General features: G+C 44.1%; 3 protein-coding genes across 5 annotated transcripts in view; 2 read left to right on the forward strand and 1 right to left on the reverse strand.

The window, feature by feature from the left end:
- The window catches only part of LOC137520730 (F-box only protein 2-like), a 142,736-nt gene extending 124,012 nt beyond the window's left edge, over positions 1–18,724 (forward strand). For both annotated transcript variants that reach the window (XM_068239030.1, XM_068239029.1), the window contains exons 4-6: positions 7,230–7,322; positions 10,632–10,764; positions 18,368–18,724. In XM_068239030.1, the coding sequence (XP_068095131.1) occupies positions 7,230–7,322; positions 10,632–10,764; positions 18,368–18,502 (361 nt within the window). In that variant the 3' untranslated portion in view covers positions 18,503–18,724. The remainder of the gene's footprint in view (positions 1–7,229; positions 7,323–10,631; positions 10,765–18,367) is intronic.
- Positions 18,725–35,898: 17,174 nt separating this feature from the next.
- On the forward strand, positions 35,899–37,086 carry LOC137522033 (piggyBac transposable element-derived protein 4-like). The gene has a single exon (XM_068242053.1). It carries the CDS (start codon positions 35,899–35,901, stop codon positions 37,084–37,086), a length of 1,188 nt encoding a protein of 395 aa, XP_068098154.1.
- Positions 37,087–51,039: 13,953 nt separating this feature from the next.
- LOC137522378 (F-box only protein 2-like) lies at positions 51,040–107,970 on the reverse strand. 2 transcript variants are annotated; one of them, XM_068242424.1, is made up of 6 exons: positions 107,885–107,970; positions 102,470–102,564; positions 59,048–59,174; positions 56,466–56,561; positions 54,698–54,830; positions 51,040–51,396 (listed from the first exon to the last, which is right to left on the reverse strand). In XM_068242424.1, the coding sequence occupies exons 2-6, from the start codon at positions 102,540–102,542 to the stop codon at positions 51,262–51,264; spliced, it is 564 nt and encodes a 187-aa protein (XP_068098525.1). In that variant the 5' UTR covers positions 102,543–102,564; positions 107,885–107,970; the 3' UTR covers positions 51,040–51,261. The 2 variants fall into 2 exon arrangements, with proteins under 2 accessions (XP_068098525.1, XP_068098526.1); XM_068242425.1 differs by lacking the exon at positions 107,885–107,970 and adding an exon at positions 103,153–103,578.
- Between the last annotated feature and the right edge of the window lie 36,209 nt (positions 107,971–144,179).

The following is a 144,179-nucleotide window of genomic DNA, read 5'->3' on the forward strand; positions in this document are numbered from 1 at the left end:
AAAATACTTTTTCTATGTGTTTGTGTGTTTATTTACTTTTAACTCTTAAAGGAAATGGGTAAGGGGTACAAGTACCTCTATACTCATTTTTCCTGGGAGGGGGGGTGGGCATCTGGGGGACCCCTTTTTAAAGGGGACTCCCAGATTCCACCATGAACCCCCCACCCAGGAAATCGCGGCCTCCACCTCCACCGCCCATCGGAGGTGGAGAAGAGCCCCTTGTCCTTGGATTGGACAAGGGCTCGGAGGGGGAGGGGAAAGCTTGGCTGCCCCTCCCCTTCCGAGACCCCCCAATCCATGGACCATGCGGGCTGGTATAGTCAGGGTGCGGAGCCCCACGCGGCCGGTGCTCCGCATTCTGGCTATCCCAGCCTGCATGGGAGACAAGGGGTTAAAGAGGTCTGGGAGGGGGGACCCCACGTCGTTTTTTTTTTATATTTCCCACACTCAGAACGAAGTAAGTAAAACTCTTCCCACTTGGGGGAATCTATGAAAATAATACACTATTGTTACCTGTGCAAAAAAAACTGACATTTTCCACATTTAAAAGACATTTTTGCCCTTGAAACTTAAAAATCGATTTTCTCAAAAACTATAAGGTCTTTTTGAAAAAAATTTGTTCCTCTTATTCCCACTGATCCCCTTAATATACCCTAGGAATTTGGTGTTCCTAAACTTTAAGCAGGCTTTGCTATTAACCGTTAAAGTCGGCGGGTTTTTAAATGTATACATTTTTACTTTGAAACTTTAACATCGATTTTCTCAAAAACTATAAGGTCTTTTTGAAAAAAAAAATGTTTCCTCTTATTCCTCCTGATCTCCTTAATATATTCTCCAAATTTGAGGCTCTTAGCATTTAAGGGGGCTTTGCTATTAACCCTTAAAGTCGGCGGCTTTTTTATATTATATGGAGCGTTACGGTTTAATGCGAAATTACGGTAGCGTTTAATGCGAAATTACGGCATGAACGAAACGCGAAATTTCGCGTTGAAAATTACGCTTACGGTATTTTCAATTACGATTTTAATGGCAATTTCGCTACGCTAATTTCGCATCGTAATCGCAAATTTCGCATGCGTAATTATAGTAATGCGAAATTACGAAAATTTCGGCTCAACTCTAGTGTCCATGCAGTGCTCAGTGTGAGGCAAGTTGTCTCCATACAGTGCTCAGTGCAAGGAGGGGTGTCCATGTAGTGCTTAGTGTCACTGTGTCAGGGCCCAGGGTGTGTCAATGCAGTGCTCAGTGTGAGGCAGGTTGTCTCCATAGAGTGCTCAGTGTAAGGAGGGGTGTCCATGTAGTGCTTAGTGTCAGGGCCCAGGGTGTGTCAATGCAGTGCTCAGTGTCAGGGGCGTGTCCATCCAATGCTCAGTGCTAGGCAGGGTGTCCATGTAGTGCTCAGTGTCAGGGGCATCTCCATCCAAAGTTCATTGTCATGTGGGGTGTCCACCATACAGTGCTCAGTGTCAGAGGCATGTCCATACAGTGCTCAGTGTCATGGGTGTGTCCATACAGTTCTCAGTGTCAGGGGCGTGTCCATCCAACGGTCAATGTTAGGCGGAGTGTCCATGCAGTGCTTAGTGTCAGGGGTGTGTCAATACAGTGCTCATTGTCAGGGGCGTGTCCATCCAATGATCAGTGTTAGGCATGGTGTTGATGTAGTGCTCAGTGTCAGGGGCGTGTCCATCCAATGGTCAGTGTTAGGCGGGGTGTTCATCCAATGCTCAATATCAAGTGGTGCTAAAAAAACCACTGGTGGAGGGCGGAGGCGCCCTTGATGATAGACAACTAAAGCTACTATATGGGTGAGAAGTGTAATTTCTTACCTTCTCTAAAAGAAAAACGAATAACTAATGGAACAGGTACTTCTTCATGCACAATGCGGGTCTCGGACCACTTCTTCAGGTCAATAAAAGTGCTTATAATGAAAACATGTATCATCACAGCATAGCATTATGTTCCCTGCACTTGAACACTATCTAGAGCCACATTACAGCATAGCAGGGGCGTTGCTAGGATCTCAAGAGATCCAGGGCACTTTTGGGCACTCCAACCAGAAAATGGGTGTGGCCACACACCAGAATGTGGGTGTGGTCATAGGTGGAGCCACATTTACATGAACTTAACAGCAGTCTAAGTAGGCCTGTCCAGCAAAATGTTGGATTAAGCCCCCCTCTCCATTAATACAAAAAATGCAGCATATAACATAAGTAGGCAGTTCACTTAAACATAACTAGGCAGAGTTACCTGGCTTCTGTACTGGCTGGTCTGGCTTCCTGCTGGGCGGGCTGGCCTGCCGCAAGGTTATTTGGCAGTTTCCCCATAGCACTCCCTGACCTTCTAGTGGCATAGTTTCCCCATAGCATTCCCTCCTATGCTCCCATGGGCCTCCCATTGAGGCACCACAACTCCCAGCATGCCCCCATAGAATAACCACAGCTCCCTGCATGCCACCATAAAGGCACCACAGCACCCAGCATGAACCCATAGTAGCACCACAGCACCCAGCCAGCATACCCCGATTGAGGCACCACAGCTCCCAGTATGCCTGCCAATGAGGCACCACAGCTGACTCTGCCTGGGGGACATCCGGGGCACCTCAGAATAGATCACGTGCCACTGATCTTAGCATTACGTTCCCTGCACTTGCACACTATATAGAGCCAAATCGCAGCATAGCATTATGTTCCCTGCAGTGGTGGGCCAAAATTTCGCATATCAAAAATTTTGCATCGAAATTTGCAATTACGCATCGTAGTCATAATGCGAAATTTCAGAGAAAATTGTAAATAATTTTTGTAAGTAATACTAGTATTTCAAAATTTTGCGTAATTTTCGGGAAATTTCGCATAATTTTGTACCGACTTTAAAGGTCAATAGCAAAGCCCCCATACATGCTATTGCTACCAAAATTGCTAAATATGTTAAGCAGAATAGTGGGTATAAGTCACAAAAAGACCTTGTAGTTTTTGAGAAACTCGATTTTAAAATTGCAAAGAAAAATGTTTTTTTCTAAGTTTAAAAACCATTTTTTACTTGCATTTTTAAAATTGAGTTTCTCAAAAACTACAAGGTCTTTTTTGCTAAAAAAATTTTTGACTTGTACCGACGATTCTCCTTAACATATGTAGCAATTTTGGTGACAATAGCATGTATGGGGGCTTTGCTATTCACTGCTAAAGTTGGAAAGAAATTACGCAAGGTTTCACGAAATTTTATGCAAAATTACTAATGACTACACGAAATAAACTGAATTTGCAAATCGTAATTACGTATAAGCGTAATTGCAAAAATTTACGTGAAATTTAGCAAAATCGTAATTTGTTGATTACGATCATCATAGTTGCCTGCACTTGTGCACTATATAGAACCACCAGAGCAGGATCATCCACCAGGCAACCTACGCAGGTGCTTGGAGCCTAGTGGGTGTCAAGGATATATTGACTAAACACAGCATATAAAGTAAAGGAAAGGTGGGGGGGAAAGGCTGCGCATCCCTAAACACATGTTGCAATTGAATGGTTAATCGCACAGGCAAACACCGCCTCTGCCAGACTGAAAAATGCATGCCCTGCATCCAAGACAAGTGCTAACATTTATTAAACTAGGAAGTACTTTAGCTTCCAATATGGTTTGCATGCATGGTTTTGCATAGCTGCTCCCGAGGTTTTAAATTTAGGTTAGGTCACTTGCCCGGAGGTCTGCCTCACCGTGGCGCAAGTGTCCAGTATAATATACTTTGCATGCAAACCATATTGGAAGCTAAAGTACCTCCTAGTTTAATAAATGTTAGCACTTGTCTTGGATGCAGGGCATGCATTTTTCAGTCTGGCAGAGGCGGTGTTTGCCTGTGCGATTAACCATTCAATTGCAACATGTGTTTAGGGATGCGCAGCCTTTCCCCCCACCTTTCCTTAACTTTGTAACTATGTAACTGTCAGGTTAGCTGCTCCCAGCCCCTCCTCCTGAGTTTCCTGTTTGCATGATAAGTAGTAGCAGATTTGCATATTATTTGCATCTGAATTGAATGCGAAGTGTGCAGAAAGTCTATATAGGTGCTACACACTGAGCTGGTGGTCATTTCAGATGCAGCCTTAGTGGTATGCGCTGGCGTTCTCCTTGCAGCATATAAAGTAGCCTAGGCATTCTGTACAGAGATAAAGCTGAACCCGATCGGGACCATGCTACTGCGAATGAGCAAGCTATCTATGACTGGCCGAAGGTCTTTGGAAAGATGCAGCGGTGGACTAGCCTGGTCAAGGGACATGTCCATGGAGTGCTCTATTACAGAAAGTGTGTCCATCAGTGCTATATAGCATGGGGTGTGTCCATCCAGTGCTTTGTGTCAGGGGGTGTGTTACAGGTTACATACATCCACTGCGCTGTCAGGTACAGTGACCAGACGTCCCGCATTACCCGGGAACACATCAGAGATTTGCAGTCTCGTGTCCCGGGCAGAAGTTTGTCCAAGGCAACTCCCGCTTTGGCCAACGGACGTCCCGGGGCTCTGTGACCTGCGTGTCCCGTTTCCTCCCCACCTCCAATCAGCCTCCAGGCTCCTGTCCATGTATGTGGCTGGCCGCATACACATTGGCTCTGTCTTCAACACTGCCCCCCAGTGCACTGCTTGTTTGTGTGTGACGTCTTTGACCATGCAGACACTGCAGCAGCAGCCCAGTGAGCCAGGCCACAAGGGACTGAGAAGGTGGGGGCACCCTCCCAGTGTCACCCTCCCCACTCAGTGTCACCCTCCACCCACCCAATGTCACTTTCCTGTCACCCACCCCCCATCCAGTGTTTCTCTCCTAGCAGCACCCAGTGTCACCTTCCCAACCCACTCATCAGCAGCACCCAGTGTGGGGAGCATGTAATGCATTTAGGTAATATTTACTGTATTTCATATATGTGGCATAATGTACAGGTATGTGCATTTCACATGTTTCAGAGGTAATGCTTTGCTGCATTTCACATGTTTGCTGCATTACATGTGTGGGAGGTAACGTTTACTGCATTACATGTGTGGGAGGTAATGTTTACTGCATTTCCCATTTGCTGCATTTCATATGTTGGAAGTAACGTTTGCCACAATGCTTGTGTTGGGGTAATAGTTTGCTGCATGTAATTTGTCAGAGGTAACGTTTGCTTTATTGCATGTGTGAAAGATAAAGTTTGCTGCATTTTGTATGTCGGCAGTAACGGTTGTTGCATTTCATGTGTCAAAGTTAACTACATTTGCAACTTTGGGGTTATTGCTGCAGCATTTGGCATTTTGGAGGCTCATGATTACTAAATGGTGTGCTAATAAATAGCATCACACAGTTTCTGCAGATTTATCTTCAGCATCCCCCCCCCCCCCCCATGATGCTTCACCACATCATGGGGGGAACGCTGCTTTCTTATGTGTATTGGGGAACGTTGTCTAATTACCTTTAGGGTCATTTTGCCTAACTGTGTTTTGGGAGGAAACTCTGGCTTTGTGAAACATCCAGTGCTCTATGTGTCAGGGGGTGTGTCCATCCAGTGCTCTGTGTCAAGGGGTGTGTCCATCCAGTGCTCTGTCTCAGTGGGTGTGTCCATCCAGTGCTCTGTATTGGGAAGTGTGCATTCAGTGCTCTATAACTGAACAAGATGGCCGGTCACTGGTCAGGCTTTTCTCTGTCCGTGGTGCTTGACGGTCGGGCTTTTCTCCATCCAAGATGCTTTGGGCTGTCCTATAATATTGATGGAATGGTTAATGTTGTGGCTTTCCTGCTCTCTCCTACTAGTGACTCACTGCAGAAGACAATCAACTATTTTCAGATGTGGAGATCTGATGTCTGTTTTGCACCAGATCCCCATCTTATAGAGAAGCTGAGGACTGTATGAGAACTGTATGTGGAGAGGAGTCGTGTTAGTACTGCCAGACACCTAAATATACTGTATGTGTGACTCACTGATGAGCGACACTCTATCTACCCAGTCCAGGAAATCGCAGAGCACATCCAGGATCAATGGTGGGCCGAAATTTTGCATCAAAATTCGCAACTATGCATCGTAATCATAATGCCAAATTTTGGAGAAAATTTTAATTAATTTCTCCAGTAATTTTGTGTAATTTTTCATGAAATGTTGCATAATTTTGTGCCAACTTTAGTGGTTATTGGTTAATAGCAAATCCCCCATACATGCTATTGCTACCAAAATTGCTACATATGTTAAAGATGAACTCCAGCCTAAACAAACATACTGTCATTAAGTTATATTAGTTATGTTAATTGAAATTGATAGGTAATATAATCTCTTACTCACACTGTTTTAAAAGAACAGACAAATGTTTGATTTCATGATGGCAGCCATATTTTTGGTTAAAAGGAGGTGACAGGGAGCATGAGACATTGTTCCAACTGTCCTGTGTCCTGAGCACCTCTCCCAGTTGCTAGGCAACGTGAATAACAACATAGGAAATCCCATCATGCTCTGCACAGCATCAGGGAAAAAAAAGCCTGGGCTTTTTTTCTTTGATGGGTGGAGCTTAGCTAAAAATGCAGCTAAAAATGATGCTTTGGTAAGAAAAACAAAGTTCTGATGCTGTGAAACTGTTAAAGAAACACCAAGCCTTTTCAATGCTGCTGAGTAGATTTTTAGTCCGGAGGTTCACTTTAAGAAGAATAAGACTGAAGTTTTAGAGAAAATCGATTTTGAAACTGCAAAGAAAAATGGTTTTTAAACTGTGATTTTTCTGAATTTAAAAAAAACTTTATTTGCATTTTTAAAATCTATTTTCTCAAACGACAAGGTCTTTTTGGAAAATTCTTTTTTTTTTTTTACGTGTACCCATTCTTCTCTGTAACATATGTAGCAATTTTGTTGTCAATAGCATGTATGGGGGCTTTGCTATTCACTGCTAAAGTCAGCATGAAATTACGCAAAATTTTATGCGAAATTACGAATGACTATGTGAAATTAATTTAATTCACAAATCGTCATTACGTATAGGCGTAAATGCGAAAATGTACGCAAAATTTGCGTAATCGTAATTCGCTAATTACGATCATCACTATCCAGGATTACACCCTCCTGTTTCTAGGCTCTGCAGAACTCCTCTTCCAGCCTACGGATTGGAGGATGTTTGGGGAGGAGGGGCTCCATATCATTATCCCATGGAATGACAGAAGGTAGGGGGAATCTTGGAATGGATGTGAGTATTGGATTGTCCTCAGTAAATTGTGGATATTCATCTCTGATTTCAGGCACTGCTCAAAGTCGCAGACCATAAATCTGAACAGGGAGGGATACTGGGCAGACATTCTGGACAAACAGCCGGACATTGTGGTCAGCGACTGGTAAGACTATGGCGTTCTTATAAGAATACTGATATGTTTGCATTTGTTTACCACCTTTGCCTTTTTGTTTAAATCAGCATTTTTTTTGTGCTTTTTGATGTTTGGATTCCATCTGAGAGTTTTCTGATTACCTACTAATGATAAGCACAGATTTCACATAACCGCAATTTTGCATTGTAATTACTATGCAAAATCTTATTTAATTTCATTTATCATAATCAGGAACCATAATTTTGCGTAATTACGCATAATTTTGTGGCGACTCGTGGAGGTTAATAGCAAAGCACCCATACATGTTATTGTCACCAAAATTGCTATTGTATGTCAAAGGGAAGGGAACCTAAACAGAGGGATATGGATGTTTCCTTTTAAACAAGACCAGTTGCCTGGCAGTCCTGCTGAACTCTTTGGCTGCAATAGTGGATGAATCACACACCGACTATTGGCTTAGACCCCTCGTGGTGTCATAATACCCACCTACTCGATTAATATTTAATGATGCCTTTTGCTTACATACAGGAATGTGGTATTTTGTAAATATGGCCTATGTTGATTGTTCTCGTCGTCCATATGTCTGGGGCAGTGTAGGCCTGTGGCCTTCCTTCAGGAACATGTTCTCAGTATCTGCTTGTATCATCTGCTTCAAGCAGACACTGAGATGCTTCTGCCCGAATCACAAGAAACTCTATTTTAAAGGTATACTCTGCGAACAAGCCTTTTACCTAAAACTCAGTCCAAATAATTGACGACTACTTAAATTATAACAACAGGCATGCAGCTAATCCAGTCTGACTTCAGTCAGAGCACCTGATCTGCATGCTTGTTGAGGGGCTGTGGCTGAAACTATTAGACACAGGATCAGCATGAGAGTCGGGCAACTGGTATTATTTTAAAAGGAAAAATCCATGTCCTTCTCAGTTTAGGTTCATTTTAAGGAGAATAGTGGGAACAAGTCAAAGAAAAGGAATTTCAAAAAGAACTGTTGAAAATTGATTTTAAAATTCAAATGAATAATCGTTGTTTTTTTTTTAAATAAATGTCAAAAGAAATAGTCGGCAAAATGTTATTTTACTGAGTTGGAATTTTAAAATCTATTTCCTCAAACTACAAGTTTTTTTTTTTTTTTATGTACACGGAATTACAAATTTATGGTTCCTGATTACAATTACAAACAAAAGTAAACAATTGTTTTGCATTACGATTTTGCATTCTAATTACACAAACTTAGGAATGAGTTACGCAAAATCAGTTACATTTCCAAATCGTAATTACTTGTGGCCGTGATTGTGAAATTTTCCAAGAGATTTCATGTAATCGTAATTAGTAGATTATGATTATCACTAGTATCTACACAGCAACATACTGTACCTAGACTTGGACTGGCTTTAGTAGACAGAAGCTTCACAGTTTTAAATAACCTTATTGAAGAATCTGTTAGAGACTGGCACTCTTTATATGGCTGTGCTTAAAATGTTCCAGACATCTCTGAGGTGTCAGAGACAATATAGCTGCAATCGAAAGTATGTGAACCCTTTGGAATTATATGGATTTTTGCACAAATTGGTCATAAAATGTGATCTGCTGATCACAGTCTACTTAAACTAATACCACACAAATAATTAAAATGTTCCATGTTTTTTTATTGAACACATCATGTAAACATTCACAGTGCAGGTGGAAAAAGTATGTGAACCCTTGGATTTAATAACTGGTTGAACCTCCTTAGGCAGCAATAACTTCAACCAAATGTTTCCTGTAGTTGCAGATCAGACGTGCACAACGGTCAGGAGTAATTATTGACCATTGCTCTTTACAGAACTGTTTTAGTTCAGCAATATTCTTGAAATGTCTGGTGTAAATTGCTTTCTCCAGGTCATGCCACCGCATCTCAATACGGTTGAGGTCAGGACTTCAACAGGGCCACTCCAGAAGGCGTATTTTCTTCTGTTTAAGCCAGGGGTCTCAAACTCGCGGCCCGCGGGCAATTTGCGGCCCTCGATACAATATTTTGTGGCCCCAGGGCCCCAGAGCTTGTAGGGGCCACCAGTGGCTACAAGAGGAAAAAAAATTTTTCAAATCGGCCTTATAGTTTTTGAGAAAATCGATTTTAAAGTTGCAAAGGAAAAAAATACACATTTAAAAACCCGCCAACTTTAATGGTTAATAGCAAATCCACCTTAAATGCTAGAAACCCTAAATTTGCAGGATATGTTAAGGAGATCATTAGGAATAGGAGGAAAAAACAATTTTTCAAAAAGACCTTATAGTTTTTGAGAAAATCGATTTTAAAGTTTCGAAGGAAAATAGTATACTTTTAAATGCGGTAAATGTCACTTTTAGTAGCAAGCCTAACGGTAGTGTAATTTTACATGTATCAAAAGAAAGAGCAATACATTTCCTGACAGGGTTTCCAGGGGGTCCATACGCAGCCGCAGCGCTTTGGCCAGGGATCGCTATACAGCCGCAATATGGCTGTATGAAGATTCCTGGCATTTTTTCCTATTTTCCAATCCACCGCGATTGACGTCAGGAGGGGCAGAGCTGAAGCTGAAAGCTCTGCCCCTTCCAGGAAATGCCGGCGGATTGCCCCTCGGGGCGATTTGGGGGCTCTGCAGCCCTCATTTTGCGGCGGGGACACGTGACTCCCTTATGCGGCCCAGCCTCATCCTGACTTTGCCTCCTGCGGCCCCCGGGTAAATTGAGTTTGAGACCCCTGGTTTAAGCCATTCTGTTGTTAATTTTCTTGTATGCCTTGGGTCGTTGCCCTGTTGCAACGCCCAACTTCTGCTGAATTTCAGCTGGTAGACAGATGGAAGTTCTCCTGCAAAAGTCTTGACAAACTTGGGAATTCACTTTTCCTTCAATTATACCAATCCGTCCAGGCCCTGACACAGCAAAGCAGCCCCAAACCATGATGCCCCCACCACCATACTTCACAATTGGGATGAGGTTTTGATGTTGGTATGCTGTGCCTCTTTTTCTCCACACATAGTGTTGTGTGTTTCTTCCAAACAACTCAACTTTGGTTTCATCTGTCCACAGAATATTTTGCCAGTACTGCTGTGGAACATCCAGTATTGTTGTGACTTAGGTGAAGATCAGATCATTTTTTATGTCGAATTTGTTCAGAATGCCATATAATTCCAAAAGGTTCACATACGTTTGATGTCAGACCCTATCTGCGGCCTTACAGATGTCATATCATGCAGTGTAGCTAACTGGGATGTGTATATATGCCACCTACAGTCATAGGACAACTGGCCTCCTGATATGTTTTGTGAAAGTGACCGATCCATCTGATTTCTGCAGGTATGGGGGTCGTACTGATGCTGACTCTACCTATGAGCTCTGCGTGCAACTTCTCTCTGCAGATGGAGCGGTGAAAACTGAGTACAACAGTGGCAAAATTACAATTTCGAAATGCAACAGTGGCTGGAAACAGGTGAGCTTTACCCTCAGGACAAGCAACCAAACCTAGCAGGGCTTAGGTGGGTCATGTCCTCAGCATAGCCAACATAACATGTACATGAACTCTAAGAGCTCTGCCCACAGCACAACCTACCAGTCCTAGCAGAGCTTAGGTGGGTCATGTCCTCAGCATGGCCAAGACTTAATTCAACCAATCATCTATCCTCAATTATAAGTAACCTGCATGCACACATGAAGACTGTCTCCTGAGGGATCGATCACATGCTATATGTCCAGCAGTGCTGCTCGGATACCCCTTTTCAGATATCCGAGTTTGAACTTTTGTAATCCGAATCGGATATCCGGACCCAGTATCTGGGATATCTGGGTGGATTCGGATATCGGGATAGAAAAAACGGAAGAGGGACGTTTTTTTTTTAGAGTAAATGAGGCATGTAGCATCATGTTTTTTTTAAAGGGAAACACTAATTGATGATGTGGGGACTTAAAATCCCCCCCCCCCCCCAAAATGGCTTTCAATTAACATCAGGGCTAGGTTCCAGACAGTGGTCGTGCAGCCCACATTGTGTCCACAGTCCAACCGCACATCTGGGACATGACAGTTTTCAGCCCAGACACATCCAAAAATTTTGGGTTAAATATAGGTGGTATCAGCACAGCAGCAGTGGCCTGTGGCACCCTGGCGGTGGAGCAGCAAAGGCAGCAGGAGCAGGGCAATGCAGCAGCAGGTGTAACGTCTGCCAGGAGCATGCCGGATCTGCCACATGCCAAGTGCCCAGTGACAGTAAGACAGCAGAGGAGAAGACACACTAACTGTCACACTGGCACTGCTCAGCAGCACAGTAGTTCTGTAGTAAGCTTACACAGTAGTACTACTACTCTAACAACTAACTAGCACTGACTGCAGTACTACAGTACTAACTACAAAATAACAAAGTAATCCTATTCCCTAACCCCACCTATACTGTAGCTAAGGCTAATAGCAGGCCAGCAGCTGGCCTGGTCTGTGCACAGCACACACACAGACACATAGCAGCTGCTACAGGCCTTCAGCACACACTCTGACTGTCACTAAATGAAATCAAGCTAGCTACCTAATAACAATAGAACAATAGTGTAGTTATAGTGAAGATGTTAATCACTGAACAGCTATAGGTTTATCACTGCATACAGCACTTGCTAGGCCAGCAGCACTGGAGCATGTCTCTCAGTGAGCAGTGACAAGTAAGGACAATATTTCTCATCATGGCACCCCTCTTTATTATACAGGGGGGTCTGACCAGGGTTCCTTTCTGTGATTGGGTGCTAGGGCTTAGGCTGGGAGCCCTCTGATTGGCTCAATGAGGTCAGGAGAGGCTGGCCAGGGTTCCCCTCTGTGATTGGTTGCTAGGGCTTATGCTGGGAGCCCTCTGATTGGCTCAATGACATCATGGATGTCATCTTCTTAGTTACAGTATCTCAGGATTCGGATATCCACGGATATCCGGATTGCCTGACAACTATCTGCGGATTGCTATCCGGTTTTAAGCCCAGGTATCTGGAATCTGAATCCGGTCGGATAGCTGTAAAACTTTGGATTATCTGGGTAACTCGGAAATCCGAAATCTTGCTGAGCACCACTGAAGTCCAGGTTCCTCCTGGTGTCAGGAAAAGCCATGCATGGTGGATATATGCCTCCCGTCACAGCCATGTACACAGCGCATATGTCACCACTTGTCTGTATGGATCCTGTACTTATAACATAGGATCCACCAACATGTCAGCTGATCCATTGTGCTCCACTCCAGAAAACTGTGTGTTTCCCAGTGTTGTGTGAACCCAGCCTAAAGGTTTAATGTTTAACCTCCCTGCCGTTCTAAATATTTGCTGCGCACGGCAGGGAGGGTGTTTTTTTGCATTTTTTTTTTTAGCATGTAGCTAGCCTAGTCTCGGGGGGGGGGGGGGGGGCACCCTCTGATGCGACGGGTAGCAGCGAGTCGGCGTGGAGCGGCGGTGATCGTAAGTGACACGCAGCTAGCAAAGTGCTAGCTGCGTGTATAAAATCATTTTTTTGCAAATCAGCCCAGCAGGGCCTGAGCAATCCTCCGCGGCAGGTTACCCCGAGCTGAGCTCGGGATAACCGGCAAGGAGGTTAATGTTGTTCATTTAATTTTGCCTCTTCATCAGACAGAATGTCTAATTGATCATAAATTGAAGTGAATTTAAACATTTGCAATTACAAGTAATCATGTTTTACAATCGATATAAAGGGCTAAAATTGGTCCAAAGTTTGATCCGCAATGTTGGTCTATAGTTGGTTGTAAATATTAATCATTATATAGATCGAAATTATGATACAAAAAAAATAAAGTAATAATTGAAGCATATGGCCAGCCGAGGCCTCTTTCATACAAGAGGCTGAACTGTGCACTTGTCAGTCATTTCAGCTGGGGTCTGAGCATACACCGGAATGGCAAAGGTTACAACCTCACATATCAGCTCTTGGCATGCGGTGTGCTTTGCCAGCAAATCACTGCACCATATTGCGTCTTAGTGCAGCAGCGCTCAGAAGACTTAATGCTATGGTGACCTTCTTGTGAACTGGTTGCCTTAAGAATTACAAAATGAGATACACAGCAAATAACAGTTTGGAATCTCTGATAATATATTTCAGTAACAGTTGGGGATCTCGGATAATATATTTCGGTAACAGTTGGGAATCTCTGATAATAAATTTTAGTAACCGATTGGAATCTCACAGAATGTTTTTCAGGGAAGCAGAAAAATTGGGCACATATGACCAGTGGACAAATTGGGAGCCGCCATTGACTCCAATGTTAAATATTGGCTATTGGGCGCAAAACTGGACAAATCGGGTGCCTGTTAAACTGTTTTTGCGCCTATTGTTGTTTATCGTTTTACAATGCTTAACCACTTGCCGACCGCACACTCATACCGTGCGGCGGCAAAGTGGTAGCTGGAGGACCAGCGACGCACATCTGCGTCCCCAGGTGCCTCCCTAATTAATCAGGAAAGGCCGCTCGCGCGAGCAGCCGTTTCCTGTTAGATCACGGAGCGGGTCTCCGTGAATAGCCTGATCGCGGCTCGCAGACTAAATGTAAACGCAGGAGACGTTTGTCTCCTTTGTTTACATTGAACAGCGCTGCTGCTACAGCAGCGCCGTAAGGCAGATCGGCGATCCCCGGCCAATCAGCGGCCGGGGATCGCCGCCATGTGACAGAGGACAGCCTGTCACTGGCTGCACAGGACGGATAGCGTCCTGTGCAGCCCAGATCACCAGGGGGGACAGGGAGGAGAGGGAGGGGGGAATTTCGCCGTGGAGCGGGGCTTTGAGGTGCCCTCCCCCCGCAACACCCAGGCAGGCAGGAGAGATCAGACCCCCCCTGCACATCATCCCCATAGGGGGGAAAGAAGGGGGGTGATCTGATCACTCTGCCTGCAACCTGATCTGTGCTGGGGGCTGCAGAGCCACCCAGCACAGATCATAAAAAACAGCGCTGGTCCTTTAAAAGCTGGGTCCTCAAGTGGTTAAACGGAAAATATCGTTATAAAATTTGTTTTTACAGTTATCATTTTTTTTTAAATTAGTTTGCGCCCATTGTTGTTTAACGTTTTAGAATGCTAACACAGAAAATATCGCTATAAAGTTTGTTTTTACAATGATCTTTTTTTTTTAAATTATTGTTTTAACTTTTCAATATTTTGATATTGTACTTTTTAAATCAAATTTACTTTCGTTCTTACAATCATAATTACGTTATCATTTTGACATGTAATTTTACTTTTGTATATCCTTTTTACATTCTTTTTGACATTTTTTATTTCAGGGGTCATATTTAGAACTATAATTAGGTTAATTATCGTTTTTACATGTCATTTAACGTTTTAATAATGTTTACAATTTTTGACATTTTTAATCTTGAGGTCTTAGGGTTAGGCGCCACCAGGGGGGTCTTAGGGTTAGGCACCACCAAGGGGGGGGGGGTCTTAGAGTTAGGCACCAACATAGGGGTAGTTAGGCTTAGGCACCACCAGGGGGGTGGTTAGGGTTAGGCACCACCAGGGGAGTAGTTAGGGCTAGGCACCAACAGGGGATGGTTAGGGTTAGGCACCACGAGGGGAGTCTAGGGTTTAGGCACCACCGGGGGGGGGGGGGGGGGGGGGTGTCTACGGTGTGCATGAAAAAAGGGCACAGTGAAAAAAGGGCCTTACTTGATAACAAAATGGTGCCGGTGATTAACAAAATCTTATAACATTAAACATCCTTGTCAAACTTGGTTAACGATAAATACTGTTGTAAAAACAGACGGGAGATAGTAATGAAAAGATATTAACATTAAAAATTGTTATGTAAAACAATACAGCTTAACCCAACCCTACACTTACACAGAACCCTCCCCTGGTGGTGCCTAAAACTAACCACTCCTTTGGTGGTGCCTTTACCGTTACTTTTATACTGCTAAAATTTCTTAGAAACAAAAATATATGATTAAGATTACAACTAATGTATTTTACCGTTAAATTTATACTGTATATGTATTTTTCTGGTAACATGTTTCTGCTAAATGTCACACGGAAGCACAGTTAAACATAAACTATGCGTCTCTGGAATAATAACAATCATTAAAATGAAATTTACACATAGTGATAATTTAAATGAAATGTATTTTTAAACCAATATTTTTGTACTTATTATTGTAAAATAAGAAATTTGTCTATATCCTGCGCCCTTTTTTCATAGTGCCTCTATTTCATGCACCCGTATTTCAGTAACAGTTGGGGATCTTGTATAATATATTTCGGTAACAGTTGGGAAGTTCAGATAATATATTTCGGTAACAGTTGAGACTCTCAGAGAATGTATTTGTGTAACAGTAGGTTCTTGGATTATATATTTCGGTAACAGTTAGGAATCTTGGATAATATATTTTGGTAACAGTTGGGGATCTTCTCGGTTAATATAACAGTTGGAAATCTCTGATAACAGGAATCTCTGATAATAACATTTGGTAACAGTTGGGAATCTTAGAGAATATATTTATGGAACAGTTGTGGATCTCGCACAATAGATTTTGGTAACAGTTTGGGATCTCGGATAATATAACATTTGGGAATCTCTGATAAAATAACAGTTGGGAATCTCTGATAATACATTTCAGGAACAGTTGGGAATCTTGGATAATATATTTGGGTAACAGTCGGGGATCTCGGATAATACATTTCGGTAACAGTTGGAAATCGCAGAGAATATATTTGGGTAACAGTTGGGAATCTCGGATAATATATTTCGGCAACAGTTGGGGATCTCTGATACTACATTTCGGTAACAGTTGGAAATCGCAGAGTATATTTGGGTAACAGTTGGGGATCTCGGATAATATATTTCAATAACATCCGCCACTTGCCAACCTTTGTTACCTTTAAACGCTCTCTAAAAACACACTTGTTCCGACAAGCATATGCGCTACCTTAGGCCACTTCCCTTTGTCCTAAGACCAAATTGCACTCCTACTAAAGGTATTGTAAAACACACAGCATCTACAGTGGGTTGCAAAAGTGTTCGGCCCCCTTGAAGTTTTCCACATTTTGTCATATTACTGCCACAAACATGAATCAGTTTTATTGGAATTCCACATGAAAGACCAACACAAAGTGGTGTACACATGGGAGGTGGAACGAACATCATACATGATTCCAAACATTTTTTACAAATAAATAACTGCAAAGTGGTGTGTGCATAATTATTCGGCCCCCTTTGATCTGAGTGCAGTCAGTTGCCTATAGACATTGCCTGATGAGTGCTAATGACTAAATAGAGTGCACCTGTGTGTAATCTAATGTCAGTACAAATACAGCTGCTCTGTGAGGGCCTCAGATGTTGTCTAAGAGAATATTGGGAGCAACAAATCCGTGAAGTCCAAAGAACACACAAGACAGGTCCAAGACAGGTCAGGGATCAAGTTATTGAGAAATTTTAAGCAGGCTTAGGCTACAAAAAGATTTTTAAAGCCTTGAACATCCCAAGGAGCACTGTTCAAGCGATCATTCAGAAATGGAAAGAGTATGGCACAACTGTAAACCTACCAAGACAGGGTCATCCACCTAAACTCACAGGCCGAACAAGGAGAGCGCTGATCAGAAATGCGGTCAAGAGGCCCATGGTGACTCTGGATGAGCTGCAGAGATCTACAGTTCAGGTCAGAGACTCTGTCCATAGGACAACTATTAGTCATGCACTGTACAAAGTTGGCCTTTATGGAAGAGTGGCAAGAAGAAAGGCATTGTTAACAGAAAGCATAAGAAGTCCCGTTTGCAGTTTGCCACAAGCCATGTGGGGGACACAGCAACCATGTGGAAGAAGGTGCTCTGGTCAGATGAGACCAAAATGGAACTTTTTGGCCAAAATGCAAAACACTATGTGTGGCGGAAAACTAACACTGCACATCACTCTGAACACACCATCCCCACTGTCAATTATGGTGGTGGCAGCATCATGCTCGGGGGGTGCATCTCTTCAGCAGGGACAGGGAAGCTGGTCAGAATTGATGGGAAGATGGATGGAGCCAAATACAGGGCAAACTTGGAAGAAAACCTCTTGGAGACTGCAAAAGACTTGAGACTGGGGCGTAGGTTCGCCTTCCAGCAGTACAATGACCCTAAACATAAAGCCAGGGCAACAATGGAATGGTTTAAAACAAAACATATCTATGTGTTAGAATGGCCCAGTCTAAGTCCAGATCTAAATCCAATCGAGAATCTGTGGCAAGATCTGAAAACTGCTGTTCACAAACGCTGTCCATCTAATCTGACTGAGCTGGAGCTGTTTTGCAAGGAAGAATGGGCAAGGATTTCAGTCTCTAGATGTGCAAAGCTGGTAGAGACATACCCTAAAAGACTGGCAGCTGTCATTGCAGCAAAAGGTCGTTCTACAAAGTATTGACTCAGGGGGCTGAATAATTACGCACACCCCACTTTGCAGTTATTTATTTGTAAAAAATGTTTGGAATGATGTATGATTTTCTATCCACTTCTCACATGTACACCACTTTGTATTGGTCTTTCATGTGGAATTCCAATAAAATTGAAGCATGTTTGTGGCAGTAATGTGACAAAATGTGGAAAACTTCAAGGGGGCCGAATACTTTTGCAACCCACTGTATATATTTGCTGCATACTACCCATCCTCCTGTCCCCCCCCCCCCCCATTCCCTTTAGATTGTAAGCTCGCAAGGGCAGGGCTCTCTCCCCCTTTTGTGTCTTGGTAACCATTATACATTTTATTCATCATGTTAATTTTATCACTGTTATTACCAATTCTATAATTTGTATTTTGTATCATTCTTTGTATTTTGTCACTAATTATGTATCTTGTATTTTGGTGTACACCATTGTCTGTATTATTATGTACCCCATGTTTGTTTCTTACTTTGTACAGCGCCACGGAATATGTTGGCACTTATAAATCAACAATAATAATAATCTTGGATAACTCGTATTTCGGTAACAGTTGGTGATCTCGGATGATATATTTCAGTAACAGCTGGATTAAGCTTATATTTGGGAACAGGTCATGAATTTCTCTCAGTAATACTTTTGTTATGTGTCTCTCTCTTTAGATCACGCACACCTTCAGTTGTTACGGCCCGGGAGTTCGCTTTGTGCGCTTTAAACATAGCGGCCAGGATTCGGTCGGCTGGAAGGGCTGGTATGGAGCTCGTGTTACCAACAGCAGTGTCAGAATAAAAGCTTAAAATGTTTCTGTGGCCTCACCTAGAAGTGTCTGCATTGCCACACAGCCACCAATCCCCCTGCAGCTGAGGTGTGACAAGGACAGGTGGGCAGTGAAAGGATAGATTGGTGGTTGTCTGGCAACACGGACCGGCAAAAGGCTGAAATGTGACTGCTGACAATAAGGGAGGCCTTCAACTTGCTTCCTCATCACTTAAAACCAATAAAAGCTTTTTTTAACATTACTGGAATCCTTTTGTGAAATCTTTATCTCATTTTTTTTTAATTTCTTGAGGGAAGAAAATAAACACATGGACAGAGATATTGGGGGATAACAAATATGGATCCCTGTTTGATTAAAACTTCCATCTCAACTAAACAGAACTTTTATTAGATCTTTAATGGAAACCTGAAGTAAAAGAGCTTAGAAGGCTAACATATTTTAATTTAAACAATACCAGTTTCCTGGCGTTCTGCTAATAGGCTGCCTCTAGTACGTTTAGCCAGTGGTGGTGCTCATCCGGATTCCGGATATCCGAACTACCCAAATAATCCGATCTATCCGACCTCAGATCCAGATTCCGGATTTCTGTGCAAATCTGAATAGCACTACGCGGATATTTATCCGCAATCCAGATATCCGGTCGGATATCTCGGATATCCGAATCCGGATACTGTAACTAAGGAGATGACATCCATGACGTCATTGAGCCAATCAGAGGGCTCCCAGCCTAAGCCCTAGCACCCAATCACAGAAGAGGACCCTGGCCAGTCCCCCCCCCCCCCCCCCCCTGTATATTAACTACCGCGGCGGCAGCCCCAGGACCGCCTAACTCCAATTGGCATCAGGTCCTGGAGCCGGCTACTGAAGGAGATTGCGCGCAGGGTCCTTCTCGGGGGGTGGAGCTCCGCCCCCTCTTCAGTCTCCGAGCGGCTATTGCCGCTCGGGAGACTGTTAGATGGCGTGATCACTTTCTATTTACACGGTGCAGCGCTGCGATCAGCGGATGGGGACATCCGTGCGACACAGCTGTCCCCCTGGGGGACAAGAGAGCGATCGGCTCTCATAGGCAGAAGCCTATGACAGCCGATCGCCAGGATTTGCCGGCTGGGGGGAGGGAGGGGTTTACAAAAAAGAAAAAAAGGAAAACATCAAAAATGAACACAAAAGCACACATATAAATATTTATTGAATAAAAAATAAACAAATGGGGGGCGATCAGACCCCACCAACAGAGAGCTCTGTTGGTGGGGGAAAAAGGGGGGCGGGATCACTCCTATGCTGTGTTGTACGGCCCTGCAGCTTGGCCTTAAAGCTGCAGTAGCCATTTGTAACGATTTGTGTCAGCAAGGAGCAGAATTCTGATTATTAAGTGATTAATAATTAATGCATGCTGGAGATAACTTCATGCATGCATAGTATATCAAGATTTTTATCTATAATACTTTCAAGTGGACATTTAATGTATTGTACTGGATATCAGTGGACTTTTTGATCTTTTTCCGGGATCCTTTTTTAAATGTTTTTTACGGACAACCTCACTGCAGTGAGTCTGAGTGAGTGGTGTGCCTGCGAATGTATGTGATTTAAAGGGACAGACCTCACAGAGCGTCTACCACGAGCTTGCTGTTGATAACGAATACGGCGATCTATTCTTACTGCTAGTGAGATCGCATCATCAACAGTCTTGGGTTCTGGATGACTTAGCATTACATCCACAACGGGGTCGGATAACCCTGATAAGAAACAGTCTAATAAGGCAAACTGTCTCCATCTAGCCGATACTGCCCACCGTCTAAACTCTGCAGCATAGGTCTCAGCGGTGTTATGTCCCTGCTTGAGACTTTTAAGCTTCCTCTCAGCAGTGATTGCGATATCTGGATCATCATATATGATAGCCATTGATTTGAAAAAATTCTGAACTGAAGTCAATGCCTCATGACCACTAGGAAGACTGTAAGCCCATGTCTGTGAATCCCCTTATAAAAGTGTTTTAATGAAGGTTACCATCTGACTCTCAGTCCCTGATGAAACAGGTCTCATCTCAAAGTAAGAAAGGCAGCAGTTTCTGAAATTCAGAAAATCAGATGTGTGCCCTGAAAACTTTCCCGGCATAGGCATTCTAGGCTCTATAACTGGAGGGGACTGCACTGGTACAGTTGCAGTCTGGAGGGTACGGACCACCCCAGACAGCTGGGTGATTTGAGTCTGTTGGGTATTGACCAATATGGTTAAATTGTTCACCGCTGTGGTCAAGGGCTCAACCTGGTTACACAGTGCGTCCATAGACATTTTGGTCTGCTGTTCTGTAACGATTTGTGTCAGCAAGGAGCAGAATTCTGATTATTAGGTGATCTGCAGTACCTATAATGCAGATATATACCTGATTATATGGTGATCTGCAGAATCACCTATAATACAGGTATATCAGGAATCTGATGTTACAGCAAATAGCAATATAGTGATTGGTGCAACAGTAGTACTGATAGGTTTAGCTATACCTCACCAGAGGAGCTGGTGGGTAGTAACAGTACAGTGCCCCTCACCAGAGTCAAGGGCCCTCTGGTGAGAGTAGAGTGGTCAGACTAATCGGGCTGGCAACAGACAGACAGATGCAGTACAAAATCGGAAGGCAGAGACAGGAAGGTATAAACAGGCAGAGTCGGCAGCAAGATCAGATGGGCAGAGGTACAGAGTCACTGAGCAGAAGAGTAGTCAGAACGAGCCAGAGTCATGCACAGATAATAACACAGTAATGAATAATCTTTAAGGCTATCAAACAATTCCTATCTTGTGTGAAATCCCCGGTTTCCTCCCGGATCAAAGCACACCGGAACTATCTAAGATCTGAGTGCTAACACCAAGTATTCACAACAGCAGACGAGTTGCGAGTGATTCAGCTAGGCTTATGAATCAGAGGAGACCCCTCCGGCACGCCCCCTCCTATCAGCCAATGAGGAGCGGCGAGCGACTCCTCTGACGTCAGCCGACCGGCCGGTCAGCTGACGCGCCTCCTCCACGCATAAAGGTCCTGTCTGTGCGCGCGCGCACTCGACAATGCAACCCTATGTGCGGCTGACAGACCCGTCCTCGGCGTGTGAGACGCCTGAGGCACGGATAGATTGCTAGGCAGGGAGTTGGAGGCAGCTGCGGTGGTAGCACTGTTCACCGCAGCTACCTCTCCAACGTTTGTTACAGTACCCCCCCTTTAGGAGTGGACTCTGGACACGTCCGGCATGGCTTCTCAGGATGCAACTCATAAAACTTTTTCCTAAGTTCCTCAGCATGCATGCGATGACCCGGCACCCAAGATCTCTCCTCAGGCCCATACCCCTTCCAATGAACAAGGTACTGTACCGAGTTATGCACCCGCCGAGAATCCAAAATCCGCTCAATCTCATACTCAGGCTCCCCATCAATCATCTCGGGAAGGGAGGGGGGGAGAGGAATCCACATGCACAGCCGGCTTCAACAGAGACACATGGAATGACTTAACACCTCTCATTCTGGGTGGTAGTGAAATGACGTAAGCGACATTAATCTTTTTGGAAACAGGGTATGGGCCTATAAATCTGGGGCCCAATTTTGCTGATGGCTGTTTCAGCGCCAGATGTCGGGTAGAAACCCACACCATGTCTCCGGGTACAAAGTCCCACTCTACTGATCACTTTCTATCAGCCTGTTTCTTCTGGGTCTGAAAGGCCTTTTCCAGGTTCATTTTGACCATGGTCCAAATCTCCTTAAAAGATCCCTGCCACTTTTCCAAAGCAGGGAAAGGAGAAGATACCACTGGTAATGGAGAGAATTTGGGAGATCTCCCCGTCACCACCTGAAAGGGAGAAAAGCCTGAAGAGGAACTCTTCAGGTTGTTATGCGCAAATTCCGCGAATGGCAAGAACTTTGCCCATTCTAACTGCGCGTCAGCCACATAGCATCTAAGGAACTGCTCTAAAGACTGATTTACTCTCTCAGTTTGCCCATTGGTTTGTGGGTGGTAGCTGGAAGAAAATGACAGGTTCATTCCAAGATGATGACAAAAGGCTCTCCAGAATTTGGACACAAACTAGACTCCCCTATCTGACACCACATTTTCTGGTACGCCATGTAAGCGAAAAATGTGTTGAATGAAGAGATCCGCCAGTTCCTGGGCAGAGGGGAGTCCGTCCAGTGGAATAAAGTGAGCCATTTTACTGAACCTGTCGACTACCACCCATATAACTGTTTTCCCCTTGGACCTGGGGAGTTCGCCCACAAAGTCCATGGACAAATGGGTCCATGGTTCCTCAAGTACTGGCAATGACTGAAGGGTGCCCACAGGAGCCTGTCTGGATGGCTTATTCCTGGCACAAACTGCACAGTTTCTGACAAACTCCCTACAATCTAGAACCAGTGATGGCCACCACACACACCTAGACAGTAGATCCTGCGTTCTGGCCACCCCAGGATGCCCTGCATTTTTATTGTATACAATGAACAGAGGCGCCAGTGGCGTAGCTAAGGAGCTGTGGGCCCCGATGCAAGTTTTACAATGGGGCCCCCCAAGCACTCTATACATAAAAATTGATACGGCGCACCAAAACCTGCCAATGGCAACCACAGTTTCAGAGGTGCAAGAAGGGAATGGGGATCAGTTTATTAATGATTACTACTATTCAAAGTATCTATAGAAGTGATTATTATGATCACAGGACCAATAGAGAGCTAATACTGTAGTTGAGGGTGGGCCCTTCGGGGCCCCTCTGGCCCAAGGGCCCCGATGTGGTCGCTACCGCTGCACCCCCTATTGCTACGCCCCTGAGAGGCGCCAAAAGTATAAGATTAGATTAAATGAGCTTAAAAAACAACTTAAATGGCAAAATTGAAGGAGGAAGTGGTGGTCTTACCTCCCTCAAGCAGACACGACAACGACTGCGATTCAGACAGTCAAACACATTTATTAGGAACTCCAAAAAGAAATGCAACGCGTTTCGCAGGTTCAACCCCGCTTCATCAGGCAATATAGGGAGGAGTATCAAACAATCTGCACAAGGATTCAAATTAAGCGCCTCTGTCTTTTTTATGTGCATGAAACAATTGTAAAATTTGCAGACAAAAATGAAGTGGCACAAATAGAACTCCGTCAGGTTTCCCCTCGGGAACATCCTGTTGATAGGGCCCCAAGGTAAGCGACCAATCCTCCCATGTCTCGCTTGGTGGCTGCCACGATAACTTTTTCAGGCAGTATGTTCTCGGGAGTTGGTGGCTGTACTGTCTCGGGCTCAAAACATCTAGACAGGGCATCTGCCTTGACATTTTTCACTCCCTGGCTTATACGTAATGATAAATCTAAATCTCGAAAAGAATAATGACCAGCGGGCCTGTCGAGGACTAAGCCTCTTGGCCCCTTCAATATATTCCAAATTTTTGTGGTCAGTATAGACTGTAATCATAGGTTCTGCCCCCTCAAGCCAATGACGTCATTCCTCAAACGCGAGTTTAATGGTTAACAGCTCTCGGTTACCGATATCGTAATTTCTCTCCGCGGGAGAGAATTTACGTGAGAAGAAGGCACATGGATGCAATCTGCCCTGGAAACCTGAGTGTTGAGACAGTACAGCCCCGGCCCCAATCTCTGATGCATCCACCTCAACTATAAGGCCCCGTTCACACTTGCGTTTCTCTGCCAAACGGACCGGATGACCTGACCGGATTCGGATCGGATCCGGATCGGATCCGGATCGTAACCGTACGGTTCTGATCCGGATCCGGTCAGGTTGCATCAGGTGTACATCAGGATGCGATCCAGATCCGTTTGGCAAAACAGAGTAGAAATAAATAAAAATTTTGGGGTCTGGGAGGTCAGCAGAAGGTGCACCTGTGGAATCAGGTCCTCCGCTGTATAGGCCTCACCTCCACCTCCGACATACTGCCAACAGCTCCAGCACGTTAAAAGTCACTGCTGCTCCACTCCAAAATGCTTGCCCATGTGTCCCCATCCAAAATCGCCACTAGAATACGCATAGGAAGTGGGGTAGAACATCAGGTGTTTGTAGCCAGTGTGTTCTGTGCTTCCGTTTCCCATTGGTTTTCTGTTTCCGGATGGTGCAGTCAGGCTCCGGTCCGGGTGCGTGGGCCGGATGAGCCGGACCAAAAAATAGCGCATGTTGGAAAAGTGTCCGGAGTCCGGATCCGGTCCGGCTCCGTACTGTACGGAACGGGCGCGTGTGAACGTCCGCATAGCCTTTGCATTGCTATGCGGAACGTACGTTCCGTTTGTACAGTATATGGTCCGGATCCGATCAGGCAGATCCGGACAGTGAATGCTAATGTGAACCGGGCCTAAAGGGACAAGTGACATCGACATGCCGCAAAATAGGGGCAGAGCAAAACAGGTTCTTCAGAGATGAGAAAGCAGAATGTGCTTCGGGTGACCAATTATAAGTGTCAGCTCCCTTTTTGGTGAGGTTAGTGAGAGGTGACACTACGGAAGAAAATCCCTTGATACATTTTCTGTAATAATTGGCAAAGCCAAGAAATCTTTGGAGTGCCTTCAGCCCCATGGGTTGTGGCCACTCCAAAATGGCAGCTACTTTTTTGGGGTCCATGGAGAGTCCTGAGGTTGAAATGATATACCCCAAGAAATGAACTTCCGACACCTCAAAAAGACATTTCTCAAGTTTTGCAAATAAAGAATTCTGTCTCAGTTTTTTCAGGACAAACTTCACATACTCTCTGTGTTTAGCTAGACTGGGTGAGAAAATCAGTATGTCGTCCAGATATACCAGGACGAATCACCCCAGGACGTTTCGGAAAATCTCATTGACCAACTCCTGGAAGACGGCAGGAGCGTTACATAACCCGAAGGGCATAACAAGGTAATCGTAGTGCCCGTCACGTGTGTTAAATGCCGTCTTCCATTCATCACCCTCCCTTATGCGTACCAGGTTGTATGCCCCTCTTAGATCGAGTTTAGAAAAGACACATGCATCAGTAACCTGGGAGAACAAGTCATCAATTAAGGGGAGTGGGTAACGATTCTTTATGGTAATTTTATTTAATTCTTGATAATCTATGCAGGGGCGAAGCCCACCATCCTTTTTCTGAATAAAAAAGAACCCTGCTTCGGCCGGAGACTTAGAAGGACGGATAAAACCTTTGGGGAGGTTTTCTTTAATGTAGTCCTGCATAGCAAGTTTTTCAGGAGTGGACAGGTTATACAAATGACCTCTAGGGGGCATACAACCAGGCCTTAACTCAATGGGGCAGTCAAAACTTCTGTGTGGGGGAAGTTTGTCCGCCGACTTAGGACAAAATACATCAGCGAATTCTGCGTATTGTGCACCTGAATCCTGGTGGTGCAAACAGCAACTTTCTCCATACAATGATGATGGCAAAAGGAGGACCAGCTTAACAACTGGCCGGAGCTCCAGTCTATCTGAGGAGAATGCCTTTGCAGCCACGGCATCCCAAGGATCACAGTAGAAGTGGCCATCTTAAAGAGAATCTGTATTGTTAAAATCACACAAAAGTAAACATACCAGTGCGTTAGGGGACATCTCCTATTACCCTCTGTCACAATTTTGCCGCTCCCCGCCGCATTAAAAGTGGTTAAAAACAGTTTTAAAAAGTTTGTTTATAAACAAACAAAATGGCCACCAAAACAGGAAGTAGGTTGATGTACAGTATGTCTACACATAGAAAATACATCCATACACAAGCAGGCTGTATACAGCCTTCCTTTTGAATCTCAAGAGATCATTTGTGTGTTTCTTTCCCCCTGCATCTCTCATGCACTGAAGTTTCAGGCTGCTCTTTTCTTCCTGCAAACAGCTTTGCCCTTGTCTGTAATTCCTCAGTATGTGAAAGCCCAGCCAGCTCAGAGGACGATTTATCCAGCTTGTAAAAGATAAGAGAGAAGAGAGAAGCTGCTCTAATCTAAATAATACACAGGCAGTGTGCATAGAGGGGCCTGGAAGGGGAAGTTCATAGCAGAACCACAACACTGAAGAACTTGGCAGCCTTCCAGACACAGGCCGACAAGTCTGACAGGGGAAAGATACATTGATTTATTACAGAGACTGTGATAGTACAAAGTGCTGCAATAAGCCAGAACACATTAGAATAGCTTTTGGAACTTATAGGATGATAAAAAACAGGATGCAATTTTTGTTACGGAGTCTCTTTAAGCACAAAAAACTGTATTTGTTCTCTATGCAATACCCCCACATGACATAACAAACTCGGAGTCTGAGACAAGGGATGGTTCCCTTGAAGTGGAGAGTCATCCACTGCAGTGAGAACAATCTGCCTGTCTAAGGGGAGCAGGGGAATCCCCAATTTCTTAACAAAATCATAATCTATGAAATTGGCGGCTGAACCCAAGTCTATAAATGCCTGGGTAGACCGGACTTGATCTTCCCAGGAAATAAAACAAGGGAGTAGTAACCGATTATTAAGTAGAGGTAACACTGGCTCGCCTAGGGTAGTACCTCTAGCTACTCCTAGGCGGCAGAGTTTTCCGCCTTTTTAGGACAGTTCTGTACTATATGGCCCATTTTCTGCGCAATATAGACAGAGCCCCTCCGACCGTCTCCGATTTTTCTCGACCTCTGACAATTTTGAATGTCCAATCTGCATCGGCTCATCCCGAGGAGGAAAAGGTGTAGGAGAGGTGACGGTAACAGACCTCACAGAGCTTGAATATGTAATGGAGAAACCGCGCCACTTGCAATATCAGCTGCTTCGGTGGACTAGGTATTCCTCCAACCCCTTGATAACCAGATAATAAATATATATGTCCACAGCGCTAAGGAGTATATAAATCAATTTTATTGCTTTACAATAAAAACCAATGGTACCCTAGAGACCTTAAAGTAAAATAGCACCTGTCCCTTTAAATCACATACATTCACAGGCACACCACTCACTCAGACTCACTGCAGTGAGGTTGTCCGTAAAAAACGTTTAAAAAAGGATCCCGGAAAAAGATCAAAAAGTCCACTGATATCCAGTACAATACATTAAATATCCACTTATCCCCAGCAGTTGGTTAGGTTAAGCAGCAAGCACTATACATGCAGCAATGAATGAAAAGCTTCACTAAATCTTGCAAGGCAGATTAGGTCTGGTGTAAATGTCCATCCAATCAAGAATGCGGATACTGACACTTAAGACACCCGTAGGTCTTACCCTCCTGTAGAGCGGGTGAATCACGGATCTCCGCGCTGCCTTAATCCTCCACTCCTGCTGGCCAATGCATGGAGCGTGGAGAGGCTTAACCCAGCGCGGCGGTGTCGGGGCAAGGAGCCGGAAATGAATGCCTCACTCTCCGTAAGTCCGGACTGAGTTTTCAGCGCTCCACCATGGTGGGGATGTTCCTGAGTGACGTCACTACTGCGTATAGCGTATGGGTGCTAGCGTTTCAAGGGGTACGCCCCTCTTCTTGAGAGCCTTCTACAGCGCGGAGATCTACAGGAGGGTAAGACCTACGGGTGTCTTAAGTGTCAGTATCCGCATTCTTGATTGGATGGACATTTACACCAGACCTAATCTGCCTTGCAAGATTTAGTGAAGCTTTTCATTCATTGCTGCATGTATAGTGCTTGCTGCTTAACCTAACCAACTGCTCTAACAACGCTGTGGACTTATTCCATGCAATTAATGCATGCTGGGGATAAATTCATGCATGCATAGTATATCAAGATTTTTATCTATAAAACTTTCAAGTGGACATTTAATGTATTGTACTGGATATCAGTGGACTTTTTGATCTTTTTCCGGGATCCCTTTTTAAACGTTCTTTACGGACAACTTCACTGCAGTGAGTCTGAGTGAGTGGTGTGCCTGTGAATGTATGTGATTTAAAGGGACAGACCTCACAGAGCGTCTACCACGAGCTTGCTGTTGATAACGAATTACTACTAGTGAGATCGCATCATGAACAGTCTTGGTCATTGAGTGTTTGTGTGTTAGGGTTTGGAAAAGTGGGCGGAGCCAACACCAGCCAAATACATCCCCGGGCAACGCCGGGTCATCAGCTAGTAAACCTCTAAAATCGGCAGAAAATTATGCATGTATTACACAAAATCAGTTGAATGTCCAAATTGTAATTATGTAAGGCTGTAATTATGAAAAATGTACACACAATTTTACGTAATTGTAATGAGCAGATCACGGTCATCACTATAGCACACACTGGCTATGCAGACTGTTTTTTTTTATTATTTTTGTACGTGGCCCAGTTACTGTATGCATTTTAAAGGGAACCTGAAGCAAGAGATATATGGAGGCTGACCTATTTATTTCCTGTTAAAGTGGCACTGAAGTGAAAAAAAATGATGATTGAATTGTATGTATAGTACAGAAATTATTACAAGATTAGTAGCAAAGAAATTAGTCTCATATTTTTATTTTCAGTTATATAGCTTTTTTTTGTTATATAACATAACATTGCATCAGTCACTAATATTTGCAGTTTACACACTACTCAGCATTCTAAATGATTTCACAGAGCAGGCTAATGAACTTTTGAACTTTCCTCTGCTGAAAAACAAAATCCAGACAGACATGGATAATTCTGGCTGCCGCATTTATGATAGACTGCAGCGGGGCTGTTCGGGTCATAGGGAGACCAGACAGATGGGCATTGCAGTAGTTGAGGCGGGAAATTATGAGGGCATGGATGAGGAGTTTGGTGGTGGCAGAGGTCAGGAAAGGGCGAATCTTACAGATGTTACAAAGGTGGAAGTTGCAGGACTAATAATACTTATGCACAAATGCATATATGATAACCGTATGGCATATAAAAAGTAGGAAAACATGTTTTTATTGAATATTATGTCAGGGTTTTAAACCGCTTTAAGAGTGTATGAAGGGCATAAATGTAAATAATCTTCTTGTAAATCAATCAATCCCAGTCACCCAGTGACCAACTGTGCCAAGTTTGAGAACACTACCATTAACAGTTGCAGTTGCAGTTTATATTTTCCCATGTAAAAAATTTTGTTGTTGGCGCCACCCACTTTTTCTAACCTTGACATACAATCATTCAATTACCAAGTTTATGAGCTTTCGCGTCCTTGGTATCAATAATTTGTATATTCCCATTGAAATTAAACACATCTAACTGGCTGTGTGTGGCTCCGCCCCCTTTCTGAATTTGAACCCCAGTTACCTAGTGACCAACTGTACCAGGTTTGAGTCACCTGCTATTAACAGTATAAGAATGGCAGGAATTTAAATAATCCCCTTGAAAATCAACAGAGGAATTCTGATTGGGTGTTGTAGGCTCCACCCATTTTCCTGAATATTAATGCCAGTCACCCAGTGACCAACTGTGCAAAGTTTGAGAACCCTGCCATTAACAGTGTAAGAATGGCTGCAGTTTATATTTTCCCAGTGTAATTTGTGTTTTGCTCCGCCCACTTTTTGTAACCTTGACACACAGTCACTCAATGACCAAGTTTGTGAGCTTTCAGGTTCCTGGCATCAAAAATGTGTGAATGGAAGCAGTTTATCCACCAAGGAAATCTGATTGGCTGTTTATGGCCCTGCCCCTTTAGTGAATTTGGACCCCAGTCACCCAATGACCGACTGTAGCAAGTTTGAAGCCTCTGCCATTAACAGTGTAAGAATGGCTGCAGTTTAAATATTCCCCTTAAAAATCAATAGGTGAATTTTAATTGGCTGTTGTAGGCTCCACCCACTTTCTTGAATCTTAATCGCATTCACCCAGTGACCAACTGTGCCAAGTTTGAGAACCCTGCGATTAACAGTCTAAGAATGGCTGCAGTTTACATTTTCCCATTAAAAATGAATGACTGAAATTTGATTGGCTGTTTTATGCTCCGCCCACTTTTCCTGGATTTGTAACCTCAGTCACCAAGTGACCAACTATGCAAAGTGTGGGGACTCTGGCTTGATTACTGTGAGAATGGCAGCCGTTTACATTTTTTCCATTGACATGAATGGGTGAAATCTGATTTGCTGTTTGTTGCTAGGCAATGTGAATAACAACATAAGAAATCCCATCATGCTCTGCACAGCATCAGGGAAAAAAAGTCAGGGCTTTTTTTCTGTGATGGGTGGAGCTTAGGTAAAAATGCAGCTAAAAATGATGCTTTGGTAAGAAAAACAAAGTTCTGATACTGTGAAACTGTTAAAGAAACACCAAGCCTTTTCAGTTCTGTTGAGTAGATTTTTAGTCCGGAGGCTCACTTTAACCCTCTGGCAGATAATCCCGACACTGCATCGGGGTGAAAAGAAATGCCCATTTAGATAATCCCGATACAGTGTCGGGGTAAAAAAAAAAAGTTTCCCAGCACTTTACCATGGGTTGCCCTGGTACAGTGTGCGCAGTCCCCTTTCTCCGGACGGTCCCCAGATGCCTTCTGGTCGTCCTGAGCCTTCAGATCCCGCCCTCCGATCCCGTCCTCTGGTCCCCTCCGGTTCCTCCGTCGCATCTCTTTCCGCATCTCTTTCCGCGTCCCTCCACCCTCTTGTGCCTTCCGATCCTGTCCTCTGGGCCTTCCCAGGGGCGCCTTAACCGCCTGGCGGTACAAGCGGCGGCTTGGAGCGGCATGAAAGAGGTAGGCGCTGTCGCGGGGGAGACTGCGGCTGACCACCGCTACTTTTAGCTGCGCTACCTCCTTCTGTCCTGTCATATGCAGGGATCGTGGTTTGTTTACACCACGTGCCGCCGCCTCTATGCCCGCCCCCTCCCCTCGCCCAGCCAATGGACAGGAAATGCAGTGAAGCACACTGCTTTCCATGTCACTAGCTCCCACCCACTCCACCTCCTCCTCATCGTCTGCCCCGCCCCCTCCATAGCAGCAGCCGCACGGTTTATGTTCTGCGTCCGTGCGGCGCCGCCTCTAATTCCGCCCACCACCTCAAGGCAACATGACTATCCCGCTGGCCCTGGATAGATACTGGGAGACCACCGAGACACTGACTGTGCCCCCTTTCCCCCTCTTGGCCCTGCCGCTGCGGGTGTGTGTGCGCGTGTATCCCCCGCCTTCCCGTTCCCAAACAAGTGGCTGCAGTTTGAGTGCAGGCAGCCTAAGGTAAGCTGCATCCTAGGAAAAAAATACATAAATTTAAAAAAGTGGAACTGAATTTTTGCACAGGTCAGAAGGAAACAGACAAATGCACCTTGTATCACCCTACAATATATATATATATATATATATATATATATATATATATATATATATATATATATATATATATATATATATATATATATATATATATATATACTCCTGTTTAATCCGCCTCTCATTTGTTTTTAATGCACAGGATGTTAACAATATGTCTGCTTTCCTTTCATGAAAGCAGGAAGTAGAAACAGTGCGGATTTATTTTTAGATTTGTGTCACCTGTAACAAAGAAATGTTTTTGTTTAACGTGTACCAGAGACGAGAAGCATCTTTGGTACAATACTTACCTGAGTCTTCCTTAAATTAGGGCCGCTCATCCCTTGCCATCTCCCTGGGTGACTCCTGTCACCCGCAGTTGACTGGCCGAGTCACACTCCGTTAGGTGAGCTATCTGCGCTTGCGCAGTACAAGTACAGCGACGGGAGCACACCTGGTGGGGCCGCACATGTGCGATGGAGCGCGACTCACCCATGTTTTCAGAGAAAACTGCAGGTGACAGGAGTCACCCAGGGAGACTGCGTAGGACGACCAGCCCTAACGGTGCTTAAAGAGAAACTCCGACCAAGAATTGAACTTTATCCCAATCAGTAGCTGATACCCACTTTTACATGAAAAATATAATGATTTTCACAAACAGACCATCAGGGGGCGCTGTATGACTGATTTTGTGCTGAAACCCCTCCCACAAGAGGCTCTGGTACCGTACGGTACTCTGGGCAAACTGCCACAATGTAACAATGACACACACAGGAAATGGCTGTTTATAGCTGTCTGTTAAAGCCAGAACAGCTACATAATCTGCCCACAGTAACAATGTCACCATGTAATACATGTCAGAATGTGAATCTGGGAGAGGAAAGATTTTACAATGAGCAAACTCTGACTAAATCATGTATACATAATTATTGTAAAAATTAAGCACCTTTTTATATTAAATTATTTTCACTGGAGTTCCTCTTTAAGGAAGCCCCAGGTAAGTATAGAACCTGAGACTCGTCTCAGGTTCAATGTAAAGGTTCTTATGCTGTCGCATATCTTTAAAGACACTCCGAAGCAACTTTAAAAACTGCTTTTTACCTTATATTCAACATGGGCATGTTTGCACCTGCTAAAACGCCGCTCTCCCACGGCTGAACGAGGGATCTTTACCCCCCAAATCCCCGCCATTGTGCCCGGGGAGCGCTTCCGTGTGAGGCAGGGCTAATGGCCGCAGCCCTGCCTCTCAGCGCTGAGTGCCGCCCGCCTCTCCCTACCCCTCTCAGTCTTCCCTCACTGAGAGGGGCGGGGGAGAGGCGGAGATCCGCCGGCTGATAGACGCGCATGGAGGCAGAGCTACAGCCATTAACTCTGCCTCCATGAGCAGCAATATCTACGACCAAGTTGGTAGTGGATTTTGCAGGGGGTATTTAGGAGGTAAAGACCCCTCGTTATGCCGCAGGATAGCAGCGTTTTAGCTGGGGCAAACATGCCCATGTTGAATATAAGGTAAAAAGCAATTTTTAATAATGCTTCAGAGTCTCTTTAAGAGCAGAGAACACGTTCTGAGTTCAGGTCCACTTTAAAGTGCACCAGCGATCACGAACTACGTTTTTTTTACTTACCCGGGGCTTCCTCCAGCCTCATAAGCATGGATGCGTCCCTCGCCATCCTCCATTTAGCAGTAATCCGCTCCAGTATTCAGCTCAGTGACGTCAGCTGGGGTCTTCTGCGCATGTGCAGAAGGTCCACGCATGTGCAGAAGACCCCGGCTGACTCAGACTGGACCCGACTGAGCGAGTTACCGGGGCTGATTACTGCTGAATGGAGGGCAACGGGAGGACGGTGAGGGATGTATTCATTCTTAAGAGGCTGGAGGAAGTATAAAACTTTGAAATTTGTGATCTCTGGGTCATTTTAAAACAGCCCAACAATGTCTTATAGTTAGCCTTCATAGTGCAGGGGTCAGTAAACTGTGGGTAGCGGTAAGCTGTGTCTGGGGGCTATGAACTGTCACTGGGGGTGTAGTGAGCTGTCACTAGAGGTAGTATAATGTCCCCCGTCGCTGAGCGGGGCCCCCTGCAGATCAGTGTCGCACTCGTCCTCTGTTATGAGCATGGCTGTGCAGTAGCCACACAAGCACGGCCGCACATGTGCAGTAGCATGAAGCCCACGGCTCTGGCTTACTGCACATTCGCAGGCGTGCTTGTGTGGCTACTGTGCAGCCATACTGAAGGAAGAGGAGGTGAGCCACCCGATGAGATTAACGACTTGGGGCTTCATTCACAAAGCGGTGCTAACTGTTTAGCACGGGTGTTCAATTTGCCGCAAATTGCGCGTGAAAAAGTCCGCGATCGCGTGAATCACGGCACTTTGCACGCGCAAAAGTCCGCGAACGGCACTTCACGTGCTAACTGTTTAGAACACCCGTGCTAAACAGTTAGCACCGCTTTGTGAATCAAGCCCGTTATGTGCATTTGATCTGTGGGGACATATCTGCAATTGATCTGTGGGGGATGTGTTATGTGCATTTGATCTGTGGGGGACATATCTGGATTTGATCTGTGGGGGACATGTTATGTGCATTTGATCTGTGGGGGACATGTTATGTGCATTTGATCTGTGGGGGACATATCTGGATTTGATCTGTGGGGGACATATCTGGATTTGATCTGTGGGGGACATGTTATGTGCATTTGATCTGTGGAGGACATGTTACGTGCATTTGATTTGTGGAGGACATGTTATGTGCATTTGATCTGTGGAGGACGTTATGTGTATTTGATCTGTGGGGGACATATCTGGATTTGATCTGTGGGGGACATATCTGGATTTGATCTGTGGGGGACATGTTATGTGAATTTGATCTGTAGGGGACATGTTATGTGCATTTGATCTGTGGGGGACATGTTATGTGCATTTGATCTGTGGGGGATGTGTTTTGTGCATTTGATCTGTTGGGGATGTGTTATGTGCATTTGATCTGTGCTGACATATCGGCATTTGATCTGTGGGGAACATGTTAGATATAAAACATGAAAATGTATAGAAAAAAGATAAAATGTGGAACTTAATCATTATAGTATAATATAGCGTGAGTGTGTTTGTGTGGGTGGGGGGGAGATAAGGGTTGGCACAATGGGGAGGGGTGGTCGGCGCGGGCCGCGGGGAGGGGGGGCGCCACAGGTTGTCCCGCCTGGAGTGACAAAATGGCTAGAGGCACCCCTGGGCCTTCCGATCACGTCCTCTGGGCCACCGATCCCGTCCTCTGGGCCACCGATCCCGTCTTCTGGTCCCCTCCGGTCCCTCCTCCTTTCGCATCTCCTTCCGCCTCTCCTTCCGCGTCTCCTTTAGCCATACGCAATGACGTCGCACGTGAAGTCGACGCTAGGGGGCGCGGCGGTAAATTTGAATTTGTATTGGATTGAATACACATGTATCCAATCCAATACACAGTAAAAAATAACAAGTTTAAAACAGTATAAATAAAATGTCACAAAGAAAAAAAAAAACACCATTTGTTGTTTGGATTTTGCTGGTGACACTTGCACTGATATTTCTGCTGATTTTTCTGGTTTTGACCCTTGCTTGGACTATCGACTATTCTATCGACTGCCGCCTGGATTTTACCCTTGCTTTTTGATAACGACAACGCTTTGATTGCCGCCTGGATTTGACCCTTGCTTTTGGATAACGACGACGCTTTGATTGCCACCTGGATTGACCCTTGCTCCGAATAACGACTACGTTTTTTCTGCCGCCTGCCCTGTAATGGCTTCCAGCTCCCGTAGACGCCTCTCCCTGCGAACCCTGATGCAGGAGTTTGATGACAGCGAGGATGAGCAGCTGTTATTCTCAGACTCAAGTGACAGCTATGTGGCGAACATGTCATCATCTGACTCAGAGTCTGACAGCGATGACTTCACCGAAGAGGTTGAGAGCATCCGCACATGGATCGCTAAAGACCCTACCCAGAATAATCCTGCCCCCCCCCCCGCGATTCCCATTTACAGGCGAACCCGGCCAAAAAGTTCCCTGTGATCCTAACCCCCTGGCCTATTTGAAACTTTTTTTGGACAAGGCCATAATCCAAATTATAGTGGAGGAGACCAACCGCTATGCGGAACAGCAGCCTGGTCCATTCAGGAGGTTTGCTAGGGGAAAAAGGTGGGAACCAGTCACCCAGGATGATATATGGCTATTCCTGACCATCCTCATCCTCCAAGGGGTTGTGGCGAAACCCCGCCAGACATCATATTGGAGCACCAACCGACTGATTGCTACACCTTTTTTTGCGACTGTCATGTCAGAAAACAGATTTAGCCTCATCATGAAAAACCTGCATTTCATGAATAATGAGACCTTTGATGAGGCCACCCATCCTTCCCCCAAACTGTGGAAGATCTACGACCTATTTCAAATGGTCATACGCAAATTTCAGTCCGTGTATGTTCCAGAAAGAGACGTTAGCGTAGATGAAAGCCTAATGGCGTATAAGGGGAGACTTGCCTGGAAACAGTATATCTCTTCCAAGCGTGCCAGATTTGGGATAAAATCGTTTGTATTGTGCGAATCTAATTCCGGATATATTTGGAATGCCATTATATACACTGGTAAAGGCACACAATTTGACCCCAGCTACAGCCAGTTTGGCCTTGCATCTGCCTCTGTCCTCTCCCTCATTTCACCGCTTCTTGGTCAGGGATATTGCCTGACCACAGATAATTACTACACCTCCCCTGAACTATATGAACACCTCATCAGACACAAGACTGATTCATATGGCACTGTCCGGCCTAACCGTCGCAATCTGCCATCAGCCTTTTCAGCTCAGAAGCTGAAGCCAGGGGAAATCACAGCATGGCAGAAGGGTAAACTGATGGCCCTCCGCTGGAAGGACAAGAAAGATGTTTCCGTTTTGTCAACAGTCCATAACACTGACACTGCTGCAGCCAAGAATCGTGCTGGGAAGACAATCCAGAAACCCCAGGTCATTCTGGATTATAATCAGACAATGGGTGGGGTGGACCGTGCTGACCAGTGCATAACATTCTACCCCGTTGTGCGCAAACAGCAGCGCAAATATTACAAGAAAATCTTTAGACATCTGGTGGAGCAGTGTCTTTGGAATTCTTATGTCCTCTACAAGAAACAAAATGACAGGCCTCTTCCTCACAGTGACTACATTTTGAAGGTTTGTGAGGAAATATGCTTACAACATCAGCAACCACAATCTGAGGCGAATAGACCAGGACGCCGTGCCTCCTATGTCGTAAATCCAGTGCGACTAACAGGACGTCATTTTGTAGAGCATGTGCCACCCACTGAGCGCAAAGCAACACCTACCCGCATGTGCGTGGTGTGCTGCTCTAAGAGGGGGCCGAATGGAAAAAAGGTGCGCAAGGAGACGCGCTTTTACTGCCCTGAATGTGATGTAGGACTTTGTGCTGTCCCTTGCTTTAAAATATTTCATACTCAGGAAGTGTATTGATGTTTCAATACTTTTTGTGCTGCAACTGCTGCTTGATCTGAATTAAGATGTTTTGTTTACGTATTGTTACTATTAAATGTTTTTTTTTGCCATGATTTTCATGTTTTATTATTTTATTATGCTTAGGATAAGCACTAGAACCTTGTTTGCTAATGATTTGGTAAGTTACAGGCCTGAAATATTAAAAAAAAAATTCATTGGAAAATTCCATAGACTTTTTTGGACAGAAATTAAGGGAGAATTGAAACGCCCAGGAGGTTAAAGTCAGATCTGACAAGACTAGCTGCATGCTTGTTTCTGGTGTTATTCAGATACTACTGCAGAGAAATATACCAGCAGGCCTGCCAGGCAACTGGTATTGATTAAAAGGAAATAAATTTGGCAGCCTCCGTATACCTCTTACTTCAGTTCCCCTTTAAAAATGCAAAGGAAAAATGATTTCTAAATCCAGAAAAATGACAGCTTAAAAACCAATTTACCATTACATTTTTTTTAACCACTTCCCCTCCCCATGCAAAATGCCATAACTACTACGTCCCTCCGCACAACGTGTTCCCGCACTCCCCCGTGCTCTTTACAGCTGCCAATCGTTAGCCGCTAGATCAATGAATATGAACTGTGTTCCCATTTATTGATATAAGTCCCCATGTGAATGACCACAGCCACATCTATGAGATGGGTGGCTCCGCCATTCACAAAGACCGTTCACGCCTTGCTTCCTGTTTGTGCAGTAATAGTGAAATAATATCTACCTTTTTTTCTACCTTTTTTTTTCAATAAAGAACATATTTTTACCTTATCGTTACATTTAAAATTAACCCCTGACCTCCCACACTCCCAATTAACTACCCAAATAATAAAAAAAAATTATTGAATAAAAAAAAATTACACATAAAAAAATTATATAAATAGTTACCTTAGGGACTTAACTTTTTTTTTTATGTAAAGAGGGTATATTACCGTTACTTTATAAATTATGGGCTTGTAATTAGGGATGGACCCAAAACTGAAAAAATGCACCTTTATTTCCAAATAAAATTAGAGTTGGCTTGAAACTCAGATTTTGGGTCCGCGGACGCAAACTTCCGCAAAAGTTCGCGAAAGGGCGAACTTGGCGAACCACAATAGACTTCAATGGACAGGCAAACTTTAAAAACTACAAACACTGTTTCTGGCTACAAAAGTGATGGAAAAGATGTTTCAAGGTGTCTAACACCTGGAGGGGGGCATGGCGGAGTGGGATACATGCCAAAAGTCCCGGGGAAAAATCCGGATTTGACGCACAGCAGGGTTATAATCCCTAAAGGGCAGAAATCACATTGCATTGCTAAATTGGAGGCATAAAGTGCTTGAAAACCTCTTGCGTGTATACATGGATCAGGTAGTGTAAGTAGTGTACTGCTTCACACTGACACACCAAACTCACTGTTTAACGCACCGCCACACAAAGGGTTGTCATTAGTTGATACTTCCAGGACATACATTGTCAGGCCTCTCGGCGGCAATGTTTGTGTAGTGATGGACGTCCAGAAGTACTACAAGGTAAATCATGCGCTGTTCCCATTCAGTGACAGGCTTTGTTGTGTGGGGCCAACAAATTCATTTTGACCCTCTTCTACTTAGTAGCCGTTCAGCTTCCACATCAGGATATTATGGATGGATGGAAGGAAGCTGTACTTTGTGGGCTCTCTCTCCACTAGTTCCACAAGGTCAATCATGAGCTATTCCCGTTCGCCAGTATAAATTCATTCTGACCAGCTGCTACTTAGTAGCATTTCAGCTTCCACATCAGGATATTATGGGTGGATGGAAGCTGTACCTTGTGGCATCTCTCTCCACTAGTTCCACTAGGTACCCGCTGCTACTTAGTAGCATTTTAGCTTCCACATCAGGATAGTATGGATGGATGGATGGATGGATGGAAGCTGTACCTTATGGCATCTCTCTCCACTAGTTCTCTATCTATTGCATCTCTATCTGGCATCTCTCTCCACTAGGCTCTATCTATGCAGTGTCACCCACAAAGGCAGCTATGCTTTAGTAAGTTAAATCACAAATACAGTGAAAAGCTATGTAATGGTATGGTAATACAGTGTGCTGCCAGTGGTGGGACTACAAATCCCAGCTGGCCTGGCTGGCAACTGTCTGTGGGCTGTATCTATATGCAGTGTCACCCACAAAGACAGCTATGCTTTAGTAAATGTAATCACAAATACAGTGAAAAGATATGCAATGGTAATACAGAGTGTGCTGGGCCTGGCAAAGTACAGCAACTAGGCCCAGCTGTGACAGGGCTGTATCTATGCCTGTCTGTGTCACACACACACAAAAACACATCAGAAGAATATTAGCTCTCAAAAGGGGTACTTTCAGCAACAAAATTCAGCAAGGAGCAAGCTAGAGCCTAACTAACGCTTATCCTATCTCCAAATGTCTCTTTCTTCCTCCCACTATAGCAAGATCAGCAGACTGAGAACATGGCAGACGCTGCTGCTTTTTTATAGGGGGCGGGGGGGGGGGGGGGGTCAGTGGGTGAGTGCAGCCTGATTGGGTGCCATGTGTCTGCTGACTGTGATGTAGAGGGTCAATGTTTAGCCCAATGACAAGGTATAGGAGGCAGGCCGATTGTGCTATGTTTCCGCTACTCGCTGCGGGCACGGGTAGCTGATATCTGCTGATATCTGCGTGGACTACCCTATGGGCGAACCGTTCGGGCCATCTCTAAATAAAATATTGGCACCATACATTGTACCAGGGAAAAATTTTAAACGTTGCAATAACAGGGACAAGTGGGCAAATAAAATGTGTGGGTTTTAATAATGGTAGCATGTGTTATTTAAAATTATAATGGCCAAAAACTGAGAAATAATACTTTTTTCCATTTTTTTCTTATTCTCGTTAAAACGCATAAATTAATTCTTAGAAAAAAGTAGCCCCTAAAGAAAACCTAATTGGTGGCAAAAAAACAAGATATAGATTGCTGTATTGTGATAAGTAGTAATAACGTTATAGGCGAATGAATGGAAGGAGCGCTGATTGGTGAAAATTGCTCTGGTTTTTTAAGGGGAAAACCCTTTGAGGTGAAGTGGTTTTCTCAAAAAAGTACAAGCAGTTGTGCTCAGCAAGATTTCGGATATCTGAGTTACCCAGATAATCCAAACTTTTTCAGCTATCAGACCGGATTCGGATTCCGGATGCCTGGGCTCAAATCCAGATAGCATTCCGCAGATAGTTGTCAGGCAATCCCGATATCAGTGGATATCCGAATCTTAAGATACTGTAACTAAGAAGATGACGTCCATGACGTCATTGAGCCAATTAGAGGGCTCCCAGCATAAGCCCTAGCACCCAATCACAGAAAGGAACCCTGGTGTAACGATCGGTGTCAGCACACAGAGAGAATCTGATTATTGGTGATCTGCAGTATCACCAAGAATACAGATATATACCTGATTATTGATGATCTGCAGAATCACCGATAATCTAAGTATAACTAACCTCTGGACACCTATATAGTGTGAGTGTTTGGTGCAACAGTAATGACTTTGAGTAAGACCACCCGAGGAGCAGGTGGTCTTTGGCAGCATGGGCGATTCTGCCTTCTGAGAATTGCAAAAACTTTCCAGTAGCCTGAGACCTCCCAAGGGGTGGAGTCCCAGGCTGAAGGTAGGAAGGACCTGTGGGTGAGTGACACCTGAAGGTGGATGTCACTAGCAGGTCTGGAGACTATCTCTTAAGGAGAGAGATCGCTCTCAAGGTCGAGCAAGCCAGGTCGGCAACACACGGACAGACAAGGTACAGAGACAGAAAGCTGATTCGGTATCCAAAGGCAGGCAGGGTTGGCAACAGATAAACAGATATGCCTAGGTACCGAATCAGAAAGCAGAGGGATAGTCAGAAAAGCAATAGGTCATAACAGATATCAAACAATGCCTAGTCTTGGGTGTGAGGTCCGTGGTCTCTACACCCTGGAACTAGTCTGGAGTATAATATGATGGTACACAGTATCCCTAGTCTTAGGTGTGAGGTCCGTGGTCTCGACACCCTGGAACTAGTCTGAAGTATAAGAGGATAACACAAAGTTCCTAATCTTGGGTGTGAGGTCCGTGGTCTCGACACCCTGGAACTAGTCTGAAGTATAACAGAATGATAACACAAAGTTCGTAATCTTGGGTGTGAGGTCCGTGGTCTCGACACCCTGGAACTAGTCTGAAGTATAACACAATGATAAACAGAAGTAATCTGGCTCAGTGTGAATTCCCAGGTCCACCTGGTTCTAACACACTGTAGGATCTGACTCAAGCTGGCCACTAACGGTCCAATTTCTAGCGAAAAATCGTTCGAGCGATCAGAAATTCTGATCGGACGAAAAATCGTTCACTACACCATCAACTAACCAATCATTGCTTCCTATCTATCACGACCACCAAGAAAATCTAAATTTTCGTTCGACGAAAATTCATTCGGGCGACATTTTTTTCACTCGTTCATAATCGATTGTGTCCACCAATGGAGATTATTTACAACAAATCCGATCAGAATTTCTGATCGCTCGAACGATTTTTCGCTAGAAATTGGACCGTTAGTGTTCGCAACAGCAGACAACCTGAGACTGACCAGCAGTGACTATATATAGAGCAGCAATCTCCGGTGCCACCCATCAGTGATTGACCAATAGTCACTTGCTCTGACCAGATTGGTCAGCTGATCCCTTCTCGGCTGTCATAAAGGTTCTGCCTCTCAGCGTGCGCGCTCGTATTTCTCAATCTGTGTGAACTAACAGACCCAGCCACACCAGACGCACGCTGCTGCGTGCAAACCGCCACGCTGGATGCGGAATCAGCCGCCTTGCTGTCAGTACACGCGGCGGCTTTTCCGCGTTTCATTACACCTGGCTAGGCCCCCCTGTACAATAAGGGGGGGGTGCCATGATGAGAAATCTTGTCCTTGCTCGTCACTGCTCACTGAGAGACATGCTCCAGTGCTGTTGGCCTAGCAAGTGCTGTATACCGAGCTGCTTGGTTACTCTGTTGTATTGAGGGAGACATCATATGCTCACTCCAACCTGAATAATTGCAAATACCTTCAGTTTTAAGAAGGTAAATGGCTGTTTCACATAGCATTTAAGTAAGCTGTCCTTTTGATCCTTTTTAGCTCCTTACACACTCCTATGAGTTTCACCATGAATTTGCTGGGCAATCTGTAACTCTTGGTGTTTAGAGTCCTACCCCATAGAGCCACATTAATTGATGCCATACACTGATGAGGATCAATCACTCTGAAACAGTCTGTTTGCATGTTGGATTATTGTGGCTCTGTACAATTAAGAAGCTGACACATCATTGCATTCCAGCAGTTCTGGAGGTGCGGCTAGCTTACAGGGATGGCAAAGGTTGATTTGCATATTCAGCAGTTATGCATCGTGGGAGTCATCATATGCCTGCTCCAACCTGAATGATTGCAAATACCTTCTGTTTAACCACTTAATCCCAATTGGACGAACGTTCTCGTCCAGTTAGGCTGCGCGCACTCCCGCGGGCCGTGCGCGCTCCCACGAGGTCTCCCGTGCACGCTTCTGCCGCCGGCCATTAACCCAGCGATCAATGAAAGGGATTATAGATCCCTTTCATTGATCGAAGCCCCCCTCAGAAAAACCGACAGCGTCTCATCAGACGCTGCGGTTTTTCTGAGTTCAAAAAGTTCCCCATCTTCATTCTTCTTTCTGGGAGCGAGATCGATCGCTCCCAGGACTTTTTGACTGTGGCCATCTTGTGGCCAAATAGTAAAACTACACCCGCATCCACTTTTTATTAAATAAAAACTTTTTTTTTAACATTTAAAATTAGCTGTTTACCTCCCACACCAAAAATTACCCACATACAATTTTTAATTAAAAGAAAAAATACAATAATAATAATAATAAAAAAAACCATAAATAGTTACCTAAGGGTCTGAACTTTTTAAATATGCATGTCAAAGGAGTATATTAATATAACTTTTTAAATTATGGGCTTGTAAATAGTGATGGACGCAAACTGAAAAAATGCACCCAAATAAAATATCGGCGCCATACATTGTGATAGGAACATCATTGAAATGGTGTAATTAGCGGGACAAATTGGCAAATAAAATACATAGGTTTTAATTATAGTAGCATGTATTATTTCAAACTATAATGGCCAAAAGCTGAGAAATAATTATTTTGTTCCCATTTCTTTCTTAATATTCCTGTTACAATGGATTTAGAATAAACTAATTCTCAGCAAAATGTATCACCCAAAGAAAGCCTAATTGGTGGCGGAAAAAAACAAGCTATAGACCAATTCATTGTGACGAGTAGTGATAAAGTTATTGGCAAATGAATGGGAGGTGACAGTTGCTCAGATGCAAAAAATAAACAACCCTTCGGGCTTAAGTGGTTAAAGAAGGTGAACTTTTGATTTGCATAACAATTTAGTAAGAGGGCTTTTGGTTCCCTGTAGCCCCTCACACACTCCTAGGAGTTCTGGCTCACCATGAGCTTGCTGGGTAATCTGTAACTCTGAGTACTTCAAGTCCCACCCATACAGCCTCATTAATCCATGCCATGCACTGATGAGGATGAATCAATCCGAAACAGGCTGTATGCATGTTGGATTAGTTTGGCTCTGTAATATTAACAAGCTGACACATCATTGCATTCCAGCAGTTCAGGAGGTGTGTTTAGCTTTCATGGACAACAAAGGGTTGGTTTGCATATCCAGCAGTGATGCATTGTGGGAGACACCATATGCCCGCTCCAAACTGAATAATTGCAAATACCTTCTGCTTTAAGAAGGTACATTTCTGCCTTCCATAGCATTTCAGTAAGCTGTCTTATTGGTCCTTTGTAGCCCCTTACACACTCCTAGGAGCTTGCTGGGTAATCTGTGAGGGCCCGTTTCCACTATCGCGAATTCGAAGAAATGCAAAATTACAAAACTGAAATTTTGTTTACGGAATTCCGAATTACGGTTTGGCAATTAAGGAATTACGAATTTGTGTAGTAGCAGCAAAGTTCACGTCCGTAATTTTAGGCAAACATAATATTACGAAAATTTTGGCTTAGCTTTTTGTTCCTTTGTAGCACCTTACACACCCTTTTCCACTAGCAATCGCTAGCGTTTGAGCTAAACGCTAGCGATTGCGATTCAGGAAAGTCCTTTTCCCAGCGATTGCGATTTTGCTATGCACTGCATAGCATAGCAAAATCGCAGCAATAATCGCTCCGTGGCGCGATCACGCTTTTGTAAAAATCGAACCGCGGTAGTGGAAATTACCTACCGCAATTCCTATGTTATTTAGCAAACCTAGCGATTTTAAAATCGCTAGCGTATTGCGATTTTGCGATTCAGCAATCACAATCTCCTCTAGTGGAAAAGGACCCTTAGGAGTTCTGATTCAGCAATCACAATCTCCTGTAGTGGAAAAGGACCCTTAGGAGTTCTGATTCAGCAATCACAATCTCCTCTAGTGGAAAAGGACCCTTAGGAGTTCTGGTTTGCTATGAGCTTGCTAGGTTATCTGTAACAAAGACTATTCTGTTAGGACACACAAGGCAAGTTACTGCCACCTAGTGGTGGCTTCAGCACCTTACACATTCCAGATGGATCTGATTACCTGATTGCTTGTCACAGCATTCAGTTGTCTGTTCTGTTAAACTGAGCTCTCTGCTGTATCCTTTCCTCTGGATTCCTGGTGACTGATGTTCCCCCATGCGTGATCGCTGGCATTTGGTAATTATATTTTACAACCTGGATGACCTGCCGACTGACCTGTGTATAAACCCCTGGCTGTGACTCCTGTAGAAAGTTTCTCTAACTCGCAAAAGTATATTATGCCTTTTTTAAACAGAAGGTATATGCGATAATTCAGCTTTAAGTGAGCAACTTTGGTTTCCCATGATGCATCGCTCCTGAATATGCAAATCCTCTCTTTATGCCCCCAAAGCCAGGCTCACCAGAACCACCAGTATACAGCAAGCCTATAGCTTAGAACGGTTACACAGCCACCTCTGTCTAACATGCATGATACAGCCTGTTTCAGACTTTACAGTCCTCATCCATGCATGGTGGTGCCTAATGTGGATCTATGGGGCAGAGCTTGAACCAGTACTACAGAATACTCAAATAGCTCTGGGTGATCCAGAACCACTAGGAAAATATAAGTGACTAAAAGAAACAGAAAGGCCCTCTACTAAAAAGCAATGTTGTGTATAATGTGCCTTCTATTCAGGAAAGATGCATCATGGGAAACAACAGTTGCTCACCGAAGCCTTAATTATTGCATGTCAGCCAGCACACTTTTTTTTAAAAACCCTTAAATGTGTCCTTTAACTGGTATTTATGTAAAGCACTATAGGTAATGCTAAACCGCCACATCCCCGCGGCAAAACGAGGGATTTATACCCCCCAAATCCCCTCTGCTAGGTCTGGGGAGCGCTTCCTCATAGAGGCAGAGCTTATGGCTGTAGCTCTGCCTCTTGGTGCGTCAATCCCCGCCTCTCCCCGCCCCTCTCAATCTTCCTTCACTGAGAGGGGCGGGGAGAGGCGGAGATCCTCAGTGGATTGATGCGCATGGAGGTGGAGCTGCAGCTCAAAGCTCTGCCTCCATGAGCAGCAAAATCCACGACCAAGAAAGTCATGGATTTTGCAGGGGGGATTTGGGATTGTTTTGCCGTTTTGCCGCAGTTTACCATTACCTATAGTGTTTTACATAAATACTAGTTTAACACAATGGGAATTTAGACTCACTTCAAAGTTTCTTTAAAGGTAACCAAGTACCACTTTTAGCACCCAGGGCATCTTAGTTCTACATTTAATATGCATGCCAACAGTGTGGCTCCTTAATAAAAAAAACCTTCAGTTTTACCTCTTCTTTTTACATTAAAAAGTTTAGCAGAGGGTTTTATTAGCCCACTTCTGAGGCTCCTCCATTTGCAGAAGTTTCAGGCAGATAAGGACTGATGTAATTATTTTATTGCACACATTAGCAGGAGAAAACAAAAAGCTTTCATCAGGGGAGTGGAGGAGGGTAGATTGGACAGTGTGCTTCCAAGAATTTACAGAAGTCACAGATGCTAGCTTCACACCTTCCCCTAAATAATGGGCAGCAAGAACGGGAAGTGGGCAGCTCCTATAGCTTGTAGAAACCAGGAAAAAATAGTGATCCTTGGTTCGTTTAATACCTGTACACACACCATGTAATTTCCCATCAGATCGACAGGTCGAATAGATAATTTCCAACAGGTTTTTTCCAATCAGTTTTCTAATCGTTTTTCTGATCAATTTGCACATATAATGTCTCCCACAATGCACCACTGCTAAATATGCAAATCATCCTTCGTTGTCCCTGTAAGAGAATTGTATAGCACCATAATAATCCAACATGCATACTGACTGTTTCAGATTGGTTGATCCTCATCAGTGCATGGCATGGATTAATGTGGCTCTATGGGGTAGGACTCTAAACACCCAGTTACAGATTACCCAGCAAGCTCATGGTCAACCAGGATTCCTGGGAGTGTATAGGAGGCTAAAAAGGACAGCTTACCAAAATGCTATGTAAAGCAGAAATAGAACCACTATCGCAAAAAATCTAAAAATTTAAAATACTTGTAAAGACATACAAATAAGAAGCATGTTTCTTCCAGAGTAAAATGAGCTATAAATCACTTCTCTCTTATGTTGCTGTCGCTTACAGTAGGTAGTTGAAATCTGACAGAACCGACAGGGTTTGGACTAGTCGATCTCTTCATGGGAGATTCTCAGCAAGGTTTTTATTCTTTATAAAGACATTCCCTGAAAAGGATTTATACAATGATGCTGGCCAGCCTCCCTGCTTCCTGCACACTTTGACAGTTGGACAAAGCAACTTCCTTTCACCAAGTGCTTTTAAAAATAAGAGAATCCCCCATGAGGAGAGAGACTAATCTAAAACTTGTTGGTTCTGTCAGATTTCTACTACCTACTGTAAGTGACAGCAACATAGAAGAAAAGTAATTTATGGCTCATTTTACTGTTGAAGAAACATACTTTTTATTTGTATGGGTTTACAAGTATTTTAAATGTTGTGATTTTTGTGCCAGTGGTTCTTTAACCACTTCAGCACCACAGGGTTTTTTGCTTAAAAACCAGAGCAATTTTCACATTTCAGCGCTCCTCCCATTCATTCACCAATAACTTTATTGCTACTCATCAGATGTAAATGATCTATAGCTTGTTTTTTTTGCCACAAATTATGCTTTGTGAGGGTGATATTTGCTTTTAGTAATTATGTTATTATCTGTGCATTTTAAAGGGAAAAATGAGAAAAAAAAAGAAAAAATACACTATTTCTCCATTTCCATCCACTATAGTTTTCAAATAAACAATGTTACCATAGGTAAAACACACACATTGTATTTGCTAATTTGTCCTGGTTATCTCAACATTTAAATAATGTTCCTAGTACAATGTATGGCGAAAATATATTAGTTTCTGGTTTGTGTTTTTTGTTTTCTCATTGTACTCTATCAGTAATTAAAAGCCCTTTTCTTCATGATTAACAGTAATACACTCTCATGGCATACATATTTTAAAAGCTAAGTCCCTAGGGTAACTATGTATTCTCTTTTCAATGCTGTCACTTTTGTTGTTTTTACAAGTATTTATTTGGGGGTATAGAGTACATGAAAATAACAGTTTTATTGCTTTTCATTCAGTTTTCCGGTAAAAAAAAAATCACATGACTTATCCCTCAGTTGTCAAACACCACAAAATCTATTCTCTTACTTGTCACGGTTAAAATGATACCCTATATACATAATCAGATAGCTTATTGGGCATACAGCACACTGTTTACCACAAGTACGCCTATCTACTCCCCTGAGCCCCAGGTAAAGTTCTGCGGGGAGTAGATAAGCGTAGCAAGGGTTTCAAAGTGGTTAAAATGGAAGATATTTACAGTTATTCAGGTTGGAATGCATTGATGTGTCAGCTTGTTACTTGTAAAGAGCCAAACTAATCCAACATGCATACAGATAAATTCATCAGGCTAGCTTCACTTACTTCTGTAGTGGTACAGTGCTTAGGGTGACGTGCCCACCACACAGTGAGATCTGGGTTCGATTCCCAGCTATGGTATGATCTGGTGTTTGACATTTTTGTAAGATCTGACAAGATTAGCTGCATGCTTGTTTCTGGTGTGATTCACACTACTGCAGCCAAATAGATCAGCAGGGCTGCCAGGCAACTGGTATAGCTTAAAAGGAAATCAATATGGCAGCCTCCATATACCTCTCACTACAGTTCTCCTTTAAGCAACCTAATGGTTCTATTGCATTGAGCATAAATGTTAAATTTTAGGCTAGCTTCACTTACTTCTGTAGTGGTACAGTGCTTAGGGTGACATGCCCACCACACAGTGAGATCTGGGTTCGATTCCCAGCTATGGTATGATGTATACTCATGTATGTATCCCCAGCTATGGTATGATGTATACTCATGTATGTATTCCCAGCTATGGTATGATGTATACTGGTTTTTAAAATAGTATAATTCCCTGGCAGAAGAGACCCTCCTCCCTCTGGTAGGAGGGAATGGGTAGAAGGGTAGAAGGGTGGAGGGTGGAGGCCAATTAAAATCTCCCTAGCAGAGTGTGTAGCAGCTGTCCCATAACTAATTAGTGTAGGCAGGCAAATGGTATAAAGGACCTTGCTTGGAGGAGGGAGGGTGGGCGGGTCCTCCAGCAGTGATGTGTATTTCACTCAATTAGGTGTGGCTCCAGGTATTAGAGCTTTTGAAACATGTTTTCTATAATTTTTCCAGTTGATAGAATTTTTTTAAACTTTCAAAGTTCGCCTCCCCATTGAAGTCTATTGCGGTTCGCGAACTTTTTCGCGAACCGAACCTTTCGCGGAAGTTGGCGAACAGGGTTCGCGAACCTAAAATCGGAGGTTCGGCCCAACTCTACAAAAGAATAAAAGTAGCTAAAAAAATTTTAAGAAACTGGGGAGGCAGTAGTGGACTTACCCCCTCCAAGCATATACACTCCAAAGGGTCAATGCAACACATTTCGCAGGTGTGGCCCCGCTTCATCAGGCAATAGGGGATGGAGCATACAGCAACAAGTGCCCATGTCAAGTGTCTATATCTCAAAGAAGCGTGAGACAGACACTTGTTGCTGTATGCTCCATTCCCTATTGTCTGATGAAGCGGGGCCACAACTGCGAAACGTGTTGCCATGGCCCCTATGGAGTGTATATATATAAATACATTTTCTTGCTGATATAATATCAACCTGCTTTTGTGTCTGCTTGGAGGGGTTAAAATCCACCACTGCCTCCCCCAGTTTTTGTAAAAAAAAATATTTTGCTACTTTTATCCTTTTGGCACCTCTGTTCATTTCCACATTGTTGGAGTTCACCCATGGTGGAAGGGTGTTAACCCCTTGTGTCCAGATCTACAGAGAGCGACGACTTAATCCCGAGTAGGGACAGGTCTAATCTCCGCACCTGCATTTACAGTGGTTGCCTTAGTGGTAACCCATGTTTGTGAGTATAACTTTACATACTTGCCTCTCAGCAACTCACCTCCCTGCATTCCAATCGCTGATCAGATGCCGCTGGTCTCCTCTGCATAGCTGCTTGTACACACTCTACTTCCTGTTTAGCAGGAAGTAGAGTGTTTATACATGGCTATGCAGAGGAAACTAGTGGCAAGTGATCAGCGATTGAAACACAGGGAGGTGAGTTGCACTCACTCTACAGCGGAGGGGGGAGCCTGGAGGGCAGCCCCAGGGAGAAGTTGGGCCGCCCTCCGCATGGCTGACTCCCCCCCTCCATTGGGGGGGGTTACCTATCTAATCTATATTGTGAGCACCTACCCATCTAACCTATACTGGGGCACCTACCTACCTAGTCTATACTGGTGGCAACTATACTGGCTACCTATATTGGAGGTACCAACCTAACTAACCTATTCTGGGGGCACCTACCTATCTAACGTATGCTGGGGCAACTATTCTGGCTACCTATATTGGAGGCACCTACCTATCTAACCTATACTGGGGGCATCTACCTATCTAACCTATACAGGGGACACCTGCCTATCTAACCTATACTGGGGGCAACTACCGGTATACTGGCAACTTATACTGGAGGCACTTACCTGGCTAACCTATATTGGGGGCAATTATACTGGGGCAGCTATGCCTTGCTACCTACACTGGGGGGGGGGGGACCTATAGCTGGCTACCTATACTGAGTGCAACTAGACCTGGCTCACCTATACTGCGGGCACCTATACCTGGCTCCATGGGGGCACAATTTTTACACCCTCATCCTGAATGCATTTTGGCCTAGAAACTGTTCTGTATGTATGGCTATAATAGTGAAAAACTTGCGTAATCTTAATTAGCAGATTACAATCTCACTATAGCACACACTGGCTATACAGACCCATTTTTTGAAATATTTTTGTATGTAGCCCAGTTATGTATTTTAAAGGGAACCTGAAGCAAGAGATTTATGGTGGCTGACATTTGTTTCCTGTTAATCAATACCAGTTGCCTGTCTTGATGACCTCTTTGACTGCAGTAGGGTCTGAATCACCCACCTGAAACATCTAATCCAGCTGATCCAGTCAGACTTCAGTCAGAGAGCACCTGAACTGCATGCTTGTTCAGGGTCTATGGCTAAATGTACTAGAGGCAGTGTATCAGCAGGATTCCAGAGAACCGGTATTGTTGAAAAGAAGTCAGCCTCCAAATCTCTATCACTTCAGGTTCCCTTTAAGGACCTAATAAAAGTTCTGTTTAGCCGAGATCGACTTTTCAATCACACAGTGATCGAGCGATTTCGATTTGCTGTGCCCCAATATCTCTGTTCATGTGTTTATTTTTTCCCACAGAAAATGATAAGAAAAACTAGATAAAAATTTCACACAAGGATTCCAGTACTGTTCAAAAAAGCATTTATTGGTTTTAAATGAAGAGATAGCAAGTTGAAGGCCTCCCTTATTGTCGGCAGTCACATTTCAGCCTTTTGCCGGTCCGTGTTGCCAGACAACCACCAATCTATCCTTTCACTGCCCACCTGTCCTTGTCACACCTCAGCTGCAGGGGGATTGGTGGCTGTGTGGCAATGCAGAGTCTTCTAGGTGAGGCCATGGAAGCATTTTAACCTCGTACTATGACGCTGCTGTTGGTCACACGAGCTCCATACCAGCCCTTCCAGCCGACCGAATCCTGGCCGCTATGTTTGAAGTGCACAAAGCGAACTCCCGGGCCGTAATGAGAGAAGGTGTGTGTGATCTAAAGAGAAAGACATAACAAGAGGATTACTGAGAGAAATTCTTGACCTGTTCCCAAATATGAGCTTAATCTAGCTGTTATCAAAATACATTATCAGAGATTCCAACTGTTACCGAAATATATTCTCTGAGATTCCCAACTGTTACCCAAATATATTCTCAGAGATTCCCAACTGTTATATTATCTGAGATCCACAACTGTTACCGAAAGATATTCTCTGAGATTTCCAACTGTTACTGAAATATATTCTCAACTGTTAACATTAATAAATCAGAGATTCCCAACTGGTATTTTGTCAGAGATTCCCAACGGTTACTGAAATATATTTTCCGAGATCCCCAACTGTTACCAAAATATATAATCAGAGATTCCCAACTATTACTGAAATATTATCAGAGATTCCCAACTGTTACTGAATTATTATCAGAGATTCCCAACTGTTACTGAAATAATCAGAGATTCCCAACTGTTACTGAAATAATCAGAGATTCGCAACTGTTACCGAAGTATATTATCAGAGTTTCCAAAATGTTACCAAAATATATCTCAGATCCCCAATTAGTACTGAAATATATTACCAGAAATTCCAAACTGTTATTTTTTTAGTCTCTTATACGGAATTCTTAAGGCAACCATTTCACAAGCAGCGCAAAGGTGACCACAGCATTGAGATTCTTCTGAGCGCCGCTGCACTAAGACGTGACATGATGCAGTGTTTTTCCTGGCAAATAAGCGCACCGCTTGTCAAGAGCTGATATGTGAGGTTATAACTGCTGCCAGTCCGCTGTACGCTCGGTCACCGGCGGATGTGACCGAAAAGTGCACCGTTCAGCCTCTCGTGTGAAAGAGGCCTCGGCTAGCCACTTCAATCATTTCTTGATTTTGATCAACATTTGATCGATATAATGATCAATATTTACAACCAACTAAAGACCAACATTGGGGTTAATCGTTTGACCAATTTTAGCCCTTTATATTGATTGGAAAACATGATTTATTGTGATTGCTAATGTCCAAATTCATTTCAATTTATGATCAATTACACTGTCTAATTGAATGTCTAAAGGGGCAAAATTAAATGAATGTATGGCTACCTTTAGGCTGGGTTCACACAACACTGGGAAACACCGTTTTTTGGAACGGAGCACAATGGATCAGCTGACATGTTGGTGGCCCTATGTTATAAGTAGAGATGTCACAAACATCAAATTTTCAGTTCGTGAACAGCGAATGCGAATTTCCTTAAATGATCGCTGTCAAGAACCGGCCCGCGGCACGCTTGCGTATACGGTTCCCGACTGCGGGTTTGACCAGATCAAGCGGGGGACAGCCTTATTCAAGCTACAAACAAGGCTGTGACCCCTAAAAAGCTTCTTACTGCCACCACTAGCGGTTGCTAGACACGTCAACTCAGCTGTCGAGTGCTCAACACGCAATCTGCGTTTTCATATTCGGGTCAGCTTTGTGCTTAGGCCGAATACGGCAACGCCACGCACCCACACATGCAGTACAGTTGTACAGTAACACAGCACAACCAGGCACTGACTTGTAATGCAAGTTACACTGTCGTGCAGCAAAACCACTAACAGTCGTTCCGAACGATACTGTTAGCCACTCCCACTCTGCCGTCGAGCGCAGAAGTGCCCCATACACACAATGCAATTACAATTTTCTATGGTAGTGTTGCTCAAGCATACAATTAGGCATGGACTTATACACAGCTACACTGCAGTCTCCTCTAGGCTATGAGTGTTAGTTTAGTACAGCAGAAGTCAAGCTTATTAAATAATAATTTAATATTCCAGGAAAAATGTGGAACAATGCAGAACAGAGTATATACAAAAGATTACAAAAAAAACAAAATAAAAAGTTACAAAATTAAGAGTTTACAAAGATACACACGAGACAAGTTGCAAAAATAAAAATGGGGTAAACGTAAAGTGAACTTTTACCACCCAACCGTGGAGAGACGCGGATTTACCGATTTCCTCGGGATCATCTCTAGCGATGAGCTACTCTCGGGAGAAGATACCTGTGATTGTTCTGGACCAACTTAAATAGTCTGAAGTGTCCCCTGGGGCATTTAATGTCCAGCCCCCAGGAACTAATGCAATTTCCCCGTTTGTGACATCACCGAACGCTTGTCATAATCTTCCTGTGATATGCGAACTTCAAAGGGTTCCTGTTTCAGCTTTTTGAAGGTTGCAGATTTCACAGGTAAGATTGTATCCTGAGAACAACAAGTATCCTGTTTACATTTACAGATTTCAAAGCAATTCCACTTCCAGCCCACTATTCAGACTAAGAGGTAGCCGAACGCCTGTGTGGGCTTCAACATGGTCGGGTAAATGTCTAATGGCCCGTACTCACGGGCTGCAAAAGTGGCCTGTCGCCAGCACACGTGAGCGTGTGGGCGACAGGCCGGCGACAGCTCCTCGCCAGGTCCCTCTGCGTACACACGCGGAAGAGGGACCAGCGGCGCGACGGAAGCTGTCGCCGACGTTCCTCCCCCCCCCCTCCGTATACCTCAATGGAGGTTGCTATCGCTAGTCCGCGTACTCACGCGGACTAGCGGCAGTTGCGGCAGAGTCGCGGCGGCGACTGTCGCCAGGTGATTGACTGCGCCAATCGCCTGGCGACATCAGCAACGGGCAACAGTTCGGGGTGCGCGCCCGTGCGACGGCGCATACTCACGGGCGACCTGTCGCCGCAACACGCGCGTGCCGCGTGTTGCGGCGACAATTGTAGCCCGTGAGTATGGGCCATTAGTAAGTGTTTCCTTCCTAGTGGCTAGGTAGACAGTTCCTAATTACTGTCCAGGTTCCTTTGCCTATTAAAGGTGACTGGTCTATTCAATGAAGACAATGGCAGTTCCCTTGATCTCTGCCCTGAATGCAAAATTAATCTACATACAGACATTATCCAGGTGACACCTTCCAAAAGCCAGACTGGCTGACATACTGTACCTACACCTCTGACAAAATACACAGCAGATTAGAAAAATGATAGAAATATACTCCTGTATTCCTTACATCCTCAGCCTCATAACTAGCTGCTATATTCCTGACATTCGCGAACAGGCAAACCCGGCAATCCGCCATAGACTTTACTGGGCAGGCGAGTTTTAAAACCTACAAAGACTGTTTCTAGCCACAAAAGTGATGGAAAAGTTGTATCAAGGGGTCCAACACATGGACGGTCAATTGGTTTATTTGAGTTCCTGGACATCTTGGCTATGCTGAGGACCTGACCCACCTAAACTCTGCTAGGACTGGTAGGTTCACATGAGGGTGGAGCTCACCTGTTTCCAGCCACAGTTAGTTTTTGGAATTGCGATCTGGCCACTCTTGTACTCAGATACCACCGATTTATTTGCAGAGAGAAGTTGCACACAGAGCTCATAGGTAGAGCTAGCGTCACTCCGGCCGCCATACCTGCGGAAATCAGAAGGATCAGTCACTTTCACAAGCAAATCAGAAGGTTGGTTGTCCCATGACTGTAGGTGGCATATAGGGACATCCTCAGTGAGCTACACTTCATGATCTGACATTTGTAAGCCCCCCCCCCCAGAACAAGTGTCCGTCACATGAATGTATGAAATAATAAAGATTGATGTGCATATATTTTGACTTTGCCATAATCACATGATCAGCTGTAACCTTCTGTAAATGGTGTTTTCTCAGAAAGCTGATTTTTTCCCTTTTTTTGAAAATTCTTTTTATTCATTTTCACGAGCAAAAACAAAATAAGACGACGCAATGTTAACCCAGGAAAGCTGATCTTTTGATTGGTTGGTCAGTTTGCTGGATGTAAATATACTTCATTACCACTTCCTGGTTATAATATATGCCCCAAAAAAACCTAATCTGACACTTTGTAAGCATTTTGGAGTCAGTAAACAATAAGCATCTACAATAAGTAGAACCAGGTCCGATAGCTGGACAGTTTGCTGAGGAAATGGGATTGGGTGCATTTATTAACCTCTTGAGGACCACAGGGACCAGGCGATTTTTTACAATTCAGGACACTGCAGCTTTAGCAGTTTATTGCTCAGCCATACAACTTAGCAGCCGAATGAATATTGTCTCCTTTTCTGCCCACTAACAGTGTTTTCTGTTGGTGGGAACTGCTATTTTTTTTTAAATCCCTCCCCCTGAGATCCAATGCCTGTGATCACCTCTCATAGGCATCAGGCACCTATGAGAGGGATCAGATTGAGCCACTCGAGGGGACAGCGTAGACAGAACTGTCCACTATACAGTGCTGCGCTAGATTGCAGTGCTGTACAAACTAAAATAACTTTTTTTTTAATCCCCGACAGCCTGCCAGCACCGATTGCGGCTGGCAGGCTGCTAATCTCCGCCCACCTCTCTTATAACGCCAGTTGGAGTTAGGCGGTCCTGGAGGAGCCACTCTGTGTCTGCCCATTTTCGTTGGCGTTCGTAGAGCAGTTAAATGCTGGGAATCCCTGCCACTCAATGAGAATGAAGAAATCACCTTATAGGAATCCAGGGGGCGTAGCTTAAAATCAAGGGCCTTCCAAAGCTCACCCACTCTCCCCCGGTGACACTCACAGGAGCCAGGGGTCATATAACAAGGTGATTTTCCCAACCAAAACAAAATATGCCCCCAAAACACCAGAGGATGGACCCCTGTCCTGAAGGGAGAATAAGCCATGGCTCCCAGCTGCAGTCACATGAGCTGTCCCTCTATAGTTATATATTTTTAGTGATAATGACATGTATGGGGGCTTTGCTATTAACCGCTAGAGGGCCATGAAATTATGAGCAATTCTGCAAAATTACAGTTCCTGATTATAAAAATAAATCAATTTACGATTTTGCATAGTAATTTCGAATGACGATGCAAAATTATGTTTCTGCAAAATTTGTGCTTGTCACTAGTAGATAATCAGAAAGCTTTCTGATGGAATTCAAATAACAGAAGAAAAAAAAAACAAAAACAAAAAACAACCTTTGCCAATTTAAAAATAAAAAAAGTAGAATAGTGCCCATTACTAAACACATATAAACATATCAGTGTTCTCATAAAAACCCTGTCTTACTTACCAGTCACTGACCACAATGTCGGGCTGGTGGTGATCCAGATTTTCTGCTGAGTATCCCTCATGGATCAGATCGATGGTCTGTGACTTTGAGCAGTGCCTGAAATCAGAGATGAATATCCACAATTTACTGAAGACAATCCTATACTCACATCCATTCCAAGACCTCCCCCACCTGTCATTCCATGGGATAATCACATGGAGCCCCTCTCCATGAACATCCTCCAATCCACAAGTAGGAGCTCTGCAGAGCCAAGAACTGCAGGGTCCTCGTAAGTCATGACTATAGGCCCCAAAGGGTATGGACTATGCTAAAAAACACTGGAGGCGCCCTTGATGATAGACAACAACTTAAAGTGTACCAGAGACTACTGTATACAAAAGATGTATTCATACCTGGGGCTTCCTGCAAACCTACCGCTCCCACGCCGTCTTCCTCCGCCTTCCCGTTCTCCTGTTAGAAGCCATGTTAGCCTAGTCAGTTACCCCAACTGACTGCGCATGCGGGGCCCGGCCACGTTCACACTACTGCACAGGCGCAGAACACTCCCAGCCACGGGATCGAGACCGGAACATGCGCAGCCACACTGCACATGCGCTGACTGCCCCCGACTGGCCAAACGTACGGGGCCTCTAGAAGGGAAATAGGAAGGTGGAGGAAGATGGCGTAGGAGGGATCGGTCTGGAGGAAGCCCCAGGTATGTATAAATCTTTTGTATATAGTCATCTCTGGTACATGCCCATGCAGAGCTCAGTGTCAGGGGCGTGTCTATATAGTGCTCAGTGTCAGGGGCATCCAATGCTTATAGGGACTCCGAGCAGTGCAGAAACTATGGAAAGATGCATATCATTTTAAAGCTCTCTTTCTCTTCTTTCCAATGATATACAAACCGCCGCCCTACGCCTTTTAGTTTTCGCTATTTTCGCGATTGAAATTGCCGCGGCCGCCATTTCAATCGCGAAAATAGAGAAAACTAAAAGGCGTAGGGCGACGATTTAGGTGTCGCCAGAAAGAGGAGAAAGAGAGCTTTAAAATTATATGTATCTTTCCATAGTTACATTGTATTACACAGGGCGACTTTTTCTGCTGAATGGAGCTGCTGACACTGAGGAAAGTGTCGTCCTGTGTAATACAAGTAACTATGGAAAGATGGATATCATTTTAAAGCTCTCTTTCTCCTCTTTCTGGCGACACCTAAATCATCGCCCTACGCCTTTTAGTTTTCTCTATTTTCTAAACTAAATGGCGTAGGGTGGCGGTTTATATATCATTGGAAAGAGGAGAAAGATCTTTAAAATGATATGCATCTTTCCATAGTTTCTGCACTGTTCGGAGTCCCTTTATTGTCAGGCGGGGTATCCATAGAGTGCTCAGTGTCAAGGGAATTCCATACAGTGCTCAGTGTAAGAGGTGTGTCCATACAGTGCTCAGTGTCAGGGGCATGTCCAGCCAATGCTCAGTATCAGGGGCGTGTCCAACCAGTGCTCAGTATCAGGGGCGTGTCCAACCAATGCTCAGTGTCCGGCGAGTTGTCATATAAGAGGGAATGTGCACCAACCACCAGACAATAGGAGGAGATGGCAGCACTTCCAAATGCAGGTTTCACCCCAATTGGCAGGGGCATGTCCGTACAGTGTTCAGTGTCAGGCGAGGTGTCCATCCAATGCTCATTGTCAGGTGATGCTAAAGGGGGATAGTATGGAGGTAGAGGGATAGTATGGCTGCCTTTACTGCAAACAGATTGTGAATCGATTTCAGCATGAAACTGATCACAATCTGTGGTGGTGGTGCTGCTGCTGCCCCCACCCGCATACATTACCTGCTCCACCGGCGTGACTCCCCCGGTCTCCGCTGTCTTCTTCTCCGCGCTGGTTTTCGCGTCCGGCAGGCTTCACTTCTTCCTGTCTGGGGGAAGTTTAAACAGTAGAGCGCCCTCTACTGTTTAAACTTCCTGCTGGGACAGGAAGAAGTGAAGCCTGCCAGACCCGGAGACCAGCGCGAAGAAGAAGACAGCGGAGACCGGGGGAGTCGCGCCGGCGGAGCAGGTGATGTATTGCGTCGCTTGTCGGGCATTCGAACGCCGCTATCGGCGCACTCCCAACCCGCCGGCGATCGAGAATAATCTTCCGCACGGACGGATTGAAGGGAACGATTGATTTCGGATGGAAATCGATCATTCTGTCAGTGTTTGCGCAACGATTTCACAGCAGATTCGATTACAGTGATCGAATCTGTTGTATTTCGGCGGCAAAATTGTTAGGTGTATGGGCACCTTAAGAGGCTTAATCCTTTGATGTTATCTGACCATAATATCCCTCCAGTTCACATGCTGAAATTCTGCTTTCTTGAATTATTGCCATTGTTTTATATGTGGAACCCATTTGGAGCACTTTCCCTTCACAGGCACTATGATTGGCTAGCTATCCCAACACGCAGATCAATATTCCACCTGTGGGACTGTTTCCGGGGGGATAGTCAGGATGTTTCATGATTATTTTTTTTTTTTACTCTAGATTACAAACTTGTAGCTGTAGGCTGTACAAACACCTTTACAGAGAAATAAGGACCACAGGCGAGAAACTCACCCAAAGGAGGTAACAAAGTACTTTGCGACTTCATTATGAGGAAAGGGGGATCCACAGTCACCGGGGGCGGTTTCAGTGCGCCAACCATCACCCGCACACTCCACCTCTTCCCAGGCGTTCAGATTATCTATAACAGGCAGAGGATATCAGATATAAGGGGGAGGTACACCAGTGATGACTGTAATCAGCTAATTACCATTACCATTACATTTTTGCAAATACACCTATACGTAATTCAATTGATTTTGTATAATAATTCATAATTACGCATGAATTTACGTGTTACGTGTAATTTCATGCCGACTTCTGCGGTTAATAGCAGAGCCCCCATAGATGCTATTGCTACCAAAATTGCTTCAGATGTTAACATTTTTGAAAGCGACCATGCAGTTTTTGAGAAAATCGATTTTAACTGCTTGCCGACCTCATCACGCAGATGGGCGTGGCGGCAGCCCCAGGACCAGCTAACGCTGATTGGCGTAAAGTCCTGGGGCAGCAGTTTGCAGGAGATCGCGCGCATCTCCTGCCTGGTGGGCGGAGCGGAGCTCCGCCTTCAGTCTACGAGCGGCGATCGTCGTGTATTTACATGTACAGCGCTGCGATCTGCAGAAGTGCTGTACTGTGGACAGCCGTGTCACACGGCTGTCCTCCTGGGGGACAAGAGAGCGTTCGGCTATCATAGGCAGAAGCCTATGACAGCCGATCGCCGTGATTGGCCGGCTGGGGGGGAGGGAGGGGATTTGGCAAAAAAAATAGCAAGAAATATTACAACCCCCCCCCCCCCCCCCCCAAATAAATATTTATTTAACCACTTAACATCTCAGTCGTTTTCAGCTTATGCATCCGAGCAATGTTCACCTCCCATTCATTAGCCTATAACTTTATCACTACTTATCACAATGAACTGATCTATATCTTGTTTTTTCCGCCACCAATTAGGCTTTCTTTGGGGGGTACATTTTGCTAAGAGCCACTTTACTGTAAATGCATTTTAACAGGAAGAAGAAAAAAAATGAAAAAATTCATTATTTGTCAGTTTTCGGCCATTATAGTTTTAAAATAATACATGCCTCCATAATTAAAACCCACGTATTGTTATTGCCCATTTGTCACGGTTATTTCACCATTTAAATTATGTCCCTATCACAATGTATCGCGACAATATTTTATTTGGAAATAAAAGAGCATTTTTTCCGTTTTGCATACATCACTATTTACAAGCTTATAAAAAAAAATAGAGAGAAATATTTCATCTTTACATAGATATTTAAAAAGTTTAGACCCTTAGGTAAATATTTATGTTTTTTTTTTTTTATAGTAATGTTTTTTTTGTTTTTTTTTATTAAACATTTTATGTGGGCATTTTTGGGAGGGTGGGATATAAAAGTGTTTTATTTGAGGAAATATTGGTGTATTGTAATGTTTTTGGGAATTTACTTGTAGTTTTACTTTTTGGCCACAAGATGGCAATCTCGATTTTTTTTACATGACGTCACTCTAAGCATACAATGTACGCTTAGAGGGATACAGCTTCAGAAAGAGCGAAGCTTCCGAGAGAAGCTGTCGCTTTTTCAGCGGGGGAGAGGAAAATTGATTCCGTGGCTACCGACCCTGCGGCCGGGAGTGCGCGTGCACGCGCGCGATCGGCCGCGGGAGCGCGCCTGTCCTCCTTGACGTTTTTATACGTCAAGGAGGACAAAGTGGTTAAAAAAAAAATAAACACAGGGGGGTGGGGAGAAAAGGGGGGGGGATCACTTGTGTACAGAGTTGTACGGCCCTGCAGCTTGGCCTTAAAGCTGCAGTAGCCAATCAAGCAGGAAATAGCATGGTCACTAGGGGGGTTTAACACCATGGTCCTTAACCTCTTGAGGACTGCAGGGCTAAACCCCCCTAGTGACCAGGCAATTTTTAATTTAAAAGGCCACTGCAGCTTTAAGGCCAAGCTGCAGGGCCGCACAACATAGCACACGAGTGATTCCCCCCCCCCCCCTTTTCTCCCCACCACCAGAGCTCTCTGTTGGTGGGGTCTGATCGCTCCCCCCATGTTTATTTTTTTTTTAATAAATATTTGTGTTGCCGTATTTAAAAAAAAAAACCCCTCTTCCTTTAAATTCCTTCCCTCCCTCGCTCCCTCCCTCCCCACAGCCGGCCAATTACGGCGATCGACTGTCATAGGCTTCTGCCTATGAGAGCCGATCGCTCTCTTGTCCCCCATGGGGACAGCCGTGTCACACGGCTGTCCCCAGTGCAGCGCTGCTGCTGATCGCAGCGCTGCACAGAGTAAATAGACGGCGATCACGCCGTCTAACAGTCTCCCGAGCGGCAATAGCCGCTCGGAGACTGAAGGCGGGGCGGAGCTCCGCCCCCCAAGCAGGAGATGCGCGCGCAGCCTGCGCGCGATCTCCTGCAAAACAGAGCCCCAGGACTTTACGCCAATTGGCGTTAGGCGGTCCTGGGGCTGCCGCCGCGGCCACGCCTACTGGCGTGACGCGGTCGGCAAGAGGTTAAAGGATACCCGAGGTGACGTGTGACATGATGAGATAGACATGGGTATGTACAGTGCCTAGCACACAAATAACTATGCTGTGTTCCTTTTTTTCTTTCTTTGCCTGAAAGAGTTAAATATCAGGTATGTAAGTGGCTGACTCAGTCCTGACTCAGACAGGAAGTGACTACAGTGTGACCCTCACTGATAAGGAATTCCAACTATAAAAAACAACAACAATAAAAACCAAACAAACAAAACACTTTCCTAGCAGAAAATGGCTGCTGAGAACAGGAAAAAGATAAAACGGGTCAATAGTTCAAAGATTTTAGCTCTGGCATACGTCAATGAATGTGTCATTGAGCAAAAACAATGAAACAGAAAAACAAAAAACAAAAAAAAACAAAACTTAAAAAGGTAGATTTAAACAGAAAATAAAAACCGGAATATCTTAAAACGTTTTTTTTAGGAGAAGGAAGATAGATACAATTGTTTATTTCATTAGCTTATTTTCGCTTCGGGTGTCCTTTAATGAGGCAAAGAAAAATGGTTTTTAAACCCAGAAAAATTACAGTTTGAAAACCATTTTTCTTTTGTATTTTTAAAATCGATTTTCTGAAAAACTACAAGGTGTTTTTGAACATTTTTTTTGTACCTTGTACCCACTATAACATATGCAGCAATAGCATGTATGAGGGCTTTGCTATTAACCGCCAAAGTCGGCACGAAATTATGCGTAACGCGTAAATTAATGCGCAATTACAAATGCTTATAATTACACACGAAATTAATTACACTTTCCCCTGAAATTTCGCATTACGACTACGATGCATAATTGTTAATTACGATGCGTAATTCCGCATAGACGTAAATTCTGCTCATCACTTATGTGCACCAACCATTAGACAATAGGAGGAGATAGCAGCTGATCCAAATGCAGGCTGTACCCCAACTCAGCTACCTAAATGTGCAGAGCCCATACATGGGCAGATTACACCACTTGCATTCAAAACAGATGCAACAAATGGAGGATGTTAGCTTCCAATAATTTGCATGCAGATTGTTCAGAACTAGACTCTTCCACGTCGTTGAGGAATCCTCATGAAAGAGACCTAACCTCTAACAGAGGAACATGGGAATGCAAGTGGCTACTGCAGCACATTATTACTATTTAGTATTTATATAGAGCTGACATCTTTCACAGCGCTCTACAGAGTAAATGGTCTTGACTGCCCACATAGAATGTTACCAACAATATTAATACTAAAAAATGAAGCTCAATCATCTGGCAATATATTGGGCCTGATTCACAAAGCGGTGCTAACAGTTAGCACGCTGGTGAAAAGCCCTTTATCACGCCTAAACTCAGTTTAGGCATGATGAGTTTAGGTGTGATAAGTTTAGGCGTGATAAGTTTAAGCACCAACTGCGTTAGCACCGCAATGCACAGCTGATCAAAAGTTTTGCGCTAGCAAAGTCTGGTGCACTTCGCATAGAGTTTAATGGCACTGCTTTGCGTGCGGGACTTTGCACGCTATCTACACTTATCTAAACTTAGCATGCCTAAACTTATCACACCTAAACTTATCACGCCTAAACTGGCTTTTCACCAGCGTGGTGCAATGGTTATCACGCCTAAAGTCTCTAACTGGGTTAGCACCGCTTTGTGAATCGAGCCCATTGACTGATGGCATTTTTCTTAAGGACATTTAAAAAAACAAAACAAAAAGATCTATACATATAATAGTGTAAGTGCCTCAACTATCAAGCAGGAAGAAGTAGCGCCCAGCCCCCGGGGCTGGTCCAAGCAAGAAGAAGAATTAGCACCCTGCCCCCAGGGGCGGTCCTAGACTTGCCATCGGCCCGCTGAGCTGGAGGGGGTAGCGGCATAAGCGTTGTGATGGGGGTGTGGGGGGTGCGACCCGCACCAGGTGGGGTGACCCCAGCCACCAGAGAAGGATTGCGCTGTAATGGAGGGGAGAGCCGCAGCGAGGGCAGCCCGACCTCCCCTCCCTTCCTCTCCCCGGGCCGCTCTCCATGCTCCCCCCTCGGAGTGCAGAGTAATGCGCAGGGAAGCGCTATACACAGCTACTCACCTCCCTGGTACCTATAACTGGAGGGCGAGCGCACATGGGGGACCCAGGTGAGGAAGGGGGGGGGTCCTGCTGAGCTTAAGCTGCAGGGGAGCGCACATGGGAGACCCAGGTGAGGGGGGGTCCGACCCCCCTCCCCGCTGCTGTGCCCAATACCCCCTTCCTACCCGCTACCCCCTTATGCGGAGTATGCTACGCCGTGGGTTGGCTAGTTTATTATATTCAACAAACCCATAAAATATCTGAATTCCATAAATGTCTTGATAAATGTTCATAAGTTCACCGAACAGGCAAGGTACGTCAACCTTCAAGGTTTTAATGGCCCTGGTGTGGTCACAACTTCTGCATCCCCTATTGCTACACTACTGACTATGGTAGGGATTAGATTTTGAGCTCCTCTGAGGACAGTCAGTGACATGACTATGTACTCTGTAATGTGCTGCAGAAGATGTTAGTGCTATATAAATACATAATAATAATAATATGGTAGGACATTAGACTATGACTATGGTAGGATTAGATTTTGAGCTCCTCTGAGGACAGTCAGTGACATGACTATGTACTCTGTAATGTGCTACAGAAGATAATAATAATAATAATAATAATAATAATAATAATGGACATTAAACTAGGACTATATATATATATATATATATATATATATATATATATATATATATATATATATATATATACATATACATATATATATATATATATATATATATATATATATATATATATATACACATACATACATACATACATATACATATATATATATATATATATATATATATATATATATATATATATATATATATATATATATATATATATATATATATATATATATATATATATATATATACATATACATATACATATACATATACATATACATATACATATACATATACATAATTTGGTTTGTGCTGCTCACCCCTTGGTAATTTATTTATAATTTTCCCCTGTGAGCCTGCATGACCACGCCCACCTCTAGCACAGTTAAGTATATAAATGAGTGCTTTGCACATGTTAAGAGAGTTCGTTTGGTAGCTAGGTGAAGGGTGAGGTGTTTTTAATTTCCTTTTTTCCCATCTAGTTGACATTTTAGGGTTTTTGGTTTAGTTCCCACTAGACTGCTTATAAAAACTGGCATTTTGCATGGTAGAGTAGGACTCACCAGATTGGGGACACTTTGGCGCAGTTGGTGAGCTTAAGCGCGTTAAAGCGTAACCAAGAGCCCCTGTCACTGTTTTCCTGTTGTGTGCTGCAGCCCCTCTGTACTTATATATATATATATTAGTTATGTAGAGTGAATTTATAGAGAGCAGGTCTCTTGGGAATTTTGTTGGACATAGGGGGTACACTATGTACATTATATGATTTAATTTTATTGATGTTTGTGTGTTTTCTGTGGTACTGCTGTTCTCTCCATTTGTTACAGGCTGTCCTGGAGCTGTCGCTAGGAAAGGATAACTGAGGCTGCCGTTGCTGTGCAGATGTGGGTACTCACATTTGATTGGCAGCTGTCAGAGGGAGCGGGATTCTTGGCAGCCAATGGACAGGGAGCACCCCTCACACATCAGGTGATATGGACAAAGTCTCATTTTTCTGCCAGGCAAGCTTTGATCCTCCTCCCACCCTCTTTTTTTTTTGTTTTTTTTTTTTTGTTGCTAAAATGTAAATAAAAGCTCTTGTACATTGTCTAAAAAAAAATTTTCTTCCCCGTCAGAAAATCACTTGGTTGGTTGAATAAAAGCAACTTTAAGGGCTCGTTCACATTTAGGGTGTTTTCAATTTTTTCAAGCGCAGGCAATTTTCCAAATTGCCCACATAATGAACATTGAATCTCTAGGAGAAGATTCATATCAGCGCGTTTCGCCCGCTTTGCGCTCCAAAAAGCAATTTAAACAGTGCAGTACGCAGGCAAGCGCCGAGAGGCGCTACAAAAAAAAATGTGCGCACAAAATCGCAAAACGCTTTGATGTGAACAACGCCTAAGTCAAAATTTGCCAGGGGTATGAATAATTATGGATATATAGATAGATATCCCCGTTTACACCCCACACCCCCTCCCCCCCCAAAAAAAAATTCCCAAATAAATGTTTTAATAAAAAATAAAAAAATAAAAACATTTGCAATAAAAAAGAAATTTACCTAAGGGTCTGAATTTTTTTTAATATGCATGAGAGGGTATATTACAATTATTTTTTAAATTATAAGCTTGTAAACAGTGATGGACGCAAAACTGAAAAAATGCACCTTTATTTCCAAATAAAATATTGGCACCATACATTGTGATAGAGACATAATTTAAATTGTGTAATAACTGTGACAAATAGGCAAATAAAATACGTGGATTTTAATTATGGTAGCATGTGTTATTTTAAAGCTATAATGGCCAAAAACTGAGAAATAAAGGGTTTTACTTTTTCTTAATATTCATATATTAAAATGCATTTAGAAAAAAATAATTCTTAGCAAAATGTATCACCCAAAGATAGCCTAATTAGTGGAGGAAAAAACAAGATATAGATCAATTATTTGTGATAAGTAGTGATAAAAATATTGGCAAATGAATGGGAGGTGAAAATTGCTCGAAAGCATAAGGTGGAAAACAACTGAGGGCTGGAACCCAATAGAGTGATTTTGTGAGTGTTTAGGGAGCGATTCAAACCGCTAGCGATTTTTTTAAACGCTTATTAATGAATGGGCCAAATTCCACTGGAGTGGTTGCGATTACCAAAATCGCAAACGCAGGACATGCAGCATTTTTGAGCGTTGCATAGTTACATAGTTATTTTGGTTGAAAAAAGACATCCATTGAGTTCAACCAGTACAAAGTACAACACCAGCCTGCTCCCTCACATATCCCTGTTGATCCAGAGGAAGGCGAAAAAACCCTTACAATGCATGGTTCAATTAGCCCCAAAAGGGAAAAATTCCTTCCCGACTTCAGATGGCAATCAGATAAAATCCCTGGATCAACATCATTAGGCATTACCTAGTAATTGTAGCCATGGATGTCATTCAACGCAAGGAAAGCATCCAAGCCCCCTTTGAATGCAGGTATAGAGTTTGCCATAATTACTTCCTGTGGCAATGCATTCCACATCTTAATCACTCTTACTGTAAAGAACCCTTTCCTAAATAAATGGCTAAAACGTTTTTCCTCCATGCGCAGATCATGTCCTCTAGTCCTTTGAGAAGGCCTAGGGACAAAAAGCTCATCCGCCAAGCTATTATATTGCCCTCTGATGTATTTATACATGTTAATTAGATCTCCTCTAAGGCGTCTTTTCTCTAGACTCAATAAACCCAGTTTATCTAACCTTTCTTGGTAAGCGAGACCTTCCATCCCACATATCAATTTTGTTGCTCGTCTCTGCACCTGCTCTAAAACTGCAATATCTTTTTTGTAATGTGGTGCCCAGAACTGAATTCCATATTCCAGATGTGGCCTTACTAGTGTTAGGCTTGGTGGGCTTATTCTCCACCGTCAGCATGCAACACATAAGCTGACGTGAAGGAGGTACACACACCAGCACAGGGAATCAGGATATCCCCAGTTTAGTGGAGGAGAGGACTGACTCCAATAGGAGATTGTGGCGCACAGAGCCGGTGCAGATCCGAACAGCCACAAACAATACTTCGTGATAACGTCTCAGTGCAAAGTAGCGCTGAGTGCATAAACCAGAACTGAGGAGATCAGGACAGGTAGACAGAATGAACGCTTGCTAACTAGCCACTACTTAGTGACAGCAAGCGTCCACAACAAGACAGACTGAAATGAGGCAGCCAATGCGTTGCAGCGATGGCGTGCCTCACAAAGACAGGACAGGATAGTCAGGAAATAGGAGGATCAAGATAGATGAACGTAACACAGACAAATATACAATAAGTATGTTTTCCTAGCGTATTACAATTACAGCTATCAATGAAACTATTTGTAACGTCTGACTAACATATGTATATATCGGCAATGAACCGATATATATGACATAAGCAGGAACACTGACTAGGACAGGAGCAATACAGGGAACAGGACTCAGAAGGATTCGCTATCTCTTCGCAGAGATGAACGCAATGCACAAACAGAACCAGGAGCAGGATAACTAACTCAGCACGGGTGATCACGATACGCGCAAACTACCAAAACGTGCTGGAAAGCTGACTAACTGAACACAGGATATAAACAGTTCGTGTACGTATACATCAGCGACACTGATGTATCAACGTAACACGAATATAAGGAAAATAACAAAACATGCAAGTATGCGTATATATTGGCGATGAACCAATATATGACACAAGACAAGCAGAGTAACAACTTCTAGAAACAAGAGCAGAACTAGGAGGACTCACTGACCCCTTCGCAGGAGTCAGCGCAGTCCACACGGACTAGGAACAAGGTGGGGCACGAGCAGAGTAACAGACAGAATCTGAGACTATGGTAGCCCATGGAGCATTGCAGGAAGCAATTCTTTATACTGAGGTCATCCAATGGGAGCAGACATGCAGATTCCCACACAAGTGAATGGTAATTAATCACAGGCTGACAGCAGGAAAAGGCAGACAATGATATGCAGCCTGCAGGAAAGGGATTGCCACTCCATTGCAGCAGACAATGTTTGTTTTCACGAAAGCATATTAAACTGTCATTAACTTCAGAGCGACTGCAGATGGAATCAGCAACTAGTTTAAGTGCAAACCAAACTATGCAAGCAAATGCATGTAATGACATCAGAACTGCTTGGGTTGCAATACCACTGCAGCCAGCAGTAAACGCTGCAGAAGCGATCGTGACAGTACCCCCCCCCCTTAAATGCGGCCTCCGGACGCCTATAAAAACTGACATATTTCTCCTGAACCACCCAAACCAAAAAATCAGAAGTGGAAAATCCAGCAAACTGATCTGACTGATAATTCATGAAGGTCGGAACAGCCCGACAAAACCAAATTCCTGAATCAGTCTCACCAAGACTAGACCAATTGGAACCAGAACCTACCGAACCATGCCGGTCAGTACTACAAGCCTCAGTGTGATACCCATCAGAACCACGACTTCCAGAAAAAAGCCCCCAGAAACTCTCTGAGCGATACCCACCGCCTTCCAGGGACTGTCCAAAAACGCCAAAGCCTTTGCAATGCCCACCGGAACTGTCCTTACCAACACAAAACCCACTGTTGAACCAGTCCAAGGTACCAGGACAAGTTTCCTCAGAGATCTCCCAGAACACTTGGAAGCTCCGAAGAGATCCCCACAGGTTAGAACGCCCCTTAGGCTCACATGGAGAACTATCAAGAACCCCTATGGAACCCAGGGCAACTCCAGAGTCAGGGTCACAAGGACAAATATCAAGATCAGGGCTTTTAGGGACCAGAACCATCTCCGGGCATGCAGGCCAACCGGCAACATCAGAACATGTCTCCACTAGGGAAGCATGTGAGCACGCTAACACAGACACACTTGGGCACTCTGGCATACGAAGCACATCTGGGCACACCGGCACAAGAGAAACGTCTGGGCATGTCAAGGAACTGCGAACCTCAAAGTCAGTCAAGACAGGACCGAAACCAGGACTGGGCAAAAAAAAATCATCATGACTAGACTTCACAGTTACTGGATTCTCACTAAAAACTGCAGGATCAGACTTAGATGTCGCTGATTCCAGCAAGGTTATTAACAAATCATGTTCAGGACAAATCTTCTGATGTATGCACCGAACTAGACAGGGTTCCCATAGCTTCTTCTGGACTAGATAGAGACTCATCAAATACACTGGATTGGAGCTCATGAAGGGCAGCAAAACAAGTCAGTATTGCAGCAATCCCCACTGAACTAAGCAAAACTGAGGAACTCACTGGACAGGAAGGGGACTCTGGAACTTCTGCCACACCGGCCAGAAAACCAGAATTTTCCAGGATACAGGGCTGGGTTTCAGAAACACTCATTAACCCGGACTGAAATTCCGAGATTTCTATTATTTTTTCCCGCGAGTCAGAATTATCCATGTTACAGGGCAATACTTCTGAAACATTCCGAGGACAGGGCTGAAGTTCCCTGACTATTGTGATATCAGAGAGGGACTCAACATCTTTAGCTAAATCAGACTGTGTACAGGGCAAGGTATCAAAAACGCTTGCTGACAAAGACAATGTTTCAATAGCTTCTGCTTCACTGGGCAGAGATTCATCAAGTTTTACTAGAGCAGACTGTAGTTCCAAAACAGCTGCTAAACAAGTGAATACTACTGCAACACCCACTGAAGTAAGCAGTGCCTCAGACTCCTCTGCTAGAGGATCTGAAGTATCCAAAGTACTGGGTGAAGCATAAGACTCTGCGACCACAGCTTCACTAGACAGGATCACTGAACAGGCCATATCGCAGGGCAAAACCATGGAAGCACCTGCTGGACAGCGTAATGATTCTGTGACCTGAGCTTCATTGGAAAGATCTACTGCACAATTCATGGTACAGGGCAAATTTACTGGAACATTTTCTGAACAAGGTAATAATTCTATGATTTCAGGTTCACATAGCAGATGCTCTGAGCTATTCACGAAACTAGAGCGAGGTGTAGAGACAGGAAGATCAAGACACAATGTTTGCGCATCTGAATCACTATTCAATTGTAAAATTGGGGAATTCAGATGCTGGGGTTCTGAGGTTTCTAGACAGGATTGCTGGAACTCAGAAACTAATGTAGTGCATCTATTGGCATCTGCTGGATCAGACAGGAGTTGAACTTTATTAACACAGATAAATTCTACAGAAGTGTTTTCAGAGGCAGGCAAAGATTTTCTGATGTCTGTTTCACTGAACAAGGACTCATGAGTACTGGCTAGGCTGGACTCAGAAGTCAGCAGGACCTCTGGAACCTCTGCTGATAAATTTGTGCAGGGCAAGGTTAAGGAAATATCAGTAGCTTCTGTCTTACTGGGGAGTAACACTGAGTCATCCATGATACAGGGTGGAATTACAGGAATATTCACTGGACAAGGCAGGGACTCAGGAACTGGAGAAGTGGGACAGTCTCCAACTGACAGGGTACTTTCCCTAATATCAACTGACTGGATCACATAAAAATCATCCAAAATCATTTCCCACACATCGATCAATGGAGCCACAAAGTCATACCCACACACACCAGTTTTTATTAGGTTATAGGCAGACTTAATGCATGCATTCAATACTAATTCACTTTTTGCACTGTAGAATTGACAAAATGAACTTGAATCACTCTTCCATTCACAAACCAGGGCTTCCATCTCTCCTTTCTCAAATGGAGGATCCCATACATACTTAACAGCTGAGCATTCAGGCTGATCACAGTTTGCAAATGTGGTTGTGGCAGAAACATGTATTGGGTTATTTAGCAGGCGATTGGCAGATTTCTTATTCCTAAGGAACTCCAATACCTGTAGCAAGTGTTGAACTGTAGTGTATGCAAATCTCCCTTGCTGCACGAATAAATTGATCTGTTCAATACTCTGTAATATATCTTCATAATCATACTCAGATAATTCTTTTAGACAAAAATCTTTATTTTCCTTGGCCAGTGATGAAAGTTCATTAGTAGTTTCATAGGTCCATTTGACTCCCCTGAATGGTAACTGAATCTCATTATCTGCTAATGGCGGAGTCTCATTACAGATCTGATGCGCAGTCGCTAAGGGCAACGACTCCGCTGATTGTAACGCTTTTCTTTTGGAGCGTTTACGTTTGGCTTTAGACCCTGCTGCCTTAGGTGATTTATTCAAAGCAGAAGAAAAGTTATCAGAACAATTCTCTGCTTGCTGATTATTTTTTGCAAGCAATTGAAGGAGCAGCTGATTGACAAGCTGCCAGGAGCTCATTAAAAGGGTAAGGCAAATTAGTTTTGCGCAGCCAGTTATGGATCACAAACGCTAGAAATTCCAGCGGTCTCCCTTTCAAATTGGTATGATCCAGGACATCGTAAGCCCACTGAAACAATTTTCCCTTAAACACAACATAAACTAGCTGGGGGGCCCACATTGAAACAGGAGTAGCCTGGAGCTCGGGATTGGCCAGGAACCTGGTACATTCAGAAAAAAACTCATTTTCTGTTTCAGAATTAAGTTTCTCAAATTTCTTAAAGGAACAGGAACCATAACAAACAGTGTCATTTTTGCTGGAACCCCCCCCCCCCCCCCCCCACAATGGGGATTGGTAATGGGGCTACCATAATGTTAGGCTTGGTGGGCTTATTCTCCACCGTCAGCATGCAACACATAAGCTGACGTGAAGGAGGTACACACACCAGCACAGGGAATCAGGATATCCCCAGTTTAGTGGAGGAGAGGACTGACTCCAATAGGAGATTGTGGCGCACAGAGCCGGTGCAGATCCGAACAGCCACAAACAATACTTTGTGATAACGTCTCAGCGCAAAGTAGCGCTGAGCGCATAAACCAGAACTGAGGAGATCAGGACAGGTAGACAGAATGAACACTTGCTTAACTAGCCACTACTTAGTGACAGCAAGCGTCCACAACAAGACAGACTGAAATGAGGCAGCCAATGCGTTGCAGCGATGGCGTGCCTCACAAAGACAGGACAGGATAGTCAGGAAATAGGAGGATCAAGATAGATGAACGTAACACAGACAAATATACAATAAGTATGTTTTCCTAGCGTATTACAATTACAGCTATCAATGAAACTATTTGTAACGTCTGACTAACATATGTATATATCGGCAATGAACCGATATATGACATAAGCAGGAACACTGACTAGGACTGGAGCAATACAGGGAACAGGACTCAGAAGGATTCGCTATCTCTTCGCAGAGATGAACGCAATGCACAAACAGAACCAGGAGCAGGATAACTAACTCAGCACGGGTGATCACGATACGCGCAAACTACCAAAACGTGCTGGAAAGCTGACTAACTGAACACAGGATATAAACAGTTCGTGTACGTATACATCAGCGACACTGATGTATCAACGTAACACGAATATAAGGAAAATAACAAAACATGCAAGTATGCGTATATATTGGCGATGAACCAATATATGACACAAGACAAGCAGAGTAACAACTTCTAGAAACAAGAGCAGAACTAGGAGGACTCACTGACCCCTTCGCAGGAGTCAGCGCAGTCCACACGGACTAGGAACGAGGTGGGGCACGAGCAGAGTAACAGACAGAATCTGAGACTATGGTAGCCCATGGAGCATTGCAGGAAGCAATTCTTTATACTGAGGTCATCCAATGGGAGCAGACATGCAGATTCCCACACAAGTGAATGGTAATTAATCACAGGCTGACAGCAGGAAAAGGCAGACAATGATATGCAGCCTGCAGGAAAGGGATTGCCACTCCATTGCAGCAGACAATGTTTGTTTTCACGAAAGCATATTAAACTGTCATTAACTTCAGAGCGACTGCAGATGGAATCAGCAACTAATTTAAGTGCAAACCAAACTATGCAAGCAAATGCATGTAATGACATCAGAACTGCTTGGGTTGCAATACCACTGCAGCCAGCAGTAAACGCTGCATAAGCGATCGTGACAGTACCCCCCCCTTAAACGCGGCCTCCGGACGCCTATAAAAACTGACATATTTCTCCTGAACCACCCAAACCAAAAAATCAGAAGTGGAAAATCCAGCAAACTGATCTGACTGATAATTCATGAAGGTCGGAACAGCCCGACAAAACCAAATTCCTGAATCAGTCTCACCAAGACTAGACCAATTGGAACCAGAACCTACCGAACCATGCCGGTCAGTACTACAAGCCTCAGTGTGATACCCATCAGAACCACGACTTCCAGAAAAAAGCCCCCAGAAACTCTCTGAGCGATACCCACCGCCTTCCAGGGACTGTCCAAAAACGCCAAAGCCTTTGCAATGCCCACCGGAACTGTCCTTACCAACACAAAACCCACTGTTGAACCAGTCCAAGGTACCAGGACAAGTTTCCTCAGAGATCTCCCAGAACACTTGGAAGCTCCGAAGAGATCCCCACAGGTTAGAACGCCCCTTAGGCTCACATGGAGAACTATCAAGAACCCCTATGGAACCCAGGGCAACTCCAGAGTCAGGGTCACAAGGACAAATATCAAGATCAGGGCTTTTAGGGACCAGAACCATCTCCGGGCATGCAGGCCAACCGGCAACATCAGAACATGTCTCCACTAGGGAAGCATGTGAGCACGCTAACACAGACACACTTGGGCACTCTGGCATACGAAGCACATCTGGGCACACCGGCACAAGAGAAACGTCTGGGCATGTCAAGGAACTGCGAACCTCAAAGTCAGTCAAGACAGGACCGAAACCAGGACTGGGCAAAAAAAAATCATCATGACTAGACTTCACAGTTACTGGATTCTCACTAAAAACTGCAGGATCAGACTTAGATGTCGCTGATTCCAGCAAGGTTATTAACAAATCATGTTCAGGACAAATCTTCTGATGTATGCACCGAACTAGACAGGGTTCCCATAGCTTCTTCTGGACTAGATAGAGACTCATCAAATACACTGGATTGGAGCTCATGAAGGGCAGCAAAACAAGTCAGTATTGCAGCAATCCCCACTGAACTAAGCAAAACTGAGGAACTCACTGGACAGGAAGGGGACTCTGGAACTTCTGCCACACCGGCCAGAAAACCAGAATTTTCCAGGATACAGGGCTGGGTTTCAGAAACACTCATTAACCCGGACTGAAATTCCGAGATTTCTATTATTTTTTCCCGCGAGTCAGAATTATCCATGTTACAGGGCAATACTTCTGAAACATTCCGAGGACAGGGCTGAAGTTCCCTGACTATTGTGATATCAGAGAGGGACTCAACATCTTTAGCTAAATCAGACTGTGTACAGGGCAAGGTATCAAAAACGCTTGCTGACAAAGACAATGTTTCAATAGCTTCTGCTTCACTGGGCAGAGATTCATCAAGTTTTACTAGAGCAGACTGTAGTTCCAAAACAGCTGCTAAACAAGTGAATACTACTGCAACACCCACTGAAGTAAGCAGTGCCTCAGACTCCTCTGCTAGAGGATCTGAAGTATCCAAAGTACTGGGTGAAGCATAAGACTCTGCGACCACAGCTTCACTAGACAGGATCACTGAACAGGCCATATCGCAGGGCAAAACCATGGAAGCACCTGCTGGACAGCGTAATGATTCTGTGACCTGAGCTTCATTGGAAAGATCTACTGCACAATTCATGGTACAGGGCAAATTTACTGGAACATTTTCTGAACAAGGTAATAATTCTATGATTTCAGGTTCACATAGCAGATGCTCTGAGCTATTCACGAAACTAGAGCGAGGTGTAGAGACAGGAAGATCAAGACACAATGTTTGCGCATCTGAATCACTATTCAATTGTAAAATTGGGGAATTCAGATGCTGGGGTTCTGAGGTTTCTAGACAGGATTGCTGGAACTCAGAAACTAATGTAGTGCATCTATTGGCATCTGCTGGATCAGACAGGAGTTGAACTTTATTAACACAGATAAATTCTACAGAAGTGTTTTCAGAGGCAGGCAAAGATTTTCTGATGTCTGTTTCACTGAACAAGGACTCATGAGTACTGGCTAGGCTGGACTCAGAAGTCAGCAGGACATCTGGAACCTCTGCTGATAAATTTGTGCAGGGCAAGGTTAAGGAAATATCAGTAGCTTCTGTCTTACTGGGGAGTAACACTGAGTCATCCATGATACAGGGTGGAATTACAGGAATATTCACTGGACAAGGCAGGGACTCAGGAACTGGAGAAGTGGGACAGTCTCCAACTGACAGGGTACTTTCCCTAATATCAACTGACTGGATCACATAAAAATCATCCAAAATCATTTCCCACACATCGATCAATGGAGCCACAAAGTCATACCCACACACACCAGTTTTTATTAGGTTATAGGCAGACTTAATGCATGCATTCAATACTAATTCACTTTTTGCACTGTAGAATTGACAAAATGAACTTGAATCACTCTTCCATTCACAAACCAGGGCTTCCATCTCTCCTTTCTCAAATGGAGGATCCCATACATACTTAACAGCTGAGCATTCAGGCTGATCACAGTTTGCAAATGTGGTTGTGGCAGAAACATGTATTGGGTTATTTAGCAGGCGATTGGCAGATTTCTTATTCCTAAGGAACTCCAATACCTGTAGCAAGTGTTGAACTGTAGTGTATGCAAATCTCCCTTGCTGCACGAATAAATTGATCTGTTCAATACTCTGTAATATATCTTCATAATCATACTCAGATAATTCTTTTAGACAAAAATCTTTATTTTCCCTGGCCAGTGATGAAAGTTCATTAGTAGTTTCATAGGTCCATTTGACTCCCCTGAATGGTAACTGAATCTCATTATCTGCTAATGGCGGAGTCTCATTACAGATCTGATGCGCAGTCGCTAAGGGCAACGACTCCGCTGATTGTAACGCTTTTCTTTTGGAGCGTTTACGTTTGGCTTTAGACCCTGCTGCCTTAGGTGATTTATTCAAAGCAGAAGAAAAGTTATCAGAACAATTCTCTGCTTGCTGATTATTTTTTGCAAGCAATTGAAGGAGCAGCTGATTGACAAGCTGCCAGGAGCTCATTAAAAGGGTAAGGCAAATTAGTTTTGCGCAGCCAGTTATGGATCACAAACGCTAGAAATTCCAGCGGTCTCCCTTTCAAATTGGTATGATCCAGGACATCGTAAGCCCACTGAAACAATTTTCCCTTAAACACAACATAAACTAGCTGGGGGGCCCACATTGAAACAGGAGTAGCCTGGAGCTCGGGATTGGCCAGGAACCTGGTACATTCAGAAAAAAACTCATTTTCTGTTTCAGAATTAAGTTTCTCAAATTTCTTAAAGGAACAGGAACCATAACAAACAGTGTCATTTTTGCTGGAACCCCCCCCCCCCCCCCACAATGGGGATTGGTAATGGGGCTACCATAATGTTAGGCTTGGTGGGCTTATTCTCCACCGTCAGCATGCAACACATAAGCTGACGTGAAGGAGGTACACACACCAGCACAGGGAATCAGGATATCCCCAGTTTAGTGGAGGAGAGGACTGACTCCAATAGGAGATTGTGGCGCACAGAGCCGGTGCAGATCCGAACAGCCACAAACAATACTTTGTGATAACGTCTCAGCGCAAAGTAGCGCTGAGCGCATAAACCAGAACTGAGGAGATCAGGACAGGTAGACAGAATGAACACTTGCTTAACTAGCCACTACTTAGTGACAGCAAGCGTCCACAACAAGACAGACTGAAATGAGGCAGCCAATGCGTTGCAGCGATGGCGTGCCTCACAAAGACAGGACAGGATAGTCAGGAAATAGGAGGATCAAGATAGATGAACGTAACACAGACAAATATACAATAAGTATGTTTTCCTAGCGTATTACAATTACAGCTATCAATGAAACTATTTGTAACGTCTGACTAACATATGTATATATCGGCAATGAACCGATATATGACATAAGCAGGAACACTGACTAGGACTGGAGCAATACAGGGAACAGGACTCAGAAGGATTCGCTATCTCTTCGCAGAGATGAACGCAATGCACAAACAGAACCAGGAGCAGGATAACTAACTCAGCACGGGTGATCACGATACGCGCAAACTACCAAAACGTGCTGGAAAGCTGACTAACTGAACACAGGATATAAACAGTTCGTGTACGTATACATCAGCGACACTGATGTATCAACGTAACACGAATATAAGGAAAATAACAAAACATGCAAGTATGCGTATATATTGGCGATGAACCAATATATGACACAAGACAAGCAGAGTAACAACTTCTAGAAACAAGAGCAGAACTAGGAGGACTCACTGACCCCTTCGCAGGAGTCAGCGCAGTCCACACGGACTAGGAACGAGGTGGGGCACGAGCAGAGTAACAGACAGAATCTGAGACTATGGTAGCCCATGGAGCATTGCAGGAAGCAATTCTTTATACTGAGGTCATCCAATGGGAGCAGACATGCAGATTCCCACACAAGTGAATGGTAATTAATCACAGGCTGACAGCAGGAAAAGGCAGACAATGATATGCAGCCTGCAGGAAAGGGATTGCCACTCCATTGCAGCAGACAATGTTTGTTTTCACGAAAGCATATTAAACTGTCATTAACTTCAGAGCGACTGCAGATGGAATCAGCAACTAGTTTAAGTGCAAACCAAACTATGCAAGCAAATGCATGTAATGACATCAGAACTGCTTGGGTTGCAATACCACTGCAGCCAGCAGTAAACGCTGCAGAAGCGATCGTGACAGTACCCCCCCCTTAAACGCGGCCTCCGGACGCCTATAAAAACTGACATATTTCTCCTGAACCACCCAAACCAAAAAATCAGAAGTGGAAAATCCAGCAAACTGATCTGACTGATAATTCATGAAGGTCGGAACAGCCCGACAAAACCAAATTCCTGAATCAGTCTCACCAAGACTAGACCAATTGGAACCAGAACCTACCGAACCATGCCGGTCAGTACTACAAGCCTCAGTGTGATACCCATCAGAACCACGACTTCCAGAAAAAAGCCCCCAGAAACTCTCTGAGCGATACCCACCGCCTTCCAGGGACTGTCCAAAAACGCCAAAGCCTTTGCAATGCCCACCGGAACTGTCCTTACCAACACAAAACCCACTGTTGAACCAGTCCAAGGTACCAGGACAAGTTTCCTCAGAGATCTCCCAGAACACTTGGAAGCTCCGAAGAGATGCCCACAGGTTAGAACGCCCCTTAGGCTCACATGGAGAACTATCAAGAACCCCTATGGAACCCAGGGCAACTCCAGAGTCAGGGTCACAAGGACAAATATCAAGATCAGGGCTTTTAGGGACCAGAACCATCTCCGGGCATGCAGGCCAACCGGCAACATCAGAACATGTCTCCACTAGGGAAGCATGTGAGCACGCTAACACAGACACACTTGGGCACTCTGGCATACGAAGCACATCTGGGCACACCGGCACAAGAGAAACGTCTGGGCATGTCAAGGAACTGCGAACCTCAAAGTCAGTCAAGACAGGACCGAAACCAGGACTGGGCAAAAAAAAATCATCATGACTAGACTTCACAGTTACTGGATTCTCACTAAAAACTGCAGGATCAGACTTAGATGTCGCTGATTCCAGCAAGGTTATTAACAAATCATGTTCAGGACAAATCTTCTGATGTATGCACCGAACTAGACAGGGTTCCCATAGCTTCTTCTGGACTAGATAGAGACTCATCAAATACACTGGATTGGAGCTCATGAAGGGCAGCAAAACAAGTCAGTATTGCAGCAATCCCCACTGAACTAAGCAAAACTGAGGAACTCACTGGACAGGAAGGGGACTCTGGAACTTCTGCCACACCGGCCAGAAAACCAGAATTTTCCAGGATACAGGGCTGGGTTTCAGAAACACTCATTAACCCGGACTGAAATTCCGAGATTTCTATTATTTTTTCCCGCGAGTCAGAATTATCCATGTTACAGGGCAATACTTCTGAAACATTCCGAGGACAGGGCTGAAGTTCCCTGACTATTGTGATATCAGAGAGGGACTCAACATCTTTAGCTAAATCAGACTGTGTACAGGGCAAGGTATCAAAAACGCTTGCTGACAAAGACAATGTTTCAATAGCTTCTGCTTCACTGGGCAGAGATTCATCAAGTTTTACTAGAGCAGACTGTAGTTCCAAAACAGCTGCTAAACAAGTGAATACTACTGCAACACCCACTGAAGTAAGCAGTGCCTCAGACTCCTCTGCTAGAGGATCTGAAGTATCCAAAGTACTGGGTGAAGCATAAGACTCTGCGACCACAGCTTCACTAGACAGGATCACTGAACAGGCCATATCGCAGGGCAAAACCATGGAAGCACCTGCTGGACAGCGTAATGATTCTGTGACCTGAGCTTCATTGGAAAGATCTACTGCACAATTCATGGTACAGGGCAAATTTACTGGAACATTTTCTGAACAAGGTAATAATTCTATGATTTCAGGTTCACATAGCAGATGCTCTGAGCTATTCACGAAACTAGAGCGAGGTGTAGAGACAGGAAGATCAAGACACAATGTTTGCGCATCTGAATCACTATTCAATTGTAAAATTGGGGAATTCAGATGCTGGGGTTCTGAGGTTTCTAGACAGGATTGCTGGAACTCAGAAACTAATGTAGTGCATCTATTGGCATCTGCTGGATCAGACAGGAGTTGAACTTTATTAACACAGATAAATTCTACAGAAGTGTTTTCAGAGGCAGGCAAAGATTTTCTGATGTCTGTTTCACTGAACAAGGACTCATGAGTACTGGCTAGGCTGGACTCAGAAGTCAGCAGGACCTCTGGAACCTCTGCTGATAAATTTGTGCAGGGCAAGGTTAAGGAAATATCAGTAGCTTCTGTCTTACTGGGGAGTAACACTGAGTCATCCATGATACAGGGTGGAATTACAGGAATATTCACTGGACAAGGCAGGGACTCAGGAACTGGAGAAGTGGGACAGTCTCCAACTGACAGGGTACTTTCCCTAATATCAACTGACTGGATCACATAAAAATCATCCAAAATCATTTCCCACACATCGATCAATGGAGCCACAAAGTCATACCCACACACACCAGTTTTTATTAGGTTATAGGCAGACTTAATGCATGCATTCAATACTAATTCACTTTTTGCACTGTAGAATTGACAAAATGAACTTGAATCACTCTTCCATTCACAAACCAGGGCTTCCATCTCTCCTTTCTCAAATGGAGGATCCCATACATACTTAACAGCTGAGCATTCAGGCTGATCACAGTTTGCAAATGTGGTTGTGGCAGAAACATGTATTGGGTTATTTAGCAGGCGATTGGCAGATTTCTTATTCCTAAGGAACTCCAATACCTGTAGCAAGTGTTGAACTGTAGTGTATGCAAATCTCCCTTGCTGCACGAATAAATTGATCTGTTCAATACTCTGTAATATATCTTCATAATCATACTCAGATAATTCTTTTAGACAAAAATCTTTATTTTCCTTGGCCAGTGATGAAAGTTCATTAGTAGTTTCATAGGTCCATTTGACTCCCCTGAATGGTAACTGAATCTCATTATCTGCTAATGGCGGAGTCTCATTACAGATCTGATGCGCAGTCGCTAAGGGCAACGACTCCGCTGATTGTAACGCTTTTCTTTTGGAGCGTTTACGTTTGGCTTTAGACCCTGCTGCCTTAGGTGATTTATTCAAAGCAGAAGAAAAGTTATCAGAACAATTCTCTGCTTGCTGATTATTTTTTGCAAGCAATTGAAGGAGCAGCTGATTGACAAGCTGCCAGGAGCTCATTAAAAGGGTAAGGCAAATTAGTTTTGCGCAGCCAGTTATGGATCACAAACGCTAGAAATTCCAGCGGTCTCCCTTTCAAATTGGTATGATCCAGGACATCGTAAGCCCACTGAAACAATTTTCCCTTAAACACAACATAAACTAGCTGGGGGGCCCACATTGAAACAGGAGTAGCCTGGAGCTCGGGATTGGCCAGGAACCTGGTACATTCAGAAAAAAACTCATTTTCTGTTTCAGAATTAAGTTTCTCAAATTTCTTAAAGGAACAGGAACCATAACAAACAGTGTCATTTTTGCTGGAACCCCCCCCCCCCCCCCCACAATGGGGATCGGTAATGGGGCTACCATAATGTTAGGCTTGGTGGGCTTATTCTCCACCGTCAGCATGCAACACATAAGCTGACGTGAAGGAGGTACACACACCAGCACAGGGAATCAGGATATCCCCAGTTTAGTGGAGGAGAGGACTGACTCCAATAGGAGATTGTGGCGCACAGAGCCGGTGCAGATCCGAACAGCCACAAACAATACTTTGTGATAACGTCTCAGCGCAAAGTAGCGCTGAGCGCATAAACCAGAACTGAGAAGATCAGGACAGGTAGACAGAATGAACACTTGCTTAACTAGCCACTACTTAGTGACAGCAAGCGTCCACAACAAGACAGACTGAAATGAGGCAGCCAATGCGTTGCAGCGATGGCGTGCCTCACAAAGACAGGACAGGATAGTCAGGAAATAGGAGGATCAAGATAGATGAACGTAACACAGACAAATATACAATAAGTATGTTTTCCTAGCGTATTACAATTACAGCTATCAATGAAACTATTTGTAACGTCTGACTAACATATGTATATATCGGCAATGAACCGATATATGACATAAGCAGGAACACTGACTAGGACTGGAGCAATACAGGGAACAGGACTCAGAAGGATTCGCTATCTCTTCGCAGAGATGAACGCAATGCACAAACAGAACCAGGAGCAGGATAACTAACTCAGCACGGGTGATCACGATACGCGCAAACTACCAAAACGTGCTGGAAAGCTGACTAACTGAACACAGGATATAAACAGTTCGTGTACGTATACATCAGCGACACTGATGTATCAACGTAACACGAATATAAGGAAAATAACAAAACATGCAAGTATGCGTATATATTGGCGATGAACCAATATATGACACAAGACAAGCAGAGTAACAACTTCTAGAAACAAGAGCAGAACTAGGAGGACTCACTGACCCCTTCGCAGGAGTCAGCGCAGTCCACACGGACTAGGAACGAGGTGGGGCACGAGCAGAGTAACAGACAGAATCTGAGACTATGGTAGCCCATAGAGCATTGCAGGAAGCAATTCTTTATACTGAGGTCATCCAATGGGAGCAGACATGCAGATTCCCACACAAGTGAATGGTAATTAATCACAGGCTGACAGCAGGAAAAGGCAGACAATGATATGCAGCCTGCAGGAAAGGGATTGCCACTCCATTGCAGCAGACAATGTTTGTTTTCACGAAAGCATATTAAACTGTCATTAACTTCAGAGCGACTGCAGATGGAATCAGCAACTAGTTTAAGTGCAAACCAAACTATGCAAGCAAATGCATGTAATGACATCAGAACTGCTTGGGTTGCAATACCACTGCAGCCAGCAGTAAACGCTGCAGAAGCGATCGTGACAGTACCCCCCCCCTTAAACGCGGCCTCCGGACGCCTATAAAAACTGACATATTTCTCCTGAACCACCCAAACCAAAAAATCAGAAGTGGAAAATCCAGCAAACTGATCTGACTGATAATTCATGAAGGTCGGAACAGCCCGACAAAACCAAATTCCTGAATCAGTCTCACCAAGACTAGACCAATTGGAACCAGAACCTACCGAACCATGCCGGTCAGTACTACAAGCCTCAGTGTGATACCCATCAGAACCACGACTTCCAGAAAAAAGCCCCCAGAAACTCTCTGAGCGATACCCACCGCCTTCCAGGGACTGTCCAAAAACGCCAAAGCCTTTGCAATGCCCACCGGAACTGTCCTTACCAACACAAAACCCACTGTTGAACCAGTCCAAGGTACCAGGACAAGTTTCCTCAGAGATCTCCCAGAACACTTGGAAGCTCCGAAGAGATCCCCACAGGTTAGAACGCCCCTTAGGCTCACATGGAGAACTATCAAGAACCCCTATGGAACCCAGGGCAACTCCAGAGTCAGGGTCACAAGGACAAATATCAAGATCAGGGCTTTTAGGGACCAGAACCATCTCCGGGCATGCAGGCCAACCGGCAACATCAGAACATGTCTCCACTAGGGAAGCATGTGAGCACGCTAACACAGACACACTTGGGCACTCTGGCATACGAAGCACATCTGGGCACACCGGCACAAGAGAAACGTCTGGGCATGTCAAGGAACTGCGAACCTCAAAGTCAGTCAAGACAGGACCGAAACCAGGACTGGGCAAAAAAAAATCATCATGACTAGACTTCACAGTTACTGGATTCTCACTAAAAACTGCAGGATCAGACTTAGATGTCGCTGATTCCAGCAAGGTTATTAACAAATCATGTTCAGGACAAATCTTCTGATGTATGCACCGAACTAGACAGGGTTCCCATAGCTTCTTCTGGACTAGATAGAGACTCATCAAATACACTGGATTGGAGCTCATGAAGGGCAGCAAAACAAGTCAGTATTGCAGCAATCCCCACTGAACTAAGCAAAACTGAGGAACTCACTGGACAGGAAGGGGACTCTGAAACTTCTGCCACACCGGCCAGAAAACCAGAATTTTCCAGGATACAGGGCTGGGTTTCAGAAACACTCATTAACTAGGACTGAAATTCCGAGATTTCTATTATTTTTTCCCGCGAGTCAGAATTATCCATGTTACAGGGCAATACTTCTGAAACATTCCGAGGACAGGGCTGAAGTTCCCTGACTATTGTGATATCAGAGAGGGACTCAACATCTTTAGCTAAATCAGACTGTGTACAGGGCAAGGTATCAAAAACGCTTGCTGACAAAGACAATGTTTCAATAGCTTCTGCTTCACTGGGCAGAGATTCATCAAGTTTTACTAGAGCAGACTGTAGTTCCAAAACAGCTGCTAAACAAGTGAATACTACTGCAACACCCACTGAAGTAAGCAGTGCCTCAGACTCCTCTGCTAGAGGATCTGAAGTATCCAAAGTACTGGGTGAAGCATAAGACTCTGCGACCACAGCTTCACTAGACAGGATCACTGAACAGGCCATATCGCAGGGCAAAACCATGGAAGCACCTGCTGGACAGCGTAATGATTCTGTGACCTGAGCTTCATTGGAAAGATCTACTGCACAATTCATGGTACAGGGCAAATTTACTGGAACATTTTCTGAACAAGGTAATAATTCTATGATTTCAGGTTCACATAGCAGATGCTCTGAGCTATTCACGAAACTAGAGCGAGGTGTAGAGACAGGAAGATCAAGACACAATGTTTGCGCATCTGAATCACTATTCAATTGTAAAATTGGGGAATTCAGATGCTGGGGTTCTGAGGTTTCTAGACAGGATTGCTGGAACTCAGAAACTAATGTAGTGCATCTATTGGCATCTGCTGGATCAGACAGGAGTTGAACTTTATTAACACAGATAAATTCTACAGAAGTGTTTTCAGAGGCAGGCAAAGATTTTCTGATGTCTGTTTCACTGAACAAGGACTCATGAGTACTGGCTAGGCTGGACTCAGAAGTCAGCAGGACATCTGGAACCTCTGCTGATAAATTTGTGCAGGGCAAGGTTAAGGAAATATCAGTAGCTTCTGTCTTACTGGGGAGTAACACTGAGTCATCCATGATACAGGGTGGAATTACAGGAATATTCACTGGACAAGGCAGGGACTCAGGAACTGGAGAAGTGGGACAGTCTCCAACTGACAGGGTACTTTCCCTAATATCAACTGACTGGATCACATAAAAATCATCCAAAATCATTTCCCACACATCGATCAATGGAGCCACAAAGTCATACCCACACACACCAGTTTTTATTAGGTTATAGGCAGACTTAATGCATGCATTCAATACTAATTCACTTTTTGCACTGTAGAATTGACAAAATGAACTTGAATCACTCTTCCATTCACAAACCAGGGCTTCCATCTCTCCTTTCTCAAATGGAGGATCCCATACATACTTAACAGCTGAGCATTCAGGCTGATCACAGTTTGCAAATGTGGTTGTGGCAGAAACATGTATTGGGTTATTTAGCAGGCGATTGGCAGATTTCTTATTCCTAAGGATCTCCAATACCTGTAGCAAGTGTTGAACTGTAGTGTATGCAAATCTCCCTTGCTGCACGAATAAATTGATCTGTTCAATACTCTGTAATATATCTTCATAATCATACTCAGATAATTCTTTTAGACAAAAATCTTTATTTTCCCTGGCCAGTGATGAAAGTTCATTAGTAGTTTCATAGGTCCATTTGACTCCCCTGAATGGTAACTGAATCTCATTATCTGCTAATGGCGGAGTCTCATTACAGATCTGATGCGCAGTCGCTAAGGGCAACGACTCCGCTGATTGTAACGCTTTTCTTTTGGAGCGTTTACGTTTGGCTTTAGACCCTGCTGCCTTAGGTGATTTATTCAAAGCAGAAGAAAAGTTATCAGAACAATTCTCTGCTTGCTGATTATTTTTGCAAGCAATTGAAGGAGCAGCTGATTGACAAGCTGCCAGGAGCTCATTAAAAGGGTAAGGCAAATTAGTTTTGCGCAGCCAGTTATGGATCACAAACGCTAGAAATTCCAGCGGTCTCCCTTTCAAATTGGTATGATCCAGGACATCGTAAGCCCACTGAAACAATTTTCCCTTAAACACAACATAAACTAGCTGGGGGGCCCACATTGAAACAGGAGTAGCCTGGAGCTCGGGATTGGCCAGGAACCTGGTACATTCAGAAAAAAACTCATTTTCTGTTTCAGAATTAAGTTTCTCAAATTTCTTAAAGGAACAGGAACCATAACAAACAGTGTCATTTTTGCTGGAACCCCCCCCCCCCCCCAATGGGGATTGGTAATGGGGCTACCATAATGTTAGGCTTGGTGGGCTTATTCTCCACCGTCAGCATGCAACACATAAGCTGACGTGAAGGAGGTACACACACCAGCACAGGGAATCAGGATATCCCCAGTTTAGTGGAGGAGAGGACTGACTCCAATAGGAGATTGTGGCGCACAGAGCCGGTGCAGATCCGAACAGCCACAAACAATACTTTGTGATAACGTCTCAGCGCAAAGTAGCGCTGAGCGCATAAACCAGAACTGAGGAGATCAGGACAGGTAGACAGAATGAACACTTGCTTAACTAGCCACTACTTAGTGACAGCAAGCGTCCACAACAAGACAGACTGAAATGAGGCAGCCAATGCGTTGCAGCGATGGCGTGCCTCACAAAGACAGGACAGGATAGTCAGGAAATAGGAGGATCAAGATAGATGAACGTAACACAGACAAATATACAATAAGTATGTTTTCCTAGCGTATTACAATTACAGCTATCAATGAAACTATTTGTAACGTCTGACTAACATATGTATATATCGGCAATGAACCGATATATGACATAAGCAGGAACACTGACTAGGACTGGAGCAATACAGGGAACAGGACTCAGAAGGATTCGCTATCTCTTCGCAGAGATGAACGCAATCCACAAACAGAACCAGGAGCAGGATAACTAACTCAGCACGGGTGATCACGATACGCGCAAACTACCAAAACGTGCTGGAAAGCTGACTAACTGAACACAGGATATAAACAGTTCGTGTACGTATACATCAGCGACACTGATGTATCAACGTAACACGAATATAAGGAAAATAACAAAACGTGCAAGTATGCGTATATATTGGCGATGAACCAATATATGACACAAGACAAGCAAAGTAACAACTTCTAGAAACAAGAGCAGAACTAGGAGGACTCGCTGACCCCTTCGCAGGAGTCAGCGCAGTCCACACGGACTAGGAACGAGGTGGGAGCCGCACAGAGTAACAGACAGAATCTGAGACTATGGTAGCCCATGGAGCATTGCAGGAAGCAGTTCTTTATACTGAGGTCATCCAATGGGAGCAGACATGCAGATTCCCACACAAGTGAATGGTAATTAATCACAGGCTGACAGCAGGAAAAGGCAGACAATGATATGCAGCCTGCAGGAAAGGGATTGCCACTCCATTGCAGCAGACAATGTTTGTTTTCACAAAAGCATATTAAACTGTCATTAACTTCAGAGCGACTGCAGATGGAATCAGCAACTAGTTTAAGTGCAAACCAAACTATGCAAGCAAATGCATGTAATGACATCAGAACTGCTTGGGTTGCAATACCACTGCAGCCAGCAGTAAACGCTGCAGAAGCGATCGTGACAACTAGAGAGTTAAACAGGGGCAATATTAAGCTCGCATCTCGAGTTTTTATTTCCCTTTTAATGCATCCCAAAATTTTGTTAGCTTTAGCTGCAGCGGCTTGGCATTGAGTACGACTATTTAACTTGTTGTCGATGAGTACTCCTAAGTCCTTCTCCAAGTTTGATGTCCCCAACTGTATCCCATTTATTTTGTATGGTGCTAGACCATTGGTACGACCAAAATGCATGACTTTACATTTTTCAACATTGAATTTCATCTGCCATTTATGTGCCCATATAGCCATCCTATCCAGATCCTGTTGCAATATGACACTATCTTCCTGAGAGTTGATGATTCTGCACAATTTTGTATCGTCTGCAAAAATAGCAACATTGCTCACTACTGCATCCACTAGGTCATCATTAATAAATAAATTGAAGAGCACTGGACCCAGTACAGACCCCTGTGGGACCCCACTGCTAACAGTCTCCCATTTTGAGTACGATCCATTGACCACAACTCTTTGTTTTCTGTCCATTAGCCAGTTGCCTATCCATGCACACAGACTCTTCCCCAGTCCTTGCATCCTCAACTTTTCCACCAGACTTTTGTGGGGAACAGTGTCGAGGGCCTTTGCAAAGTTCAAGTATATCACATTTACAGCATTCCCAATATCCATATTAGCATTCACTACTTCATAAAAGCTGAGCATGTTGGTCAAACAGGACCTGTCTTTAGTAAACCCATGTTGATGCTGAGAAATAAGATTATTTTCTACTATGAATTCATATATAGTATCTCTTAGTAACCCCTCAAATAGTTTGCATACAACTGATGTTAAGCTTACAGGTCTATAATTTCCTGGATCTGATTTTTTGCCCTTCTTAAAAATTGGGAAAACGTGGGCTGTACGCCAATCCACTGGGACTCTGCCAGTTGCAAGAGAGTCACAAAAGATAAGATAAAGCGGTTTATCTATAACTGAACTTAATTCCCTTAGGACCTGAGGATGCATGCCATCCGGGCCAGGTGCCTTGTCTATTTTTAATTTATTTAGTCTTGCCTTTACTTCTTCCTGCGTTAAGTACAGTATATAATATTACAGTTAGAAGATTGAGACTCTTCTGCCTCTGTAATTTGCAACAGTGCTGTTTCCTTTGTGAAGACAGAAGCAAAGAAAGCATTTAATAACTCTGCCTTCCCTTGGTCATCCACCATTGAGTTTCCACCCCCATCCTTTAGGAGTCCTATACAGTCAACCTTTTTTTTTTTTAGAGTTGATGTACTTGTAAAACTTTTTTTGGGTTAGATTTGATATCCCTAGCGATTTGATTTTCAGCTTCGATCTTTGCCAGCCTAATTTCTTTTTTTTTTACAATTTTTATTGCACTCCTTATAATTGCTGAGTGCAGCCTCGGTCCCCTCCTGTTTTAGGACCTTATAGGCATTCTTTTTCCTATTAATTTTATCTCTAACCTTTCTATTCATCCATATAGGCCTTTTTTTTATTCCTAGACAGTTAGTGATTAGCGTTTCTGCAAAGTATATAAACTCTAGCATAATCGCTCGTCAAAACCTACACAGAGCGATTTTGCTAGCGTTTTGAAGTTACTGCACACTCTAACATTTAATTAAAATTGAAAGGACCAATCAGAATTAAAATCGCTGATTACTACACAACCGCTGGCAAATTGATGACGACATTTTTTTTAAAAATCGCTACCGAAAACGATCATGAAATTGCTTACAAACCGCTCATACAAAACGCTAGCGATTGCGATTAGCGATAGCGTTTTGTAGCGGGTTCCAGGCCTGAAGTGGTTATTTAAGAACAATAAGGGAATAAGAGGCGCCCTGGTGTAATAAAAGCATCTAAAAGCAGTTTAAAAAACGGGAAATAAACTTTTGTCTCCTGTATCTTTTCACTAGAGGGCGTTTTTGACACCCACATCCCACTATGGTTATTTAAGAAGTTATAAGTTGATTGGACCTTGAATTTATACATGCAGTTATTTTTAAACTGCAATAAATAGTGCCTATGTGCAATTTCTTATCCAGTGTGTATGTGATTATTTAAAAAAAATAAAATAAAATAAAAAAATAACTGGGTTGTTTTGTCATATGTCGAATAAATTCCCATGTATTATTGTGGATAATATTCTGTGTGTTATAGTAGCCACCGGCATTCCCATGTTCCTCTGGTGTCACACTGATCTGTAGCCCCCTCAGGAAGTACATAATGCTTACTTTGTTTCGCTGCAGGGACTTCTCAAGAATGTTGCCAGGTCAGAACAGGCTCAATGTTTCCTCCCAATTATCACCCTGGAGGGAAATTCCGAAACATGATTCTGTAGATGTCTAACAAGCACCAGTTCCTCTTATAACTCCTGACAGGAAAAGCTAGATGGGGGTGTCAGCCAGCTGCAATCACTAACCAGCAGAATTATCCCCATCACCCTTTATACCGTCCTCCAAATCACTAAACAGACAGCAACAATCACTGTCTATGTACCTTCATGGGCATTAATACATAATAATAACAAGGTAGCACATAACATCATGACTATGGTGAGATTAGATTGTGAGGTTGTGAGATTGAGAGGTCAGTGACATGACTATGTACTTTGTAAAATGCTGCAGAAGATGTCAGTGTTGTTTAAATACAAAATAATAATGTGGTAGGAACTGTGACTATGTTGGGATTAGATTGTGAGCTCCTCTGAGGTCATTCAGTGACATGACTACAGTACGTACTCCGTAAAGTGCTGTAGAAGATGTCAGTGCTATATAAATACATAATACATTTTGTGGTACGACATTAAACTGTGACTGTGGTAAGATTAGATTGTGAGCTCCTCTGAGCACAGTCAGACAGTGACATGACTATGTACCCTGTAAAGTAGCAAGTTGGTGGATGTGCCCTTAAAACGTATCTGTATGCCAATATTATGGTGGCCATACATGGTACAATAAAAACGTTCGATTTTCCCGTTTATTCGATCTAAATGATCGAATTGAATGAAAGTTTTTTTTTTTTTTGGATCAAGAAATTCGAACGATTATCCCGTTTTTTCGGGAAAAAATGATCGGACATGCTGGAAAAATCTTTATATTCGATCTAACGAAATAATCGAACTAAATTATCTAATTGAAAAATTGTACCATGTATGGCCACCTTTAGAGTGATAATTAAAAGGAGGTCTCTTACCTCACTGGAAGACTCACATGGGTGGAAAAAGGAGTCTTTATTAAAAAGTACAAGGTTAAACAGTAGACAACGCGTTTCACGGGACGCAGCCTGCTTCTTCAGGTCAATAAAACAGAAAACCTTAAATGACAGTCATGCTTTGTGGGGGTGCATGTAGAACTTGTTATTAAAGAACTGTTCTATAAGCGCCCCTGCACTGCACGGCTATCATTTAAGGTTTTCTGTTTTATTGACCTGAAGAAGCAGGCTGCATCCCATGAAACGCGTTGTCTACTGTTTAACCTTGTACTTTTTAATAAAGACTCCTTTTTCCACCCATGTGAGTCTTCCAGTGAGGTAAGAGACCTCCTTTTAATTATCACTCTAATATTGGCATACAGATACGTTTTAAGCGCGCCTCCACCAACTTGCTGCCGTATCCTTCACCTCTCAGAGGTGCTACCTTACCACTGGTGAGATTAATCCACCAGTGAATAGGATCAAAAGGAGGAGAGCGACCACCCAGTTCCAGCATGTTCCGGGATACCAAGCAGAAACATTTTTTTTCCCGCATGCATTGCTGTTGGTTGCAGTAGTGCAACCCACCTTTGTGAGTATATATTACCCACACTACTTATATTTTGTCCTAACGATACTACACCATAAGGGCTCCTAGTCTCACCCTCTCCATCGCCCAGAACCTGCACAGAAACTTTACTCTGTAAAGTGCTGCCAGAAGGTGCCAATACAATATACCATATTTTTTGGACCATAAGACACACCCGACAGACAATAAGTAGGGATGGTCGGAAATGCCAATTTCCGATTCCGCGGTAAATCCGCATTCCGCCATTGCCAAATACCGATTCCGCTTTCCGCTACCAATTTCCGCATTCCAATGCGGAATTTCCACCGGAAATCGCGGAGATTCCGCCCGACTTTAACATCGATTTTCTCAAAAACTATAAGGTCTTTTTGAAAACTTTTTTTTGCATCTTGTTCAGAAGATTCTGCTTAATAAACCCTGAAAATGTGGTGGCTTTGCTATTAACCGCTAAAGTCGGCGGATTTTTACTGTAATATAAATGCAGAAAATGGGCAGATGCGGATTTTCTGCATTTTACATTACAGTAAAAATCCGCCGACTTTAGCGTTTATTAAGCAGAATCTCCTGAACAAGATGCAAAAAAAAGTTTTCAAAAAGACCTTATCGTTTTTGAGAAAATCGATGTTAAAGTCGGGCGGAATTTCTGCGATTTCCAGCGAAAATTTCCGATATTTCCGGCGGAAATCCGCCTAACGCACTTGCATTACCGATTTCCGCATTCTGATGCGGAAATGCAATTTCCGATTGGAATTTCAGAAATTGCATTTCTGTGGAATCCGAATGAGCATCCCTAACAATAAGACAAACCTGGGTTTAGACGTCAAAAACCAGGGGGGAAAAAAATTATAGTAAACCTAGTGTGTCCATTGTGCAGGGTGGGCTCACAGAAGAGAAGTATGGATCCGCACACAGACTTATGCAGGAACAATGAAACCCTTATTGTCTCATCACACACGTACAATAATCTGACCGTATGCTTATGATTGTTTCGGGGCCAGAGAGGTCCCCTTTGTCAAAGCTAGGACAGACATACATTGTGCAGGGCTGTCTTGTGGCTGCATGGGCATATACTTTTGCTACCTGGACAATATATATGGTGGGGCTACGGTAATCAGGAGGATGGCCAGGATTGGCAATTATTGTAGGGAGAGGGTGCCTGCAGTGTTAGACGATCAGATGTAAGCTGTCACTAAACAAAGTGCATGACACTGACCCAGAGGGTCATAACTGTGATGGGGCAAGTGGGGAGCTGCCTGAGGTGCCCTGAGGCTGTAGAGGTATGGCTGGGTAACAAGTCTGCACAGTACAGTGTATGCCGCGGCCAGTGGGGCTCTGATACAAGCCATGATCACAAGCATTTTTTCACTATTCGACATCGTGATCCGAAGCCATGATCGTTCAATGATCAGGGCTTTTTAATCATGGATTCGGCCATTAGTAAGCGGATCAGGGCCGTGCAACTTTCAGCTGAGGAAAACATTAACATATTGCTGATCTACCGCCCACCAGAAAAGGACCCGGACTTCCTTAAGGAAGTTGTAGACCTCCTATGCAACCTAACACTGGAACACCCCAGATGGATTGTTCTTGGAGATTTCAATACATGGGTGGACGACTCCTCTTCACAATTTGGAAAAGAGCTACCTCGTGCCTTACATGAACTGGGCTTCCTCCAATCAATCAGCTCTGCTACTCACAGGAAAGGTCACACTCTGGACCTTATATTCCATACTGGGCTGTCAATAGCCAATGTGGAAATTAATCCTGTTGCCTGGTCAGACCATCACACTATCCACTTCTCCCTCTCAATACCAGCCGTCAAACACCAGGTCAAGAATCAAATAAAATATCGCCGCTTAAAAGGGCTAACACCTCAACATATCCGAGATAACCTTAGCTTTGATGAATTGACTGACTCCAGCTTGGACCCTGATACTCTGGTGTTTAAATACAACAAATGTGTGTCCTCCACCTTTGAGACCATTGCTCCTCTGCGCACCAAATATCTTACTCCACACCATCATGCACAGTGGTTTGATAACGCTATAAAAGAGCTGAAAAGACAAGGCCGAAAACTTGAAAGGCTGTGGCGCAAATCTCAGTCCCCAGAAGACAAACATGCCTTAATCTTCCACTTGAAGAGCTACCAAAAGGTAATCACGGGAAAAAAATCATCCTTTCTATCACAAGAGATTGCAAATGCAGTTAACAAACCAGCCCAACTGTTCCGCACAGTGGAAAAACTCTGCAACCCAGCATGTCAAAAACTTAATATCGAGTCTTCAAAGGACCTCTGTGACCAATTTGCCCATTTCTTCACATTCAAAGTCTCCGCTATAAGGTCCACCATCCAACTTACAGCATCTGAGCCTAATATAGCGCCGAATACCATTAGCAGAGACAACGTAACACCTTGGTCAAACTTCAAAGAAATTGATGAAGAAGTCACATCAAGCATCCTCCTTCACGTCCGCCTAACTACCTGTGACCTGGATCCTGGCCCAACACAGTTCATGTTGAACTGCCCCGACCTGTTCGTACCGGTATTCCTCAAAATTGTTAACTGTTCCTTACAATCAGGGATATTTCCTGCTTTACTGAAGGAAGCAATCATCAGGCCTCTCCTCAAAAAAACCTCCCTGGACCCAGATGCAATGACCAGCTACAGACCTGTCTCTAACCTCCCCTTTCTGGGCAAGCTAATTGAAAAAGCTGTATACCTCCAGCTAGAAGCCAGAATCCTACAAAATAACAGTTATGACCCATTCCAGTCTGGCTTCAGGAAACACCACAGCACTGAAACTGCCCTCATCCAAATATGCAACCACCTGCTCATGGCAAGAGACAGAGGAGAGTGCTCGATCCTCATACTGCTAGACCTTTCTGCAGCCTTTGACACAGTTGACCATGACATCTTGATAAACAGGCTACAGGAATACTGCGGCATTGATGGCATAGTACTTCAGTGGTTCCAATCCTTCTTGAGTGGCAGAACCCACAAAGTGTCTATGGGGCCCTTCCTGTCCACCCCTGTAACACTTAAGTATGGGGTGCCCCAGGGCTCAATCCTCTCTCCCCTGCTTTTCACGATTTACATGCTACCGTTGGGAAAACTAATCCAAAAACATGGCCTGACATACCACTGCTATGCAGATGACACCCAACTATATCTTTCCTTCAAGCCTGGTGTGACAGACCCAACTCTAACTATAAACGCCTGCTTACGTGAACTACAGCAATGGATGAATGACAACTGGCTGAAACTAAATGCAGACAAAACTGAAGTCCTTCTGATTGGAGGGCAGAGCATGATAACAAAACAACTTAACTTGCAGTCTTCACCACTGGGAATAGGAGGCACGGATCTACGCAGCTCTGTTCATGTGCGTAGCCTGGGAGTTCTAATTGATGGGGATTTAAACTTCAGAACTCAAATCTCTGCTGTGGTGAAATCATCCTATTTTCACCTGAAGAACATTGCAAAAATCAAGCACCTCATACCCCCAGAAGATCTGCCAACCTTAGTCCACGCCTTCATCACATCCCGACTGGACTACTGCAATGCTCTCTACACTGGCCTTCCAAAAAAGGTCTTGTACCGCCTACAGCTGATACAGAATACTGCTGCCAGACTGCTAACCAACCAACCCCGTCACTGCCACATAATGCCAGTCCTGCACTCCCTTCACTGGCTACCTATAGAATGGAGGGTCCTATTCAAGATCGGCCTACTGACATTTAAATCCCTGAATAATCTAGGCCCTGGATACATGAAAGATATGTTACAGCTGCGTAGCAATCCCCGCATTCTCAGATCCACAGGTTCTAATAATCTAGTCATACCCAGAGTCCACTTGGAAACTTTTGGTCCCAGAGCCTTCTGTCATGCTGCCCCTACGTTTTGGAACTCCTTACCTCAACAGATCAGGACAGCCCCATCCCTGGACGTGTTTAAATCCAGACTGAAAACCCACCTGTTCAGTCTGGCATTTGCAGAAATATAACTTTTGTTGTGTGAATACTTCATCCTACTAATTACTGAATCTGAGAGAGCCTAAGCGCTTTGAGTCCTATGGGAGAAAAACGCTATAGAAATGTTATTGTATTGTATATTGTATTATTGTATCATGGCATCAAATCCGTGACTGGGGGAAATGACGTCACTGGGCCAATCAGAAGCTCCCAGCGTAGGCCCTAGCCAACCAATCATATGAGGGGAGGCTCTACCCTCCCCTTCAGTATATAAAGTGGCAGCCATGTTGAGAGTGCCGTCCTTGCTATTAGACTGTGGCACTGAGAGTATCTGCAGGCCATTAGTTGCAAAAGCAAGACAGGTTTTTTTTGGTTAAAAAAGCCAACGTTTTCACTCACGTCATTGCTCTCTTACTGCATTTGATACTTGTATTTAGTGAGGCAGCCTGTGATTTACTTACGTTCTAGTCAGCGTAGTTGTGACAGACAGTGTACTAAGTGCTGTGCTGTGCAGCTTAGTGCAGGGCTGCAGGCAGAGGCAGGTTCACTGATTTTAGTGCTTTTACCTCCATTATTGTATTTGATACTTGTATATTTAGCTAGCCAGCCAGTGATCAACTTAGCCAGTTCGGTCTATCTGGACGAGCTTCCTCGTCCAGATAGGCACTGCTGCTGCCCCCGGCTGGTGCGCGCGATCAGGCACGCCCCCGCGCGCGCGATCAGGCGTGCTCCCGCCGCCCACCGCTAGCCCCTTGATCAGTGAATGGGAATATAATTCCCATTCACCGATCTAACTTCCCCACAGAAATACCGACGCTTTCTATCCAGAGAGCGTGGTATTTCTGCCCCCAGGATACTTCTGCTCAGCTCCTGGATGCGAGATCGTTCACTCGTTTCACTGTGGCCATCTTGTGACCAAATAGTAAACTGCACCCACATACATTTTTAATAAAAAAAAATTATTATTTTACACTTAAAATAAGCAGTTTCCCTCCCACACCAAAAATTACCCACATACATTTTTTTAATAAAAAAAACAAAACAAAAAACAACATAGTTACCCAAGGGTATGAACTTTTTAAATATGCATGTCAAGAGAATATGTTATTATATTATTTAAAATTATAAGCTTATAAATTGTGATGGACGTAAATTGAAAAAATGCACCTTTATTTCTAAATGAAATATCGGCACCATAAATTGTGATAGGGACATCGTTTAAAAGGTGTAATAAGCGGGACAGATGGGCAAATAAAATACATGAGTTTTAATTACGGTAGCGTATATTAATTTCAAACTATAATGGCCAAAAACTGAGAAATAATGAATTTTTCTCATTTCTTTCTTGATCTTCCTGTTAAAATAGATTTAGAAAAAAAAAAAATTCTTAGCAAAATGTACTACCCAAAGAAAGCCTAATTAGTGGTGGAAAAAACAAGATATAGATCAATTCATTGTGATAAGTACGAATGAATGGGAGGTGAACGTTGCTCGGATGCATGAGATTTTCGGCACTGCGGTGCTGAACCAGTTAGTTGTAGTCACTCAATGTAGTCAGTGACATTGTACTGTGCCAGTGTGCAGCCAGTTACTTTGCTGCACATAATGCAGGCAGGCACGCGTGTTCACTAATTTTACTGCTCTATAACTGTATTGAATATTTGCGCCATCTGTGCACTTTTTTCCTGTCGGTTTAAAAAAGAAATTTAAAGCTAACCAGCCAGTAATCAACAAAGTTACTTGTAGTCATTCAGTGTAGTCAGTGACATTGTACTATGCCAGTGTGCAGTTACTTCACTGTGCATAATGCAAGCAGGCACGCGTTCGCTCATTTTACTGCTCTACTGTATTGAGTATTTGCGCCGTCTGCGCATTTTTTGTTTTATTTATTTTTTTCTGTTTGTTAAAAAAAAAATTTTTAAGCAAACCATCCAGTGATCTACTGAAGTTATTTTTGTAGTCACTTAGTATAGTCAGTGACATTGTATTGTGCAGTTACTTTACTGTGCGTAGTGCAGGCAGGCACATCATCTAAGATGGCGCCAGGTGCGGACGCCACGGCCACTGGGCTCCGGCCTTTTTTCTTCCTTCTTTCCTAATTCCTCCCCACCGCTCTCACCAGCAACCTCTATCTGCGTGGTGAGATGCAGGGACCACAGGAGTGTGCGGCATGCGACCATCGGCTGCCCGGGCTGCTCTGCTCTGCCGCGGGGACCGACTACAGGAGAGCACACCAGCTCGCAGGCACTGCAGACCTGGGCGAGAGGAGGGTTGCGCGCTGACTCCACCAGCTCGGCCTCCGCATTCCGCGGGATGTGAAGGGGACCACTGTCGGCTTCCTCCACCACTGTCCTGGTCTGCACTGCAGCAGGCTGCCTGCCAGCCGGGAAACATCAGAGCCGAACGCCGATGTCCCCCACGTGACCACCACCCACGTGCTTGCCAGCCTGAGGTCATCGGAGACCGCGGGACCAGGCACTGCGGGGCTCTTTGCCGCTGAGGTGATGCCCTCCTCCCGATGCTGCTCGCAGGAGTTCCCGCACCATCGTCGCTCCTGCACCGTCGGCAGCTGCCACCCACGTGGTCCGGACAAAGATGGCTATTACCTCAGCATCGGGATCTCCGCTGTCGCCAGGGTTTGGAGCCAATGGAGCACACTGCAGGGCAGATCACAAGGACTCTACTGCCCAGGTGAGCCCCCCATGCTGGCTGCTCTCTCTGGGCAAGCTGAACTTGCTGGTGATCTCCAGGCCCCTCAGCTGCCATTTCCTGCTCCACCACGCTGTTCCCTGCTCCACCAAATCGGCCCGGGCTGCATGGCCCTATGCATGGCCCTTTGGAAACATCAGCCTCATGGCAGGGCCCGTGCACTCACCAGCTCCATCTCGCATCACTGCGACAAGCCAGACAAATGGGACGCTTTCCAGCCACACCGCACTGCCCAAGGAGCCTCACTTTCATTGTTCTTCTTCCCTTTTTTCTCTCTAGCTATCCCCTCTCTCTTTCTCTATCCCCCTCAGCTTCCTCTCGACTTTCGTGGACAACGGTAGCACCTGTCTAGTTGGGGGCGTGTCGCTGTGTAGCGTCCAGTGCCGAAAATGGCAGCGCTCATATCAGCTCTCAGGCTGCTCCTCCAGTCCCTCTTTTTTCTGTTCTTGCTATCAGTGTATGTCTTGCACTTGTATTACGTTAACTGTATGTGTATTATTATTATTATTATTATTATTATTATTTAGTATTTATATAGCGCCGACATATTACGCAGCGCTGTACAGTGTATATATATATATATATTGTCTTGTCACTAACTGTCCCTCAAAGGAGCTCACAATCTAATCCCTACCATTGCCATATGTCTATATTATGTAGTGTAAGTACTGTAGTCTAGGGCCAATTTTTAGGGGGAACAAATTAACTTATCCGTATGTTTTTGGAATGTGGGAGGAAACCGGAGTGCCCGGAGGAAACCCACGCAGACACGGAGAGAACATACAAACTCTTTGCAGATAGTGCCCTGGCTGGGATTTGAACCAGGGACCCAGCGCTGCAAGGCGAGAGAGCTAACCACTACGCCAATGTGTATGCTGTAATGCTCTCTGTTTTTGTTTTGCTTTTATTGTTTATACGTATGTACCATGCTTAACTGTATACGACGCTCTGCTTAAGTGTACGCACAATCTGTAATGTTGTCCTATGTATGCTTGTCCCACGTCTACGTATGTACCATGCTTAACCGTTCTTTTCTTGTTTTTCATCAACGACCCTGTATGTGCCAAAACCAATTCCGGGTACAATCCACCGTTGTACTTGGCGAAATAAATTCTGATTCTGATTCTGATGTTCACTCCTTTTACTGCTCTATCACTGTATTTGTGTGTTTTATTGTTTTATTGTTCTTTTTTGTCTGTAAAAAAATAAATAAAGCCCCCTGTTATATTCTGTCTGTCCCCACACACATTGACAGTAAAAAGCAGCACACTTTCCATCTTCAAATATTGTGCATAGACAATGTCTGCCAGAGGCTGTGGCTGCAGAGGGAGTGCCATTGCCAGTCTGGGACTGGCCCAACGCCAGGAAGAGGGCGCTCAGCTGTAGGGGATGCAGAAGAGGCATCCGTAAGCAGCACAGCGGACACCGTTGGCAAATATTTTTAGCAACTTGGGTCGCCATGTGGCCATTTAGGAGAGTCACTCACAGGCACTGATGGAGATGACGGAGGAGCAGCCCATTATTACTTGTTCCCAGACCTCCGCTGTGAGCAGCACTCCCAGCAGCAGCCAACGTAGCGTTATGTCCCTCAGTCAGGCGTCTGGGAGAGTCTTGATGGCTGCAGTTGAGGAGATCATTGGGCCTGATGTGGAGGAGGTGGTCAGGAGACGATCTGTTTCTTGATGACAAGGAGGATTGGCAGGACCGTTCTTATGTGCCTGAAGTCTCTGAAGGCAGCTCGGAGGAGGATGAGGCACAGAAGCGCAGGCAATTGCATCACCGCCACATGTCAGGCAGGTGCAGGCCCAGCAGTGGGCGTGGGAGGCAGGAGCCACTTGCTGCTGCTTCAGCCAGCATCAGCACCAACACACAACCCCCAACCAGAAGGAAAGCCGCCATACCCTCTTCGCACCATAGAGGGCAGTTTACATCCCCAATATAGAATTTTTTTTCATGTGTCCACCCTGGATGAAAGCTGTGCAGTGTGTAACTCCTGCAAAAAATCCTTGAACCGTGGGCACAATGCGTCCAAGATGGATACCTCATCCCTTCTGGCCCTCCTGAAGAGCCATCACTGTAATGATTTTGCATAGTTAGAGGCTGAAGGACCAGCAAGCAAGACCACCTCAGCTGCAGCGCAAAGCCTCACCACTGCCAAGCACTGCTGAAATTGGTCAACCTGGGGAAGGATAAACTGACGGATGCCCACATCCTGGCCGCCCTCAGGGAGCAGAAGCAGAGCTGGCTGACCCCCAGAGGCCTCAAAGTCGGTTACGTGGTGTCCGATAATGGGGTCAACCTGGTGGCCCACACTGCACCTGGGAGAGCTGAAGCACATCCACTGCTTGCCCTACGTGCTGAATTTGATGGTGCAGCACTTCCTGCACACCTACCCAGGGATGCATATAATTTTTGGGCACACTTCTTGTGCTGTGGTGCCACCAGTGAGATGCTATGCCTTTCTGTGCTGCTGCTGAGTCCTTAGTCCTCCTCCTGCTGCTGCTGCTGCTGATGTTATATTTACCTAATAAAGCCTGTGTTCCCACCTCCAGGGTCCACAGATACTTAAAAATTTTGGGCGCAATTCTCATGCTGTGATACCACCAGTGAGGTGCCATATTCTTCTTCTGTGCTGCCGCAGAGTGCTGCTTAGTCCTCCTGCCTCTTATGACGTATTTAATGACTGCAGTCTGTGTACCCACCAACAGGGTCCACGTACAACTCTGCTGCCATGTCATTTATTGCCATCGCTGCAAAAAAAAAAAAAACAAAAAAAAAAAAACACCCTCTGTATGTTTTTGTGGTGCCGTCCACTCATCCTCCTCCAGAGCGGTACCACCGCCAGGTGCCATTAGTACTCTTCACCTGTCTGCATGGTTGTAGTTTGCTAGGGACTCTGTGATTGCTTAAAAAAACAATTATATTACCAATGAATAGCCACCTTTAAATTGTTAATTTAACTTTAAAATCAATTTTCTTTTTTTCTTTGCTTTAAGTTGTAGCCACTTCTCACCCTTATAATCCATGCAATTTTGGGGATTGTGGCATGTATGGGGCCTTTGCTATTAACGTGAAAGGTAAATCGGATCATGACCCGTGATCACGGATTCAAATGGTAACATGGCTAAAATCTGACTCAAATTCAGAAGTCCGTTTCAAATCCGGATCACAATCACGACTTATCCGGATTTTGAGACTGCTGTGGCCGGATTTGTTTGAATCCGTGATCGGGGGTATCGGTATCGGGGGAGTCATGTCAGCAGTGTGCGGAAGTACTGGCCACACAGCGTGCTAATTCATTGAAACATTTCCCAAAATTTGTGTCCCCCATCCCAGGCACAAATGGCCCAAGTTGGCCACCAGATGTCCCAGGTAGGCCGGTGAATGTCTATTATAAGATTGATTGTGAGCTCCTCTGAGGACAGTCAGTGACATGACTATGTACTCTGTAAAGTGCTGCAGAAGATGTCAGTGCTATATAAATACAGAATAATAATAATAATAATAATAATAATAATAATATGGGAGGACATTAGACTATGACTATGGTAGGATTAGATTGTGAGCTCCTCAGAGGACAGTCACTGCCATGACTATGTACTCTGTAATGTGCTGCAGAAGATGTCAGTGCTATATAAATACATAATAATAATATGGTAGGACATTAGACTATGACTATGGTAGGATTAGATGGTGAGCTCCTCTGGGGACAGTCAGTGACATAGTTACATAGTTATTTTGGCTGAAAAAAGACATACGTCCATCGAGTTCAACCAGTGTAAAGTACAACACCAGCCCGTCCCCCACATACCCCTGTTGATCCATGTACTCTGTAAAGTGCTGCAGAAGATGTCAGTGCTATATAAATACATAATAGTAATATGGTAGGACATTAGCCTATGACTATGGTAGGATTAGATTGTGAGCGCCTCTGAGGACCATCAGTGACATAACTATGTGCTCTATAATGCGCTACAGTAGATGTCAGTGCTATATAAATAATAATAATAATAATAAATTGCAAGCTTCTCTAAGGACAGTCAGTGACATGGCAGTGCTATATAAAATTGTTATTATTTTGTAGGGCATTAGTCAATGACAATGGTAGGATTAAACTGTGAGCTCTGTGAGGACAGTCTATGTACGATGTACTCTGTAAAGCACTGTAGAAGATAGCAGTGCTATAGATATAAATACATATTATTATTAAGAATAATAACAATAATTTATTATTAGTATTATTATATGACTATGGTAGGATTAGATTGTGAGCTCCTCTGAGGACAGTCAGTGACATGACTATGTACTCTGTAATGTGCTGCAGAAGATGTCAGTATATACAGATGCTGTATAAATACATAGTAATAATATACTGTATATGGTAGGACATTAAACAGGACTATGGTAGGATTAGATTGTGAGCTCCTCTAAGGACAGTCAGTGACATGGTGTGTACCATGTAGAATACTGCATGCTTGTTCCAGGTGTGATTCCACTGGCTACATGCTTGTTCCAGTTGTGGATAAGTCACGGTCGTACATTTAACACAAAAAACAGGAACAATATGGCAGGGTGCACATTTTGTGCTGCTATGTGGTGATCAGTAGGGACGGACCAGTCTTACCTTGTGCGCACGGGTTTTTGATGAGGTTTTTTACTTCATGGAAAGGACCACGTCCATGCATTCTGCTGCACATGTTAGCGGTTCAGTCCAGCGACCTGCAGATATTGAGGACATGAGAAGATTGTCATTTCTATCATATCAGAGCTGGCAACACTCAGATCACAAGTGTCACTATTTACTGGGTCACACATTCAGGGCAAGCGAGGCATACCTGCCTACTTTCTGAGGTGAGAAAGAGGGACACCTTTTAATTCTATCCATGCCCCCCCACTCTGGGGGAGACAATACTTATCTGTCACTTTACTCCATCACACCCCCAGAACACGCCACTCTTGGGACACAATACTCCCCTGGCCTTTACCCCATCAAACTGTAAGACCTGGCAGATCTCTCGCTTTCCTTTAGCCTCTATACCCCAATCTAATACCACGCTCTTCATCTATATGGCAAGCCCCCGCGTGAACTGGAGACCAGTACGCCTACCCGACTACGTTCACCCTGCAGAATTTCAGCATGCAAGGTATAGAGGCTGAGGCAGAGAAGACAGGAGTACTACCAGAGCCCACTAAGCAAGACAAAATGTGGCTGGGTAATATCAAGTAATAGTGCGGGATGCAGTTGTGGAAGGTAGACTACACAGATCACAGCCAGAGCGGTAGACAAGAGACAGGGGGCAAGATTACCCAGTGCGACCGCAGCTCTGAGCTTCCGATAACCGCCACAATAAATGAAACAAAATGGTTGCTCAGAGCGACCGCAGCTCTGAGCTTCTGTTGTCCGCCACACTGAATAAGACTAGGACAGACAAACGGGAAGGAATGTTTGCCACTCCAATTACTCCTGCAGCGATGGCAAACCTCCACACAAACAAGTCAGAACAGGAAGGAGCATAACTAATAGCAACCGCAGCTATAGTCACGTCCACAGGATCAGAACTAGCAGGAGCGATAATCAATCACTGCCGCTGTGAAGGCTGTGTCCAAGCCAGCAGGACATTGGTGTTCACAGGATCAGAACCAGCAGGAGCGCCAGCCAATCACTGCCACAGTGACCAGCCAGCGTCCAAGCCAGCAAGACTGAAAGGACTTTGCTGTTAACCTAGGCAGGAACAGCAACCGTCCACAGAGCAGCAAGACAAGGCAAAACACAAATGAGACTCAGTTATGGCAGAGCTGAAAGCTACGACAGGCAAGATGACAAGGGAGGAAGAGGCTTGTGTATGAACATCATCCAATGAGAGCAGGCATGCAAATTCCAACACAGCTGAATGGTAATCACTCAATCCTGTGTTACTCTAAGGCCCAGTGCACACCAAAAACCTCTAGCAGATCCCCAAAACGCTAGAGGTTTTTGAAGAAGATTTCAGAGCGATTCTAGGCATGTTTAGAGACGTTTTCTAAACATGCCTAGTGTTTTCTGGAGCAATTTTGTGTAGCAGATTACAAATATTGTTACAGTAAAAGCTGTTACTGAACAGCTTCCGTAACAAAAATGCCTGTAAAAACCGCTCTGATCTAGCGTTTTTCAGAGCAGTTTTCCACTTTCCTATACTTTAACATTGAGGCAGAAATGTCTCAGAAATCAAAAAAATGCTGCAGCCCCGAGTTTGCGTTTATGGAAAACACGAACCGCTCTGGTGAGCACCATCCCACTCACTTTCATTAGCCAAGCAGTTTTCCTGCTTGGCTAATAAAACGCTCCAGAACCGCTCTGGTGCGCACCAGCCCTACTTGGAGGCTGCAGGCTGATTGCAGATGGATAGGACTCTCATTATAAATGCATTCAACATTTTGCAGCAATATGTATGCAGGGAATTTAGAGCTGTCTGGCTGCAGCGCAGCTGCAACAAGTCATAGGTGGATTCATGACAGCATCCTGAGCTGCTCTGAACCGCAGGGCCGGCGCTACCATAGAGGCAAAGGAGGCAGCTGCCCCATGGCCCCAGAGCTTGTAGGGGCCCCCAGTGGCTACAAGAGGAAAAACATTTTTTTCAAAAAGACCTTATAGTTTTTGAGAAAATCGATTTTAAAGTTTCAAAGGAAAAAAAAAATACACATTTAAAAACCAGCTGACTTTAATGGTTAATAGCAAATCCACCTTAAATTCTAGAAACCCTAAATTTGCAGGATATGTTAAGGAGATCATTGGGAATAAGAGGAAAAAACAATTTTTCAAAAAGACCTTATAGTATTTGAGAAAATCGATTTTAAAGTTTCGAAGGAAAAAAGTATACTTTTAAATGCGGTAAATGTCACTTTTAGTACCTAACGGTAGTGTAATTTTACATGTATCAAAAGAAAGAGCAATAAATTTCCTGACGGGGTTTGCAGGGGGTCCATACGCAGCCGCAGCGCTTTGGCCAGGGAACGCTATACAGCCGCAATATGGCTGTATGAAGATCCCTGGCAATTTTTTCCTATTTTCCCAATTTTTTTTTTGTTTAGAGTGTGGGAATTTTTTTTTTTTAATTATGTGGGGTCCCACCTCCTGAAACTTTTTAACCTCTTGTCCCCCATGCAGGCTGGGGTAGCCAGAATGTGGAGCTCCGACCGATTGGGGCTTCAAACCCTGACTATACCAGCTGAAAAAAGGTCCCTTAATGCCAATTTTTGCTCTGGGGTATCTGTTGGGGGAGCCCCCCAGGTTTATTTTGCCCTGGGGCCCCATTGTTGCTTAAACCGGCCCTGCTGAACCGCAGAGTGATTGCAGATATCAATGAAACTTATGCTGCATACACACTTGAGATAAAAGTCTTTGGAAAAGGCAAGATCACAGACCAATTTTACCCCCTTCCATGTAGTATGAGAGCCATACTGTACACAGTCTATTCTATGGAGCTGCACTCCCCATCAGATAAAATCTTTGCAAGATGCTGCATACAAAGATGCCCATACACACTCAAAAGATCATTATCTGCAAAAGATCTCTTCCTGCAATAGATCCATTCCTGCAAATTGCATTCATAGTCTATGAGATCTGCAGATTCTCATACACACCTTGTTTAACAGACTTCATCTGCATATCTGGCAATCATCTGCAGATCTGAAAATCCATCCTGGTGGATCTGATCTGCAGATGATTGCCTGTTAAACAAGGTGTGTATGATGATCTGCAGATCTCATAGACTATGAATGCATTTTGCAGGAATGGATCTATTGCAGGAAGAGATCTTTTGCAGATAATGATCTTTTGAATGTGTACAGGCATCTTTGTGTGCAGCATCTTGCAAAGATTTTATCTGATGGGGAGTGCAGCTCCATAGAATAGACTGTGTAGAGTATGGTTCTCATACTACATAAAAGGGGGTAAAATTGGTCTGTGATCTTGCCTTTTCCAAAGACTTTTATCTCAAGTGTGTATGCAGCATAAGTGCATTGGCAATCAAAACTATACAACTGAATGCATGCAGAGAAATCAGAACTGCGTGGTTGCCGTTCAAATGCAACCAGCAGGACATGCTACAGGAGAGATCATGACTAGGTATGATCAATGAGATGCAAATACTTCCAAAATTAGGCAATGTTTTATGCAAATATATGCAGCTTGAAAAAGGACCAATCAATTTAAAATGATTGGTCCATTTTCACACTGCATACATTTGCATCAACTCAGAAGAATTTTCATATCTTTGATCATCCCTAATAATGTCACACACCCCCCAGAAGCATACATCAAATAAGGACATCAGGAAAAAAGGGTGCGGGGTATAGCAGAAATTTTAAGACAATGGGGTCTATTCACAATCAAACATGCGGTAAAGGATTTTTTACCGCTAAATTACCGCCAGCAGTAATTTCTGCATTTTTTCCATATTCACCAAAATTTTCCACATGTTTTCTGCATAGGGGTATATTGCGAAAAAAAAGTGTGGTAACACGCGTAAACAGGCATTAAATATGCAGAAAAAAAAAATCCAGCAAACACAGCACTTAAGCCTCCAGAGTCCAGAGTACATTTAAATCAATGGGAACCAAAATATATCACCTGCTACTTGTAGTTGATATAAAAAAAGATGGACGTTTGGAGGCGTCGCGTTCGTGGGCTTTCAGCAGCGTTCGTGTTGCGTGTGGATGCGGTCGCGTTTTTTCTTCCCCTAGGGGGACATTAGCCGTCGCGGTTACCGCCCCTGGAAGCTACATGTAGCTTCCAGGGGCTCCTTGAACGCCAGGGAAAAATCGGGACCCGAACGCCGCGTTCGTGTAAACGCGCTTGAAAGCTTGGTACAAACGCTCCCATTCACTTGAATGGGAGCGTTTAACACCAAGCCCTAAATGCTGGCGGTAAACGCTCTGCAAGCGTCCGTCTGAACCAGCCCTATAACTCACCTGGGGCTTTCAGCAGCCACCTGCAGCTGTATTGTGCCCACGCAGACTCCCTCTGAGCCTCCTGTCCCCGCTGGCAGCCACTTCCGGTTTCGGCGACAGGAGCCGACTGGCAATGGGACGCGAGTGATTCTTCGCGTTCCCGGCCACAATAGCGCCATCTATGCTGCTATAGCATAGAGTATATATCATATAGCAGCAAAGATGGCGCTATTGTGGCCGGGAACGCGAAGAATCACTCACGTTCCCTGCCTGTCAGCTCCTGTCGCCGAAACCGAAAGTGGCTGCTGGCGGGGCGGAAGGATCTGATGGAGACTGTGTGGGCACCGGACAGCTGCAGGTGGCTGCTGGAAGCCCCAGGTGAGTAAAACACATTTTATTGGGGATGGCTTAAGTGTTCCTTTAACGCAGAAATAATACGCCTTATTTGATTGTGAATTTGGATTTTTGTGGAAATTATCAGCTTTTTGCGATATGTTTCCACATCATTTGCGCACTTTTACAACACATTTTCCGCATGTGGAAAAAAACATGGGGAACATTTTGTGAACGTCAACGGTCTTATTTTGGTTGCAAATTTCCGGCAAGTAGTTTACCGCACGTGGAAAATGATTGTGAATCATTGTCTATAACAAAATTTGTATAATTTCTTCATCTTTATCTGAGATAAAACAATAAATATGTTAAAATAACGGTAATAAAAGCACAAGATATCATCTATAACAATGAAAATAAAAATATATTTACAGTCGTAATAAGCATAGCAAAACATTGATAAACATTTCCTGAAGCGAAAGTAGCCTAAACCTAACCCTACTCTCACACAGAACCCTCCCTCTTCCGATGCCTAACCCTAAGACCCCCCCCCCCCCCCCAATCACCCGGGTTCTGGGTAGTGCATAACCCTAAGACTCCCCTGGTGTTGCCTAACCCTAAAGACCCCCTGGTGGTGCCTTACCCTAAAATCATTCTCAGTTCTCTTGGCTCAGACACTTGTTAATATCAAGCACATAATTATTATTAAATCCTGACTTGATGACTCACAGCTCAGCATTGCATAGGACAGAGTCGTGAAATGTAAAGGAAAGAGTACCTGTTGCACAAGCTGAAGAGGTGGAGAAGCAGCAGACTATCTGAGTGCTCAGGGATCTCTCCTTTCAGCTCCTATCCAGCCTCTCCCTTTTATTAGGTTAGCTCCTGAATGCTTTGTCAGCAGCCTCCCCCTATCTGACATCATCCTGCACTGTCCGTCACTGCACCCAAGGCTGGACCTAGACTTATTGCTGCCTGAAGCAAACTTTGCAGAATGTGACCCCCCCCTCCCGCAAACGCTGAAAAAAAAAAATACTAAACCTACAGGGGTTGGACAGAATAATGGAAACACCTAACATTTTGGCATCATAATCCTGGAACATGTTTTAAGCAATCAGAACTTGACATATGTTAAAAAATGTTTGTTTATTATTTTTGTTATTTGATATTTTTAATTAAAATAATTGTTTTTTTTACAGATATTTAAACAAAAGTTGGTTATAATTTATAAAAATGGCAGATCTCTCAGACTTTCAAAGAGGCCAAATTGTTGGTGCTCGTATGGCAGGCAATACTGTAACAGAAACTGCCCAAATGCTTGGCATTTAAAGTGGTACTGTCTCAAAAGTAATGACTGCCTTTGAAAGAGAAGGAAAAATGTCCTCAGCAAAGCACAGTTGTGGCTGAAAATCAAAGTTGTCTGAGAGAGACCGTCGGACTCTAAATCGAATTGTTAGAAAAGCTCGCAAGACCACAGCTCCTAAAATCACTGCAGAGCTGAATGAACACCTACAGAACCCAGTTTCCACAAAAACTGTTCATTGGGAGCTGCACAAATCTGGATTCCACGGAAGAACTGCAATTAGAAAACCTCTGCTCTCAAAGACAAATGTTTCAAAGCGTTTAGAGTGGTGTAGAAACCACCAGAATTTCTCCCTCGAGCAGTGGAAAAATGTGATTTTCTCTGACGAATCATCGTTTACCTTATTTCCGACCTCTGGCCGAGTGTACGTTTGGAGACAGCCGAAAGAAGCATTTCATCCAGACTGCCTTCTCCCAACCGTAAAACATGGCGGGGTTCTGTGATGATCTGGGGTGCTATTTTTGGGAAATCTGCCGGGCCAATGATTTCCCTTCATGGAAGAATTAACAGCCGATACTATTTAGGAATTTTGGGCGACCAAGTTCATCCTATGGTTCAACAACTGTTTCCGGAGGGGAATGCCATCGTTCAAGATGATAATGCCTCAATCCATACAGCTAGAATTGTTAACCACTTCAGCCTTCAGTCATTTTCACTTTATCAGTGGCGTAGCTAAGGAGTTGTGGGCCCTGATGCAAGTTTTACAATGGGGCCCCCCCAAGTACTCTATTCATAAGAATTGATACTGCGCACCAAAACTTGCCAATGGCAACTACAGTGTCAGAGGTGCAAGAAGGGGATGGAGAACAGTTTGTTAATGATTACCACTATTCAAAGTATCTATAGAAGTGATTATTATGAGCACATAGCCAATAGGAAGCTAATACTGTAGTTGAGGGAGGGCCCTTCGGGGCCCCTCTGGCCCAAGGGCCCCGATGCGGTCGCAACCTCTGCAACCCCTATTGCTACGCCCCTGCACTTTATGCATCCGAGCAATGTTCACCTCGCATTAATTAGCCTATAACTTTATCACTACTCATCACAATGAACTGATCTATATCTTGTTTTTCCACCACCAATTAGGCTTTCTTTGGGTGGTACATTTTGCTAAGGGATACTTTACTGTAAATGCATTTTAACAGGAAGAATAAGAAAAAAACGGAAAAAAATCATTATTTCTCAGTTTTTGACCATTATAGTTTTAAAATAATACATGCCTCCATAATTAAAACCCACATATTGTATATATCTAATAGTCCAGGTATTACACAGTTTAAGTTATGTACCTATCACAATGTATGGCGACAATATTTTATTTGGAAAAAAAGGTGCATTTTTTTCCGTTTTGCATCCATCACTATTTACAAGCTGATAAAAAAATAGAAATATTTCATTTTTACATTGATATTTAAAAAGTTTAGACCCTTAGGTAAATATTTATGTGTTGTTTTTTGGGGTTTTTTTGTATATTAAACATTTTATTTGGGTATTTTTGGGAGGGTGGGATGTAAATAATAATTTTTTTAGGTAAATATGTGTTGATTTTCATTTTTATTTTATTTATTTTTTGCATTTTAGATGTAGTTTTACTTTTTTGGCCTCAAGATGGCAGCCATAAGTTTGTTTACATGACGTCACTCTAAGCGTAACATTTACGCTTAGAGAGACGTGGCGGATGCAAGAGACAGAAAAAAGCGAGGCTTCCGAGAGAAGCCGTCCCTTTTTCTGCAGGGGAGATGAATCAATCATCAGGCACCATGGCCCAATTGATTGATTCCTGGGCTAACGATCTGTGGCTGGGAGCGCGCGGGAGCGCACATAGCCTCCTGGACGTGGCTGCTACGTCCAGGAGGCTTAAATGGTTAAAGAATGGCACAAAGAACATTCTAATGAAGTTGAGCATCTCATCTGGCCACCACAATCCTCAGACCTCAACATTATTGAGCATTTATGGTCGTTATTAGAGATTCAAGTAAGAAGTCGATTTCTGCTGCCATCGTCTCTAAAAGATCTGGAGGGTGTTTTAACTGAAGAATGGGCTAAAATTCCTTTGGAAACAATTCTCAATTTTTATGAATCAATACCTCGGAGAATTGAGACTGTAATTGCTGCAAAAGGTGGACCTACACCATACAGAGGCGTAGCTAGGGTTTTCAGCACCCGGGGACAAAGGCCCCCTTCCCCCCCCCCCCCAAACATGTGAAGCGAGCATGGTCATGCAGATTGTGGGTGTGGTCAGGAGTGGAGCCTGACCACACCCACAACATCTGAACAACAGCAGGCTCCATATACAATACAATCCCTTTATAGTGAATTTCAAGGGATGGGGTTATATCAGAAGTTTACTGTATTGGGCATACATTATATATTTTTGGGACCCAGGGACTGAGATCACTATATGAGGAGAGGTCATACATTGTATTGTCATGCAGGTACATGATAGGGAACTGAGGACTGAGTTTACTACTGTATATCAGGATTGGTCATACATTGTAAACATAATGACTGTCACATTGGATCAGATCTTTAAGATCCTCGACGACTCCGGGCAAAATACCGCGATCGCTTGACTGCCCGTTCACACTGGAAGTGTAACATCACGCATACCCGCGCCAGAAGATGGATTGCTGAAAACTCGTGTGAAGGAGGATGTCGCTGGATCCATCTTCCTTTGGTGAGTACTTATGTGTATTCAGCTTAAAGAGAACCTGAAGCGAGGGGTATATGGAGGCTGCCATATTTATTTCCTACTAGCTGGACGCCCGGCGTTGCCCGGGTATGTATTTGGCAAGTGTTGGCTCTGCCCACTTTTCCTAACCCTAACACACAATTACTTAATGACCAAGTATGTGAGCTTTGCGGTCTTTGGCATCAATAATTTGCAATGAAATAAAATTAATCTAATTGGATGTGGCTCCAGCCCTTTTCTGAATTTGAACCCCAATCACCCAATGGCCAACTGTACCAGGTACAGGTGATTAACAGTGCAAGAATGGCAGCAATTAAATATTCCCCTTAAAAATCAATAGGTGGATTTTGATTGGCTTTTATAGGCTCCACCCACTTTTCTTTTTTTTACATTTGCACAATGAAATTTGTAGTTTTCTCCACCCACTTATTTCCTAACATTGTTCAGGTATGTATTTGGATGGTGTTGGCTCCGCCTACTATTTATAACCCTAACACACAATTACTCAATAACCAAGTTTGTGAGCTTTGCGGTCTTTGGCATCAATAATTTGCATTGAGATTAAACAAATCTGATTGGCTGTTTGTGGCTCCAACCCGTTTGTCTGAATTTGAACCCCAGTCACCCAATGACCAACTGTACCAGGTTTAAGGCTTGTGCCATTAACAGTGCAAGAATGGTAGCAATTACATGTTCCCCTTGAAAATCAATATGTGAATTTTGATTGGCTTTTGTAGGCTCCACCCACTTCTCTGAATATTAATCCCAGTCACCCAGTGACCAATTGTGCAAAGTTTGAGAACCCTACCATTAAAAGTGTAAGAATCACTGCAGTTTACATTTTCTCAACTGATGACCCGGCATTCCCTGTTTATGTATTTTGCAGGTGCTGGCTGCACCCACTTTTCCTAACCCTAACACACAATTAATCAATTACTCAATGACCAAGTGAGCTTTGCGGTCTTTGGCATCAATAACCTGCATTAAAATGAAAAAAATCATATTAGCTGTTTGTGGCTCCACCCCCTTTTATAAATTTAAACCCCAGTCACCCAAGATCAACTGTACCAGGTTTGAGGCTTGTGCCATTAACAGTGCAAGAATGGCAGCAATGAAATATTCCCCTGAAAAATCAATAGGTAATTTTGTATTGCCTTTTGTAGGCTCCACCCACTTTTCTGAATATTAACCCCAGTCACCCAGTAACCAACTGTGCAAAGTTTGAGAACCCTACCATTAACAGTGTAAGAATGGCTGCTGTTTACATTTTCCCAGTAAAATTTGTATTTGTCTCCGCCCACTTATGACCCGGCGTTGCCCGCTTATGTATTTGGCTGGTGTTGGCTGTGCCCACTTTTCTAACCCTCACACACAATGAATCAATTACTCAATTACCAAGTTTGTGAGCTTTGCAGTGTTTAGCATCAATAATTTGCATTGGAATGAAACAAATATAATTGGCTGTTTGTGGCTCCACCCCCTTTCTGAAATTGAACCCTAGTCACCCAATGATCAACTGTACCAGGTTTGAGGCTTGTGCCATTAACAGTGCAAGAATGGCAGCAATGTAAATATTCCCCTTGAAAATCAATAGGTTAATTTTGATTGGCTTTTATAGACTCCACCCACTTTTCTGATTATTTATCCCAGTCACCCAGTAACCAACTGTGCAAAGTTTGAGAACCCTACCATTAACAGGGTAAGAATGGCTGCTGTTTACATTTTCCCAGTAAAATTTGTATTTGTCTCCGCCCACTTATGACCCGGCGTTGCCCATTTATGTATTTGGCTGGTGTTGGCTGTGCCCACTTTTCTAACCCTCACACACAATTAATCAATTACCAAGTTTGTGATCTTTGCTGTGTTTGGCATCAATAATGTACATTGAAATGAAACAAATTTAATTGGCTGTTTGTGGCTCCTCCCCATTTCTGAAATTGAACCCTAGTCACCCAATGATCATCTGTACCAGGTTTGAGGCTTGTACCATTAACAGTGCAAGAATGGCAGCAATGTAAATATTCCCTTTGAAAATCAATAGGTTAATTTTGATTGGGTTTTAAAGACTCCACTCACCTTTCTGAATATTAATCCCAGTCACCCAGCGACCAACTGTGCAAAGTTTGAGAACCCTACCATTAACAGTGTATGAATGGCTGCAGTTTACATTTTCCAGTGAAATTTGTATTTGTCTCCGCCCCCTTTTTGGTTATGGGAATAAAAAGTATCCTATACTTTATTCCAGGTAATGTACTATGTGTGTGCCAAATTTCATTCAAATCCGTTCAGCCATTTTTGTGTGATCGAGTAACAAACATCCAAACATCCGAACTTTCTCATTTATTATATTAGTAGGATTAAGCCATACCTCCCAACTTTTTAAAATAAGAAAAAGGGACACTTAAGCTACGCCCCTGCCAAACCCCTGGCCACCCCCACCACGCCTCTAGTCATGCATACCATAAAGATTTCATAAGAAAAATATGTTGTTTTATAATGCAAACCACACTGGTCCTTTCTATCCTGGTTCATTTTCCTTCATATTAACATATGAAAATAAGACATGTATCAATTTAAATGATGGAAATGAAGTTTAGAGTCAATCAAACACATTTTTTAGTAAATAAATATATATATTTACATAGAAAGAGGGACAAAGTCCTGAAAGAGGGACAAATGAGGAGGAAAGAGGGACAGAGGGACAGGGCTCCCAAAATATATATATATGCAGCAAGGTGGCATAATAGTTAGCACTCTCGCCTTGCAGCGCTGGGTCCCCAGTTCATATCCCAGCCAGGTCAACATCTGCAAGGAGTTTGTATGTTCTCCCCGTGTCTGCGTGGGTTTCCTCTGGGCACTCTGGTTTCCTCCCACATCCCAAAAAATACAGATAAGTTAATTGGCTTCCCCCTAAAATCGGCCATAAACTACGATACATACATAGACATATGACTATGGTAGGGATTAGATCAGGCATGGGAAAACTTGGCTCTCCAGCTGTTAAGGAACTAAAAGTCCCATAATGCATTTGCCTTTATGAGTCATGATTGTGGCTGTCAGACTCCTGCAATGCATTGTGGGACTTGTAGTTCCTTAACAGCTGGAGGGCCAAGTTTGCCCATGTCTGGATTAGATTGTGAGCCCCTCTAAAGGACAGTCAGGTGACAATATACTCTGTACAGCGATGCTTAAGATGTCGGTGCTATATAAACACACACACACACACACACACACACACACACACACACACACACACACACACACACACACACACACACACACACACACACACACACTACACACACACACACACACAGTACACACACACACACACACACACACACACACACACTACACCCAATCCCTGTGTCTCATATCTATGACCCCATCTAGCACAGCTGTATCATCCTTGGGGCACATCTGACTATCAGGAGGTGGGCTGGCTTGTACTAAGGGCACATCTGGCTACTGTGGAGGGGACTATACTGGACTTATACGGGAGTCAATCACTTTTCCTTGGCTTCTGAGGGAAAATGGGTACCTCGGCTTTTACGCGGGTCGGCTTATATGCGAGTATATACAGTACATTTTTTTGCATTCTCTAATGCAAAAAAATACCAATAAAATAATTAAAAATCGGATATTGGAAAAACGAAAAATTGGAAATCCAAAAAATGGAATATTGGAAAAACATAAAATCTGAATTTCTGCGGGATCAGAAATACGCATTTCCGGTCATCCCTATGTGGATTGAAATCAGGTAGACGCCAGGTGCCACGGGGAAAGACAGGACTCGGTAAACTAAGCCGGTAGTCTTGCTGCGTGGATCCGGACTTCCCACATACACCACGCTTCCACCCAGCACTATGACTGCAGATCCTGATGATTGGTGCCGATGGCTCAGTGGGTGGAAGGAAGGCACTGCTCTTGGACAAACCCCCTTTTCTAGATTGTGATTGGATCAGGAGCGGTGCCTTTGTCCGGTCCGCGGGGCCGTCAGCACCAATCAGTAGCTTCTGTATATGCAGTCTCTCACAAGGCCAGACGGAAGTGTGTTGCATTCTGTATGAGGAAGTCCAGACCTAAAGAAAGGACAAACGCATTTACCCCACTTGCCACAAGTACATTTGGACTATAAGACTCACCAACTCACCCCCCCCCCCCCCCCCACACACACACACACACACACTTTAGGGAAAAATATGGTGTATACCATCCATAAAAAAAACCCCATCACCAGCAAGAGGTCACCAGGGCCTGTCAGAGAGGAAGCTTAGGCACTCGACCAAGCAGTTGGTGGTGCACCAGATGATGTTCTCGCGGGCAGAACTATGGCATCGGCACCGGTCGTATTGAGGACTTGGATTCGGGGATGCATGGTTGGGGAGGGTAGTGTGTGTGTGTGTGCAAGGAAGGCAGGTGGGAGACTGGAGAGGAGGCAGGTGGCCCAAACTGTTTGTCCAAACACCGCCCGCTAGATTTTGCCACCTGAATCACATGATTCAGGTGGCTTCATGGTAGGTCTGCCCCTGACTGCATCTATCTGCAATGGCGAGGCCTGCATGAGAGCCCACTCCTGCATCAGTTTAGAATCAATTAAACACAATTTTTTTTCAATACAAAAATACATATATTAACATAGATCAGTCTTTAAAAAGGGACAAATGGATTAGAAAGATAAACAAAGGGATTTGGTTCCCAAAGAGGGACTGTCCTTCCATAAAAGGGAGCTATGTATGTTTTGTGTATACAAAGTAGGCTAGATGATGTGCACTTGCTGTATGTACTTGCCCCCTATTGGCAGCATTCCCGAGCTCCTGTCTTCCCAAAGGTGTTCACTGTTGTCCAGAGGGGGTGGGTCGGGAATTCTCTGGTCTGGACAGAAGTGTGCATGCCAGGAATGCAGGGCCATAGAAAGCACACTGGGAAGGCAGGGTTTGGGAGTGTGGCCACAAGAGGGGAATGAACATACTGTGCATTTGCAGGTCGGATGAGTCGCAGGCACTAATAGGGGGCGTTTTGCAGTGCAACAGAGCAGTACAGAAGTAATGAGGGGGAGCAGTAAGCCTCAGCACCACTGCCCACACATGACAGTAGCTACTGCATTAATGTGCATACTTTACAAGGAGCGTGCGCACCTTAAGAATGTACGCTACGCTGACGGTAGCGCACATAACATTTACCTTGTGGTCTTCAATGTAGCTCATGCTGGACAGCTCTGAAGGACAGTTAAGTGACAAGACAATACAGTATATACTCTGTACAGCGCTGCAGAAGATGTCAGAGCTATATAAATCTATGTATATAAAATCGGATGTATGTGTGTGTGTATGCGTGTGTGTGTGTATATATATGTGTGTGTGTGTGTGTGTGTGTATGCGTGTGTGTGTGTATATATGTGTGTGTGTGTGTGTGTGTGTGTGTGTGTGTGTGTGTGTGTGTGTGTGTGTGTGTGTGTGTGTGTGTGTGTGTGTGTGTGTGTGTGTGTGTGTGTGTGTCGCGATCACTCGAAAACGGCTTGACCGATTTGAAGGAAACTTGGTATACAGATCCCTTACTACCTGGGATGATATGTTCTGGGGGTCTTGTATCCCCCCTGCATACCTGGCCAGAGGCTTCAAACTTGCTACAGTCGGTCATTGGGTGACTGGGGTCCAAATTCACTAAAGGGGGTGAAGCCACAAACAGCCAATCAGATTTCTTTGCTGGATAAACTACTTCCATTCACACAATTTTGATGCCAGGAACCTGAAAGCCTACAACTTGGTCATTGACATACTGTGTGTCAAGTTTACAAAAAGTGGGTGGCGCCAAATACAAATTTAACTGGGAAAATGTAAACTGCAGCCATTCTTAAGGAAGCCACTACCTGTCCAATTTCTAGCGAAAAATCCTTCAAGCAATCAGAAATTCTGATCGTATTGGTTGTAAATAATCTCTGTTGATGAGCACAATTATTATGAACGATTATAAAAATAGTCGTCCGATTAGAATTTTGATAAACAAAAATTTGAATTTTCTTGTTGGTTGTGATATATAGGAAGCAAAGATTGGTTCATTGATGGTGTAGTGAACGATTTCACTTCCGATCAGAATTTTCTGTTGCTCAAACGATTTTTTGCTAGAAATTGGATTGTTAGTGGCCACCTTTACACTGTTAATGGCAGGGTTCTCAAACTTTGCACAGTTGGTCACTGGGTGACTGGGATTAATATTCAGGAAAGTGGGTGGAGCCTACAAAAGCCAATCAGAATTCACCTATTGATTTTCAAGGGGAATATTTTAGTTGCTGCCAATCCTGCACTGTAAATGGTACAAGTCTCAAACCTGGTACAGTTGGCCTTCCGTTGACTGGGGTTCAAATTCAGAAAAGGGGTGGAGCCACAAACAGCCAACCAGATTTGTTTCATTTCAATGGGAAAATACAAATGATTGATGCCAAGGACCCCAAAGCTCACAAACGTGGTCATTGAGTGTTTGTGTATTAGGGATAGAAAAAGTGGGCAGAGTCAACAGCCAAATACATACCTGGGCAACGTCGGGCCATCAGCTAGTACTAAATAATAATCAAGCTTTGTATATCTTCCATCAATTGTTAGGAGCTCACAGCTGACTGGGTAAAAATATCCTCAAAGAAAAGAATACTAATCATAGCGTACCAAACATTTTTACAGGGAAAAATGTGCTCACAAACTGCAGCCAGCCCTGGCCGGTTAATCAAACATGATTATATGCTGTATACCAACGTACACTTGTAAGTGCACATCTGTTTTCAATTTTAATTACCCTGTAAATATGTTTGGTACGCTATAATCAATACACTTTTCTTTCATGTAATGATTACCCCCATCAAGACACTGGAATTTATTACCATGTTGTACCATGGTGTAATGGTGGTGTTATCTTACTACTGAGGTAGAGCATAAACTTCAATGCTGCAGGACTTCAAAAATCACAGAAATATTCACCATCTGTTCCACAGTGGAGGTCTTGTAGGTTAAAGTGGACCTGAACTCAGAACTCCTCTCTGCTCTAAAAGACACACAACAGCACAATAACCTCAACAAAAAAAAAAAAATAACCATCTCTTTGTTACAGCTGATACAAATCCTAAAATAATTCTGCACAGTTTATTCTTCCTGATTAAGGCTGCTTTCACAGTGGGACGTTACAGGCGCACGTTAGAGCAGCCTGTAACGCAGCCCAACTGACAGCAATGAAAAATCAATGGGCTATTCACAGTGCCCACATTGCGTTACATTGTAACGTGGCACGTTTAAAGACAGTGCTGCATGCTGTACGTTATACGCGGCTTTAGCCACGTTAGACAGTTTGCACATGCTCAGTAATGTTTTTTTTAATATTATGGTGCAGGAGAGGAGGCGGGGAGAGTCCGCTATTGCGGCCAGCCACATGGCTACTTAATATTCACTGCACTGCAGTGTTTACTTCCTGTAACGGACGGTGATTGGCTGGCGGGACCACGTGATGTGTCAAAAAGTATGCATCACGGACACATCAAGAGCCGCTTAACGCGGCTCTATGTAGCGTCCTCCAATACCATCACCATGCGTTGCGTTAGGGGCACGTTATGCGACCTTAACGACGCATCTAACGCAACGTCCTGGTGTGAAAGTAGCCTCATGGAAGCAGACATATTGTTTACAGCCTGTACTTTCAAATGGGCTTATCCGCTTATCTGCCATATCTGACACAGGGGAGGATCAAATTACAACTAGCGATTAGACACAAATGAGGGGGAATTACACAGGCTAAACGCTTTAAATGCATACATGGTGCATTTCTGATGTTTTCCATGTGTCCTGTGCAAGAGACTAGTTCAGGTCCACTTGAATCTTTGAAACTGAACTACTGTATATCTAAATTGTTAATTAATAGCTGAAAGTGTGTGGAGTTGCTACATGAGGTTAGCGCTGCTGTAATTTGAATTTATTAGTATAATTGATTGCTGCACCACTTGTTGTTACCGAATGCAGCATGTGTGGTGTCATTTTAACCACAACAAGCTGAAGAATGAGGCCTCGATTCATCATTGTCTTTGTGATAACATTTTCCAGTCCGTTAAATTACCGAATTCGAAGTTTATCGATCTCTACTTGTATTCATCAAGGTTTTTCTGCATTCGGTGTAACTTTGATAAAATATAAATAACAATGCGGTAACTATTCGTTAACGTGTCGATAATTCCATTTTACAGCGGTAATTTAACGCAAGGCCATAAGATTCCCTTGGAATTGTGGGTAAAAAGGCAGTCCTTTGAACACCACGTAGCAACATTCCGAATAGGGCTTAACACCTGGACCAGGATTCTGGAAGTGGCTTGGGACAATCCCACAATTTCTCCAGCTACGGCTTGATAGGAGCCTTTTCTGAAAAAATATAGGGCAGCTAACAAATTAGTTAACCCTGGCACTGCCTGTGTTCTCTTAGAAGATGATTCAAGAGAAATGCAGATGTCCTGGTATAGCAAATAAATCCATTCTCTTGCAAATTGATATGGTTCTAGACCTTATTCTTACCCTTCTGCGCCTTGGAATCACTTTCAGCTGATACATAACCACTTCAAATGGCTCCATCTTCTCTGTCAGCAATGATCTGACAGGAATAACGACAGAGCAGTGAAGGAGATAACTAATCCTAAATTTGACGCTAAACCACGCCCACTTTCATTTTCATGAATTGCACTTTCTTCCGCTTTATCGCATCATTACCGAATGATTATCGAATGCTCGCTAACAGCTGTAGATATCTTTGATGAATCCTGAAATCAACTTATCTAGTTCGGTATTTTACCGAGCTGTCGGTAATTGATTCGATAAGTCTTGATGAATCAAGGCCTAAATCTTGGTGTATCTTATTATAGCTCAGACGCATGTCCCATAAAAAATAGACTGGGCAATCTTAATTCATCATTTAAAAAAATGTCATTTTCAAAATGATGGTCAAACTTGGGAAAGTACCGGCAAAATTGTTGTTTTCATATATTCGGTACTAAAATCAAAAACTTGTAAAAAGAAATCAACGTGACAGAATTTAAAAAGAGAATACATAATTTGTTACCTTAGAAACTTGACTTTTTAACCCTCCTGGCGGTCTATTAAAAACCGCCAGGGGGCAGCGCAGCCATTTTTTTGAAAAAAAATGTTTAAATCGTGTAGCGAGCCTAGGGCTCGCTACATGATAGCCGCTGTGCAGCGGCATCCCCCTACCCTCTTCGATCCCCTACGGGATCAAAGAACGGGATTTCCTGGAGGGCTTCCCCCGTCGCCATGGCGACGGGGCGGGATGACGTTACCGACGTCATCGAGGTCGTGAAGTCATCGGGAGTCCCGATCCACCCCTCAGCGCTGCCTGGTGCTGATAGGCCAGGCTGCGCAAGGGGTCTGGGGGGGGGGGGGGGGCTCTGCGGCACGGCGGATAGCGGCGAATAGGCAAAAAACAATTGTGCAAATCAGCCCAGCAGGGCCTGAGAAAACCTCCTGCACGGCTTACCCCGGACTACGTTCGGGGTTACCGCCAGGAAAGGTTAAATATGTATGTCACGAGGGTATACTGTATAAATAAATAAATAATAAATAAATATTACTGTTATTTTTGAAAATAAAGGCAAATAAAGGCTTGTAATTATTGATAGACTACAGTGCAGGGCCAACCCTACCATGAAGCAACCGTGTGATTCAAGGTAGCTGCATGTAGGGGGCAGCACATGAAGCAGAGAATGGAGGATGTCAAAGAGGCTAGTCATACACAGCAGTGAGATATGGAGCAGCGTGGTGAAAGAGGCAGTGGCCAATGGATAAAGACATGCTCACCAGCAAGAGGAGGCACACAACAGTTATACAGACTCTGTGTGACAGTCTGATAGACAATACGAGGGCGACATGGCATGGAGGAGGAGGTGGTCGACAGCCAGCAGGAGGAGACACGGGTGCTAACAGGAGGGTGAGTATGTAATTGCCTGCACAGTGTCAGGCCCAGTGCACACCGGGCGGATCCGCCGGCCGAATCTGCCTGAAAATCCTCATGGCTAATGTATCTCTATGGGCTGGTGCATGCCTCTTGCTGCACGTTTGCGGTTTGCTAAAAACCTCAAACCGCAGGTGTGCACCAGCCCATAGAGATACATTAGCCATGCGGATGCTGATGCGGATGCGGCCGGTGAACACCCGGCGGATCGCATCAAGATCCGCTTGTGGATCTGCTAGCGGTTTTGGTGTGCACTAGGCCTCACTGTGGACTATGACTGTCAGAGCATGGGCAATATTGTTCTGCTCACGTGCACCTAGATCTTTGCACACCACAGTCCACCAGTGCTTGCTTTTGTGGTCATGCAGCCACCTGACCAGTCCAGCCAGCCACAGTGGACGGGGACAAAGCAGGCAGCCGGGAGAGGTTTAGGAAGCAGGGAAGCATTTATATGGTGGAGAGAAGCTGGCTGTCACATGGCGTGCCTGACTCTGTGTGTGCTGCATTTCTATTTGTGGGGTAACTGCAGCATTTCATTTGTGGGGTGACTATTGTATTTTATTTTCGGGGTGACTGCTGCACTTTATATGTGGGTTGATTGCTGCAAATTTATATGCGGGGTAACTGCTCCAATTTATCTCTGGGGTTTTGCTGCAATTTATATGTGGGATGATTGCTCAAATTTATAAGGCCCGGTTCACATTAGCGTTCGCTATCCGGATTTTCCGGATCTGATCCGGACCGCATACTGTACAAACAGAACGTACGTTCCGCATAGCAATGTAAAGGCTATGCGGACGTTCACATGTGTCCGTTCCGTACACTACGGAGCCGGATCGGATCCGGACTCCGGACTCTTTTCCAACATGCGCTATTTTTTGGGTCCGGATCTCCGGCTCACGCACCCGGACCGGAGCCGGACCTGAGCCTGACAGCACCATCAGGAACACAGAAACCAATGGGGAACGGAAGGCACAGAACACACTGCCTACAAAAACCTGACGTTCTACCCCACTTCCTATGCGTATGCAAGCAGCCATTTCGGATGGGGACACATGGGCCATGCATGTCTGGAGTGGAGCAGCAGTGACAGACGTGCTGGAGCTGTTTGGCAGAATGTCGGAGGTGGAGGTGAGGCCTACAGCGGAGGAACCTGATTCTACACGTGCACCAGGTGCACCTTCTGCTGACCCCAACATTTTTTTTTTAAATTTCGCTTAAATTTCGCCCCCGGATCCGGATGGCAGCCTGATGCATGCCTGATACAAACGGACCGGATCCGGATCGGAACTGTACGGTTCTGATCAGGATCCGATCAGGATCCGATCAGGATCCGGTCCGTTTATTTGCCAAAACGCAAGTGTGAACGGGGCCTAAGTGGGATAATTGTTGCAATTTATATGTGAGTTAGTTGCTGCAATTTTTATGCGAGTTAATTGCTGCAATTTATAGGTGGGTTTTTTAGCTCCAATTTTATATGGTGCAATTGCTGCATTTCATAAGTGCAGCAATTTTTGCATTTCTTGTGTGGGATACTTGATGCATATCATCTGTGAGGTGACTGTATTTTGTAAGGGAAGATGGCGGGCATCTTCAGAATGTTTGCTGCAGGGGGAGCATTTAGGTAGAAAAGGAGGGGGTTGGAGGAGAACGAGGTGAGCTGTGGGCATTAGCACAGCTTCCCATACATGCCTGCTCCCCCTGTGTCTCCAAGAGTGTTCAGCTCTGGTATCCTTTAAAGGGAACCTTAACTGTATAAAAAATGGGTTTAACTTACCTTCTACCAGCCCCCTACAGCCTCCCTGTACCCACGCAGTCATTAAGTGTCCCTCCAGTCCCCCGCTTTTCCGGCTGTCCGTCTGGCATGCATAATAGAGATTTTTTCTCTAGAGCGCAATTAGGAGGCGCGCGGACCAAGGCCTAGCATCAGAAAGAGAGTATGGCGCTGTGGGGGACCGGAGGATTGTTTTTTCCCGGTGCAGGCAAAGGGTGGCTGCATGGAGCTAGTAATACAGCTAAGGCTCACTTTAACATTATACAGTCTGGAGTTTAAATCTATACCCCCCTCATGGAACCAGTGTTACTAACCATGACCTCGTGATCCCGGGTAACCTGTGATCACGAGCTGTTTTTCCTGATCACGAGGTTTGATTCCGAATTCGTGATCGCCTCTCAATCAAGGATTCAGTTCCGAATGCACCCGTGATGGTGGCCCAAATCCGGCTCATGATCACAAATTTAGCCGTGATTATGACCTGAAATCCGCTGACTGAGCGGTTAATAGCAAAGCTCCCTTACATGTTATAAACAGGAAATTGCATGATATGTTAAGTATAAGTATAACAGAGGGAAAAAGAGGAAACTTTTTTTTTTTTTTTTTCAAAAAGACCTTATAGTTTTTAAGAAAATCGATTTTAAAGTTTCAAAGTAAAATAGTATACATTTAAATGTGGTAAATGACAGTTAATGGGCTTGATCACTAAGACAAATAGCATGCCTTATCAAAGTTAACAGGTCTTATCAAAGTTAACACATCTTATCAGAGTAGCATAGCAAGCGCTACGAACCCGCAGGGGCTCAGGGCAGGACAAGCGGAGCTCTCGTCATTACCAATTAGCAGGTATAAGTTCGCTATGCTACTCTGGTAAGTTGTGTTAAATTTAAAAAGGCGTGTTAAAAGTAGCTGATTCCCCCTTTTACATGAGAAATCTATTTCTTTTCACAAACGGATCATTAGGGGGCTCTGTATGGCTGATATTGTGGTGAAACCCCTCCCACAAGACACTCTGAGGACCATGGTCCTGGCAGTTTCCTGTCTGTGAACCTCGTTGCATTGTGGGAAATGGCTGTTTACAGCTGTTTCCAACTGCCAAAAAAGCAAGGAACAGCAACCTCCAGTGACATCACCTGCCAGCAGTAAAAATGTCATCATGTGATAAATGTCAGAATGTAAATCAGGGAGAGGACAGCTTTTACAATGGGCAAACACTGACTAAATCATTTATACATAATTATTGTAAAAATTAAGCACTTTTTTTATTATATTATTTTCAGTGGAGTACCCTTTTAAAACTGCAGTGGCCTATTTTGTGAAAAAAAGGCCTGGTTTTTAGGAGGGTTTAAGCCCGTGGTCCTTAAGTTGTTAATCACAAATACTTTTTTCATTTGAAACTTTAAAATCGATTTTCTCAAAAACTAAAAGTTCTTTTTGATTTTTTTTTTAAGTTGTAACCACTGATCGCGTTTATAATCCATGCAAATTTGGTGATTGTAGCATGTATGGGGACTTTGCTATTAATGTTAAAGTCAAATCGGGATTCTACATGTAATCAAGATCTCTGATTCAAATCCGGATCATGGCGTATCCGGATTTCGATTCTGCCGTGGCCGGATTTACTCGAATTTGTGATCGGGGTTATCTGAGCATCACTACATGGAACCACGTGTCTGTCTGTGCCGGAGTGAAATCGGGATTATACAGTATCTTAGAGCTGTGAGCAGTGAAAGGCCAGACTGGCATTCTCCTATTCATTTATACATTGACACCAATAGGTTTAATCATTGGGTTTTATGTGCTGATTAGTGTATGTGTAGTTTTTAGGTTCCAGGAGAAGGCTGCATTAATATTTCAGAAAATGTTGACTTCACCCGATGGCCGATCGACCATCTGATTCGATAATTATTATGCAGCTAAAAATGATGCTTTATCGGATTAAAATTGGTGCCGCCTAGAGCATGCCCGATCGATGATGCAACCAATTTTGGGCTGAAGGGCCCTTGTGGTCGATCGGGTGCGATATCGGGATGAGAGATGAACATGACCAAATCCCCTGTGCTGTTCCCCCTAGTGTATAAATGTGCCCCCCGACTGTGCATTTATACATTACCTGTCCTATGTCACCAACTGCATGGTGCCCATCCTCGGAATACCTCCGTAAGCGATACACGCGCTGCCAGCATATAGCACGTGGTACATGTCTGACCGCAGCGGAGAGACAGCGGATGTGGTGGGGGAGGCAGACTCGGCTGATTCCCAAGAGATTTAGTGTTGAAGTCGAATTGTCCTAGTCAGATTGGATTCGAGAGAGATCTTTCTCATGGTCAAATCTGCCCATCATCAGTAGATGTATAGGCATAACCTCTTGCAGGGCCAGGTTTAGGCCAAGGCCACCTAGGCGATGGCCTATGGCGTTACAGGAGCAAGGGCACCAAAGCAGCAAGCTAAACTGGTGCAGCATTTCTAAGCTTGTAAATGCTGCAATGCAGGGAGATCAGGTAAGCGCCTGACCACGGTACTCTGATACTAGCCACCTGTGAAGCTGCCACCTTGTTCTCTGTGCACGTTTGCATTGCGGCTGGCGGCTATAGACTTGGGCAGCATTGATGAGTGACACTGATGGCTGCTGTGGGGTGAAGGCGAGCTGTCTACCTATATTGAAAGGGGGGTGGGAAAAGGAAGGATTAAGGGAGTCATCTGGCTACCTATACTGGAGGGAAGGGGAGAGGGGTCATCTCGCTACTTATACTGAAGGGGGGCGGCTGGTGAGTGACAGTGGCCTTGGGCGGTAAAGAGTACAAATCCGGCCCTGACCTCTTGAGGACCACAGGATTAAACCCCTTTAGTGACCAGGCCAATTTTTTCAGCACTGCGCAGCTTTAAAGGTTTATTGCGCAGTCGTACAACTTACAACTTAGCACCCAAATAGAGTTATCTTTTGGTGGCCTCTGATTGCTACTGCAATGTAATTTTTTTTTATAAAAAAAAGTTTTTTTTTCTTCATTTTTTGCATCCCCCTACCTCCAACCTCCTCCTCCCCCCCTAAATTGTCCCTATACTGTGATACATACTGTACATTACATTATACAAATATATAATCGTGCAAGGTCCTTTATACGGTGAAGGGCCAAAACACAGTCCGTTTTATCGAGGCAGTCCACCGTTTTATCGAGGCAGTCCACCTCGCCCACTTCAACATTTATTGCTTTAGAAAAAGGAATGAAGAATGAAAAAAAATTGAGATGCAATCTTGTAGTACAAAAAAATCTTTAGAAAACGTTATTGACACATATAGCAAAACATTTTTAAAAAGATTCAGATTCCCGGACTAGCAGCATCTCTCATTTTTTTGAACGCCACTGGGAAGGCTATAGTGTGCATCTGGTTGGTTCAGATGCCCCCTCCATTCTTTGTTTATCGTACTCTTCTGGCCTTTGCTACTGGTTGAGCCATACAGAATTGTGTATTACGGCCTGATGAAGGGCGCCTATATCATAAAAAAGCCCGAAACGAACATGTCGCCTCAAAGGTTACAACTACTCATCAAGCCAAGCCAGACTACAGTATTTGTCAGTTCTAGATATTGGTTTTTGATGTACCACTGATTGTACGAAGACTGACTCTATGAATTTGAAGAGCCTTTTTTAAGATTTTTTGCTATATGTGTCAATAAAGTTTTCTAAAGATGTTTTGTACTACAAGATTGCATCTCAGTTTTTTGATACAAGTCCTTTCTGTAAAGCAATAAACACTATTATTATTATTTAGTGCCGACATCTTCCGCAGAGCTGTACAGAGTATATATAGTCTTATCCCTAACTATCCCTCAAAGGAGCTTACAATCTAGTCCCTACCATAGTCAAATGTTTTTGTATGTATTGTGTAGTGCATGTATATTTTAGTCTAGGGCCAATTTTAGGGGGAAGCCAATTAACTTATCTGCATGTTTTTGGGATGTGGGAGGAAATCGGAGTGCCCAGAGGAAACCCACACAGACACGGGGAAAACATATAAACTCCTTGCAGATATTGACCTGGCTGGGATTCGAACCGGGGACCCAGCGCTGCAAGGCGAGAGCGCTAACCACTATGCCACTGTGCTGCCCATACATTATACATGTGGCTGGATAGTGTAATGGTTAAGGGCTCTGCCTCTGACACAGGAGACCTGGGTTCGAATCTCGGCTCTGCCTGTTCAGTAAGCCAGCACCTATTCAGTAGGAGACCTTGGGCAAGACTCCCTAACACTGCTACTGCCTATAGAGCGCGTCCTAGAGGCTGCAGCTCTGGTGCTTTGAGTCCGCCAGGAGAAAAGGCGATATAAATGTTCTGTGTTTGTTTGTTTACATGCATAGGCATCATCCTATGCATGGTATTAGATCACAGCGCTGTACACATATTTGTCGCTTTTTTCCCTCAGTTTCAGCCTGCCAGCTCCGAACGCAATCACAGCTGGCAGGCTGATCTCTTTCCCTCACTTTGTTTACGAGCGCGCTCGCTCACTCCTGCTTACCCCACTTTGACAAGAGTTGGCATTAGGTGGTCCCCCAGCAGCCACGCTCCCACTGCCCATCTGCGTTTGGCGGAGTTTTCTTGAATTTTTTGGAGCATTGTTCATTTAGCTAACTGGAATTATGGAGTTAACTTTGGATCTTATTGCATTTTGCTTCAGTAAAGGGAAGGATTATCTTTGTGGTTTTTCTCCTCACTTTTTAGTTCAGTCAATAACTTAGATATTTCACATAGCTTTTCTTTGCATTTTGTATTCTTATTTTGTATCACAATCCCCTGTAGGACACATTTCAGTGTGGGTTACAATGTTTTTTTCCAAATTCCTGCTGTCCTGTTTATCATATAAAATTCTTATATGCTGTTTGTTATTTTTTTGCTGGCTTGCTGTAACTGTTTCTGCCCCCTTGATAGTATAGTAGGATAGTATGATAGGGGAGTGTTCAGAACAGGTACAGCCGGTGATTTTAACCTCTGCTATTTCAAGTATTTGTGACTGTCAGATAAAACACGTCTATTCTTGAGTACATTTTATGGGTGGGCAAACTGGGCAGGGCTGGATTTCTGGGAAGGCCAGAAAGGCCATGGCCCCTAGGGCGATAAAATCAGATAAGATAAGAAGGGCGGCCCGACTTGGAGAGAGAAGAGGTCATATGTCGAAGTAAATCATCTCTTCTGGTCCCGTAGCGCAGCCAGCCAGCGCCCTGCTCTGCACTAATAGCTGAATTCCACAGTTCCCCACTCCCCAAAACTAAAATGAGCCCATTCAAACCAATGATCGCTAGTCGGAGTGTTGGACAAAATATATAAAAAAATTTGGGGTTTTGACCCTGACACTAGAATTTGGGACCAGCTATACAATTTTCAGCTATCTCAGCTCCCTCTCTTCCAGTTTTCACAAATCTCTAGTTTTATGTTGTAAAAAAGGAGGGCTCCTTTAGGAGTAACCTTTTGTGGGTTTGAAAAATGGTTTCTAACAACGACTAAACCTCTCAAAGCAATGTCCCTCCTGTCCAAAATATGGATTAATATTCAGGACAGTCCAACAGATAGAATTAGAGTAAAATGGAAACAAGATCTGCAAGTTACTGTAATATTGATGAACGGACTTGGCTTCACTTTTTAAAAAATACATGGTTCATAAAAAATACCAAATTACAGTTATTACAATACAAAGTGATGATGCACTGGTATCTGGTTCCCCATGTTAATAACAACAAATGGGGTTGTTCTACCTCCTCTAACTGTCGGAGCTGTAATGCCCAGATTGACTATTATGCTCATATTTGGTGGTATTGTCTGGTAATTCAGGAACTCTGGCAGGATATTGTTTTGCTTTTTTCAAAATAAGACTAGGTTTAATTTACGGGATCAGTGAATAATGGCGCACAGCGCCTATGCATAAAAGTGGCGCCGCATTAAAAAGATACGCTTATCGCTATTTATCGTTAGTACTGCATAATAATGGCGCACAGGGAAAAAAAGAAGAAAAACGGCACACACTAACGTTATTTATCAATAGCGCCGTTCATTTGCCAAACAGCAGACGTTATTGCCCACAGTAATGTTATTTATCAATAGCGCCCTACATAAGCCAAACTGCAGACGTTATTTAACTTCAAAACGGTGAATGGATTTAATGTAACACTGTCAAGGTTAGGGTTAGGCACCACTGAGGGGGTCTTAGGGTTAGGCACCACCAAGGGGGTCTTAGGGTTAGGCACCACCAAGGGGGTGGTTAGGTTTAGGCACCACCGGGGGGTCTTAGGGTTAGGCACCACCAAGGAGGTGGTTAGGTTTAGGCACCACCAGGGGGGTCTTAGGGTTAGGCACCACCAAGGGGGTGGTTAGGGTTAGGCACCACCAGGGGGGTCTTAGGGTTAGGCACCACCAGGGGGGGTTTAGGGGTTAGGGATAGGTACAGAGAGGGTTCTGTGCGTTAACGCTAAATAACGATAAGGCTTGAACGCTAAATAACAATAAGGCTTTAACGCTAAATAACAATAAGGCTTTAACGTTAAATAGCGATAAGCGGCAAACGGATTAGCGGCAACACTGTGCGCCATTATTCACAGGCGCCATTTTCAGATGGATGATTAATTTACACATTCATGGAACTACGGCTAGGGATGCTCGTAAGGGGCCGGTTTCGACTTCGATTGGTTTGATTACAACTTCATGTGCTTTCGATTGGACCATAATCTGCATTATACATGGAATTGCTGTTTCGATTCGGATTTGCGTCCGAAAAGAAAATATGCGTTGTATGCAAAATAATGCGAGTCGTAATTATGACTGCCATAATATGTATAATTAGTATTATTAATAGCAAAGCCCCCGTACATACTAGGAACACCAAATCTGCAGGATGTGGGTGTGCTAAGGAGGACAGTGCAAACAAGAGCTGTTAGTGCTCTAGGGTGACGGAGTGGGTGCGCGCTATAGGTGCAGTGGGTGGGGAGGAGGGCAGGAGCCACGCAGGAGGGATGACGAGCACTTGGAGCCAAAAGCATTTTTATATTTGGCTCCAAGGCTCCGCATTTGTCTATTATAAGACCAATGTAAATCCTCCAGATGTCCATTGCTCTATTAATAGACCAATGGGGAGCGGTAAAGGATAGCGGAAATACCGCCGCATGGCCAAGCGGCATTGCAGCTATCTCCGCGTATTAGCCGGCGGCCTCTGCCGCGCAGCTACATGCTGCTGCTTTGCCTGGTCCTTCTAGTGCACATAGATTGAGAGCTATGCGCGCGCGCCAGGTGACAGGACCTTTATGCAAGTAAAAGAGGAGTCAGCTGATCAGCCGGTCAGCTGACTCCAGTAGTGCTCCGGATTGGCTGAGTGACTGGGGCGGCGCTGTGGAGCGCTCTGAGTATATATAGGACCTGCCTGTCAGTTGCTGGTTGTCTGCTGTTGCAAATGCTAACGTGTTAGCGCTCAGACCCATAGTCAGATCCTACAGTGTGTTAGAACCAGCTGGAGCTGGGGATCCACACTTAGCCAGTTTCCGTTGGTAGCTTAAAGTACTAATTGCATTGTGTTATCTGTGTACTTAGTCTAGATCCCAGGTATTGAAACCAAGGACTTCACACCTAGACTAGGATATTACTACATTGCTATTGTTTATCTTTTATGACCTTCTGCTTCCTTGACTACTCTCCTGTTTGCTGATTCGGTACCTCTGCCTATCTGATTATTTAGTTGCCGACTCTGCCTGAACCTTAACATCGAATCAGCCTTCCGTCTTTGTACTTTATCTGTCCGTACGTTGCCTACCCTGCTTGTCTGACCTTCCTGTCCTCACTAGTGGGCCTAGCCATTAGTGAGGAATCTCTAAGAGCTGTCACCTACTCCTTAGGTGATCAGCCCTTGCAGCACTGTCTGCAACACCTGCTCCTCAGGTGATCATCCTTGCAGCACAGTCAGTGGTCCCTGCTCATCAGGTGTCCACTGGCTGCAGTACAGTCTGAATCTCCTGCTCCTCAAGGGATCCTTGGCTGCAGTATTGTCTGAATCTCCCGCTCCTCGGGAGATCTCCTCTTCTCATTACTGTTGCACCAAAACACAATCCTACATTGGTTGTCCTGTGTCTGGCTATACTAGCATTATTGGTGATTCTGCCGATCACCACATAATCAGGTATAACATCTGTATTATTGGTGATACTGCAGATCACCAATAATCAGAAAAATCTGTGTTGCTGACACCAATCGTTACAGGAGCCAAATGAAGATGTAAAGATGCGTTGGCTCTAGCTATACTTAATATAATTTCATGGGGTCTAATACCTGGAGGAAGACATGGTAGAGTAAAATACACATCAAAAGTCCCAGGCAAAAATCTAGATTTCACATAAACCCCCATTTTAAGGTCACAAATCTCATTCAATGTTCAATTACAGGCCTACACTGCTTTACAACATCAGGCAGTATATCCCTTCCTCCCTATCTCTCCCTCTCCCTTCCTCCCTTTCTCCCTCCTCCCTTTCTCTCTCCTCCCTCACTCCCTTCTCCCTCCTCCCTCACTCCCTCCTCCCTCAATCCCTCCTCCCTCACTCCCTCCTCCCTCTCCCTCCCTCCCTCACTCCCTCCTCCCTCACTCCCCCCCTCATCCCTCACTCCCTCCTCCCTCCTCCCTCTCTCCCTCCCTCCTCCCTCCTCCCTCACTCCCTCCTCCCTCACTCCCTCCCTCCTCCCTCACTCCCTCCCTCACTCCCTCCTCCCTCCTCCCTCCCTCCTCCCTCACTTCCTCCCTCACTCACTCCTCCCTCACTCCCTCCTCCCTCACTACCTCCCCCCTCACTCCCTCCTCCCTCACTCCCTCCGTCACTCCCTCCTCCCTCACTCCCTCCCTCACTCCCTCCTCCCTCACTCCCTCTCCCCCTCCCTCCTCCCTCACTCCCTCCCTCCCTCCTCCCTCAATCCCTCCTCCCTCACTCCCTCCTCCCTCACTCACTCCCTCCTCCACTCACTCCCTCACTCCCTCCTCCCTCACTCCCTCCCCCCCTCCCTCCTCCCTCACTCCCTCCTCCCTCACTCCCTCCTCCCTCACTCCCTCACTCCCTCACTCCCTCCTCCCTTACTCCCTCACTCACTCACTCCCTCCTCCCTCACTCCCTCCTCCCTCACTCCCTCTCTCCTCCCTTCCTCCCTCACTCCCTCCTCCCTCACTCCCTCCTCCCTCCCTCACTCCTTCCTCCCTCCTCCCTCACTTCCTCCTCCCTCACTCCCTCTCTCCTCCCTTCCTCCCTCACTCCCTCCTCCCTCCCTCCCTCCTCCCTCACTCCCTCCCCCCTCACTCCCTCCCACCACCAACCTTTTAGTTAACAGCCAAAAACGGTAACCAATTGTGCCACAGAGACTGTGTACCACAAAGAATGTGCACGCAGTTGCTGTTGAATGATTTTATGGGGATGTATGTGTGTCTTTTGGAGGAAGGAAGTAAGTCTACTCCAAGAAGTTTCAGCATGTAGTGTTGGTGGTATAATGGTTTGGATAGCAGCCTACAGAGCAGTATGCCTGGGTTCTATTCCTGGCCAATGTGAGTTGGCTTTTGACATACTACACATCCTTAAGCAAGCTCATTTTTCTCTAGGATATATCATAATGGTACATGCTAGGCTGGTTTCAGAATGTAGTGTTGGTGGTGGTATAGCGGTTAAGAGAGCTATCTACCACGCACTCAGACCTGGGTTCAATTCCCGGCCAAGGTATGTAAGTTGGCTTTTGAAAGCCTACAAATCTTTAAGCAAGCTCATTTTTCTCTAGGATATATCATAATGGTACATGCTAGGCTGCCTTCAGCATGTAGTGTTGGTGGTGGTATAGTGGTTAAGAGAGCTATCTACCATGAACTCAGAACTGGGTTCAATTCCCGGCCAAGGTATGTAAGTTGGCTTTTGAAAGCCTACAAATCTTTAAGCAAGCTCATTTTTTTCTAGGATATATCATAATGGTAAATGCTAGGCTGGTTTCAGAATGTAGTGGTGGTATAGCGGTTAAGAGAGCTATCTACCATGCACTGAGACCTGGGTTCAATTCCCGGCCAAGGTATGTAAGTTGGCTTTTGAAAGCCTACAAATCTTTAAGCAAGCTCATTTTTCTCTAGGATATATCATAATGGTACATGCTAGGCTGCCTTCAGCATGTAGTGTTGGTGGTGGTATAGTGGTTAAGAGAGCTATCAACCATGAACTCAGAACTGAGTTCAATTCCCGGACAAGGTATGTAAGTTGGCTTTTGAAAGCCTACAAATCTTTAAGCAAGCTCATTTTTCTCTAGGATATATCATAATGGTACATGCTAGGCTGCCTTCAGCATTTAGTGTTGGTGGTGGTATAGCGGTTAAGAGAGCTATCTACCAAGCACTCAGACCTGGGTTCAATTCCCGGCCAAGACCTGGGTTCAATTCCCGGTCAAGATATATAAGCTGGCTTTTTAAATTCTACAATTCCCTGGAAGATTAAACCCTCCTCCCTCCGGGAGGAGGGAGGGAGAAAGCAATATAAGGAACAAGCCTATAAGAGCCTAGCAGAGTCTGTCAGCAGCTGTCCCTTAACTAATTAGTGTAGGCAGACTAGTGAGTAAAGTGGTACAAGCACCTTGCCTTTTATAAAGGATGGGGGGGGCTCTAGGAGTGAGTGCAGTCTGATTGGCAACAATGTGCCTGCTGACTGTGATGTAGAGGGTCAAAGTTCTGCTCAATAGAGCATTATGGGGCGAATTGAACTTCCGGGAAAGTTCGCCTTCGTAGGCGAATGCGAACCACCCGAAGTTCGCCTGGAACCGTTCGCCGGCGAACCGTTTGGGACATCTCTCTCTACACATCGGCTCTCCTCTCAGTACTCCCCTCCTGCGTCTATAACTGGCAGCGGCGACAGGTAGGACACATACATCCATTCACGGCCGGAGGTTCCGACCTCTAAGTGCTTCACACTACTTTCTGTTTAAACAGGAAGAGGTAGTAAACAGGAAGTAGTGTGAAGCACTTAGAGATCGGAACCACCGGCAGCGGATGGAGGTATGTGTTTCTGCCTGCCGCCGCTGCCAGTGATAGACGCAGGAGGGGAGCGCTGAGAGGAGAGCCCAAGGTGAGGGGGGCTGTCCTCCCTTCCCGTCGATGTGTGGCCATGCATTCCTCTCATGCTGCGACCCCTTCTGCTTCCCCTCCCCCAAAGGGCCCTGAGTGGGCATCAAGCGGGGGCCCACTCAAATTCTTGTAGGGGGGCCCAGTAAGTTCTAATTATGCCCCTGAAACGCAGGCAAGCCTTTGTGGTGGTATTGGTATGCACTGAGGTATAAAATAGAATGACACTGATGGAACTGTAAAAACTGTAAAAGGAACAGTAAAAGTCTTTAGGCAACCCGCAGAGGCGAAGCTGCACCTTATAACAATATGCCCACGCAGCTGATTCGCAAAAATCTAGGAGCCCCCGGGAGAAATGATAATGATGTAGCAATCTGTTGCTCTCAGATTACTTATTGACTATTCGGTGGAAGTCACTAATGGCAGGGAAGCCTTTGGGGTGGTATGCACTGAGTTATACAGTAGACGTGTGAAATTCACCTTGACCAGTCACTTTACACTTCACTGACACTAATGGAAGTCTTGAGGCAACCTGCGGAGGCGAAGCTGCACCTTAAAAAGCCCACGCAGCTGACACACAAAAATCTAGAAGCCCCCGGGGGAATGAGAACGATCTCCCATCATCCGTTAGCCTGTTGCTGATACACAGGAGGAGAAAATGCTCACAAAGTTCCTTGTTATACGGTGGATTGGAGCTACTTGGAGTAAGCTCTAAGGACATTGTTGGCTAATGGAGTGAAGTCCAAGGACCTGTTGGAAAAAAGTGAAGCCAATTGCAACGGTTGTGTTGTTTCCTAAGCTAAACGGGGCTTTCAGTCTCAAAGTCATGTTGATTGTTGACTGATAAAGGGAAGGTTAAGGGAATTTGGGGTCTGCTCTCATCCCGATCTACGTTAGCACTTGTATGTACATTAGATACAGCTAAGTGTTCTAGATTAGCTTTGCCTTTGTTTTACTATCAGAGATGGATCTGTCTGCCAATAGTCATTGAGCAGTCATTTTATGGTATTAAACGTCATTTCATGGAATGTTGAGGGACTACGTACCCCTATAAAGTGTATGCAGATTCTCTGCCACCTCAAGAAGCTGGGAGCTGATGCGACCAGGCTTCAGGAGACTTACTTGAAGGAGAAAGAAATTGATTATATAAAAAATAGGTAAATACAGTATATGCATTGGTTCTCCTGCTATGGGAAAAAAGCTGGGGTTATTGTTTTAGTTAGTAAAGCCATGCGAGCTAATGTTGAGCAGGTACAACATGACTCTGAGGACAGATGGCTCCATCTCACCCTTCATCTTGCGGGAGAATCTTTGCACATTTTTTACTGTCCTAATGTTGATAATAAGCAGTTTATTCTGAGAGCACAATGACGGATAGCCGCAGCAGAGATGCTAGGTAATGTTATTGTGAGCAAGCTTGGATTTACATCACAGGAGCCTATAGGCACAGATGTCCTGGCACCCTAGACTTCACCCTCCGTGAACCTACAAACCCCCAAACTGCACCGCAAGTGTGCTGGCTGTCCCAGCTGTCACCTCTCCATTACTTCCCTTGCCCGTCATAGGAAGCTACAAGCAGTGGTGCTCAGAAGGACCCAGTTCCAGCTTCGAGTGGTTTCGAATACGGCTTCACCCTCTTCCGATTCAACCATAATCCTAATTATGGATAGATACAGAGTTCCGATTCAAAGGCGATTACGAGTCGGAATTACGTATTACATCCGTAATAACAAGTTGAAATTATGACTGCTATTTATATTGCTTCCACGCCCTTTTAATATGCATACATGCAAGCTGCATCATGTCTGTTAAAAAAAAAAAAAATTATATATGTGTGATTGACTATATACTTATATATATATATATACACACACACACATATATACATATATATCTGTAAAGGGAGCTAAAGATCAGGGTGATGGCAGGAAGACCCTCCAATCTGAAAGATTTGGAGCTCATTGCTAAAGTTGAATGGGCAAAAATACCCGTGGAGACATGCAAAAATGCTGGTCTGCAATTATAGGAAGCGTTTGATTGCTGGAATCCTATACTATAAAACCCCTGTGTCGCGGTGTCCAGCTGTTCCTGTGTCCCTGTTTTTTGCTACTGTGCATGTGCGCATTAACGGACAGCTGGACAGGACCAGGGAGTGAGGCGGGTGAGCGAGGTGGGCGGGTGCGCGTGCGGCAGGCGCGCGCATGCACACTGGTGGCGGCGGCAGGAAAAAGACCTAGACCCCGTTTTTAAATGGGCTTGGGTCTTCTAGTAGCCGATAAAAGGAGTTCTACTGATTATTGAGACAGGTATGAATAATTTTGGACTGGACACTTTTTGCTGAAATGTAATGTTGGCCACTGGGTGACTGGGATTAATATTCAGGAAAATAGGCGGAGCCTACAACAGCCAATCAAAATTCACCTGTTGATTTTCAAGGGGAATATTTAAAATGCTGCCATTCTTATACTGTTAATAGCAGATGCCTCAAACCTGGTACAGCTGGTCACTGGGTGACTGGGGTTCAAATTCAGAAACAGCCAATTGGATTTGTTTAATTTCAATGGGACTATACACACTTTTGATGCCAAGGACTCAAAAGTTCATAAACTTGGTAATTGAGTGACTCTATGTCAAGGTTAGAAATAGAGGGCGGTGCCAACCACATGTTTTACATGGGGAAAATATAAACTGCAACCATTCTTACACTGTTGGCAGGGTTTCCAAACTTGACACATTTGGCCACTGGGTGACAGGGATTAATATTCATAAATTTGGGTGGAGCCTACAACAGCCAATCAAAATTCCCCTGTTGCTTTTCAAGATTAATATTTACATTGCTACCATTCTTACTTGGTTAATGGCAGAGGCCTCAAACCTGATACAGTCAGTCATTGGGTGACTGGGGTCCAAATTCACTAAAAAGGGTGGAGCCAAAAACAACCAATCAGATTTGTTAGATTGATTTCAGCCATTCTGTTATTGGCAGGGTTCTCAAACTTGACACAGTTAGTCACTGGATGACTTGGAATAATATTCAGAAAAATGGGTGGAGCATACAACAGCCAATCAAAATTCACCTACTGATTTTTAAGGGGATATTTACATTGCTTCCATTCTTACATTCTTAATGGGAGAGGCCTCAAATCTGGTACAGTCACTGGGAAACTGGGGTTTAAAATCTGAAAAGGGTGCAGACAACAAAGAGCCAATTAGATTTGCTTAATTTAAATGGGAAAATGCAACCTATTTATGCCAAAGTCCCCAAAGCTCATAAACTTGGTCATTGAGTGACTGTATGTCAAAGTTAGAAATGGTGGGGGGAGCCAAAAACAACTAAATTTTACATGGGAAAATATAAACTGCAGCCATTCATACACTGGTGGTAATGGCAGGGTCCTCAAACTTGACACAGTTGGTCACTGGGTGACTGGGATTAATATTCAGAAAAGTAGGTGGAGCCTACAACAGCCAATTAAAATTCACCTATTGATTTTCAAGGGAAATATTTAAACTGCTGCCATTCTTACACTCTTAAAGAGAATCTGAAGTCTCCCAAATTACCTCTTTTTATATCAGATTCCTCTTGAGCAGTAATAGCAAAGGCACACCGCATCCCAGAGGCCGTAGGAGGTCTTTATCCCCCCAAATCCCAGGGCAAAATTCTACATCTCTCAAAGTCGCAGATTTTGCTGCCGGGGGAGGCAGAGCTTTGGGCTGTAGCTCTGCCTCCAGTCCATTTAATCACCGCTGATCGCCGCCTCTACTCGCCCCTCTCAGTCTTCTTTCAAAGAAAGGGGCGGGAAGAGGTGGTGATCTGCGGTGATTGAATGGGCTGGAGTCAGAGCTATAGTCCAAAGCTCTGCCTCTTCCAGGAAGTACCGAAGGATTTTGCTCCTGTGATTTGGGGGGGAATAGAGACCTCCTACAGCCGCGGGGATGCGGTGCTTCACCATTGCTATTACTGCTCAAGAGGAATCTGATATAAAAAGGAGGTAATTTGGGAGACGTCAGAGTCTCTTTAATGGCAGAGACCTCAAATCTGGTACAGTCAGTCACTGGGAGACTGGGGTTTAAATTCTGAAAAGGGGAAGGGGGGCACAAATAGAGTTGAGCTGAAATTTTCGCAATTTCGCATTACTAAAATTACGCATGCGAAATTTGCGATTACGATGCGAAATTACAGTAGCGTAATTGCCATTAAAATCGTAATTGAAAATACCGTAAGCGTAATTTTCAACGCGTAATTTCGCGTTTCGTTCATGCCGTAATTTTGCATTAAACGCTACCGTAATTTCGCGTTAAACCGTAACGCTCCGTATAATATAAAAAAGCCGCCGACTTTAAGGGTTAATAGCAAAGCCCCCTTAAATGCTAAGAGCCTCAAATTTGGAGAATATATTAACGAGATCAGGAGGAATAAGAGGAAACATTTTTTTTTTTCAAAAAGACCTTATAGTTTTTGAGAAAATCGATGTTAAAGTTTCAAAGGAAAAATGTAAACATTTAAAAACCCGCCGACTTTAACGGTTAATAGCAAAGCCTGCTTAAAGTTTAGCAACACCAAATTCCCAGGGTATATTAAGGGGATCAGTGGGAATAAGAGGAAACAAATTTTTTTCAAAAAGACCTTATAGTTTTTGAGAAAATCGATTTTTAAGTTTCGTTTCAAGGGTGTTTATTGACAGAAAGTGTAACATATAATAACAACAATGTGGTACCTTTAAAATTACCCCCCTTAGGGGAACATATTTATAGCTCTACATAACATTATTTATTCAGTGAAATATTCACAAGTAATTAGTATAAGAAAGTTGCTAATGATTGTTTCATATTACACACTTCCATATCATTTAGGGGACAAGGGATTGGAGGTAGGGAGTAGGGTAAGATTGGGGAAGGATAAAGGAGAAAGGGTAGGGGGGGGTAGGGTAGGTGTGGATGGCAAGAGCCCTGAGTGGGGATTCCACAACATGCCGAGGGTCTCTTGCACCCGCACAGATTAGGGGGGGGGGGGGTAAAGAGGGAAGAAATGAGGGGAAGGGGGATAAGACGGGACAGGGAGAAATATTGTGCAAGAAAAAATGAAAACATTAATAACTTGTCAAAATTAACATCTTATGGATTAAAACCCAGTTCATCAACACACAACTTCATCGGTGTACCCTAAATGTAGTATGGATGTAAGATATATTCGCACAATCATGACCTAGAAGGTGTGTAAAGTGTAGGAAAGGCCTTGATTGTCCTGCCAGGTTATCCAGAGTTCCCATATCTTAAAGAAATTATCTAGTTTATCAAAAAGTTTAGCCAGAATGTGCTCAGATTGCATCGTGTCGTTAAGGCCTTGAAAGACTGCGTCAGTTGACAATGAGGGCGACCGCCATTTAGAGGCAAGGTGTCTTTTGGCTTGTGCCATGATAAACTGAAGAAATTTATGTGAAGCATATGGTAAAGATGGGGGTTTATTGCCTAGGAGGAATATTGTGGGGTCAAACGGGATTTTTTTACCCAAGATCAGTTCTATTTTTCTCCATATGTTTTTCCAGTATGCTTGCGCTACCGGGCATGCCCACCATATGTGCCATGTATCCCCTTTTTCAGGGCATCCTCTGAAACACTGATCAGAGTGTGATGTGGAGAATATGCTAAGTCTTGCAGGAGTATAGTGGACTCTGTGGAGAAGTTTGAATGAGGTTTCTATGGATGAGTAAAATAGGCTATTTTTGGTCAATTGAGTGCAACAGTGTGACCATTTTGCGGTTGTTATAGTAGTTGAGCAGTCCCTCTCCCAGTCGGTCTGACATTTCAATTTGTCCTCCATATCGTGTTCGAGAATCTTGGAGTAAATCTCAGAAATAAAGCCTCTGTCTAGTGCTCTACCTCTGCATCTCACCTCAAATGGGGTGTAAATTAAAGGATCGTCATTTTTGTCAAGTGATTTCAAGAAGTTAAATATCTGGCCTGCTCTATAGCGTTCAGCTAGTGGAACTGCCAATTCATCGAGCATGTGAGGTAGAGACATAATTTTAAATGCTCTTAGGAATTTTCCCAGAAATAGTAGCCCTTTATCATACCACCATTTAAAGGGTGATGTGGTGAGGCCCAGGGGGAAGTCGGGGTTTCTCAGAATGTGAGTCATACAGGATACTGGTGCTTGAAAACCGTATTTATATCTGAATTTACCCCAGAGTTTTAGTGAATGGGCTGATACAGGGGAATTCTTGTGTATGATTTTATAGGGAATTTTAGTGGCCCACATCGCTGCTGGTAAAGATAATGGGCTTATTAATTGTGATTCTATATTTACCCATAGTGGCGCTGCGATTCCCGAATTTGCCACCGCCAATTGGGATATCTGCGCGGCTAAGTAGTAGTTCCAAAGTATGGGGGCACCTAGGCCGCCCCTGTCTTTTGGTCTGGCTAGTGTGAGATATTTAATTCTAGGTTTGCGTTGTCTCCAAATAAATTTTTGGATCTGTTGTTGTAGATTGTGAATGGCGGACTTTTTGACGGGAATAGGGAGTACCCTGAATAGGTATAAGATGCGTGGGAGGAGGGTCATTTTGGCTGATATGATCCTGCCAAGAAGCGAAATTGGATATTCATTCCAAGACTCCAGGTCTGCCTGAAGTTTCCTGAGTAAGGCTGGATAATTATGGTCATATAATTTATTAGGGTCACGGGTAAGGTTAATTCCCAGATATTTTATCTTTGTGGTTTGATGTTGAATGCCTAGTGATTTAGCTAGAGATTCTGTATCTCGTAAGGATGATTCGGTGAGCATCAATTCTGACTTATCAAAATTGAGCTTTAAGCCAGAAAAAGTAGTGAAGGTCTGGAGGATCTTAAAAAGGTTTGGGATAGAGGTGTGTGGGGAGGTAAGGGTCAAGAAAATATCATCTGCGAAAAGACTAACTTTCTGCTCTCTGTTCCCTATAGTGACACCAAGGATTTCTTTAGAGTTGCGTATTGCGTTGGCTAAGGGCTCCATCATGAGGGCAAATAGCCCAGGTGACAAGGGGCACCCCTGTCGGGTCCCCCTCTGTATGGGGAATGAAGATCTGCATGAAGAAGGCATTTTCAAAGTAGCGAATGGTGACGAGTACAAAGCATTTAAGGCTTTCATGTAATTGCCCTTGAGGCCAAATTTCTGGAGAACTGCTGTCATGTAGGGCCATTTTACCAGATCAAAGGCCTTCTCCATATCTAAGGCTAGGAGGGCCAGATTGGTGCGGGACTGCTTACAGGTGTGTTGTATATCAATTATTTTTCTGATGTTGTCAGATGCCTGGCGGAAGGGAATAAATCCTACTTGGTCCTTGTTAATAAGCATGGGCAGTACATTATTTAGTCTAGTTGCTAATATTGATGTAAATAGTTTATAATCTATGCCTAAAAGCGATATGGGCCTATAGTTTTTTACTAGGAGGGGGTCTCTGTCGGGCTTAGGGATGACTACTAAGGCTGAAGATAAAAATTCAGGGGGGGGGACTATTCCTTTTAATATAGTGTTATAAAATTTTAGTAAATGTGGGGCGAGTTTACATTCGAATTTTTTGTAATAGAAGGCTGTCAAGCCGTCTGGGCCCGGGGCTTTTGGCCTCTTAAGTTTTTTAATAGCTTCATGAAGTTCCTCCTGTGTTACATCGTGGTTAAGGGATTTTGCAGTATCCTCAGAAAGTGAGCCTCTGATATTATGGTTTAAAAAATCCTCTTGGGTTTTGGAATAAGCGTTATCAGATCGGTCAGTGTATAGGGATTTATAAAACTCCAAGAAGGTGCCATAGATCTTATCAGGATTTGATGTAACTGTACCATCTGTCTTTCTAATTTTGGTAATTCTGTTGAGGACCTGTTGGCCTCTTAATTTTTTTGCTAACCAGCGATTCGGCTTATTGATTTGTTCGTATGTTATTGCCTTGCACCACCTTAGAGATTTTTCCGACTCTGTGTTGAGAATAACGTTCAGCTGTAGTTGTAAGTCTTGGATCTGTTTTTTTAAAAATCTAGAGGGGTTAGTCTGGTTTTTGAATGAGAGCATTCGTATTTTGTGCTCCAGATTAGTTTGAATTGTGTTTTTCGATTTTTTATAGATTGAGGCAATGTGAATAAACTCCCCTCTAACAACAGCTTTATGGGCCATCCAGCAAATGCCAGGAGATATGTCTGGGGTTTCGTTTTCTGCGAAATAATGGTTGATGCAAGTATCTATTTTTTCGTATATGTCCGAATTGAGGAGTAGGGAGTCGTTCAATCTCCAAGGTGATGGTTGGTGCCTGGCGGATTGAGTGGATAATACTGTCAGCACTGGATCATGGTCTGACCATGGTGTCAGTAAGTTCCTTGAGTAGACCACTGAGGGAACACATGCTGCCGATATTAGAATTAAATCTATTCTAGAGTATGTGTTATGTGGTGCTGAGTAGAATGTATAGCCTCTCTTGGAACCATTATGCTCCCTCCATGAGTCCACCAAGGAATGGAGTCTGCATAGATTATCGAAATATGTCTTATTTTTCTTTACATCAGAAGGTCGGGGGGGGGGTTGGTCCTATCCAGATTATCATTTGGGGTGGTATTAAAGTCCCCCGACCAAATTATAGAATCAAATTTAAGGTCTAGCAATAATTCCGAAACCTTAGTTATAGTGTCATGAGGCTTATCAGGAGGCGCATATACATTTACTACACATAATGTTTTTGAGTGAATGGTTCCTATCAGAATGATAAAAGTACCTTCAGGGTCTATGATTTGCTGTTGTATTTCTATGGGGAAATCATTTGATAGGTATATTGCCACCCCTCTACGTTTCGTGGCATAGTTTGATAAATAAAATCTCCTAAATTTTTTATGGAAAAAGGACGGGTGGGACTTTGGGGTGAAATGTGTCTCCTGGAGACATAGGATATCGGGGGAATGCTTACTATATTCCTTAAAGGCTTTATTTCGTTTTTGAGGCGAGTTTAGGCCTCTGGGATTGTGCGAAATTATATTTAGGGTCTTATTAGCCATGGTCTAAAAGGGGCCATGCTATAAGACGCTCAGAGAAGAAAATAGGGGTAGTTTTGATTAGCTGTGTGTTATTTGTATATTTTTGCTCTATGCTATATAAACTTAGGGAGTTCAGAACTGGGTATAAACTATTTGCTAACAAGGAGATTAGGGTAAGGCCAAAAGCCTTAAGGTAGCCCAATGGGGCTAATAGCTCAGCCGAGATACAGCCCATATTAAAGTAAGGCTGCACTCGAATGACTAGTTCAGGGGACGCAATAAGCTCCAGGGCTTTCCACCTGTTGAAACCTGCAAACCGTGTGTAGTGCCTGGCCTGGGGTTATTAACATTTAAACATTCCTAGCTTACATTAGCTAAACCTCTATCTTAAAACAGAACCAAAATATTGGAAGAGATCACCAATACACACCTAATGGTGAGTTTACTTACTAAACAGATTTAACCATAAGTTGGAGTTTTACTACTTGAGTTCCCAAGCTAAGGTCCTTCAAGATGTTCATCAGGATGAAGCCTGACAGTTTTCCAAGATCCTTACTTCACTGGGGTAGTCCTTCATGGTTAGTTCCAGTGGCTCCAAATAACCATGACCCCCGCATCATAAAGGGGGGTCGTGTGAGCATAGGAGGGCCCCCGCATCATAAAGGGGGGTTTGTTGTAGGGCCTATCAATAGGTTCTAATGAAGTCTCCATTATGCAGCCCGACACATTGGCATGAGGTTCTATCCCACATCATAAAGGGGACTTGTCTAGGAGCCTGTGACCTTACAGGAGGAGCAGGGGAACTCTAAAAAGTACGACCTACCTAATGGAGGTCAAAGCTGTAAATGGTGGTGTGGTCATACTGCCTGCTACTCATCTTGCGAGTGGTCATGAGAAGGATATTCCAGAGCCCGTGGTTGGAATCGCGATCGGCCGATCGTGTCCCAATTTCTCCTTTTCCTTGGGGATCTCTGTTGCTTCGCCGGTTGGTTGTTAGGTGGAGGTACTGTGTAGGGTATATTTGCTTCGTCTAAGGCTGAGGCCATTTCCTCTGGAGTCTTGCAGTTGTGCTGTTTGCTGTTGATGGAGAAAGATATCATAAAAGGGAATCTCCAGCGATATCTTATTTGGGCCTTTTGGAGGGCAAGTGTATACGGTCTCAGTGCCCGTCTTTT

Source organism: Hyperolius riggenbachi, chromosome 6, assembly GCF_040937935.1.
Source record: "Hyperolius riggenbachi isolate aHypRig1 chromosome 6, aHypRig1.pri, whole genome shotgun sequence".
NCBI lineage: Eukaryota > Metazoa > Chordata > Amphibia > Anura > Hyperoliidae > Hyperolius > Hyperolius riggenbachi.

Excerpts from the sequence above, each read along its gene's own strand:
- LOC137522378 (XM_068242424.1), bottom strand. The coding sequence starts at position 102,542 with ATGTGCAGCAGAATGCATGGACGTGGTCCTTTCCATGAAGTAAAAAAC. Across the intron at positions 59,175-102,469 it reads CAAAAACCCGTGCGCACAAG|ATAATCTGAACGCCTGGGAA; the intron begins GTAAGACTGGTC and ends TGCCTGTTATAG. Across the intron at positions 56,562-59,047 it reads TACTTTGTTACCTCCTTTGG|GCACTGCTCAAAGTCACAGA; the intron begins GTGAGTTTCTCG and ends CTCTGATTTCAG.
- LOC137522033 (XM_068242053.1), top strand. The coding sequence starts at position 35,899 with ATGTCAGAAAACAGATTTAGCCTCATCATGAAAAACCTGCATTTCATG.